General features: G+C 41.4%; 3 protein-coding genes across 4 annotated transcripts; 1 reads left to right on the top strand and 2 right to left on the bottom strand.

Moving 5' to 3' along the window:
- The first annotated feature begins 5,066 nt into the window (after positions 1–5,066).
- TLR2 (toll like receptor 2) lies at positions 5,067–16,219 on the top strand. Its single transcript, XM_043567108.1, has 2 exons — positions 5,067–5,640; positions 13,425–16,219. Exon 2 carries the CDS (start codon positions 13,446–13,448, stop codon positions 15,798–15,800), a length of 2,355 nt encoding a protein of 784 aa, XP_043423043.1. The 5' UTR covers positions 5,067–5,640; positions 13,425–13,445; the 3' UTR covers positions 15,801–16,219.
- Positions 16,220–20,337: 4,118 nt separating this feature from the next.
- RNF175 (ring finger protein 175) lies at positions 20,338–68,231 on the bottom strand. Of its 2 annotated transcripts, XM_043567120.1 has the most exons (9): positions 67,917–68,231; positions 58,536–58,573; positions 55,117–55,258; positions 40,029–40,183; positions 35,050–35,157; positions 32,049–32,169; positions 26,593–26,726; positions 23,267–23,368; positions 20,338–21,114 (listed from the first exon to the last, which is right to left on the bottom strand). In XM_043567120.1, the coding sequence occupies exons 1-9, from the start codon at positions 68,214–68,216 to the stop codon at positions 20,994–20,996; spliced, it is 1,221 nt and encodes a 406-aa protein (XP_043423055.1). In that variant the 5' UTR covers positions 68,217–68,231; the 3' UTR covers positions 20,338–20,993. The 2 variants fall into 2 exon arrangements, with proteins under 2 accessions (XP_043423055.1, XP_043423063.1); XM_043567128.1 differs by lacking the exon at positions 23,267–23,368.
- A 19,447-nt stretch (positions 68,232–87,678) lies between these two features.
- On the bottom strand, positions 87,679–96,447 carry SFRP2 (secreted frizzled related protein 2). The gene is made up of 3 exons (XM_043567094.1): positions 95,351–96,447; positions 92,871–92,951; positions 87,679–88,837 (listed from the first exon to the last, which is right to left on the bottom strand). Exons 1-3 carry the CDS (start codon positions 95,847–95,849, stop codon positions 88,533–88,535), a joined length of 885 nt encoding a protein of 294 aa, XP_043423029.1. The 5' UTR covers positions 95,850–96,447; the 3' UTR covers positions 87,679–88,532.
- Between the last annotated feature and the right edge of the window lie 25,449 nt (positions 96,448–121,896).

Below are 121,896 nucleotides of genomic sequence, written 5' to 3'. Positions count from 1 at the left end.
ATGAAAATCATTTGCCTTGTCTTGATAGTTTTGTGTGTTTGGACCTATACTATAACAACTTAACTCTTATATTATCCTGGTGGTTTGGCCCTTTGCTTCTGGGATGGTCCACCAAAGAACTTGAGGGAAATCTCTTTCTCTTTCTTTTTCCATTTCTCAAATATTTCCTGAAATATTTACAAATTCTCTGAATTAAAAAAAAAGGACATTTACGAATTAACTCAACATTGATGCTTCTAATCCCCAGATATATATATATACCAAGAATCTTGAAATCAATGTAGATCTTCAGTCATTTGGGCCAACATATGGTACATCAATTTTATTTGGAGAGGTTTTAGTTTTCCTTCCTTCCTTCCTTCCTTCCTTCCTTCCTTCCTTCCTTCCTTCCTTCCTTCTAGAATTAACACTGAAGTCATTCTGCCAAGGATATGTTAAATTTTCTAATCATTACCGTATGATAAATTCAGTCCTCGAATGGACTTTGTGAAAGTTGGGTGATGAATTGCCCTGAGTAGGCATGGAGTGATATTAGGAAGATGGCAAGCTGAAAATGAGCATTCCAGAGGGGATAAAACCATTTGAATACAACATTAGAAGATATTATGATATTATGTTTCTAAGTCATTTGAAATTTCTGAGTTAGTTAAGAATTTAGTTTTCTTTCCATCAATAAATACCTTAGAGTTAGTTTGGTTGTGAGAGAAATCAATGTCAACTTATTAAGGTAAATAGGAGATATTTTTGTTAGTGATTATATTTATTTTATGACTTGCTAGAGAAATAGGATGTTTTCTTCTTCCTTCTCTCAAAGGACTAGCAAAAGGCCAGTTCCTCCATTTTGGAGGCCTTTGCTCAAGGAGAAAAAAGGATTTTTAAAAGATAGTTATTGAGATAATTTATGTACATTAATCAGCCTAAAATGCAAATTTATGAGCTTTGGCAAAGATATACAGTGTGTAACCACCACCGCAATCATGATACAGAATGTTACCACCACTGCCAAAATTCTTGTATGCCCCTTTTCAGCCCAGTCATCTCCTACCACGCAGCTCCCTGGTATCTCCTGGTATGACCTTTTGTCATCGTTTTGCTTTGGGTAGAATTTCATATAAATGTGCTCTACAGTATCTATCTGTTTGTATCTGACTTCTTTCACTTTGCATAATGCTTTTGAGATCCATCCATGTTCTTGCGATGTATCATTTCTTCCTTTTTTTTTTTTGTTTTTTTTTTTAAATTTTTTTTTTTCAACGTTTATTTATTTTTGGGACAGAGACAGAGCATGAATGGGGGAGGGGCAGAGAGAGAGAGGGAGACACAGAATCCGAAACAGGCTCCAGGCTCTGAGCCATCAGCCCAGAGCCTGACGCGGGGCTCGAACTCACGGACCGCGAGATCATGACCTGAGCCAAAGTCGGCCGCTTAACCAACTGAGCCACCCAGGCACCCCGAGACATTGCTTTTTGTATGAGAGTTAACAGAAGAGAACCCTACAGTCAAGCGCATACCGAAAAAATGAAAATCAGTTTTGGAGATAGAACTAGAAGACTGTATTACTTCAGGAAAATTGTGAGAATTTTTTTTTGAGACAACAGAACTTTAAAGATATGCTTTTATATTAACTGAAGATATTCACAGTTGAAATTGTCAAAGTCTACTTAATACCGTATCTTCTTAACTTAAATCCCCAGGATACTTGGATCTCAGTGAAAATTTGATTGTTGAAGAATAATTGAAACATTCAACTTATATGGCACTCCTTGCGTATCTTGAATTTAAGACAAAATAATCTATAGACTCCAAAAAATATTATTTGCTCTAGGAAAACCTGACCTTAATCTTGGTGAGTGTATATACTTGGCTCTTTACCTAACACTTATCAGTGGCCAGAAAAGGTAGAAGACTCGAATTTTCCCAACACTAAATTATACAATTTAACCCACAATGCTTCTCAGACACTAAGCATAGTAGATGTTAGCAATAAAATCTTTTATTTTGCCACAACTTAAAGAACTTGACCTTTTCAGGTAGGTGTTGAAGACACTACCAGATACTTCCTTTTTCTTTGAAAGTAAGCAGGAAAATAACACTTTCTCTAAGGAGCAACTTGATTCTTTTCAAAGACTGACGACTTTGGAAGCTGGCGGCAACAATTTCATTTGCTCCTGTGAATTCCTGTCTTTCACGCGGGAGCAGCAAGCACTGGCCCAGACCCTGACCGACTGGCCACACAATTACCTGTGTGACTCTCCATTCTATGTGCGGGGCCAGCGGGTTCAGGACACCCATCTCCCAGCTTCTGAATGCCACAGGGCAGCTCTGGTGTCTGTCGTGTGCTGTGTCCTTTTCTTGTTGATCCTGCTCACGGGGGTTCTGTGCCACCGTTTCCACGGGCTGTGGTACCTGAAAATGATGTGGGCTTGGCTCCAGGCCAAAAGGAAGCCCAGGAAAGCTCCCCAGCGGGACCTCTGTTATGACGCCTTTGTGTCTTACAGCGAGCGGGATTCCCACTGGGTGGAGAACCTTATGGTCCAGGAGCTGGAGCACTTCGACCCTCCCTTCAAGTTGTGTCTTCACAAGCGGGACTTCATTCCCGGCAAATGGATTATCGACAACATCATCGACTCCATCGAGAAGAGCCACAAAACCATCTTTGTGCTTTCTGAAAACTTTGTGAAGAGTGAGTGGTGCAAGTACGAGCTGGACTTCTCCCACTTCCGTCTGTTTGATGAGAACAACGATGCTGTCATTCTCATTCTTCTGGAGCCCATTGAGAAAAAGGCCATTTCCAGCAGGAAGTGTTTGGGTCGAAGAATAATGGTAGTTTTAAAAATGGAAATATATACAGAATGAAATATTCTCAGTTTTCAAAACTTGGTTCGGTGTTGATTCAGAATTTTACTGTTGTTTTGCACAGGCAATATTAAACAGATTCTTCAAAAATTGCATATGTTAGTGAAATCTTTTCAGAATAGAAAATTTTTGAAAAATGGGTATTTGCATACAAAGGTCCACAAAATAGTGCAGGGATTATATTAGGCTTTCATTAAGTGATTTTTGACAGATATATTTCTTATTGTTTTATTTACCTATTACAAATACTTTATGTGAAAAAGATACACTGTGAATTTTGATAACTTCAAATAACTTAGAATTTCAGTCAGGTACTCAGAAATATAAATATCTACATGAGATATCCTTTCCCAAATACCTTTTCATATTCTGTGTTCATTTTCAAATCTTAAAAAATAAGTTTTGTAGTGAGTTGTAGGAGGCCTTATGCCAAACTGAAAAGCAGACTGACTAAGGAGCTTTGGAGTCCAATCTGGGTTTGTCACCTAGGTGTGAACCATGTGACTTGAGACAAGTTCTCCAATCACTTGAGCTGAAGGTGTAATAATATTAGAACTATTGGGGCGCCTGGGTGGTGCAGTCGGTTAAGCGTCTGACTTCAGCCAGGTCACGATCTCGCGGTCCGGGAGTTCGAGCCCCGCGTCAGGCTCTGGGCTGATGGCTCAGAGCCTGGAGCCTGTTTCCGATTCTGTGTCTCCCTCTCTCTCTGCCCCTCCCCCGTTCATGCTCTGTCTCTCTCTGTCCCAAAAATAAATAAACGTTGAAAAAAAAATATTAGAACTATTTATTTAATGTGTTCTTATGAAACTCAGATGAAAAGATGTATTTGAAAGTGCTTTGGGGGCACTTGGGTGGCTCAGTCAGTTGAGCGTCCGGCTTCGGTTCAGGTCATAATCTTGCGGTTTGTGAGTTCAAGCCCCGTGTCAGGCTCTGTGCTGACAGTTCAGAGCCTGGAGCCTGCTTTGGATTCTATGTCTTCCTCTCTCTCTGCCCCCCACCCTGCTCATGTTCTGTCTGTCTCTCTCTCTAAAATAAATAAACATTAAAAAAAAAAGAAAGAGCTTTGAAAATGTTTATGACTGAGCAAGAATAAGGTCTGTGCCTAAGCAGAACGTGCTAACAGCTTTGCTAACTGTAAAATAATCTTTATTACACTGGTAATAACTTGTGGGGAAATAAATGATTTCTATCTGACTTTGCCAAACATTCTAAGAAGTTTTGGGATTACAAAGCAATAACATTAGTTAATCTAGGCAGTTCAATTAAAGACATACGGAGAAAGAACAGAGGTTTTTAGATTCAGGGGGAAAATATTGGGAATAAGTTTTCTTACCTACACACTTGAGAACTCCTGAGGAAGAGAGGTGGAGATTTTGAAGTGGTAAGAACAAAGTCTTTTTCCAGGCTGCAGAGCCTGGATCATCAGGGAGAGAGAAATATCCACATAGTCCGTAACCTGAATGGAAAATCAGACTCCATCCTCTCAAGTTCACTCCTGCTTCCTGGTTAAGTTTGCCTGATATTGGAACGCTTAATGAGGATTAGGGATGTGGAATGCAGCTCGAGAAAGGTAAAATTCTCATTTCAAATCTCAGTTCTGCCACAATTTGCATGGCATTTCCTAGTGTGCGAAAGAGGAGCAAGAATGCTTCCTCTGCCTCAATTCGTGAAGATCAAATACAGTTATGAATATCAAATGTACTCTATGAATATTATTAAGGCAGCTTAATTTTTAAAAGGTAATTTGTTTCCGTTATGAACATTCTTCACTAGTTTCTGCGGCAAGGAAAAAAACCTAAGTCTTTGTTTTTCAATTACTTTGAGAGGTGGTGATGGAACTGAGCATGGTTAGAATTTGGATTCAAAATCCTTTGGAGCCCCACATCTTTCATGAGAAGAGTAGGGATGGGAAATAGGTGCTACAGTCAGTGCACCACCAGGGGCTGCCCGAAGATTTAAAACAAAAAATGTCCTTATCTGCTCCTCAGGCAAAATTTCCTATGTTGATCTAGATAGTGACTGGTGAGAGCTATTTTAATATAAGAGAGTATAAACTTGCTGGTGGAAGTGGACCCTGGAGATACAAATTGTTGAGGGGGGGGGCGGGATAGGCACGAATTGGGGCTCCCAAGGATGGACAGGAACAGAGAAGTGGAATTTAAAGACGGTGTGCTTCTGGGTAACGCGAGGCTCTGAATGCCAAAGCTTCTGGATGATACTTGTTGGGTAACTGGCTACTGGGATTGCGAAATCTTCCTCCGTGCTTCGGGAATTCCCACGCGCGGGCCGCTACCAATCTCGGTTCTGTTTTCCCTCCCAGCGCCCTCTGCGGACTCGGGCCGCCTCGGGTGGGCCGTAACCTCAGTCGAGGTCACCTGAAGCAGCCCGGGGACAAAGGCGGCCGCGACGGCGCGTGGCCCCACGGCCTCTCCTCCGCTGCGCGGCGGTGTGCTCAGCGACAGAAGGTTCCCGCACCCGGCGAGGACGCGCGCCCGCCGCGCGCACGTTTCCTTTCGCTCCCGGCCTCGGCCCAGGCGCGTCGCAGCCGGAGGCCGCCAGGAGACGCGGCCCAGGGCGGCACCGCCATCTCCCGGGTACGTCGGGCCTTTCTTGGCGCGCCCGAGAGCGCGCTCTGCTGGCGTCCTCGCTCCGCAGCCCTCCGCCGGGGTGCGCCGGGGATCCCTGCTTCCCTCTCGGTTGCACACGGGGCGCTAGGACGCCGACGCTCCCGCGGCCCCAGCCTGCGCGCCACCCTCCACTCCGAGCCCTGACGACGAGGGTCAGGTAAGGGCTTTCAGACTGCACGCGTGCTTCCCGCTGGTGGTTTGTCTGCGCTCCTGGGTTACTGCAGGGACCTAACTTCCAAAGTTAGATTTCCATCACTGTGGCTGAGAAGTGGGAAAAGTTCAGGACTCAGGATTTGCCTGGGACTCTCGCTCACTAACCCCAAGCCCGGCTTCACGCGCCCTCCGTGTTCTTCCATCCTTAAAAGATCTGAGTTATGTCTCTGATGAGAAAATAATTTAGAGCATTTAAGCTTAGACGAGTTCTTTAAAGAATGCCCTGAAGTTCTCCTTCTAAGCTCTCCAAATTCTGGAAATGAGAACTTGTGTTTAGAACTTAGCCGCAAGACAGGATAGTGTTTTTACTGTTTTTGTTTGTTTTTTAGGGAGGGAGAGAGAGAGAGAGAGGGAGAGAAATTGATTGATTGTTCAAGTATAAACAAACAGCTCAGCTGGCTGAGATGATACTAATCTTGCAGAAGAAGGTCCTGTTTGCAGTGTTACTAAGAACTTTACCAGAAAGCAAGTGATAGATAGGATGGCCTGACTTGAAAGTAAAGAGAAAAAAAAAAAAAAAAAAAAAAAAGGAAATGGCAATCATCCTATTTTGACTTGTTCACCAGTATTTTAAGTTTCTTCCTCTTCTAAGCGGAGAACATTTGCATCTTTAAACTTTTTATGATGCTCTTATTTTACGAAAACTGTCAAAAGTTTGCAGCATGTTTTATAAGTTTCTAAGCTATCAGTTAACTTTTTGTATTGTTTCCCTTAAGAATTTGGTTTGGTTGGTTAAATAGTAATTGAGCATGATTTTATGGTATAGGGCATTGTGGGTGTGACCTCCTTACAAAGATCTAGTAATAAATGTAAGTTGTATTTACTTCTTATAAATAAGAGGCTTGCTTGTTAAAATTGTTTTCCTCCACAATAGCATTTAAAATTTACATTCCTTTTTCCTCATACCAAAAGCCATGCTTGAGTTTTTGAATGCTATCTTCTTTCTTATCAATTATTAAATTAAAAAAAATGCAACCATAGTTTCTTGCTGCCTACTCTTAACGGGTTTATTTTCCATATTGCTGAAGAACATGTTTTTGGGTCCTTCTTTCAATGATGGAGTATAGATAAAGATTCTTTTTTGGTTTTTAGGTTTTGAATGTCTGAAAATGTGTATCTCACCTTTACTCTTAAATGATAATTTAAATGGGTACTGACAGGTAGATTGGCAGGTATGTCTTCTCTGCCCTTTGAGGATATTATTCCATTGTTTTCAGGCTGGGTGAGGAATTTATACTCTTTAAGAAAATGCTTAGGCTTTATTATTACTTAATATCATTGTTTATTAATTCAATACATAACTTACTGATTTATTATTTTATTGTTATTCTTTATTATTTTAAATTATTTATTTATTTATTTATTTATTTTTATTGGGGAATCAATATGCATTTATAATTTGGGAAATTTTTTTTTTATTCAATTCCCCCAAATTTTTATTGTCTTTTAATATTTTGATCCACACCAGTGTATGTGGCAGGCCTGGAGTTCTGATTTTTTAGAGGAGGTTTCTAGAAGGCTGGCTTCATCCAGGGCCAGAGGGCAGAGATTTCTGAGATCCTTATTCACATAAGGTATAGCCTTTTCCCTGCCAGGGGCTTAATGGAGAGTGTGCTTTCAATTCTCAACCGAGCCTGGGGCCCTGGGGCCCTTCTCCACTCCTGCTTTACTCAGCCATTATAGCCCTCACCCTGAAGTGGGTATCTGGTTGTGGTTTCTCTGGGGACAACAGGGCTTCAACTTCCTCTCAATTCTGCTTCTGCAGATGTGCACAGCAGAAGTTGCCTGTAATGCCAGGCTTACTTGTCCTTTCCCTGGGTCTTGGACCAGTGATTCCTCACCACTCTGTCAATTTTCTGAATTCTTTGTTTTTTTTTTTAAGTTTATTTATTTATTTACTTATTTATTTAGAGAGTGGGGGAGAGGCAGAAAGAGAGAGGGAGAAGAATCCCAAGCAGGGATTCGCACTGCCAGCACAGAGCCTGATGTGGGGCTTGAACTCACGAACCCTGAGATTGTGACCTGAGCTGAAACTAAGAGACAGATGCTTAACCGACTGAGCCACCCAGGCGCCCCAATTTTCTGAATTCTTTAAGCAGATGATTTTATGCTTTATCCAGACCCACAACTCTCATTAGATATGACTCCACTCGGTCTAACTTTAGCCATTGCTTTTCCCTTTCTCCATGTCTTACTCTGAGGAGCTCTCTGCCCCATGCTGTAATGTATAGAGGAAATGAGAGGAATAGAAGTGACTGTGATCTTCAGTGTCAAGTTGTTAATGGCAGTTTTAGCATCATCAGTAATTATTATTTGTTGAGAACCCACCATGCAATAGGTACCATATAATACTTGTATGAAATAGCCCAAGATCTCTGCTCGTATGAATTTTACATTTTAGAGACAAAAGGCTAGGACAGACAAATTTAGAATAGATGTATTTGACCTTTAAATCTTAGGGGAAAACATTCAGACATTCAAGTATAGATTTCTTAAGGTTTGTGCTATTTATTACAAAATGGAAAAAAATCAAGTAAATTTTCGTTGCCCAGTACAGTTATACTAAGATGATTTTTTTTCAATAACTAATTAAGCAGAAAGACAATGGAATAAATACAGTACCAAACAGTAATCTCATCTCATCTTAACCACCATGAGTTTTAGAGGTGGGTACGATACTAGATCTTTATAGGTTAGTTTAGTCTTTATAGGCTAGCTTCCATCGCAGCTGTTTCTGCTCCTCTCATACTCATTATCTTGCTTCCTTTAGTACCTGCTTGTTTTTTATTGTTTACTGGACATTCAACTTGAAACACTGTTTGTAGAAAGAAACTTGAGGCCTAGGATAACGTTACTGTCTTCTGGAGAAAATTCTCCTTTGCTTGTGCAGGTACCTGTGAGCACTAGATATTCCAGAAATCATCTTAATCCATTTTTAGAAACTAAGAATGTCTGAGCCATCCAGATAAATCAGAGCTGTGCTACAATCTACGTGAGGACTTGGTTTCCTCTACTTCAGCCTTACCTTTCCATCCATGATTGGCCTAGACCTTCACCTTTAACTCCCTGCCCTCCAAGCCTGTTAGAAGTGCTATGCAGCCTATCATATGCTTACTGTGCTCAAGGTGATGAAAGACAAGATTCAAAATTTTGGCAGAGAGCTGGAAACTACAAAAAATGACATAGCAGATGGGGAAAAGAATCTAACAGAAATTAAATAAATGAAAATAGCAATAACCAAACATTTAAAAGCAGTGGATGGATTTAACGGTAGATTAAACACAGCTGAAGAAAGAAGAATAAGCTAGAAAATAGATTAGAAGAAAATTTCGAGACTGAAACTTGAAGAGGCAAAATATGGAAAGAACAGCAGAGGAAAAGCCATGGAAAATATAGCTAACGTAGTGCTTAGATGAAAATTTATGGTCTTAAATGAATATATTAGAATGAAGAATGACTGAAAATTAATGAGTAAGCATCTACCTTAAGAAATTAGAGGGGCGCTGTAGCTCCGTCGGTTAAGCGTCCGACTTAGGCTCAGGTCATGAACTCACAGTTCGTGGGTTCCAGCCCCGCATCAGGCTCTGTGCTGACAGCTCAGAGCCTGGAGCCTGCTTCGGATTCTGGTGTCTCCCTCTCTCTCTCTGCCCCTCCCTGGCTCGCACTCTGTCTTTCTCTGTCTCTCAAAAATGAATAAACATTAAAAAAAAAATAAAAAAAAAAAGAAATTAGAATAAGAAGAATAAAATAAAATCTAGAGAAAGCAGAAGGAAGGAAATAGTATTAGAAGAATAGAAATTAGTGAAATAGAAAAGAAATAGAGGATCTATAAACTGAGAAGCTGGTTTTTGAAAACGTTTGTAAAGAATGATAAACCACAGACAGGACAATAAAAAAAGCTGGCACCAATTACTCATCTCAGGAATGAAATAGGGAACCTCACTATAGGTCTTACAAATATTAAAATAGTAAGAAGATGATATAAGTAGCTGTGTCCATATATTTGCATAATTAAACGAAAACAATAAATTCCTTGAAAAACACAACTTATCAAAGCTGAAAGATGAATAAAAAGAAAATCTGGATAGTTCTGTAGCTGTTAAGCATATTTAATATATTTCACAAAAACAAGAAAAATGTACAAATAATAACAAAAACTGCAGTCTTAGAAGGTGGCATTGGTGAAAGGAGAGGAAAGGAAATGTGTAGGGTGATTTTACTTCTGAATATACTTGCAGAAATTCTAAGGAAATATTAGTAAATAAACATATCCAGTAAAATATAAAAAGGGTAATATATCCAGACTAACTTGGATTTCTTCTAAAACTGCAACATTGTCTTAACACTAAATCAATTAATGTAATCACCAGTATTAACACAGTAAAGGAGGTAATTCATGTTATTATCTCAGTAGATACAGGAAGAGAAAAAAGAATTTGATAAGATTCAACATTCAGTAATGAAGAAAACAAGGTAAAGGTATAATGATTGGAAAGAAGAAAAAACAGTATTATATCTGAGTGATGTGATTGTGTACATAGAAGATAAAAATCTACAAACTGGAATTATTAAATCAATTTAGCAGGGTTAATTAGTGCATGGTAAATACATAAAATTTAATTGAAATAAATATATACCACACATAAGTATGTATTATTGTTTTTAAAGCTTAGAAGATCTCAAATGCCTGGGAATAAATATCACAAAATATGCTCAAGACCTCTGTGCAGAAAACCGTAAGATATTATTGTGATAAATTAAAGAAAAACCTAAATAAATGGAAAGATGTATCCTGCTCATGGATTGAAAGATTCATTATTGTAACAATGTCAGTAATTCCCAAATTGACCTACAGATTCATAGTATTGCCATTTAAAATAAACAAGTTTTGTTTTTGAAACGGATAAGATGATTCTGTAATTTATAAGAATATGCAAAATGCCAAGATTAACCAAGCCTCATTTGAAGAAAAACAATAAGCAGGAAGGGCTTGCGCCCTACCCCACCTCCCTCCAGGATATTAAGTTATGTTATACACTTAATGTAGTGATACCAGTACAAGGATAAGACAAACAGACATTGGATCAGAATAGAGAACACTGAAACACACTCACCCCTATGAGGACATGCGATTGTTGACAAAAGTAATATTGTTGACTGTCTCCCCAAAGTGATCTTTTTAAAAATGGTGCTGGGTCAATTGAATATCCATTTTGGAAATGAAATGGATCCTCTCTGCTACCTCAAATATTAATCCCATGTGGTTTATAGGCCTATGAAAGGCAAAGCAATAAAGATTTAGAAAATAATAAAGAGAATATCTTCATGATAATGTAAAAAATATTTTTTAAACAGGACACAAAAATTACTACAAAGAAACAGAACAGAAAATTTAAGAACATCTGTTTATCAGAAGATTCCACCAAGCAAGAAGGAAAGCGGCAGAGTGGAAGAAGATACAGGCATACTTTGTTTTATTGCACTTGGCTTTGTTGCACTTTGCAGATACTGTGTTTTTTACAAATATGTCTTGCAACCCTGCATTGAGCAAGTCTGTCGCTGCCATTTTTCCAACAGCATTTGCTCGCTTTGTGTCTCTGTGGCACATTTTGGTAATTCTGGCAATATTATATTCAATATTGTTATTATATTCATTATGTTGATCTGTGCTCAGTGATTATGACTCACTGAAATCTCAGATGATGGTTAGCATTCTTCAGCAATGAGCATTTAAAAATTTGTTACTATTTTTTTATGCTTATTTATTTTTGAGAGAGAGAGAAACACAAACACAGTGCAAGTGGGGGGGGGGGCAGAGAGAGAGAGAGGGAGACACAGAATCTGAAGCAGGCTCCAGGCTCTGAACTGTCAGCATAGAGCCCTACGCAGGGTTCGAACACACGAACTGTGAGATCGTGACCTGAGCCAAAGTCGGACACTTAATTGACTGAGCCACCCTGGTGCCCCTAGCAATAAGCATTTTTAAATGAGGTATGTACTTTTTTTTTTTTTTTTTTAAGACCTTGCATACTTAACAGGCTACTATGTAGTGTGAACATAGCTTTTATATGCACTGGGAAACTGGAGAATTCACTTCAATGGCTGCATTGTGATAGTCACTTTATTATGGCAGAACTTCACCTGCAGTATCTCTGAGGAATGCTTGTATTTGTAACATATGTATCTTCCTTCCATTTCCAGAGTATATATCTTTATTTATATATAATTTAATATTTATAATAATTATTATAATAGTGACAATCCAACAGAAAACAGTAGGCCAAAAACTGAAACAGGCACATTACAAATGAGGATTCCAAATGATCATATGCAAAGGTGTTCAGGTTCATTATTAGTCCAGGAAATGAAATTTAGACTCGGATGAGATTACACCGCTTACCAGAATAGCTGAAGTTAAAAAGACTGGCAGTGCAAAGTGGTGGCAAGAGAGAGGGCAGTTGGAACTGTCATATGGTGCTGATGGGCATGCAAATTATGGGTTATTCATATTATGAAATGCTGTGATCCACTGGGAAAAAATCAGAAACGTCTGTATATATGGATGGAAAAAGATGCCAAGCCATATCGTAAGGTGAGAAGTGAAATCCAGAATAAGTATGCACGGTATGGCCCCATTTATCTAAAAGAGACAGGAGGGGATGCCGAGCAGTTGCACTGGTGTGGCCGTAAAAATCTGGCAGCAACAGCTATTAAATTTCCCAGCCAAGTGTGTATTAACATTATTTATATTTTAATTTTCTGTACCTATAAATTATATAGGCCTAGGGCCTTCGTAATCTCTCAGATTCTGTGCATGTGGGAAATTAGTTTTACCCACAAAAAGTTTTCTTCTTGGGGTTAGATTTTTAAAATTGTTTTGTAGAGCTAATGTAGTGAGCAGAGGAGTACAGACAGCAGGAACGAGAGAGCCGAATAGAGCCAAAGAGGGATATAGGACCCAGGAGGTGGGCCGAAAGACAGTGCTGGATTCACGGTTGTAAACTAGCAGTGGGAGAGAGTGTGCAGACAGCTTTACTCCCCTCACATCCAGACTGGAGCACTACTTTCTGCACTTACTTTTCTGCAAGGAAGAGAAGGTTCCGATGGTCTGATTGTCCCTCAGCCCAGCAAACCGCCTCGCTCTGCCTGGGGTCCCCAGCATCCCTCCTGTCTGCTAGGAGTAGGTGAAGCATGGGAGCACAGGACCTTTTTCTTTTGGTGAAAGACCATGCTACCGCTGGAGCTGCAGTCAGTAAATGCTTGTCCAGTGAGAGCTGCAGGCGGGCTCTGTGAGATCTCTAACTCCCAGCGGGCATTGAGGCAGGGAAGAGGCATGCTTAATACAAGAAGGCTTGAAGTGGGTGAGTGGGTGATTGTAAATCCATAGGGTTAATTAAGCCTCGCTCGTGTTAAACCTGCTTGCGTGTTCATTCCTCCATTCATTCATTGACTCATTCTTTCAGCTCAGGCATAGTGAGTCTTGCTCTGTACTCCCAGATGGTATTGGATCTTGAGGTCATGGCACAGTGGCAGAATGTCTGTGTTGGTGTTGCTGGATGTAGCAGCAACATATCCCCATTCATACATTCCATTTGCCACTCTGTTATTTCCAGATAGCTCTGTGTGTGCGTGCGCATGTGCCTTATACCTTACAAAACATTTCTCAAGAACTGGAATCATGATATACTGTCAAACACAGTCACTCATTTGAACCTCTTTTATTTGTAGGTTGAATTACTGGACTGGACAATGTCACGTGTTTTGTGGACAGTATGGGTCTTGGGGGCTGTAACCAGCCTCTCCAAGGAAGTGGCCCCTCATCAGACTTCTCTGTCCTGTGACTCCACGGGCGTCTGCAAGGGCCACTCCAGATCTTTAAACTCTATCCCCTCAGGACTCACGGCGGCTGTGAGAAGCCTTGACCTCTCCAACAATGAGATCACCTACATTGGCAACAGTGACCTGCAGGACTGTGTGAACCTCAGGGCTCTGAGGCTGGAGTCTAATGAAATTAACACGATAGAGGAAGATTCTTTTTTTTCCCTGGGGAGTCTCGAACATTTGGACTTATCCTATAATCACATATCTAATTTATCATCCTCATGGTTCAGGCCCCTTTCTTCCTTGAAGTTCTTAAACTTGCTGGGAAATCCTTACAAATCACTTGGGCAAACACCTCTTTTTTCTCAGCTCACAACTTTGCGAATTCTGAAAGTGGGAAATATTTACAGTTTCACTGCGATTCAGGAAAAGGATTTTGCTGGGCTGACTTTTCTTGAGGAACTTGAGATTGATGCTTCAAATCTCCAGAAGTATGAGCCAGAGAGTTTGAAGTCCATTCAGAACATCAGCCATCTGGCCCTTCGTATGAAACAGCCTGATTTGCTGCTGGAGATTTTTGTAGATCTTTTAAGTTCTGTGGAACATTTGGAACTGAGAGATACTCATTTGAACACTTTACATTTTTCAAAAGCATCCATCAATGAAACAAATACGTCGATTAAAAAGTGGACGTTTAGAAACGTGAAAATCACTGATGGAAGTTTTAGCGAACTTGTAAAACTGTTGAATTACGTTTCTGGAGTGTTAGAAGTAGAGTTTGAGGACTGTACTCTCCATGGGCTTGGCGACTTTGACGTAGCTGACATGGGCAAAATTGGAAGTGTAGGTGGGATAGAGACATTAACAGTACGGAGGTTGGTCATTCCATACTTCTACTCGTTTCGTGATCTGAGTAGTGTGTATTCACTTACGGAAAGAGTCAAAAGAGTCACAGTAGAAAGCAGTAAGGTGTTTCTGGTTCCTTGTTTACTTTCACAACATTTAAAATCATTAGAATATTTGGATCTCAGTGACAATTTAATGGTTGAAGAATACTTGAGAAATGCAGCCTGTGAGCATGCCTGGCCCCTCCTACAAACCTTAATTTTAAGGCAAAATCGTTTGAAATCATTAGAAAAAACCGGAGAAACTTTGCTTACTCTGAAAAACTTGATTAACCTTGATATTAGTAAGAACAGTTATCTTTCTATGCCTGAAACTTGTCAGTGGCCAGAAAAGTTGAAATATTTGAACTTATCCAACACCAGAATATACAGCTTAACCCGATGCATCCCCTGGACACTGGAAATTTTAGATATTAGCAATAACAATCTCGATTCATTTTCTCTGACTTTGCCACAACTCAAAGAACTTTATATTTCCAGAAATAAGTTGAAGACTCTACCAGATGCCTCCTTCTTACCCACGTTACAGGTCATGAGAATCAGCAGAAATGCAATAAACACTTTCTCTAAGGAGCAACTTGATTCTTTTCAAAGACTGACGACTTTGGAAGCTGGCGGCAACAATTTCATTTGCTCCTGTGAATTCCTGTCTTTCACGCGGGAGCAGCAAGCACTGGCCCAGACCCTGACCGACTGGCCACACAATTACCTGTGTGACTCTCCATTCTATGTGCGGGGCCAGCGGGTTCAGGACACCCATCTCCCAGCTTCTGAATGCCACAGGGCAGCTCTGGTGTCTGTCGTGTGCTGTGTCCTTTTCTTGTTGATCCTGCTCACGGGGGTTCTGTGCCACCGTTTCCACGGGCTGTGGTACCTGAAAATGATGTGGGCTTGGCTCCAGGCCAAAAGGAAGCCCAGGAAAGCTCCCCAGCGGGACCTCTGTTATGACGCCTTTGTGTCTTACAGCGAGCGGGATTCCCACTGGGTGGAGAACCTTATGGTCCAGGAGCTGGAGCACTTCGACCCTCCCTTCAAGTTGTGTCTTCACAAGCGGGACTTCATTCCCGGCAAATGGATTATCGACAACATCATCGACTCCATCGAGAAGAGCCACAAAACCGTCTTTGTGCTTTCTGAAAACTTTGTGAAGAGTGAGTGGTGCAAGTACGAGCTGGACTTCTCCCACTTCCGTCTGTTTGATGAGAACAACGATGCTGTCATTCTCATTCTTCTGGAGCCCATTGAGAAAAAGGCCATCCCCCAGCGTTTCTGTAAGCTGCGGAAGATGATGAACACCAAGACCTACCTGGAGTGGCCCACAGACGAAGCTCAGCAGGAAGGGTTTTGGTTAAACTTGAGAACTGCAATAAAGTCCTAGGTTCCTTCATTAAAGGCCAGTCTTGGTCTGGTGGTGGTCCTTATATCACTAGTTGTAGCTCAGTCCATTCTGACAGTTGTAGGTGGACCACATAAATGCACTGTCATTTGAAGGCTTGCTTACTAAAACCACTAAAACTGTTCATATTTTGTCTAGAGTGCTGGTTGTTTTAAATGTTTTATTATTTTGGGGGGGGTGGGGAGGGCTGGGAGAGAGGGAGAGAGGATCCCAAGCAGGCTCTGTGCTGTCAGCACAGAGCCCAATGTGGGGTTCAAACTCACGAACTGTGAGATCATGACCTGAGCTGAAATCAAGACTCGGACGCTTAACTGACTGAGCTGCCCAGGTGCCTCTAGAGTGCTGTTTTATAAAAACTACCAGATTAAAAATTAAATGTTCTTGGCTTTTTATTAATCCTATGAGATAATCATGATCTGAATCCATTATTTATTTAAAAAAAAAATTTTTTTTTTCAACGTTTATTTATTTTTGCGACAGAGAGAGACAGAGCATGAACGGGGGAGGGGCAGAGAGAGAGGGAGACACAGAATCGGAAGCAGGCTCCAGGCTCTGAGCCATCAGCCCAGAGCCTGACGCGGGGCTCGAACTCACGGACCGCGAGATCGTGACCTGGCTGAAGTCGGACGCTTAACCGACTGCGCCACCCAGGCGCCCCTGAGTCCATTATTGACATCTGAATTATCTGTAGCAATTGGTTTAGTTCATTAGGAAATAGGACGAAGGAACAGATTTCCCATGAATGTGTTGGTCAGTTTTCTGCAAGGATACTCATGCATGTCTGCAGATGGCATTCTCTACCCCACTTAGCTGTTTCCTCACTGTGTGACTGCTCTCAAGAACAAGAAGGCAAAAGGTTGGTGCACTCAGCCAAACTTGTTGCTGTTCCTAGAAAGAAGTGCCTTGAGTCCACATTAAACTTTACAGTATGCAAATTACCTAGATGGTGTATTTTCACATGAACTGGGTCTGTCTTTCTGGGTGTTTGATAGGTTTTTTCCAGTCATAGTTACTTGAGGAAGTGTATATAACACAATATACAGTAAATTGTGGCTTCCCATGAAAATGAAACTAATGAAGTACAGTTGACCTAGAACAAGGCAGGGCTTAGGGGCAGTGATGTACCCCCTCCCTCTGCACACTCAAACATCTGTGTGTGTAACTTTTGACTTCCCAAACCTTAACTACTAGTCGTCTACTGTTGACTGGAAGCCTTACTGATAACATAAGCAGCCAATGAACACACAGATTGTATGTTATATATATTATTGTATGTGGTATTCTTACACTAAAGTCAGCCAGAGAAAAGAACATCTTATTAAGAAAACCATACATCTGAGCATAAGTAGACCCATGCAGTTTTAACCTGTGTTGTTCAAGGGTCAAGTGTGAATGAAATACTTAGTTTAGAAGACCACGAAGGAAGCCTCCCACATCCCTGACTCTAATCTTCCTTCAGTCTTTACCTCTGGGTGAAGTTCTGATTAGTGTCTAGTTACTCTGGCTCTCAGTCTCTGTCTTCTCATCCATTTCTCCTGCAGCATCTTGCTTTTTTCTTCTGAAAAAGTCTTGTTTCTGATTCTAAAAAAGGCTCTCTTTTCCTCTGAACATTTACAAAAGCACATGTGAAGTAAGTAGATCTTTAAACAAGTATATGCCTAGCAATTCCTCAGCGTGACTCAAAAAATATTTGATACACAATAATTTAAAAGATAGATACTACTTCCATATGTTAATTTTTATAAGCTAGAGTTAATACTACATTGCATTTAATGCAATGAAATAAATTAAGCTAAGAACTATTTGCTGATTCGACACACATTTCTTAAGTTGGAAACCACATATGAAAGGAAGCTAACCTCCTCTGACCTGCTCAGTTCTTTTTTTTTTTTTTTTAAATGTTTATTTATTTTGAGAGAAGGTGAGCACGGGAGGGGCAGAGAGAGAGGGCGAGAAAGAGAATCCCAAGCAGGCTCTGCACTGTCCGCACAGAGCCCCATGTGGGGCTCTGAGTCACAAACTGTGAGATCATGACCCGAATAGAAATGACCGAGTAGAAATGACCTGACCTGCTTAGTTCTCAGCCAGTCCTGGCTTCATTGAGCTCTGGCTCAAACTCCAGCCAGTTCGTGTGCTTCATTGAGCTCTGGAGTCAGAAAAACCTGGGTCAGTAGATGCATATCTTTGGGCAAGTCACTTAACCTGTCCCCAAATATTCTCCTGCCCTTAGAATAGGAACAGTAATATCTACATCAAAGGGTATGATGTAGGTCTGAATGTACAGCAGGGTAAGTAAACCAATGAGTGCATGCCCCTTGGTTCCCACTCCCTCTGGAGGGGTGAGGGGGGCAAGAGGACCAAACCTCTGAGAACGGGAACCATGGATGTTTGCGTGGGGTAATAGGGATGCTGGTAGTGGATGTTAGCTATTATTTTTTTCCCCAAGAAGTGACTCATCTTACAGATTATAGTTTATAAATGTATATTTTTCTCTTATGGGTACTAGCAGTGATACAAGGGACCCTGTTTGTTTTTGTTTTGTTTTGTTTTGTTTTTTGTAGAAAAATATCCCAGAGAAATAAATTCATGAAGTGCATAGCAGATTTTAGGCCTGGGGAAACTCACAGTGTTTCTTCTCTCTCATAACAACTCCTGGGAAGTATAAAGGAGGAAACAGTAGCTAGTCTAAGAAAAAAATGGACAAATTCAGGAGAAGGAAACTTGAGATGCTACAGAAACCAAAGGCAATTATGGACTATTTGCTTTACTTCTCTATGTCCTCCATTAAGTACAATGTTAATTATCATGAGAACCAGATAAATTTAACATGGACTTGGTCTGTAGATTTAATTTCAGTAATTTAAACAGCAATAGAAATAGCTCCATGGTTAATTGCTAGATTTGAAGTAATATAAAAATAATCTTTATTTTTCTCATCGCAAATGTTAAACATGTTCACTGTAGAAATTTTGGACACGAGGTAAGAGCATAGAAAGAACGAATCCACTCTTCCCCCTTCACCTTGGGATGACCACTGGTAACTGTGTAGTGTATAGCTCTCCATAATTTTTTCAACGTATATATACATATTCCAAAAATTGGGATGAGGTTTTCAATGCCTAAACTATGAAGGGAATGGCATCTTTATTGTTTTGTGTGAGCTTGTTTAGTGATTATCCAACATTTCTGAACTCTGAGGGTCATTTAGAATTCTATGCAGACACATACGGTTTACTCTCCCTGAGTTGCAAAGGGTTCTAAAGGCTATCCCCCTGCAGCTGTTCATAAAAGATAAGTGGGAAATGCATCAGAGGTCAATTTAAGGGCTCCTTTTATAGAAGAAGACACTTTAAGGTAGTGCTTTATCCAACAGTGACGTGTTTTTATTTGTCAATAGACTATAAGCTCAGGAATCTTGTTTTCTCTCCTTAATTGTTGCCCATGCCTGGTATGGAATAAGCATCGAATTAATGAAATATTTGCTGAATAGGGAAATAAATCAGAGTTCAATCTGATAATCTGGATGGTGAGTCAATCATAATACTGAAGCATTGGGAAGTTTCAAGAAGGAAAATTACCAACAGGTAGAAAAAATCTGAGTGTGAGTTTTTTTCATTATGGTTGTGACAGAACTTTGAATAGCATTAAGAACATGGCCTATGTTTTTGACAGTAGGTGTGTTTCCTTCTACTTCATACAAGTATAATGTCTTCAAGTGTGCAGAGTAGATGTCTGATATGTGTGTGGTGGTCGCTGTTCAACAACTCACCAGCAATTTAAAACAAATTAATTTGGGGAGTCTATCGTTCTTGAGTTAATTCTTTTGGACAGTTCTTTCCTATTCCATTAATTTTACCCCCTCCTGCTGGATTAATTCATTCTTTCAGCAAATAATTACTGAGTGCCCATTATATCCAGCCAGTGCTCCAAGTGCTGGAGATACAACAGGGAACTAAATAGATAAAATTCTCTGCCTTCCTGGAAGGGGAGACAAACAATAACAAACAAATGTATGGTATGATTTCAGGTGTTGATAAGTGCTATGAAGAAAATAAAAGCAGAGTACAGCAACAGTGATGGTGTGTGCGTGTGTGTGTGTGTGTGCATGCGTGCATGTGAACAGAGTGGCACAAAAGAAGAGAGTGGTTTTCCTCCACTTTAACGCAACCCTTGGATGGGTCAAGTGCACTTGGCAGGCCCGGGAAACGCAGTGCAGCTCAGGCCCTTTGAATGGGCTGGGCTGTGGCACCTAGTGCTAGACATTTTGGGAATAATGCCCTCTACACAGAGGCCTTTATGGTGCCAAAGCTGCAGTAATCTCCTTGAACTGTAGATTACTTAACAACTCTGCCTACGTCCTTGAAGATGTTGAACTGGTTAGAAGATACCAGTTGTAACTAAATGTTGTATGTAAGAAGTACATTATCAGCCAAATTAGAGGTAGGATGTCCATGGCGGGTGCTAACAAATGGGCTGCATGCATCAATTAGAAAATGATCACAAGGGGAAAGATGCAAAGTGTGCTCTATTTGTTTATTCTGTTGTTCATGTTAAAACCAAACACAAACAGAGGCCAGACTTGAAAACTCCTTCAGTGGACAAAACCAGGTTAGTCATACAAGCAAAGCTTAATTTAGCTTACTTTGCAGGACAAGCAAAGCTAACTTGACCGAGATCACTTCTTGCTTACACCTCTGAAAATCATAAGCAAAACTTAAATTGTTCTCCCCAAATTGAGATGAGGTGATCACTAACCAATTCCCTTTCATTTAAGAAAATTCCCGTATTGTAACCAATCACCATGAAGAATAAACAGTCACTGCCTCCACACTATATAAGCTGCTTTATAACATATAGCTCTGAGCCTCATTCTGTGTTTTGGTCTGAGTGCTCCTGGTTTGCAAACTATCTTTTAGATGTGTGCACAATAAATTTTTACTAATTGCTACCTCACAGATTCATTGGTTTCACTTTTGGTTTTTTTCTGAACTTTTGACATTCAGCTTCTCTCTAAATTCTTTCCACATAGACAGACTGCTTAGGTAAGGCTCAGTTCTCTAAACTCTTGGGATCACCTCTGAAATTAAAAAAAAGAATATCGATATTAAGTGTAGGATCAAGGATTTAAAAATATTTCAACATGCAACACATTGCTTCTGGAGTAAGTCTGCTGTACTATTCCAGCCCTAGTGAATAATTAATGCCTTGAACTATTCCAATCACCACGGGTTGCCAGGCCACCAAATAACGAAGCCAATCCAGGATTTGTCCATATAAAAAGTGTGTGCGCTCCCAGCTAAATCTCAGTTAAGGAGGTTGCTCTATATACAGTCAAGTAGCACAAATATTCATGAATATCATTTGCAAATGTAATCAACAATGCAATGAGTATTTCCTTTCCTCCTAATTCTGTATGCTCATTTAAAAGCCCCTTATGTGATTTTTATAGCATTTGATTATCATTGTTATTTACATTACACCAAATTTCCAACAATAAAACAGATTACAATAAAATCTCAAACTATAAAACAACAAAAGGCAAGGGTCATATACTAACAGAGAAAGGAAGAGGAAGATGACGACACTGGAAACCAAGGATCATGGAAACTTCCTTAAGTGAGCCAAAACAGCCTTCGGCACTGTATTGAAAAGAAAACCATCACAGATAAGATATGCTTTTTCCGGTTTCTTTGATAAATTGTGCTAAGGGGATGTAATTAACACATAATATCTCTAATAGCAATGTTACATACATAAAGGCAAATATTCCCCAAGAAGCTTTTCTTTTTACTGACTCTCAATAAAAGGAGTACATGTAATATTCAAAAGCTTATTCTCTCAAGACTGTATGGAGTAACCGATGGTCCTTTGTTATTTAAATGAGCATTTAAGGTGACATTTATGATCATATTATCACCAACATTATAACAAAGCTGCATATATTTTAGTTTTATAAGTTGTTAACCAAAAGCAGTTCGGGACTTGGTTTCCTCCTATCAGAAGGGAACTTCAGAGAGAGCGGATGCACTGGGAGGGGGGAGCATCACACACCAGAGGGAGCTGGTGGCCACAGAGATGCTCTCTTGCTGTGGCATGGCCCTGAGACAAAAAGATGCTCCCTCCTCTGCTGCCCTAATTGCAAATCTTTCCTTGATTTGCAGTCATCAGAGAGGTGTGGGCATTGCCCCTGGCAGCCATTGTTAAAACTGTACATTCAGGGTTGGAAAAGAATAGGGGGAGAGGGAACAAGGGAGGTGTCTCCTTCAGCACTGTAAAATTTAGGTGACTGGTACATAGATAGTCTGGAAAGACTGTCTCGTATGAGGAAAGACAGTACTTGGCAGGTTGATGCCAACCTCTCAATGTTTGCTGCTGAAGGTGGGGCTATGTTTCAATCCCACCTACCCCCTGGAAGAGATATACAGTAAAACCTTGGACTGTGAGTAACTTGTTCTGTGAGTGTTCTGCAAGATGAGCAAACATTTCTAATAAGTTTTAGCTTGATAAACGAGCATTGTCTTGCAATACAAGTAGTACGTGACACTGAACGTGACATGATCACAACTGAGCCAATGGTTCTTGAAATTCACTTCGATATACAAGTGGTTTGGATTACAAACATGTTTCCAGAATGAATTATGCTTGCAAACTAAGGTTTTACCGTATTATGGTCTTGAGCCAGTGGGGTTGAGGACTAAGTCTTTGTGGTCAGCTCTGGATGGGGCCACTGAGGCTTCCTGTGGCCTCAGTTGGAGAACCTTGGTGTCTATAAAAATCCTAGCTGCTGCCATAAGCTGTCTGTAGTTCCTCATTTTCTTTCAATATTATTATCACTAGGGTTTAGCCTAAGACAAGATGAGGCATGGCAAGGAATTTAAAAGACCAAATCCAGGGGGAAAATAACCTTACTCATTCTGGAAATAATAAAACTATAGTATATCTTAAAAATACTTTTCTATATACTAGTTCACATTTGGGGATTTTAAAATTTCATTTCCAGTCTATATATTTATATACCCACCCACTCATCCCATCCACCCATTACCTGTCATCCAACTATCTGCCTACCTATCCATCCATCCACCCACCCACCCACCCACCCATCCATCCATCATCTATTTATATAGCTATCATCTATCTATCTAATCCTTCCATATATTTACCCATCTCTTGCAATATCCCATCACATTCCCACTAAAGCCCTTATAGTAGAATACATGGACTATAAAGAGTATAATGTATCTTTTTTGGCATTTAAATTCCTAGCCAGAGTAGTAACATAGGCACAGGGGAGAAAAGAGACTAGTAAGTCATTTTGAAATAGATACGGGAAAACAAAGCTTTCAGCTAAAACTGTAATGAAGATAATGAATATTTAGATTTAAGAATACATTACCAGAACATTTACATAATATCTCACAACTTTTTTTTTTTTTTTTAAAGGATACGGGTTACTGATCATCCTCTTCAAATCAACCTTCTCTTTGCAGTAAGGGCAAGTCTGCTTTTTACCAACTATACACCAACCTCGGATGCAGAATTCATGAAAGCTTAAGCATCTCGTTAGGGAAGTTTCTAGATAGTAAGAGGCAAGGTCTGCTTCATGATGGCATAATGGAAATGATCCCATCTGCAGGATGAAGTAGAGGGTGAGAATGGAGGTGAGTCATGACTTGACTGTGCACATCACTCTCAGGAAGATTCTGTAGGCCAATGGAACCCCAGGACTGTGAGCTTGCAGTCAGAGCTGTAACAGCTTTAGGAACTTGCGAGGTTTACATAGCTTCTTGGCCTTACCTATTCTTCTTGCTGCACTAGATTCTCCCAAGAATTAAATTAGATAAAGAATATGAAAGTGCTTTTTTACAGCAATATTTAACATCACACTGTATTAATACATCTCCTTGCCTTGCTAATTGTGCGTTTCTCATAGATTTACCATAGTGTTTCCTTGTTCTATGTTTTGTGCCTTACTCATTACCTACCATGTAATCACACTTGTCTTAGGCACCTAGACAAGCTTAAGTTACTTGTAGTCATAAACCATAAGTTTATGGAGATTTCTATTGGCTTTATGAGTCTTAAGTTTTTTTTTTTTTTGTTACTGATAAGAAGGCATTTATTTTTAATAGAATATAAACCTAATAAAATTCTGAAACACTAGGCATTTACAAATTCATTTGTATATATTTCCCTGTCTGGAGAGTTTGGCCCTTTGCCCCCAAAGTTGAGAGCAAACCCTGTCTTTTCCCACAATTGCTCCCATTAGAGCTCCTATCACACTGTAGCACGACATTCCATGTATATCCATGTCTCTCCTGGACCACATGAAACCTGTGGGACCAGGTCTCATTCTTCCCTGTCCTTAGCACCTGATGCAGTGCCTAAGTGCCTATTTATTAAATAAATATTTGAGTGAATCACGCAAAACCAACTACTTTTGCAGATATATTTTCTCAGGTTCCACAACATTGTAGATTTGGGCAAAATGAGTAACAGTAATGAGATCCATCCTATTTATTTATTTATTTTTACAATTGTTGATCCCAGTGTAGCTTTCTGAATCAAAATCAAACGATTTTCTGACGATGTCCATGTGAACAGCAATGATGTAGCAGTCTCCTCCCTAATAAATGGGAGTGTAGAGCAGTCAACACCATGTGTATAATTCCTCAATATTAGGTGTGTATGTAACTAAGAGTTTCCACTATTGTACGTTTTTGGAATTGGGTCATTTTTGCAAAAGGCTTGGATTAACATAAAGTGGTGTATTATAGCAAAGATTTCAATAAAATTTTTTTAAATGTTTACTTTTGAGAGAGAGAGACAGCATGAGAAAGAGAGAGAGAGAGAGAGAGAGAGAGAGAGAGAGAGAATGAGTGGGAGAGGGGCAGAAAGAGGGAGACACAGAATCCATAGCAGGCTCCAGGCTTCGAGCTGTCAGCACAGAGCCTGATGCAGGGCTTGAACCTGATGAACCACAAGACCATGACCTGAGCCAAAGTCGGAAGCTTAACTGACTGAGCCACCCAGGTGCAACATTATAACAAAGATTTTAAACCCAACCCCTACAGCCCTTTATTCAAAAGGGCTGGAGTATGGCCTCATCTTCCAGATAGGTATAGAGTTCAGGAGTCATAGAGCCAGCATTGAAATGTCCACGTCCTCTTAATATCCTGTCTCATCTTTAAATCTTGATCCTGAAAAGTCTCCAAGCTGGCAGAGTTGCTGCAGAGCAATACTCAGTTTCCTTCCCCTGCCCCACCTTGTTAATATGACTCACGTTCACCCACTCCTTGCTAATATGATTCATGCTAAAATGGGCCATTAACAGTACTCCCTGCAAAGCAAATTTAAAAGTGACTAAATTTTAGATTACATATGCCCACATGCACAACAATCCCTAAGGGGTTTTAAAGGTGGAGAGAGAAAATATTTCCACTTGCAAATGGCATAAGGGGCTCTGTTCCAACACTTGAAAAGTAAACCGTATTTAAAACTAGGGCCAGACTTGGAAGGATAGTTTTTTGGGAAAGGTATCACACTGGAAAACCACCATAGAACTCCATATGGGATATTTTTGTGTTTCTTACCTTAAAATGGTAAGGCTTAAACGTCAAGAGTAAGGTCTCTTATTGCATTTCAGATGCATTTACTCCATTTTTTAACTCTCAGGATTGAATAAATGGAATCTGTCCAGATTAAACAGAACCGAGTCATAGGCACTGCACATCTAGAGTATTACTGAGTTAGGTGGGCTTCAGAGGCAAAAGACAGATGGTTTAACCACCTCATAATGCCAGAGGGTTGAACTGAGTGCAGAGCAATATTATAAAGTTGATATTGTACTATAAAATAAAGATAAATGATACCTTCTTTTCCCCTATATTTAGGAGAGAATTAAAATACTGATTGTTGGCCAACCCAAACACAACTTTGGTATCCAGAGTTACATATTCAGGACTCTTGATCCTAGATCTTTCCATATGTTGAGGTCTTCCTCAACGGTTATTGGAATTCCCAGAGAATGCTGGTTTCCAGGCCCAGGCTTGTCTGCATCCTAACACCTAAAGATCTATCAGCCATTCAGGGCAGACCTCGCAGACAGAGGAGCCACATGGTTCAAAAACTAGATGCTCAACTTTTGGTCCCTCCTTTTGTAGTCCGAGGTGTCCTGCTGCCTGTGGCGTTATCTTCTTTCCAAGACCAGAGCTGATAGCTGGTTGACCCCGCTATCACTGTTGACACAAGTAAGTTCCTAGGATTATTTCTAGGCAAAGCATACTTTGTTGTTTTCAGTCCTGTGAGATTCAGAGGCTCCACCTGGACAGTTCTGAGTTTCTCTCTGAACCTGAAACTCCACTTTTTCTCACCCCCACACCTTTCTCTCCCAGGTTCTTCTTGGCTATATGTTCATCTGCTTTGCCAACTTTCCCAGCCAGTGTCTTGTGCAGATGCTACATACAGCCTTTCTCTCTGGGTAGCATGAAGATTCATTTTTACAAAGGAAACCACTGGCCAAAGAGGTTCACCTCAGTTAGCGGTTCATTAGTTAGCAGAGACTATCAGAAAGTCTCAGCAAGAGAGAAGCTGGAGGACAAGGACCTGGGGTTTGGGGATGGGAGCTAAGCAAGGCAGAGAAGATGGGCTAGGAGGAGGGGAGGAAGGTATGAGACAGTGCTCCCTGACTTGCCATGACCAACACAGATTATTTGAAAATTGCCTCCCATCATCGGCTTGATGAAGCCCATATGGTTTCCCGTGAAAAGGATACACATGATTGCATGAGAGCTGGTAGGTGTTTTCAATGAGCCCTTCTTCATTGAGCTCCACAATGATCTTCTGCCCACAGACGGCGCAAACATTGTCTGACAAGCTCCTTGTGGGCATCCCACTGACGCTGTAGAACTGTTTGGGGGAAATGCACAGAGCACTGTTAGAAAGGAGAACGCATACCATTCATTCTCTGAACACAGGAACAGCACTTCCAGGCTTTGGGACATAGAGTTTTCACTGCTTCTTCATTGGTTTAGAACTTGAAACACTTTTCCTCCTAGGAATGCTTCAGTGTAGTTAGGGTCTCCAGGCAAAAACGCACTGAACTCCAAATGGACCCAGAGAACACTGCTAATTATAACCTCCAATTTAACCTCCCCATTGAGGAATCCTTCAAGAGGAAAGGTTTTTATCCAGGGCTGTAGTTCAGAGTCACCCAGGAAGCTTTTTAAGCTTACCTATAGCCTAACCCTTTCTCTTATTCTGGAGACTCTGATTCACAGATCCGGAGTAAGCTCAGGCATCTCTATCATTTTTACTTCCCATGTGATGAGAGGGAGCATATAGACTAATCCCATTGGAAAGCAATGTTTTTAGAATTCTAACCTGGGATACCTACATCTTTCCAATGCTGTGGATGAAGAGTGGTTCCAATATTGGCAGCACATTAGAATCCCTAAGAAGCTGTTTTTTTACAAAATAAATATTTATTTAAATATTGTTTTATACGTAAAGGAAAGATATGAAGATAGTACCAGTTCCCATATACCATATACCCTATTTCCCCTATTATTACCGTCTTACATTAGTAGGTATCTTTGTCACAATCAATGAACCAACACTGACACTTATTATGAAATAAAGTACATACTTTATCCAGATTAGATTTTTAAAATTTTCTTATGTTTTATTGTATATTTGAGAGAGAGAGAGAGAGTGAGAGAGTGCACAAGAGGGGGAGGGGCAGAGAGAGATGGAGACACAGAATCCGAAGCAGACTCCAGGCTCTGAGCTGTCAGCACAGAGCCTGACGTGGGGCTCGAACTCATGAGCAGTGAGATCATGACCTGAGCCAAAGTTGGACGCTTAACCCACTGAGCCACCCAGGTGCCCCTATTTGGATTAGATTTAAAAAAAAACGAATGTCCTCATTCTGTTCCAGAATCCGATTCAGGATACCACTTCGTTGTTATGTTTCCTTGAGCTCCTGTTGGCTGTGGTGGCTTCTCAGACTTCACTTTTTTTCTATGACTTTGACAATTTGGGGGAGTATTTTGCAGAATATCCCTCCATGGGAATTTAGCTGATGTTTTTCTCTTGATTACAGTGAGGTTATGAGTTTTAGGAACAAAGATAACATTCTTATCACACCATAGCAAGGGTACGTGCTATCAGTCTTATCAGTGTTGATTTTCACCTTGATCACCTGGTGTGATGCAGTGTCTGTCAGGTTTCTCTACTATAAAGCTACTCTTTTTTTTTTATTCCTTTCTATTTTGTACTCTTTGAAAGGAAATCACGAAGAACAGCCCATTCATAAGGAGGGGGGAGTTAAGCTCTACCTCAATATCAGTGAGTCTTCTCCAGAGAAAAGGAACTGATAGGGTGTGTATGTGTGTGTATCTAGATGGGTGTTTGATCAAACAATCGAGCACCACAGCCTACCCAAGCTGACCCCCAAAATTATGTGGACTTCTGCATGAGAGATTTGTCTATTATCCTCCATTCATTCGTTCATTTATATCAACATAGACTCATGATATTTATTTTAAACATTTATTCATTTTTGAGACAGAGATAGAGCATGAACAGGGGAGGGTCAGAGAGAGAGGGAAACACAGAATCGGAAGCAGGCTCCAGGCTCCAAGCTGCCAGCACACAGAGCCTGACGCGGGGCTTGAACTCACGGACCATGACCTGAGCTGAAGTTGGATGCTTAACCAACTGAGCCACCCAGGTGCCCCTAAAGCATCAACTTTAAATTTTTTTTCAATGTTTATTTATTTTTGAGACAGAGAGAGACAGAGCATGAGCAGGGGAGGGGCAGAGAGAGGGAGACACAGAATCTGAAACAGGCTCCAGACTCTGAGCTATCAGCACAGAGCCCGACGCGGGGCTCGAACTCACGGACGGCGAGATCATGACCTGAGCCGCAGTCGGACGCTCAACCGACTGAGCCACCCAGGCGCCCCTCATGATGTTTATTTTATACTTTGGGTTATAACCCAACTCTGCTGCTGCTACTATTGCTGCTACTACTACTACTACCATTACTACTACTACTACTATTATTACTACTACCACTACTACTATTACTACTACTGTTACTACTACTGTCACTACTACTACTATGACGACTACTACTATTGCTACTATTACTACTACTACCACCACCATTACTACTACTACTGTTACTACTACTACGACTACAACTACGACTACTACTATTATTACTACTATTTGGTTGCACAGATTATTCTAGCGTTTACCATTGGCAGCTTTTTCAGTTGGCTTCTGTGTCTCTGACTTATCCTCATAATTGTGGTGGGGCTTTTTGTTTGCTTGTTTTGAGCACTTCCTTAACTTCTGGCAGTACAAGGTACTCCGGGCTCATTTGTATATTCCCTGCCAAGACCTAGAATCAACCATTTCTCCAAGGAACCTTGGTTCCTTTTATTGTAGAATGGCATTAGAAAAGATATGGGCACTAGGTGTGCTCACTGCTACTGGGGTGTCATTGCTTCTGGGCTTCTTAGCTGATAGAGGAAGGAAATAGAGCTGTATATACTAACCCATGTGTATAACATAGCGATAGATGTTCCTATATGTATCCATCTATATTAAGACACATGTAATCTATATTATGCTAAACATGATCTCAGACTGATGTCTTTAACTCTTATCCTTTACTATATGGATCATTCTAGCCTTCTCTCCTTGAGTGTTAATAACCTTCTGAGGGTGAGAAACATAGCTCCTACTATGGATCATCCATTTACTGAGTTATTCAGTTGCGGAATACATGGATAGCAGTATCAGAATTGTGAACCCATAGCCCCGAGGGAAAACACTTTACAAACTAGAGTACAGTACTTATGTTCAGTTCCTTTGCTTTTAATCTTAGATCTCTACTCATTTCAAAGTTACTTAGGTCAGTGCTTTCTTCTCCTCCCTTCAGTGTGGTTATTTCATGCATTTGTAATACAGTTAGATTCTTCTGTCACAGTCTACATTCTGTCCTGGCATTCTCTCACATCCTAAATGATTTTTCGGATTTGTATACATTGTTTCACTCCTTCTGCTACAAAGTACTATTGATTTTGACAAATGCATAGTGTCATGTATTTACAATTACAGTGTCATACAGAATAATTTCACTGCCCTAAAAAATTCCCTGTACTTCATCTATTCATCCCTGCTCACTCCCTAAACCCCTGGCAACCACTGATCTGTTTACCATCTCCATAGTTGTGCCCTTTCCAAAATGTCATATAAATGGAATCATATAACATGTACCCTTTTCTGACTGCCTTCTTTCAGTTAGCAACATGTATTTACAGTTCATCCATGTTTTTGCATGGCTTAATAGCTCATTCCTTTTCCTGAGGAGCTTTTAAAACAAAGCAGATGCACTGGCTCCACTCCCAGAGATTCTGACTTAATTAGTCTGGTGTGGGGCTTAGGCAGTGGTGTGAGAATGGAAATTGCTCCTCCTTTGCTTCCTCCTTACCTCTGTCTCACACACACACACACACACACACACACACACTCCATCAGTTCAAGTCACTCATGGCTGTGCCAATGGCTTGAAGCAGTGGGTTTTATATATTTGGTAGATGAAGTTAAGTCGACAGAGGATGACAAGAAGTTGAAGCCTGGTGGGGTGGGATCAGGTGAGAAGTCTCCAGAAAGTTGGTGCTTAAAAACTTGTCTTGTGAGGTTGGATCTCTTCTTCCTGGTCCACTGGAGAACAGAGGACACACAACTCTTCTCTCCCTCTCCTGTCCATAAATAAGTACAAGAGGCTTTGGGAAATTTTTAAGAAGTATGACTTCTGGCTTTTGCTGGAGGAACTAGGAGTGGAAATGCTCTCTCCTTTGCTCACCTTAAACATTATAAAAAAGGCAGTTGTCCCATAGATGATACATGGCAGGGGACTTCCAAAAGGTATCTTGTTCTGGCATTTCACCACAGAAGTCGGATTCCAGGCTATAGGAAAAGAGTAAGATAGAGCCTACGGAGATGGAGAAGGGCAGACTGGACAGGGATGAAGTCAAGGTCATGTCTACTTAGTCCTGCCCCATAAATGGAGAGAGAGAAGAACAGTCTGGAATTGCACCCCTCCCTTGCCATCCACAGTAGCTTTTCCATTTCGTATCTGCTGTGTACCAAGAGGCCAGCAGAGGACAGAGACAGAGAATTCCTGAAACCACTAGGTCATCCCAAAGCCCCTGGTTTGTGAGTTTTTACGAGATGCGCATGTGTCAGACATAGATGAGTGCTCCTAATATCTGAATATGAAATCCATCTAACCAGCAAGTATGTCCACTTGGAGTTTCAATCTTAAGAGAGTTTAAGAAAAAGCTATTAGGGATACTTTCTAAGTCCCAGAGACCAATATACAGTCAGAATATATTTAGCACAGTTTTTGTATCTCCGACTTCTTCTAATGCTATCTAATGATAACTGATCATTATGAGGAGTAATGATTGATTCTCAAGTGCTTTATGTGCATGAAATATGACTTTCTGTGTTAGGCACAGAGTATAAAATTTAGTATAAAATATAAAATATAACATTTTTTGTCGTTATTTAATTTTTACTAATCATTTCAATGTGGGCAATTGGAGTATGCTAGAGATGGTTACTTCCAAACAATAATTATTTTTTTAATGTCTATTTATTTATTTATTTATTTAGAGAGAGCATGTGTGCATGAGCGGGAGAGGGGCAGAGAGAGAGGGAGAATTCCAAGCAGGTTCCACACTCAGTGCAGAGCTGGATGTGGGGCTTGATCTCATGATCTAGAGATCATGACTTGAGCCCATATCAAGAGTCAGTTGCTTAACCGACCGAGCCACACAGGTGCCCCCCAAATAATTATTTTATTTAAAAAGATGCCTTTGGGGGCACCTGGCTGGTTGTCAGTAGAGCATGCGACTCTTGATCTCAGGGTTGTGAGTCTGAGCCCCCACATTGGGCTAGAGATTACTTGAAAGTAAGTAAGTAAATAAATAAATAAAGCCTTATTTCCCAACAAATTTCTATAAATAGGAAGTATATTTTCTAACCAACTAGTAAAGATAATTTTTGATGCAAGGAGAATTAGGGAGCAGTTGGTCTGGGAGAACCAAAAGAAGACTTCTCTGTTTCCGAAAATGGATGCAAATGTGTAAGATGAGACCATTTCTCCATGTACCATAAGTAGTTTCAGAGAATGAAAGCAACACTTACCCCTATAGTAGAAGCCATGTAATCTGAACAGATCTCTGCAAAATCTCTCCCCATTACGCCATAGTAGAGGCCATAGAACAAGGATACAATGCCAAAATCCATGGAATCTCTAGCCTTGATTCTATTGAAAATGACAGGGTAAGGAAATAAGAACGTGGTATATGAGGGGCTCGAGAAGGGTTGCAGCTTAGAAGAAATTTCCTGCCACAGTCTCTAACAGAAAGTTGGGAGTACTTTTTTTAACTGATTTTTTTAGACTTGAATTGATTTTTTAAAGCCTCTTAAAGTCTCTAAATTCTCTTCAAATGTTACCACTCCATGGTAAGTGGGCGAAGTAATTCTTGAGAGGGTCTTTTAACTGGTGGTTTTGAAGCTGGGCTGTTCAAAGAAAGGCCTGCGCAGCTTGTAAAACTCCTCATCTCCCCCCTGCACCCCAGGCCAATTACATCAGACTCTCGGGGTGGGGCCTGTGCAGCAATATTTTTGGAAGCTCTCCAGACTCCAGGTGATTCCAGTGGGCAGCTAGCATTAAGAACTTCTTTAATGGAGTAGTGTTTCTCAGCCTTAAATATAGATTAGAATCACCTGGGGAGATTTAAGACTCTGCTGCTCTGGAGCTGTGATGTACGTGGCCTGGGGTGGGGTCTGCACAGCAGTGCTTTTTAGAAACTTCTCAGGTTGAGAATCCCTGCTATCAAGCTTAGATTTTACAGAATACTTTCAAATACTTCACTTGCCTAACAAATATTTGAGGTAGATATGATTACCTACCTCATTTGCATTTGAAAAAATGGAGATTTAGAAAAAATGATTTGCTTAACATGACGATTGGTACAAAACAAAACCAGGGATCACACTTCAATTTTGAGGCCCTTTGCTACTATGCCATAGTGACTACGTGTCAATCAGAAAAAAAATATTTTGCAAGTTGCATCATATTTCAAATATAATAGGATTCCCCCGCATCCCATTTTTAAGAGAAACACTTCTTTAAAAAGTAATTAGCCCCTAATTTAATTTCTGAGTCTTAATCATTGCACATATGGTTTGTTATATCTCTCAACAGCTTCAAATATTAGCCCTGGGCCTGGGTAGATCTGACTGAGTCAGAAAGGGAGGGAGGAGTGGAGGGGAGCTGGTCGGTCGGTCCTGGAAACTTGTTCTAGTTGTTTTGTGCTCTGTGAATTTGAGGAGGAAATGGTAAAGGCACAGAGTTTGTAGACTTAGAGGGTACACCTCTTTTTGTGATGGGAACTGGGAATTCCAACACAAATGGTGGCTTTATTCTTTCAAGATTTGCCTGTTTATATTTGAGAATTGGGATAGTGGGGAGGAATGAAGATGATCTTCTCCCCATGTTCAGGGGAGGACTAGTTCCTTCCCAGCCTGAAGGGTTAAGTTCTTGCTATGGCTCGTTGTAGGAGAGGTCATGGTTAAGGAACTTATATCTTATGGAAAGTAGTCTTGGGACAACTGTAGGCTCAGTGATTTCATAAAATTCCTTATGAATATTTTTACATTCACTGAAATAAAGTTATATGGACAATATGCTGAAAAACAAAAGAAATCAGTGTCTTTCTATACACAGAATAATATATTAATCATAGATCTGTACAGTTACTTTCTATCCCTTTCCTGCTAGAAAATGGTAAGAGCTCCTGCTGTGAAAGTTTCATGAAATGCTTATAAAATCAGATTGCTACATTGCCGTAGGAAGAGTCCTTCCTTTCAGAGCTGACACTCCATCCAATTGCCTGACCTATTTTATGAGTTGCCAATGTTTGCCTTTTGATTTCTGGTAAGGTCCCAGAGGAACTTCAATGTGAGAGATATTCTGGGGAATTTTTATTTGAGCTGCTTTCCACAGCCTTGTGGTATGTCTTAAATTTCCTTTCCAGGCCACAGGTTGATTACACAGCCTTGGCTCTGCCCATGAGAACCTCGTCCACAGCACATCTCAGCAACCATTTTTTCAAGGAGCTCAGTTCTGAGTTATAATTATCCTGATTTCCTTGATTTCTCACAAGACTTTCTTGTTCTGTTATTTCCTTACCTCTCATTCAAGTTCTAAGCACTTAGTTTTGTCCTTTTCTGACTGTCCCCAGCAAAAGGGACTTCATAGGTACCAGAAACAAAATTCTAGAGCAGTGCTGTCCCTGGCAATATAGAAATACAGATTGAAAATTTCCTAGTAGTCACATTAAAAAAAACCCATGAAATAATTTCACCAATACATCCCAAACACTGTATTTCAACATGTGGTCGATATAAAAATTATTTTCTCTTTTTATTTTTTTAACAGTATTTTTCAAACTTTGAAATCCAGTTTGTATCTTATAGTTCTAGAACACTTTATTTCATAGTTTAGATGCTCATAGTGACATGACCTATCGTATACTGCACTGGACAGCATAGTTCCAGAGGTTTTGAAGGAAGAAAATATATACAAGGAAATGACACTTCAGAATTTTATGGAGGGAAATTTGTAGTTCTGTAAGAATTACTCTACCGCAAATGTAGGCCTGCTTTTAATGGTGATGTTCAAAATTTGCCTATCAGGTACAGATTTTTTTTTAAAGTTTTTTGATGTTTTTATTTATTATTTTTGAGACACAGAGAAAGCATGAGCTGGGGAGGGGCAGACAGAGGGAGACAGGAACCGAAGCTGGCTTTGCACTGACAATAGAGACCCTGACGTGGGGCTCAAACCCATGAGCCTCGAGATCATGACCTGAATCAAAGTCAGACGCTTAGCCAACTGAGCCACCCAGGCGCCCCTCAAGTACAGATTTTCTTTAAAGCTTATAATTTTTTGAAAACTTTTTATTCTGTAGGGTTTCCTCTTATACTTTTCTAGTGGTTTCCACCAGTGACATCTACTATAAACAATGTGTGTATGGAACGTTGTAGGGCCAAATGATCCCTGATACAGAGAACTTGACCAGGTGAATATTGCAAGCAAGTGCTTGGAGATATTAATGTCTTAATTGGAGATACTTACTTGAAAAATAAATTGAATCCACACATTGTAAACATGATGGCCAAATAACCCACAACACCAAATGCATAGCTGAGTTTGTAGATTAGAAGAAACCATTTGTAGACCAATCTGTGGATGTAAAATGGGGAGAAATACAGAACATGATATTTTATCTTTTTCAAACATTGTTATAAGTTGGTTTTTAATTTCTAGAATTCTATTTATTACGTGATATAAAGAACATAAGTAGATTATATCAGCTAAACTCAATAATAATCTATAGTTTTAATATAATAACAAACTAAATAGTATGCACGTGCATATATATATTCATTGCAGTTTGTCTATGTTCCTCATGTTAGAGTGGCGTTCAGAGATGGTTCCTCCACCTGGAACCCTGCCTCCCCTAACCCTCCTCCCCTGCCCTAGGGTTAGCTTAGAGTGGTTTTGGCAGGAGTAGCTTGGAGTAAGCAAAAGATGAGCAGAGAAGTCAAGGCTGTGGGGCAGGGGGGAACCTCCTCCCCCAGGAGTGTTGCCTGCTACCGCTGCCCCTCCACCCCCCAGCCCAAGGACAGAGGTCCTCATTATCAGGCTCAGCCTCACCCCAACTCCTCTCCACTCACAGAGCCCCTCCCCTAGCCCTGGGATGGAATCACAAGTGTGCCACGGGCTGGTTTTCTCCTGCTATGTGGATGGGTTCTTTGCGTGTCCCAGCACATACAGTGACCACTCTTAGCACCTTTCCTTCTTCCCACAGGGTCAGAGTAGAGAAATGGGAGATGGGGATTGAGGGCACGGGTGTAGATGATTTAGAAGGGACCTCCTTACCCTGCTTGTTTCCCTTATCCCTGGCAGTAAAAGCCCTTTGAAAACCTACAGAAAGGGCCACTGCTTCATGTCTGGGAGGATGTGGGAAGATGCATTCGTGGTGCCACAGGACAAGGTTCTGGCCGGTGGAACGAGAAGTGATGGGAGGAGAAGGAGCAGCTGGGGGACTGTCCTTGTGCCCAGAGAAAAGGCGGCGGTGGCTGGACTGGTGCTTCCAAGGGAGCTGGAGGGCAAGAGGCAGGCCGGCCTCTCAGCTCTCCCTCCACACTTTTCGGGAGCCAGGTTCCCGCCTTTATTGCACCAAATGCTTATTTTCTGTTTTTACTGATTTAATGTTTCAACGTTATTTTAAAAGATGCCCTGCTTCATTGAATTCCAGTCAGAAGGGGCCTGCTGAGGGGTGCCTGGGTGGGGCTCAGTCGGTTAAACATCGACTGGACTCTTGATCTCAGCTCAGGTCTTAATCCCAGGGTCTTGAATTCAAGCTGGCTTGAGCTCCGTGCTGGGCATGAAGAAAAAGAAAAGAGAGAGGAGAAAAAAAAAAAAAAAAAAAAAAAAAAAAAAAAAAAAAAAAAAAAAAGGAGGGACCTTCTGAAACATGATGCTGTGAATGGGGTTTGTGGGCTGGCTTGAGAAATGAGTTGTCATTACATCATTTTATGGTGGAAAGCTTCCCCACTTCAGGGCACTTGGTACCAGGGTTTTGTGGGCCACGCCTCCTCCTGCAGGTGTAGTCCCGCCCCATGGGGGAGGGATCGGCAGTGGGGAGTTCGGAGGGTCCAGAAACTCCGCACGGACTGCACACTGCACGAGGTGGGTCAGGTCGCTCTGAGCCTAAGTCACCTCTAAAGGAGGGCAGGCGGGGCTTTGGGGATCTCTCTGCCACGGTGACTCGCGAGCCTGCCGGTTCTTCTAGGTTGCCAGTTCCCGGGAAGGCAGTTCGGATCACTGCTCAACGCAGCCAGATGGAGGCGGAAGTTTACGTTGCTCCAAGAGGTGAGCATGGGAGGGGGGCCAGGTTCGAGAGGGCCTCCCCTTCTCCCCCACAGCACCCGCCAGCACCAGAGTCGGGTTCGGGAACTCCACACATCCTGGACTTCCCGTACCTGCTCTGCCCCTACAGGGTCCCCTCGCAAGGTTGTGCCAGCATCACAGGTGTTTCGACTTTTTAACTGCAGGCCTTCTGTGTGTGTCATTAAGGCAAAACCTGCTGTTGGGAGCCAGGCGGGTGGGGGTGGGGGGGTGGTTCACACTCTGTGTGGTATTGGTATGATTCTGGGCTCCCCCTTCCCGTTACTGCCTGTGGGACTCTGGCCACCCTACCTAGGACTTCCTCCTATGATTGCCTCATTCATAGAGTGGGGGGATAGCACTAGCTCCTAAGGTAGTTCTGAAGATTATGTGAGATCATGTATTAATGTTCAAAAGATCTGACACATTTAATGCTCAATATGCATATAATTATTACAGGTATGTTAGATTTTCCAAATCCCCCACCCCCAAATCCTCCTGCTTACGGGGAGTATAAGTTTCTAGAGCACTGGAGTCCAGAACTCCCTCGTTACTTAGATTACACTGGAAGGCAGAGAAACCAGGTTAGGAATTGTGTTTGTGCTTCAGAGCAGCCTCCAAAAGGAAAGCTTGGCCTGGAATTGATGTGACCAAGCCCAGCTCTTTGTGGCGGTTTTTGAGCCTGAACCCTACTGCCATAGAGAGTTCTCTGTTACTCTGCCCCCTTCTGTTACTCCCCCCTTCTCTGTTACTCTGCCCCACAGCAAGGGCGTGGTATACTCTGCGGGAGGAACAGCTGGTTTTTAAACTGTATTGGTAGAGGTGCCTGGGTGGCTCAGTCCAAGGTTGAGTGTCCAAATTCAGCTCAGGTCATGATCTCCCGGTCTGTGAGTTCGAGCCCTGAGTCAGGCTCTGTGCTGACCGCTCAGAGCCTGGAGCCTGTTTCAGATTCTGTGTCTCCCTCTCTCTCTGACCCTCCCCCATTCATGCTCTGTCTCTCTCTGTCTCAAAAAATAAATAAACGTTAAAAAAATTAAAAAAAAAACTGCATTGGTGTGAGAGACCACTCCTCTTGGGTTTGCTTTTGCACCATGCCCGTTAGATCTGACCAGCTTTCCTAGCCAGTAATGAAATCCTGTTTCCTAATGGAAAATAGCTAAGAAGTGACTTACCTATGATATGATCAAAGATCCATAAGGATCGTTAGGGCCTACTACCACTCATCAACAGGAGCTTCTTTATCCAGACTGCTTTTCTAGAAGAAATGGGGTCCTAATTAGCCTCTCCTATTGTTGTCTCTTCAAATGGTGGCTGTAGGTCTTTTTTTAAATGTTAGTGGAACGTGTTGTCTGTCAGGCTATGCTGGGGTCAGGGCTGTGCAGGCAGGAGAAGCTGAACTGTATGCCCTGCAGGCATGAGGAAGAGAGGACAGGGGCCCCGCCATCTGAGACACATGAGCCATGGAGAGTAATGAGGGAGCATTTGGCTATTTCTTGTCATGAAGTTCCTCTGCATTGAATGCGCTCATGTGCACAGAAATACTGCGTTTAACTGGGGTAATTCATTCTACAGTGGAGAAGTGAACTGTTCTCTCTGAAAAAAATATAGATTATATCCAGGGAATGAAAGCAAGTGCATTTTGGCTCATCCAAAATTTGGATCACTTTCACAAGTTTTAAATAACTTCCAATATTTTTTAAGAAGGAGAAAAGGTACCATATATCCATGTACAGATGGGTAAACCAGGCCATACAAAGGCTGTCTAAAGCCCCAAATCGGCCAGTTCAGGAGGTCTCCTACCATCACCTCAGAGCTCTTCCCAAATGGGATTAAATTAAAATATTAACCAGAATTCATTTGGTTGTATTTGAATATAAATTTTTAAATTTTATTTATTTATTTATTTATTTATTTATTTATTTACTTACTTACTTACTTACTTACTTACTTATAGTAAACTCTATACCCAATATGGGGCTTGAACTCATGGCCCTGAGATCACTAACTGCATGCTCTTCCAACTGAGCCAGCCAGGCTCCCCTTGAATATCAGTCTTTATCATTACATTGATTTATCTGACTTTTCTCACTGAATATTTTTTCTTCTCCAGAGTAGGAAAAGTTGATATCCGTCTCTCCCACTTTTTTTGAGGATTAAAAACAAACATCTGAATAGCTAAATAATCCTAAAAACATTTCACAGGAGCTTATGATTTGTTCTCCATCCAAGATCAAAATGTGACATTGTCTTATTGCCATGTAATGCCTTACACATTTTCTCTCTATCCCATTTCAGTTTTATCTAGATTTAGATTCAGATCTTATCTGCAGAACAAGGAGAGCGAAAGCAAATTTGTGGGCACATTATGAGATTATAAGCACTTTGGAATGATTTGTGGACAATATAATGGAATTATAGAAATGCCAAGAGGTTGGCAATGGTAGTTAAGATAAGCATTGGAATATTAAAGCCTCATTTGTTATGAGAGGAGTAAGTTGGCCATTACTTATGATTTACCCGAAATAAAATACATATATAGTTGTTAGAAATACAAACATCTAACTCTTGCTCTATTATAAAATGTGTGTGACACAACTTATGATGGAATCATACAAAATGCTGAGCTAAAAATAAATATGCAAATAGTGTTCTAGAAAGTTAAAAAAATTTTTTTAATGTTTATTTAGTTTCGAGGAAGAGAAAGAGAGACAGAGTGTGACAGGGGAAGGGGCAGAGAGAGGGGGAGACACAGAATCCGAAGCAGGCTCCAGGCTCTGAACTATCAGCACAGAGCCCCACATGGGGTTTGAACTCACAGACTGACAGATCATGACCTGCGCCGAAGTTGGACGCTTAAGTTGGATGCTTAACGGACGGAGCCACCCAGGCGCCCCTTTGTTCTAGAAAGTTTAAACCATAGTTTGACTTCTCTTTCTTCTGGCTGTCATTAGTATCTGAAGTAATAGATTTTACAGGTATGTCCAAATCACCATTAAACAATGAGCATAAACAGTGGTATAGCTAATCTCCAAATAGTTTTGCTACTGAAGGGCAAAAAAAGTGTGATGCCCCCTCCCCCATCCAGGAAAATGGAATTAAAGTATACTTCTTAATGTTTATAATAAAGAGGGTGTCAGGGAAGGAACGAGTGGGATACATACCTTGGTGTTCTCCCTGAGAGGGGTTTTCGGGTAGCTCTGAAGAGGACGTAACTGGTAATAACTGAGAACATTCCCCACATAGACAGAAACCGCCACCAGTAAAGTTTTATCGTGAAATACAGAGGGACAACCCACATCTGCAACAGTGTCACCAGCTGTCAGAAAAAAAATGAACAGAAAGTCTCTTTCAATGATTGAGGGCCCAGAATGTCATGTCCACTATTAAATGATTCAGAAGCTACTCTGGGGGAAACCACTGTCACCATCTCGTCTATAACATGCAACTGGGTCACCTTCCAGCTGTAAGCTCTTCTATACATGCTAAGTTTTGGAAGGAATTAGTGTGGTGGTCTGAAAATTCAAATGGGAAATCATCCAAAACATTCATTTTTCTTTTACCTCTTTTCTCCGGGATAGTTCAGATGAAAGCAACTTTGGGCTTCAAAAGCTGTGTGGTTTTGGACAAGTGAGCCTCACTTTTGTTGTAAAATTAGGGATAACAATGCCTGCCCTTCTTGCCTGTGCTGAGGTGGGGATCAAACGAGACCACGGATGGGAAAGTGCTCTGGAAACAGTACTGTAATAAATGGAGCCAAGGGGCTGTTGTTCCTATCATGTACACGTGTGCAAATACATGGTGACATCAAAGGGAGGAAGTGGCATCACAGCAGCTTCTGGGACCCCTTCTGCCTGCTTCCCAGTGCACTCTGCAGGGTGAACCTTGGAGTCCCAACTGTGGGCCCCCCTCACCCTTGACTATTGGATTTGCAGCCCACCTTTTGCTTCTTGTCTTTCCTTTGCTTTTGTTTTGCCTTTTCCAGGCAAGCCAAGGTGGGGATCAAACTCTTCCCTATTCATCTGTGTGTAACTCCTTCATGGCCTGTACCACTGACCTGAGTCCAAGTCACCTTCAGAGGGTTCTTTAAGTTGGCTGGCCCTACTCTCATGTGGCAGGAAGCAGGGTAGACTGAGCTGATGGGTTGTGAGTCAACAACTTGATATGGTTACCATAGTGATGCTCCCATTCTTTAGACAAGGCTTAATGCCAGCTATTACCTCTCTTGTGAAAAAACAGCCAGGAATAACCTCTGGTCTTATGTTTTAGCACATGCAGACTAACCCCCTATTACTTGCTCAGCACCAAAGTAAGAGAGGGATGGCAAAGAGGTTTTGTCTCAGGTGTGGACTTGAATTGGCAGTGGCCCCTGGCAATGCTCTGTTGAGGAGGATTCTGAGCCTGGGTCCTGGGGTAGTGGAAAGGGCATCATGATTGCTTAGTTATGTCTGCCAGTGGTGTGGAAGCAGTTGTTAGGGCATGTATTTCATGTATTTTTCATCTGAGTGTAACAAAGACTGATGTTATTGATTTGTCTTTTTCTTTCTTTCTTATTCTTTCTTTCTTTCTTTCTTTCTTTCTTTCTTTCTTTCTTTCTTTTTTCTTTCTTTTTCTTTCTTTCTTTCTTTCTTTCTTTCTTTCTTTCTTTCTTTCTTTCTTTCTTTCTTTCTTTCTTTCTTTCTTTCTTTCTTTCTTTTCCTTCCTTCCTTCCTTCCTTCCTTCCTTATCTTTCTTTCTTCCTCTTCTTTCTTTCTTTCTTTCCTTCCTTTTCTCTTTCTTTCTTTTCTTTTCTTTCTTTCCTTCCTTCCTTCCTTCCTTCCTTCCTTCCTTCCTTCTTCTTCATCTTTGTGATAAAAGGAGGCAGCTAAGGAACAAAAGCCTATGGATATAATTTTGGGTCCTTTAATAAGGTCTTGGTCATAATAGTCTTAAGGTCATAACCAAAATTATTTGATAAGACTTCAAGATGTGCATGAAAAAGACAAGGCCATAGCCGTTCCTCTTTCCACATCAAATAAGAAGACATTTCCAAGGTTTTTCATTTTTTTTATTGCTTCATCCCCATAAATGAACTGATATGAAGTCTTCTGACAGTTGCTCTAAATCTTTGGGAGAACACTAGAGTTGTTATAAAACATGCATTTGAACAAAAATACACATGGAGCCAATCTAAGGTGATTATCTGGAGAGTGTGGGAGGAAAAATACCCTATAACCTCCCTTTTTTGTTTTCAAATTCCTGGCAGTACTTTCAGGGAATAGTATTTTTTTTTAAGTTTATTTAATTTTGAGAAAGAGAGTGTGTGGGTGCGCATTGGGGGAGGGGCAGAGAGATAGGGAGAGAGAATCCCAGGCAAGCTCCATGCTGTCAGCACAGAGTCAGGGAAGAGTATTCTTTACTCTTGCCTAAATTAGATACAAACGTGCCTTGATTCATTGAGCTTCGCAGATACCATGTTTTTACAAATTGAACGTCTGTGGCAATCCTGTGTCCAGCGCATCCATCATGCCATTTTTCCAACAGCATTTGCTCACTTTGTGTCTCTGTGTCATATTTTGGTAATCCTGGCAATATTTCAAGCCTTTTCATTATTATTGTATTTGCTACAGTGATCTGTGATCCGTGATTGCAGTTCACTGAAAGCTCAGGTGATGGTTAGTATTTTTTTTTAGCAATATTTTCTAATTAAGGTAAGTACATTGTTTTTTAGACATGAGGTGATTACACACTTAATAGACTACTGTATACTGTGAATGTAACTGTGATTTGCACTGGAACACCAAAAAGTTCATTCGACTCTCTTTATTGTGATACTTGCTTTATTGTGGTGGTCTGGAACTGAACCCACGCTATCTCAAGGGTATGCTTTTAATTGCTTTAATTTTCCATCCTACCTTGTGAGTGTGGTTATAGCTAATATGTGAGTTAGCACCTTTATTTATGAAATCAAGATAAATATATATCCAAACAGGGCAAACAGCTTTACCTAAGGAAGTAGAATACTGTTCCTGAGGACCAGAGACCACATAGTAGGTAGTTAAGACTCCATGTATGTCTACTTTAGCACTCAACATTAGCAACTCTGACCCTCTGCTATTGCTAATAAAGGTGTACAGCCCCTTAAAAGAAAATCACACCAGAATTTTGGTCATTTATTTCCCATAGCTGATTTTGGAGATAGCAATCTATGGTAAGTGATATGTTTTCTGACTTTTTTAGTTCATTATCTCTGATATTAAAAAAGGAAACAAAAAGGGCACCTGGGTGGCTCAGTCGGTTGAGCGCCTGACTCTTGAAATGGGCTCAGGTCATGATCTCACAGTTCGTGGGATCAAGCCCCACGTCAGGCTCTGTGTTGACATCATTGGGCCTGCTTCAGATCCTCTCTTTCCCTCTCTCTCTCTCTCTGCCCCTTCCCTGCTTGTGCACACACATGCTTTCTCTCAAAGTAAATAAATAAACATGAAAAAAAAAAAGGAAACAGACATGAACTTCATCTTGCAAAACCTGATCATTGATCTTTTGCATTTTTCATCTTTCTGTTTGAACAATTTGATTCATCTTTACATTTCCCCATAAAAATACTGAAATTTTTTGTAATAGTAAGAGTCAGTTCATTTTAATTCAGCAAAACTGCCATGCTCCTATTTTTATACTTTAGATCATAAGCTAAAATTGACAAGACTAATCCATTTCCTCAAGTCCATGGAGTTATTACAATGTATAATATTTTGGAGCAATGATTGGATTATATTTTTGTAATACTAGGTCTCATTGTGGATCTATAAAAGTACAACCCATTTCTAGATGATCCCAAATTTCTCTTACTTGATGCCTGGGTTTAATTAGCAGTGCATAGCAATGTCAAATGTACAGACATCCCACTTCTTAAAAATAGGCCTTAGAGGTCAGAAACAAAGGGAAAGCAAAAGAACATTATAACATATCAGGTATGAAAATATTTGATTTCTTAACTCAGTGTATACCCAATGCCATATTTTCTCAACATGTAAGGGGAAAGGTCAGAAATTTGCATTATGAATTCAATTAATTCTATGAGGAATCATTTTGAAATGAGGGCCACATTTCATATCAATTTAAAAGGTTATCAATTTCCAGAGCAGTTAAAACTTCTCATTTTTAATAGCAACTGCCACATATGAAATGTAGGAATTTGGTGCCTCATAAATAAACACACGAAATATGTGAAATCGAGGTGTATGCATGCGAGAGGAGGCCTGGCAGCTGGGACACATTAATAATGCCAGAGGGGTCACCATCTGGGCATGTGCATATAAAACACATCTGCATTGCTGGCGAAGGGCAGCCTGTGCATCTGTATCACATCACCAAACGTTCTCCCCACCCACACATCGTGGCAGAAGGAATTTCCTGACGAATCACATGCTGCCCAAAGGTACCATGTTTTTTTCTTGTATCTATGCACATAAGGAACCTGAAAAGAACAGCAAATCAAGTCACAACAAAGGTATCTTTTTATTTGCCTAATTATACAGAATGATGAATGGATCACACAACATGAGAGAGGGAGAGAGAGAGGGAGCGAGAGAGGGAGAAGGAGGTGGGAGGGAGGGAGGAAGTTATGTGATGCTCATTTCCTTTGCACTGCAAATCCCAAAGTGTTTGCAGCCATTTGTACATGTGTCTCTGTGTGTTTGTATAGGTGGAGGTGGAGCAGGAGCAGGGAGATGCCAGAGGTCAGCAGGAAATTCCCATGTAAATAAAGGACTCCAGGAAGTACTGTTGCTATGATTAGCACACAGGCAGTGAAGGGAAGTATGGATATAAACAAGTAAAGGTTGGGAACTTTGGCATGTGGAGGGCTATTAGAAATTCACTTGGTCCTTATTTCTAGTTCCAAATCAATTCAGACTGTTGATTTTGCTCTTTGAATTCTTAAAGGAGATTGTGCCATGCAGTGTTAGGTATGTATGTGACTATGCATGTATTTGTGTGTTGCCTCACTTAAAAAAGATTTGAGTGGGCCTAAGGCTTTAACTGGTACAGTAATATGTTCTAGTGTTTCATGGCTATTAATAGGCAGGAAGTTGATTTAAATAGAGCAATGTTTCAATCTGTAGCAAATTATTTGCCTGTGTGTTGAGGCAAGTTAACAGTGTGCCTGAAACCCAAATTCTTTGTATGTAGTCATCAGGCCTTCTCTTGATTTGAAGGGAGGTAAAAGGAATCTTTTTTGGCACCTTCCCCCTATTTCCTTCAGATATGAGAAATAGGAATATATCAAAGAAGGTGGAGAGGCCGGTGTTGAATGAAATTTTATTTTTTTAATTAAATTCTGTTTAAAAATGCTGTTAAAAGCGTTTGGAAATAATTTCGTTTTGAAGCTCTGCCATGTCTACAACATATCAACAGCATCAGTTGAAAAGAGAAAAATTCAAATATCCAGATGCTCTGTCTATATTTTACTAACCATATGACTATTTGGGAACACCCAGGTATTTAGTAGTAGTCCGAACAAAATAAGAATTTTCCACTTTCTGTCTATTTTCTCTCTTCACTTTTTGACATCACCTTGGAGCAGGTGATGTTATATTTTCAGACTTTGTTTTCTAAATAACATGGCTCCTTTGCTTTAGGTATTTATAATAAGCCGCTCTGATGTCCATAGCTCCTACAGACCATGGAACAGAATCTAAGATTAAATGATCACTTCAGAATATAGACATATTTGTTAAAAGCTGTACTCTGAAAATACCTTGAGCTTTTGGATTAATTCCCTCACCTTTCAAGCACATGATCCAAATTATGCATGCAATAATGTGAAAATAGGGGCGCCTGGGTGGCTCAGCTGGTTAAGCATCCGACTTCGGCTCAGGCCATGATCTCAAGGTTCATGGGGGGTTGAGCCCCACGTAGGGTTCTGCACTGACAGTATGGACCCTGCTTGTGATGCTCTCTGTCTCCCTTTCTCTCTGCCCCTCCCCTGTGCTCTCTCTCTTTCACCCTCTCAAAAATAAATAAAAACTTAAAAAAATGAAATAATGTGAAAATAATGCCATTTTACATATAATATATAATACCCTCAGGGTGTAAATATATAAGTAAACTGGCTCCCACCTTCTGCCATCTATGTACTTAATCGTTCCATCCCAGTGACATACAGAGCAATATCAGAATTGTTAACCTGCACTCCTATAGGACAGTTTTACCAACTAGGTACCAGTGCTCATTTACAGTGTCTATTGCCTTAATCTTACAGATTCCTCTGATTTCCAAAGGTACGTAGCATCTGATTCTTCAGATGCTGATTTCATCAGTGAAACCATCTGGGCTTGGAGCTTTCTTTGGTAGAAAGATATTAATTATTGGCTGAATTAAAAAATAGATATAGGCCAGAGGCAGGATATATGGGGTGACTTAAATGGGTAAAGCTAGTCAAAGGGTACAAACTTCCAAACTTCTAGTTATAAGATAAAGAAGTCTTGGGGATGTAATATACATTACGGTCACTACAGTTAACAATAATGTGTTGTATATTTGAAAGTTGCTAAGACAGAAAATCTTGAAAGTTCTCATCACACACGCAAAATTATAACCATGTGTGGTGATGATGGATGTTAACTAAAACTCACTGTGGTAATAAGTTCACATCATATGCATAAATCAAATCATTATATTGTACACCTAAAATTAATGCAGTGTTACATATCAATTATATCTGAATAAAAAATAGAAATATCTTTGTGTCTTTCAAAGAATGTCTATTTCATTACGGTTATCCAGATTTGTGGACATAATATTCCATTATTTTCTTTTTATGTCCATAGGATCAATAATGATGTCCCCTCTTTCTTTTCTGATATAGGAATTTGTGTCCTCTTATTTTTTTGGTTAGCTGGCTAGAGCTTTATAAACTTTACTGATCTTTTTCAAAAAAGTTTCTCAGTTTTTGGTTTCACTGAGTTTCTCTATTGATTTACTGTTTTTTAATTTAATTGCTTTCTGCCCTAATTTTTAAAATTACTTTTCCTCTGATAGCTGTAAGTTTAAATTACTCCTTTCCCTAGTTTCCTAAAGTAGGTGCTTAATTTACTGATTTTAGATCTTTCTTTTCTAATATATGCATTCAATGCTATAAAATTTCCCTCTAAGCATTGCCTTTCCTGCATCCCACAAATTTTGATATGTTGTATTTTCATTTTCACTTAGTTCAACTAATTTTTTAGTTTCTCTTAAGTACTTCTCTTTGACTCATGTGCTATTTAATCTCTAAATATTTTGGGATTTTGTTCAACTATCTTTCTGTTATGGATTTCTAATTTAATTTTTGTGGTCTGAGAGCATACTTTGTATAATTTCAATTTTTAAAAAAAATTTTTGGTGTGTTTTAGGCCCTGAATGTGGTCTATCTTGGTGAATGTTCTACGTGAGCCTAAGAAGAATGTGCACTCTTCTGTTGTTAGATGTATTCTATAAACATCAATTAGTGCAGGTTGATGAATGGTGCTGTTCAGGTCAACTCTATCCTTACTAATATTCTGCTTTCTTGATCTATCAACTACTGAAGGAGGGTATTGAAATCTCTAACTAAACAATGGATTTTCCCATTTCTCCTTGTAGTTCAATCAATTTTTGCCTTGTATATGTTGATGCTTCTTGTTAGGCGTATACACGTTAAGAATCGTTATGTCCTTTTAGGGGGGTCTCGGTGGCTCAGTCAGTTAGTATCAGAGTCCCAATTTTAGCTCAGGGCATGATCTCATGGTCATGAACTCATGCTTGTGAGATTGAGACCCACAATAAGCCCCAAGTCAGGCTCCACTATGGGTATGAAGCCTCCTTAAGATTCTCTTCTGCCCCTCCCCTACTTATACTCTCTCTCTCTTAAAAAAAAAAAAAAGAGTTGTTATGTCCTTTTAAATAACTGAATCTTGGGGCACATGGGTGGCTCAGTTGGTTGAGCCTCCGACTTTGGCTCAGGTCATGATGTCATTGTTTGTGAGTTCGAGCTCCGTGTTGGGCTCTGTGCTCACAGCTCAGAGCCTAGAGCCTGCTTAAGATTCTGTCTGCCTCTCTCTGCCCCTCCTCCACTTGCGCTCTCTTCCTCTCTCTCAAAAATAAACATCAAAAAAAATTTTAAATAACTGAATCTTTGATCATTATGTAATGCCTCTTTTTCTCCCTGATAATTACATCTTTATTCTTATAAGTGAGTTTTTTGTCAACAACATATAATTGCGTCTTGTTTTTTGTTTTGTTTTGTTTTTTATTCATGGTGACAATCTCTGTCTTTTAATTGGTGTATTTAGACCATTCACATTTGATTACTGATATAGTTGGATTAATATCTACCATATTTGTAACTTCTCTGTTGCATAGTGTTTGTTTCTTTCTTTTCCTCTCTGCCTTCTTCCTTTTTTAGACTCTTTGGCTTTAAGTGAGAATTTTATGATTCTATTTTCTCTACTCTATTAGTATATTAATTATATATTTTTTCATTTTTTTATGTTTTTGGTAAGGCTTCTGGTCAATAGTAGGCTATTAGTAGTTATGGTCTTGGAAAGTCAAAAGTTATATGCAGATTTTCAACTGTGTGTGGGGGGGGTGGGGGGGGGGGTGGGGGTGGGCAGCATCCCTAACCCTCCTGTTGTTCAAGGGTCAACTGTAGATTGTTACTATTACTGCTTTGAATGAAGAGTTATCTATTAGGTTAAGAATAAGAAAGAAAAGAATTTATTTTATCTTCATTTACTCCTTCTCTGACACTCTTCCATTCTCTATGTAGACTTGAGTTTCTGACCTATACAATTTTCCTTCTTTCTGAAGAACTTCTTTTAACATTTCTTGTAGGTCAAGTCTCCTGGTGATGAATTCCCTAATCTTTTTGTTTGTCTGAGAGAGAAAGTATTTCACTTTCACTTTTGAAGGATAATTTGTCTGGATTTAGAATTCTAGATTGGTGGATTTTTCTTTGAATGCTTTAAATATTTCACTCTATTCTTTTCTTGCATATATGGTTTAAGAAGAAGAATCTGATGAAATTCTTGTTCCTCAGTAGGTAGGGTGTTTTTCTCCCTCTGGCTGTTTTTGAATTTTCCCTTTGTCTTTCTGCAGTATGAATTTGATATGTCCAGGTATAGATTTCTTGGTATTTGTTCTGCTTCTTCTCTGAGTGTCTTAGGTCTGTGGTTTGGTGTCTGTCATTAATTAAACAAAAATTCTTGACCGTTAGCCCTTCAAATATTTCTTCAGCAGCTTTATTTCTTTCTTCATTTTGGTATTCCAATATGTGTACATTATGTTTTTTGAAATTGTTCTACAGTTCTTGAATATTCTTGTTTTTTAAAATTCTTTTTTTCTCTTTGCATTTCAATAGTATTATTGAATTTTATTGAATATTGAATTATTGAATATTATTATTATATTCAATAATATTATCTTCAAGCTCACTCATTCTTTTCTCAACCACATGTACTTTATTGATAAGCCTACTGAAGGCATTTTTCATTTGTTTCAGTTTTCTTTTTGCTTTAAGAATTTATTTTTTTCATGGACTTTCCACCTCTTTGCTTGCATCACTTATCTGTTCTTGCATGTTATCTACTTTTTCCATTAGAGCTCTTAGCATCTTAACCATAGTTACTTTAAATTCCTAGTGTGATGATTCCCAAATCACTGCAATGTCTGGGTCCGGTTCTGATGCTTGCTTTGTCTCTTCAGACTGTTTTATTCTCCTTTTAGCATGACTTTTAAATTTTGGTTGAAAGGCAAACATAATGTGTGGGGTAAAAGAACTGAGATAAATAAATCTTTTGTGTTAATTTGCCTGGGGGTTGGGCTGTGATTAATGTTTGCTGTAGGTATCAGAGGCTTCGATTTCCACTAGTATACTTGTTTCTATCTCTCTCTCTGTCTTTGAGCTTCCATCAAAACTCCTTGTATAGCCTCTGAGGCTTGCAGCTCTTTCAGCTATAATCCACTGTTATACTGGACACCTGCGATGTGGTGGTAGTGCAGGCGGACAGTGCAGGTATTCTATTCTGTGATTAAGTCTCAGTCCTTTTGTGGGCCTCTGTCTCTGTGCCATGATCTTTACAAGTGTCTTTAAACTTTTAGCTTTCCCTTTGGATGAGACAGGAAGGCTAGAGGGGGCTGGAGTGGGTAATTTCTCTTCCCCCACGTTGGAGAAGGCTCTGATTTCCATTGCTGTGTCTCTGTGATGGAGAACACTGTGGGTCTAGTTCAGAATGATTACTTTGCCCCTCCCTCTGCCAGAAGCACAAAGATTTGTTTTGTTTTTTTTTTCCCCTTGGCTCTACACCATGGGAATCTGGTGATGTTCCTGGAGCTGGAAACCTAAAATAATATGAGGAAGCCCCTAAGACTGTGGCCGCCAACAGTTTTCCTCTCACACTAGTCTAAACTCCACCTCCAGCAATTCTTTGAAGTTACTCCTTACGTGTTTCTAACCATTGTGCGGCTCTTGCAGCTTCTGCTCCCAGTCAGGAGATCTCCGCTGTGATTCCCTGCTTTCCCCTGTCTTTCCAGATTTTGGCTGGTGGTTTTCCCACTAACCTTAATTCTCTGATAGATCCGAGAAAACTTATTGACGTTCAGTCTGTCTAGGTTTTTCTTGTGGTAAGATGGGGGTGATGACTTTCAAGCTTTTTACCTGTCAGAGCTACAACCAAAACTCATTCCTATTTTTAAAAATTCCATCACTTGAAATATCAGGAAATGGAGGCTCACTGTGGTTAAATGCGTGGCTGAATTCTTGTAACTCCTAAGCAGGTACTCTTCCCTTTACCATCCTGCCTCTGGTTGCTATTAACACATCTCACAAAATCAGCCTGGGGAACAGTGTGTGGGCAAAGCATACGGCAGAGCAGAGGGTGTGGCAGGAGAAGCAGGTGCACTGCTTTGAAAAAAAACAATACATTGAGATCTTGTAACAGAGAGTGCACATTAACAGCTGAGTATTGGCTTTAGGTTTACAAAAGGGTTCAGAAAAGGATTCTTTTTTTTTTTTAATTTTTTTTTCAACGTTTATTTATTTTTGGGACAGAGAGAGACAGAGCGTGAATAGGGGAGGGGCAGAGAGAGAGGGAGACACAGAATCGGAAACAGGCTCCAGGCTCTGAGCCATCAGCCCAGAGCCTGACGCGGGGCTCTAACTCCCGGACGGCGAGATCGTGACCTGGCTGAAGTCGGACGCTTAACCGACTGTGCCACCCAGGCGCCCCAGAAAAGGATTCTTTTATTAATAAACTGCTTTCACTGTGTGTGATTGAAAATTTTAAACTATTATATATTATATCAATATCTTTTGAATGCATTCAGAGTTCAACTCATGGTACTGAACACTCACTACGGATCAGTCACTGTGCTAGAAGTTCTCACAGGGAAATGTTTTTGAATTCTAGTAACTTTGGAGATAGGTTCCCATCTTCAGTGTTTCCATTTTGCAGATTAGGAAAGCATGGTGCAGCGATATTTAAGGAGCTTATCCTTGACATGAAAAAAAAACCCCAAAAACTAGTGAGGTTGGATTCTAGTCTCCACTCTGCAACTAGTTAGTTATATAACCCTGACTGAATTTTTTAATCCCTCTGAACTGTATTTCACAAAGGGGATAAAAAATAATTATCTTCTGGAGTAATTTAGATAATGTATAAAAAAACACTTATCACAACTTAATAATAACTAATTTATATGTAAATATTTATATATAGTAATTTATATACAAATCTGTTACTATAGGAATTATAATTAAAATGTTATAAATAATAGTTACTAATAAATTGATAGAGATTATAAAATTGAATAATAGAAATAAACTGTATTATATGGCCCCTTGTAGAAAAGAGCCAAGAACTTCATGAATCTTATAAATATGTTCAAAACTCTCTGTAGTTCTGCTAGAGGTCACATGATCTTAGACGCCAAGAGAAACAATGTAAAAGTTAGGTTTTCCCTGGATGATAAGGCTGTTCAATTCAACATTTGTGGAAACATGTCCTTATCAAGTTCCATCCCAAAGATGTTAAATTGAGGGGTGCCTGGATGACTCAGTCGGTTGAGTGTCCAACTCTTCTTGATTTCAGCTCACGTCATGATCTCATAGTTTCGTGAGTTGGAGCCCCACATCGGGCTCTGCACTGGCAGCTCAGAGGCCTGCTTGGGACTCTCCCTCTCTCTCTCTGCCCCTCCCCCATTCTCTCTGTCTCTGTCAAAATAAATAAAAATAAACTTTCAAAACAAAAGATGTTAAGTTGAAGAGTATGTCAGGTGCAGGGTTTTTTTGATACAGTTCATGCAGAGTACAATAAGAAAGCTGGAAACTAGTGGTGGAATCAGCTATTATTGCTCTGGAAACCATTTCCAAATTCAATGGTTACAGATTTCACCACGAGTTCCTGAAATGGCTGTGTTCTGATGACTGGCTCTGGCAGTGAACTCTTTAGAAGAAATGCAAAGTATGGGACAAATTTGAGGCAGCAGTATGGGAAAGATCAGCCTCACATGCTGGCTCTCAACTTGAGCCAAAGATTGTCAACAGAGACATGCAGGGAAAAGGGGCTACTCCACCCATACCTTTGGGACAATGCATAATATAGATTGACCAGTGGGCAAAGAAGTAGGAAATATTCTAGAGGGTAACCGTGATTATGAGCGAATCTAGCAGAGTCCCAATAGAGCTACCATGAGACCAAAATCTGTCCTTGACCACTGTGGGCTATCTTCATTTGGGTTCCCGGCTTTGTTAAAGTGCCAGGCAGGATCACTCTAACAGAAGCCACTGGGGTGCCTGAGTGGCTTAGTCGGTTAGGCATCTGACTTGGGCTCATGTCATGATCTCACAGTTCATGAGTTTGATCCCTGTGTTGGGCTCTGTGCTGACAGCTCAGAGCCTGGAGCCTGCTTCGGATTCTGTGTCTCCCTCTCTCTCTCTGCCCCTCCCCCACTCACACTCTGTCTCTCTCTGTCTCTCAAAAAATGAATGTTAAAAAAAAAATTAAAAAAAGAGAGGCCACTATCACAGTCATCTGGTCACCTCCAAGGGGATCCTTAGGACCACAGAACCCCTCTTGGTAGCCATAAAATAAAGGACCTGTGTGATAGAAGAACATAGAAACAGCAACTTTGGGGAGAAGTGGGGTGACTAAGGGAGTCCAGTTGTTGGTGAAGGATGGGGTGCTAGTGAAAGTAACAAGCCTGGAAGTTATTCCAGGCAGCACAGCTTATGTAGTGAGCAATAAGAAACAATTTGGGAAGAACCCTCCAGCTAACCAACAGTTGTTGAGCTCAAGGATGTCTGCCTGGGACCAGTGTAGCCTGATTCATTAAGGGTTAGAACCTCCAATGGCAACAAGTCCTTCAAGTGGCCTCTGATCCATGGGCAGGTATATCTGTGGCTAGGTAGAGCCATTGTGTGAGCTCCACATTGACTGATGTGGTGATACACATCTTCAGAGAGTTGACAAAGGGGCAATTTCTTCAAATACAAGACAAGGACATAGTCTTTTTTGGGATAAGCCGCCTCGAAAGTCATCAAATAAAAATGGTGTTGGAGTAGTGGGGTATAATGCAGGTCAGGTGGCTCATAAGGCATTTCCTTTCAAGGGCAGGGGGTTTTCTATGCAAAATCTGTACTTATGTTGCTATGGAAACTGGACATGTTTTAAAATATCTAATCCAGAGATAATTATCAGTTATAAAGGAATTACGGAACAGGGCTATGAATGGTTTCCTTAAGAATTCAGGTTTCTTCTTACTTAAGGACTCCAGAGATTCTGTATATTAGGTTATTTCCATTTTGCAGATAAGAAAACCATGGTTAACATATATTATGGAGGTTTTCTTTTGTATAAGTGAATAACTAATGAAATTTTATTCTAGTCTTTTTCTTTTAAAAACAATTTGTTCAAGTGTAATATAGAGGATGTTTATTAAAAATTTTTTTAAATGTTTATTTTTGAGAGAGAGGGGGGAGAGAAAGAGAGAGAGAGAATGAATGAGTGGGGGAGGGACAGAGAGAGTGGGGACAGAGGATCTGAAGCGGGCTCTGTGCTGACAGCAGAGAGCCTGAGGAGGGGCTTGAACTCCTGAACCTCTAGATCATGACCTGAGCCAAAGTCGGACATTTAACTGACTGAAACACCCAGGCGCCCCAGGGGATGTTTATTTTAATTGACAAGACAGCACTGGCATGGCAGCAAATGTGTTTGCTTAAAAAAAAAAAAAAAAAAAAAGGATGTCCCTTTCTAAATAAAATGTTCAAATTGTCTAAACTTAAACAGTATGCAGAATTCAAAAGGGAATAATTTTTGTGATGGTTAAAAATGAAATACAATAAAATACTGGTCTAAGCCAGCATTTCATACATCACAGATAAGTCTTCTTATACAATGACAAGTCCAAGACCCAGAACCATGTAGTGTTAATTGAGGACTTTCTTCCTGTGCAACATACGCAAATCTAAATGACTGGTTCTCAAATGTGGTCTCAGACCAGTACCATCAGCACCACCTGAGAACTTGTTAGACATGCAAATTCTTGGGCCCCTATTCAATCCAGGACTTTGGGGGTGGGACCAGGAAATCTGATTAACAAACTGATTCACCTCTCCAGGTGATTCTGATGCACCTTAAAATTTGAGAACCACTGCTCTTAAACATTGCAGTAGGAAGGTCTCAGGTCCTTCGTGGCCTGAGCTACGATTCTGAGCCCATGAGATGGCAAAGTTCCAGGGGACTTTGCTCGAGTGGGATTGGTGTATGAAAATGGGATCAAACTCTACTGATGAGGTCAGTGCAATGTTGGCATCAACACATTTCCATAGATATGCAAATTATCAATGCCAAGAGAGTTTATTGCTCAAAGTTAGCCTCAATCTTCTGTTTCTGCTATTCCTAATCCTCCTTTTTCCTAGGACATTGGCAGAAGTTGCTATTGCTAAAGGAAAATTGGTTTACTTAAACCAGGGATTCTTGGTCTTGTTACTATTGACATTTTATCGCGAAGAGCTGTCCTGTGCACGTTTAGTGGCCTCCGTGGCCTCTACCCACTACAAGCCAGAAGTAATTCCCATCCTCCTCTCCCTTCCCACTAAGGCGTGACAATCAAAAATGTTTCCAGATGTTGCCAAGTATCTCCTGGGGGCAAAACTACACCTCGTTGAGAACCATTGACTGAAACCAAAGCATTTCCTTCAAGGGAGGGATGTGGCAGGAAGAACAGGATTCCAGAAGTCCCCTTGGGGCAACTCACATTGTAGGACCGGCCATGCCTCTGTCTCCACTGTACCAGCACTATCTGGGCGATGACCAGTGCGCAGAGGAAGATCAAGATCATCTCCACGTGCATGGACTCATGGCCCCGGTGCATCTTGTACATCCTTTCCTGCTGCAGGCTGGAACCAGCAAATGAGGTCATCTGAAAAAGGCCTCAACCCTTGCACAGTATATTTAGGAAAAAAAAAAGTTTGGGCTCATAGAAAGCAATTGGAGGTTTCAAATGTAGGGGGTTTTAAGCTTTGATTATAGTTTTCCTGGTTGTTTTTTTTAATTAAAAACAATTTTTTTTTTAATTTTTCCTTTTCTCCCAGGCTTGAGGAGGGGGCAATGGAGAGGAGGAACCTGAGTTCATCAGGGATACCAATTCCTCTCAGCCCTTAGCTTGCCTGTGTGGTTTTGGCCTCAGCCTTGTCCTTTCAAGTTAAGGGATGGGGCTGAAAAAAATCACTGATGGGCTCTGGACAGACCTGCATACCAGTCCCATCGCCACACAGACTTGTGAAAGTGACTCATCCTCTCTGCAGCTCAGTTGCCTCCTTGCAAACTTAAAATAATGGCCCCTTGGTACTTCACAAGATTGTTCTCGAACTGCAAACCCCATGTTATTTTATTTGTTCTTAAATAAGGAATAACAATTATTATTAGATTATAATAAACTATGTAATATATTATATAACATATAATATATAGATTATTATATTAGATTAAATAATATGAAATTTCCATTTTCGAAAGTCAAAATAGTAAAATATGGTAATTTCAAGTAATTTTTAATATTTTGAAGTAAAAGGATATCCTGCAGATGGTGCTAATGGAGCGAATGTTATCCAAAGGCCTCCAGAAAACTCCTGAGTGAGCCGTATAATTTTTTTTTTTTTTTTCATTATAAGGAGAAAGAGGAAGCCTAAGTATTATCTTAGGCGGGCATATTTAGATGATGGCTGAATGTTTCAGTTTTTAGTTGGACTCTTGGTTTTGCATAACGGTAGAGAAAACACTATAACAGTATGTCATCTGGTTTAACTTCCTATAGCAGAAGTGGCTTCAAAGAAAGCTTAGAGCAGTGGATCTTGATGTTGCTGTAAATTGGAAATCACTGGGGAGTTTTAAAAGTCTCAATGTCCAAGCTGTGGCCAGATCAATTAAATGACCATTTCTGTGTGCTATGGGCTGAACTGTGGGCTTCCCCACATTCATATGTTAAAGTCCTACCCCCCCTTCCCCACCAGTTACCTTAGAAGGTGACTGTATTTGGTGATAGGAACTTTAAGGAATAAGGTTAAATGCTGTCACTGGGTGGCCCCTAATCCAATCTGACTGGTGTCCTTAGAAGGAGATCCGGTTATAAACTCACACAGAGGGAAAACCATATGAAGATGCAGTGAGAAGGCGGTCATCTGCAAGCCAAGGAGAAGTGTCAGGAGAACCCAAATGTGCTGATACCTTGATCTGGGACTTCTTGCCCCCAGAACTGTGAGGAAGTAAATTTCTGTTTAAACCACCTGGTCTGTGGTACTTGTTATGGTAGTTCAAGTTCCCAATGCGATTTTAAGATGCAGCCAAGATTGAGAACCACTGGGCTAGAGGAAGAGAGAGCAGTCCAGGGTCAAGATTAGGGCAACAGGGAAAATTATGAATGTTGCCAATCAAGTACTTTATAGATAGTGGGTAGCATTATCTTTCATCCCCAGTGGGGCACCATGAGTCACAAAATCTCTTGAAGTTTCTTTCCACTTATGACTAGATATGGTGTAAATTTAGTGTGCACATCAGAAAACACTGCAGAGCTGTGTCTGGGTGGCTCCGTTAAGCGTCTCTTGATTTCGGCTCAGGTCGTGATCTCACAGTTTTGTGAGTTTGAACCCCGAGTCAGGCTCTGTGCTGACAGTGTGGAGCCTGCTTGGGATTCTCTCTCTTTCTCTCTCTCCCCCCCCCCCCATGCTCTCTCAAAATAAATAAATAAACTTAAAGAAAACCCCACAAACACTGCAGGGTAATACTCTGTGCCATAAGATTGTAGCCTTTTAAAGGCACCCCTTGGGTATGTGGATTGGGTTCTTCCCCCTTTACTAATAATTTATTTTTTTTAATTTTTTAATATTTATTTATATTGAGAGAGAGAGAGAGCAGGGGAGGGGCAGAGAGAGAAAGAATCCCAAGCAGGCTATACTGCCAGCAGAGAGCCTGATGCAGGGCTTGAACTCACACGAAACATGAGATCATGACCTGAGCCCAAATCAAGAGTTGGATGCTTAACCTTATGGGAATGAGCCATCCAGGAGCCCCTTTACCATAACTTCTACAGCTACTCTAACGAGTAGAGAAGTACTAGGTGCCTCAGAAAAGGGCACTGAGGGTGCCCCCTGCTGGAGAACGTGTAGAAATGATCCTGTAGAGCCTAGTAAATCTTGCCTGAGGTCAGCTTCTTTGAGATGGAATCTTAGAACGTTAATGCTGGAAGGCACATTAGACGTACTGAAACCCCTACACTCATCAAATGAAGAAGATAAAGTCCCTATCAGGTAAACAACCTGAATAAAATTACATTGTTAATAGTCTTTGTGTTGGAAGCGAACTTAAGAAACACAAATGATTTCCAGAAGCTCATTAAAAAATACACTTGCTCCTCTGAAGAAATGGGAAGTGAAGAAAAATAAAGGGGTATGAGAACTTATAGTTTTTACAGGCACAACAGCAAAATAACTATTTAATATTCTATTTAATGAAAAGACTTTCAACTTAGGCCATGTAGATAGCAGAGTGAATTTATCATCAGCCTAAAATAAGACTTGCATGGATATAAAACAAAATATGCTTTGTGACATTCATCTATTATATATATAATTATATATAATGAAAACACTCATTATATCATTATAGATAATGAAAACATCTCAAAATAACCTATGTGGATGTACTTTGAAGGTATCAAGTAGTATGCAAATGTAATAAGTGTTTCCTATTTTGATTAGGAATACATTCATAATTGATTACCATAATGCAAAAAAGGAGGAACTTTTCATTTTTCATTTTTTTTGGTGCCCACAGGGCCCTACTGGCCCCAAGTACCAGAACACAGGGGAAATAGCATATAAAGAAAACCAGATGTATCTTGTGCCTAAAATAAATACTAACTTGACACTGTCCTATTTTGAAGGACATATAAACCCAGCTTTGTGGGACTGCATGAATCACACTGTAGGAAACAGATGAAATCCTTGCGGTTTGGTTTATCCTATCTTTGTGCATGCATGCTAAACTAACCCACCTTCTGTGCCCCGAGAAATTTACAAATAAATGATGGCTTTGTTTGATTTCTCAAACTGTTAAGGTGGAAATGTAATTTTAGTTAAAATGTAAGTTTAAACCATTAAAAAAATTCTAATCACTTACTTCCATTCATCATCCGCAGAAAGCTTTGTGTGAGAGATCTGAAAAAAAACAAAAAGAGCCCTTCTCAAAACTTCTTCATTTGTTCAGCTTGTATTTTACAGCATTACATGGGAAACTCAAGCCATGAAAAACAGTGATGTTTCCTAGTACTACAATAACTTAGGATGAAATCCCTAATAGAATATTTGCTTATGGAACTAAGACACACACACACACACACACACACACACACCCACACCCAAAAGAGTAATTAAGTTACTGTTAATAAATATTTGATTCTGCTGCTGTCAGAGAATCAGATGAGGCTCCATTCCTGTAGTTTATTTGGCAATTCAGTCGAGGTTGTAGAGAGTAGCCTCCCAATAAGCAGTGTCCCCTTGGCTTTTGGGATATGATATGTAAATCCTAAAAAGAAAACATCTGTTGCTGGTGTCTTAAATGATGCCAAGAGTAAGTATCACCAAGTTCAAGGTTTTAGAGACCGAGCTGACCAGAGGCTCGACTTGTTTGGGGCATCTTTTGTGTCCTCCTGTTAATTTAATTTAAAGCCTGGCCCCAGGGAAGAGGGTAATCTGGCCTTGCCCTTGCAGACTGAGTTTGAGAACACAGAGACTAGGAAGTGTTTTCGAATGACCTACAGGTTGTAGGCCCATGCTGCCTTCCCTTGATCACTACTAATCTATTACATTTGGTCATTTGAAACCTTTAAGGCAATCCTTGGAAAGACATAATCTTATAACTTTCATGGAGAACACAGACAGCTTAATCCCTAGTCCTATATGTTAAAAGCTAAAATCCCCAATGACAGCAAAGAAGGGAATGCAAAGAAGACATTTGTTACACAAATCTGATATTAAGTATGTGTTTTTTCTATATGTTTTATTCAAATGGCACCAGCAAATCTGACACATGGAATAAAAAAAATAATGCCATCCATTCAATCTAGGATTTCTCTGACTTGGGGTAAACAGGTTTCATTATAAAATCTGTGCTTCTGCCACAAGATTGAGGGGTTCCCTTAGAAGAGAGAATAACACAGCTAAGTAGAGGCTTAGGCAGTATTTGCACAATGCCAGGACTTGCCAGATAATGCCAGGAAGGAGGATAATGCCAGGAAAGAGGAAATGGGTGAAGCAGCAGGTGATGCTGGCAGCTTCTCTATGGTTCCCTGATCCCATCAGGTGGTCCCTGATATTCAAATGGTGGTCAAAACAACTGGAGAGCCTCAGGAGGTCCACTGAGAGGGCTAGTTGAATCTTTAGACCCCAGGGTTTCCCCAGTCCCATCTTCTCTTAGGGACAGTGAGGTATCTGGCTTGGGGCTGGGCTGGGGCAGGCAGAGACAGTAGGGGGAAAAGGCACAGTGCTTGTGCATTCACTCCAGCCCTGGATGTGTCCATTTACTGTGCCTCTCCCACAACCCTTCACCCCACATCTGGGGCCGACAGGGAGTCAATGGGGCACAATCACTTTATTACTGTGGGCAGAGGACCCTGGGTGCCTATGGGCTGGGGGTTGGGGGTTGGGACACATGGGGTGGGTTGGGAGGTGGCCCTTGCACTCTCCTGCTTCTGGCTATCCCCCCATTGCAGGGCTGAGGGCAAGAAGCAGCATCCCTGGGGTTGGGGAGAATAAGGCCCTCTGAGCACTGGGATCTTCCAGGAGCATGAGAACATTACTGCTCATTGCTGAGCTCCTGCCTACCACCTGCCAGGAGAGTCCACCATTGGTTTCTGAGAACAGCTGAAAGTTGTTGCCTCTGGGGAGTGAAAATCAAGAATGGGGAAGGTGGAGTGGTGATGGGGTCCCACTTAAGTCTTGTAGAACTCTTTGACTCTTTAAATTGTGGATATACAGAATTTTAATAAAAATTAACATTAAAAATAAAACATTTCCATAAGATAGTTTTCACTTAAAAGTATGACAAGGAACTCCGATGATACAAATGTTATTCCTCTTAATTAAGTTGCTGAGTTCCCTACATCTTGTATCCTGATCTTTTGCCTTTGTTTCTCTCTTCTTTTCAGCTTCATTATTTTCCATAATTTTATCTTTTATATCACTGATTTGCTGCTCTGCTTCATTCATCCTCACCATCATGGCATCCATTTGAGATTGCATCTTGGTTATAGCATTTTTAATTTCAGCCTGACTAGGTTTTAGTTCTTTTATCTCTGCAGAAAAGGATTCTCTGGTGTCTTCTATGCTTTTTTCAACCCCAGTTAGAATTCTTATAATCGTGGTTTTAAATTCTAGTTGAGACATCTTAATTATATCTGTGTTGATTAAATCCCTTGCCATCATTTCTTCCTGTTCTTTCTTTTGGGGTGAATTCCTCTGTCTTGTAATTTTGGAGGAAGAAAAAAGTAATGAAATAAAATAAAAATAAAAAAGAAAACAAACATTAAGTAAAGGAAGCTAGATCCTCACTATGTTTTGGTTTGATAGTTAAGAGAAGCTTGATAGAAAAGAGAAAAAAGAGAAAAGAAAAAAAATTAAAAGAAGAAATTAAAAATTAAAAAAATAAATAATTAAATAGAATAAAATAAAAGAATAAAATTAAAAATTTGCTTTCTGTACTTAAGAAAAAAAAGAAAATAAAGAAAAAAAACCAACATAAACAAAAACAGCAGCAAAGAAAATGAATAAACAAATGAACAAACAAAAAGAAACCCAAATGAAGCTCAATCCAGTTTCCCACAGAACTGAAACTCTGCAGCACAAAATGATCCATATACTAAGTGGGTGGAAGAGATCTGTGCTTGTCTTCTGGGGGAGAGACCTGCTGCTCTGCTTCTCAGGCTGAGTTTTCCTAGTGGAGATGATATGATACTCTATGTGGAAAACCCAAAAGACCACCAAAAAATTGCTAGAATTGATCCATGAATTCAGCAAAGTCACAGTATATAAAATCAATGTCTAGAAATCTGTTGCATTTCTATATACCAATAATGAAGCAGCAGAAAGAGAAATCAAGGAATTGATCCATTTATAACTGTACCAAAAACCATATGATACCTAGAAATAAACCTAACCAAAGAGGTAAACGATCTGTATGCTAAAAACTATAGAAAGCTTATGAAAGAAATTGAAGAAGACAAAAAAAAGGAAAAACATTTCATGCTCATGGATGGAAGAAACTTTTTTTTTTTAATATTTACTTATTTATGGGGGGGAGGGGCACAGAGAGAGAGAGGGAGTGAATCTTAAGCAGGCTCCATGCTCAGCGCAGAGCCAGACACAGGGCTCAATCCCACGACTGTGAGATCACGACCTGAGCCGAAATCAAGAGTCGGACGCCTGACTGAGCCATACAGGTAGGTGTCCCAAGAACAAACACTGTTAAAATGTCTGTACCACCCAAAGCAATCTACACATTCAACGCAATCCCTATCAAAATAACACCATCATTCTTTATAGAGGTAGAAAAAACTACTCTAAAATTTGTATGGAACCAGAAAAGACTTTGAATAGCCAAAGTAATGTTGAAAAAGAAAACCAAAGCTGGAAGCAATCACAATCCCGGACTTCAAGCTGTATTACAAAGCTGTAATCATCAAGATGGTATGGTACTGGCACAAGAACAAACACAGAGATCAATGGAACAGAATAGAGAACTCAGAAATGGACCCACAACTATATGGCCAACTAATCTTTGACAAAGCAGGAAAGAACATCCAATGGAAAAAAGATAGTCTCTTCAGCAAATGGTTCTGGGAAAACTGGACAGCAACATGCAAAAGATTCATTTTTTCTTACACTATACAATAAATTCAAAATGGATGAAAGACCTTAATGTAAGACAGGAAACCATCAAAATCCTAGAGGAGAACACAGGCAGCAACTTCTTTGACCTTGGCTGCGGTGACTTCTTACTAGACATGTCTTTGGAGGCAAGGGAGACAAAAGTAAAAATGAACTACTGGGACCTTATCAAGATAAAAAGCTTCTGCACAGTGAAGGAAACAATCAACAAAACTAAAAGGCAACCAACAGAATGGGAGAAGGTATTTGCAAATGACATATCTCATAAAAGGTTAGTATCCAAAATCTATAGAGAACTTACCAAACTCAACACCCAAAAAACAAATAATCCAGTGAAAAAATGGGAAGACATGAATAGACACTTTTTCAAAGAAAACATCTAGCTGGCTAATAGACACATGAAAAGATGCTCAACATCACTCATCATCACGGAAATACAAAAAAAAACCCACAATGAAATACCACCTCACACATGTCAGAATGGCTAAAATTAACAACTCAGGCAACAACAGATGTTGGCGAAGATGCAGAGAAAGGGAAACCCTTTGGCACTGTTGGTGGAAATGCAAACTGGTGCAACCACTCTGGAAAACAGTATGGAGGTTCCTCTAAAAGTTAAAAATAGAGCTACCCTATGACCCAACAATTGTACTACTATTTATCCAAAGGATACAAAAATGCTGATTTGAAGGGGCATATGCACCCCAATGTTTATAGCAGCGCTATTAACAATTGCCAAATTATGGAAAGAGCCCTAATGTCCATTGACTGATGAATGGAAAAAGATGTGGTATATGTATACAATGGAATATCCCTTGGTGATGAAAAAGAATGAAATCTTGCCATTTGCAACCACGTGGATGAACTAGAGTGTATGATGCTAAGTGACATAAGTTAGTCAGAGAAAGACAAATATCATATGATTTCACTCAAATGTGGGACTTAAGAAACAAAACAGATGAACATAGGGGAAGGGAAGGAAAAATAAAATAAGATAAAAACAGATAGAGAGGCAAATTAATATAGAGAACCAACAGGGTTGCTGGAGGGGAGGTGAGTGGGAGGATGGGCTTAAATGGGTGATGGGCATTAAGGAGGGCACTTGTTGGGATGACCATTGGGTGTTATATGTAAGTGATGAATAACTAAAATCTACCGCTACCGCACTATATGTTAACTAGTGCTGATGAGGAAAACTGGCCTTCTCATGCCCTTCAGGTGTGTTGTGTACATTAAAACAGTTTCTCCAGAAAGAAATTTGGCAAGACATGTCAAAATCTAAAGTGTTTGTTTATTCTATGTAGAATAGCCTAAGAATAATCTCTCACAAAATGAAGAGACAAATACACAAGGAAAGATGACACAGGTGTTTATATAGTTTTATTTATAATATTGAGAAATTGGCAACAATTTATGTGTCAACCCATGGGGGATTGGTTAATGAGTTATGATATATCTATGACAAAGGAAATCAATTGGCTCTTTAAAATGATCATGCAGATCCATATTTATTGACATAGAAATATTTCCATGACATATTTTAAGAGAAAAAGCATGCTTTGAAAACAGTTGTATAAAATATAAGCCTATTAATGCAAATATACAGTTACGTAGAATAAAGAAACATCCAGAAGAAAGAGATATCCAGAGCAGTCACCAAAATGCTAACAGGAATGATCCATGGGTGCTGGTGTGTATTGGAATATTTACTCCTTTTTTATATTTGTCCATATTGAATATATTCTGCATGAACATATGTCATTTACATTTTTTTTTGATGTTTATTTTTGAGAGAGAGAGCACAAGCAGGGGAGTGGCAAAGAGAGGGAGGGAGACACAGAACCCAAAGCAGGCTCCAGGCTCCAAGCTGTCAGCATAGAGCCCAACACAGGTCTTGAACCCACGACTCCAGAGATAATGACCTGAGCCGAAGTCGGATGCTTAACCGACTGAGCCACCCATGTGTCCCTGAATATATGTCACTTAAAAAAGAATTGAAGATGTCATTTTGATTCTGCTTCTCCTTTCCCCTCCCTCCTTGTCTATCAATTGCCAAGTCTTTTTTCCCTGCAGGACATTCCTGTTTACCTCTCTTCCCCTTTAACTCCCTTCTGAGCTTCAGATTCTTGTATCCAAATGCCTTCTATGTATCTCTACTTGGATGTCCCTCAGACACACAAGCTCAAGCTGCCCCAAACTGAGCATAGTAATTTCCCTCCAACCTGGTTCCATCCCAGTGCCCCCCTCTCACTCAGTAGCCCTACATCCCACCTATCCAGTTGTTCAAAACAGAAATATGGGATGCCATTCTTGACCTTAATCCTCCACTTCCAACCCAGTACCCTCCTGCAGACCTTACCCAAATACTTGGCGAACCACTTCTTTCCACCTCAATGGCCTCTACGCCTACCATTATTCCTTCATTCAACAAACATCTATTGATTACATCCTGGATACCAGGCACTGGGGTAAGAGCTGCCATACCATAAAGGTGAATAAGACATACAAGTTTCCTGTCCTCATGAATTGGGCCTTGTGCTCTAGAGAAAGTGTGGACAATAAACAAGTAAAGAAAACAATGACCTAATGTGGTAAATTCTATGAAGAAGCTAAACAGAATGTGTGATAAAGAATAACCAGCATGGGGAGAGGCTGTTACTCGTTAGACTGGTTGGCAAGGCCTCCCTGGGCCTGAGGACGGATCCAACCTGGTGCGCAGAGGGTTCTCTTCTTCCAGGGGGGCTCCTACCTCCACTCCTTTTCTCCCTTCAAACAGTGAGGGTGATCCAATGAAAAGCAAACTGATCACATTTATTCCCCCGCTCAAAACACAAGTGGCTGCCCTTGTCACTAATACAGCTCCTGTGGCCCTTTCCAGCTTCTTTTCTTTCCACTGCCCCTGAATAGCCTCTGCTCCAGCCAAGCAGAACTTCTCTGTCCCCTGAATGCTTTTCCGCCACCTTTTTTTTTTTTTTTTTGCTTTTCAAACCCCCTTTGGGGATGCCCTGGACTCTGCTTCCTCCAAGAGCCTTTTGGGTTAGGCCTCTCCAGTGGGTCCATTGTCCACTGAACATTGTTACCCCATGGCATGGTCATCGGTGATTTATTACTTGTCTTACTCCACCACTGAATACTCCCTGTCTGGTAACATCGCACACTCAATCAATACACAGTTGACTTTTGAACAATGCAGGGGTTAGGAGCACCAATCCCCCCACAGTCAAAAATCTGTGTAAAACTTTTGACTCCCTGGGACTTTACTACTAATAGCCTGTTGTTGACTAGAAGCCTTAGCAATAACATAAATAGCCGATCAACACATATTCTGGATGTTATATGTATTGTATACTGTATTCTCACAAGAAAGTAAGGTAGAGAAAAACATGTTATTAAGAAAATCGTAAGGAAAAATGCATTTGTAGTACTGCCCTGTAAATAATCTGTGTGTAAGTGGATCTGTGCAGTTCAATCCTGTGCTGTTAAAGGGCTAACTGTATTTGAAAACTGCCTCCCTCTCAGTGCCAGCCCTCATCATTTCTTCCCTCAGCTGCTGCCTCCAAATTAGTTTCCCCACTTTCAACTCTTCACAAAAATCCATCTGTTAGAGAAATATCACTAAAATGAGTGGCAAAACCAGAACAGTAAACTCAAACTACTGCTATCCCTGGGACGTATGTGAGCAGGAGCTAAGGATGTTAGGCTTGGAGAGCTGTGTTCAGTGATATGGAATCCATATCACTGGGCAAGGACAAAGCTTCCACGGATGGAGCGGTAGGGAGGAGCTGTGTCTGGCCTACTCCAAGGTAGAGAACAGTATTGAGGCAGAGATGGGTCCTCTGGGGAAATCAAAGCCTGCAAAGCAGGCCTCAGACAAGCAGAAAAGAGAAATGCTGAGTCCATGCTGTCTACTCTCTTGCACCCTAACTTTGAGGAGTCTCAGGAGCACATAGGGTGTAGCTGGCTTCCTAGGCCACAGGGAGAAGGAGGATGGGGAATAGGGAGGGGGTGTTTGGCACAAAGAGGTACACAGGGAGCTGGGCAGACTAGAGTCCCAGATCATGAGGTTATATGTTTATTATTTATTCACTTATTTGTCCAATAAACATTTCCCGAGGCCCTGCCATTTGCCAGACTCTGTGCTTCGTTCTGGAAATAGAGTAGCCAGCAAAGCAGAACAAGGGGGGGATTAAGGGACAAGCTCTGAGTTGCTCCCAGGACAGAGTTAACAGGGGACCACACCTCCTGAGGGCAGTGGGCAAGGCAGCTATGGCACCCTTAAGGGAGAGCAAACATCAGCTGCAGAAGTGACTCTGCCAGTCTTCTGCCCTTCCCAGCACGCAGACTTCTTCATTCATAACGCTCTGTGAACGATCTGATCTGGGTTTGAAACCAGCAAGTAAGTCATGGAGTTCCCTTATAGCTTCCCCATGTTAGAGAATAAATCTCCAATGCATAGCATGATACAAAACTTGCCATAACCCAGCTTTCTCTTCCTACAAGCCTTCATGAACCCTGGATTTCTGCCAGGGTCATAGTGAATATCCACTCCCACCCCCATCTTTCTCCATGGTCATCTCCCACCCCCCACCCCCCAATTTTTTTCACCTCCAAGTAATTTGGTATTCCCATTTCCTGCATGGAGAATTTTCATTTCCTCTCATGGCCACATGGAATCTCACCCATCCCCCTGAGGCCCAGCTCAAAAGCCCAGCCACCCCCATTCGCCCAGTCAGCCTTGCCCACCCTCCCTACCAGAAGCAATTCCTCGCTTCCTAGAAATCCTACAAAACTTCACTTGAACAGTAATTTCTTTGGGGACAGTAATTTCTTCCTACCCTCTATGAGTTATTTTGTCCTTGTTATACTGGGATGTGAGTTCCCAGAGGAAAGGTCTACCTCTAACTGTATCCCCCGTATCCCAGGAGGAGCACAGTTCCTGCTATGTGATCATGGCCTAAGAATCATCTATAAATGAAAAATAGTAGTGACGGGGTTTGAAATCACCATGGGAAAACTAGAGGGGATAGCTAGCCTACAGATTCTCAAAGCTTGAGCATCAGCACCTCCTGGGAAATAGTCTGACTTGCAAAATGATGAGGCATTATCCCAGAGGTCCAGAATTAAAAACCCTGGGGGCAGAGTCCAACCATCTGCTTTTTACCTAGCTTTCAGAGTGATTCTGATGCTCGCTGCAGTTTGAGAACCATACAGTCAAGCCTGATGTACACCCAGCACCCTTCAGCTGTCCTCTTCCTTCACCTGGGCCCTGGGGCTTCTGTCGGGGAGCTGGAAGGAGAGAGGGGCAACCAGTACTGAAAGCAGGGAATGGACAGGGATGAGTCGGATAAAGCTCATTCTGGAGGAGACGGAGTGGGGGAGGCGGGGTAAGGGAGGGGAAAACGAGGAGTAGGGGATGAGAAGGGAGAGGAGCGGGAGAGGGAGGGAGAAATGGAGAGGAGTTAGGCTCCCGTGGGAGGCGACGCCACGAGCACCTTCCAGAAAGGTCATCCGTGCCGCGGCGGGGGACTCGCAGACCAGTCCGTGCGGCCACCCAGCCCCCGCGTGAGCCTAGGCACCCCGGCCCCGTGTGCCCCCGCCTGCGCCCGGCGCCCGGTACCTGCTCGTGCTGGGGAGGCGCCTCCAGCCCCGGCGCCGCCTCGCGCACCGCGGCCCCCGCGGCCCCCGCGGCCATGCCTCCGCCGCGGCGGCTCCAGCGCCCCGCGGGCCGGGGAGGATCTCCTGGAGGCCGCTGGGGGACGCCCTTTCCGGCGCGAGCGCCGGGTGCCATCTGAGCCTGCGGCGGCCCCGCCCCGGGCCGTGCGCCTCCCCTCCGCCCTGCGCCCGAGTCCCACCCTCCTCCTCGCTGAGGAGACCCTTTGGGGATCTTCCCGTCTATAGATAAGCAGTGGTCGGCCATCGCGGCTCGTACAACATCCTGCGCCCGGCCCTGTGGGCTGGATAGGGGCCGGCGGTTTTATCACCAGGACGCAGGGCTGGAGGCCGGCTCGGAAGTAGGTAGGAAGAGATGTGGGGCGTACGGAGAGTGAGAAATGGAGGTGAGAGAGGGAGCGAGGGGTCGTTTTTTCCTCCGCCCTTTTCCTCAGAAGCCTTCACCCGAAGGCGGGAGTTCAGGTGGCTGTCCAAATCCTGGGAGACCAGGAGCCAGCTACACCCTATGTGTTCCCGAGACTCCTCAACCTCTGTTGCATCTCCAGTGGCGTTCCTGTCCCAGGGCCCATAGCCCCTTCTTTCCTCTTATCTGCAGTTTTAATAATTTGGACAGGTCCCTGGTGAAGTCACACCTAGCACCTCCAAAGATGATCGCGGGGGGGCGGGAAGAGAGAAGATGGAGCCTCTAGGCCGGGGTGCATTTCCCCCTGGGAAATCGTTCCCAGCTTGCCTTTGTCCCCCCCCACCTTCAGGGGTGTTCTCCTTGACCTTAGCAGTAGGCCTGAGCCCGCACTTCCGGCCCAGAAAAGGCTGGAACATTTGGGGAAGCTTTTAGGAATGCACTGGTGTTAATGGAGGGCAGTAGACAAAAAGGGAACAGGTAAGTAGGCAGTCTCACTTACAAAATATGGCTTACTCCATTCCAGTTTGTGATGGCTCATAGTTTCCAACACCTACACGGAGGTACCCGTGGAAGCTGCTGGACACGTCTCTGCCATGGTGGCCCTGCCACCTAGCAGAGTGTAGACACAAACATGCAGGACAATTAGTTGTGTTTCCTGTTCCAAGTACTGTGCTCTGTGGTAACGCATTCAGTTTTCACAACAAGGTCACAAGGTGGGTGGTGTTATTATCTCCATTTTACATGAGAACATTGAAGCACGAGAGGTGCAGAAGTTGGCCCCAGTTCCAAAACTAGTAGGTTAGGTACAGTGGGAATTTGCCTTTTTGATTCAAGGGTGGACAGGAGGGCTCAACTATGATTCAGGACCCGGGGACCAGTCAGAAAACTATTGCTATAGTTCCAGTGAAAGACAGCAATGGCCTTGGTGGTGTGTGTGAGTGTGTGTCGGGGTGGGATGGAAAGGAGATGGAGAGATCTGGATGGAGCCAGGAGATTTAGTTAACAGAATCTATAAGACTTACTGATCCTCTAGGATCCTGCCTGGCATTTGGGCAGAGGGTGCTGAGAATGGGAATACTCAAAGAGCAGGAGATTTCTGGGTAGAAAGATAATGAGTTCATTTAGACATGTTGCCTTCCTGCCTAGCTCTTGGCCTGTCTTCACGTGGCAAAGGCCATTTTCCTCTCCAGTCCAGGATGTCCTCGAATTCATCTGGATTCCTCTAAGTCAGCCATCTGCCCTCCCCAAGCCCCTGTAAAAGGCCCAAATGGAAATAGAATTTCCCTATCCTATAAACTCTGGCCCATTATCATTACCTAAGTTTTGGCTCCCTGATATGAGATTCTCTTCCTTGGTTGATTGATACCAGAAATGTCTACATATTTCGCTGGAGACACAGGTAAGCACAAAGGGAATTCTCTTCCTTCTGATTTCAGCTCAACAGCCATCAGAGACTAAAAGTCAAAAAGTTCATTTCTTCTCCACTGGTGGTGATGGACTTACTCCACTCCACTCTATCATGCCTGGTTCCTTTAGTGACCCATTTCCAGATATAGGACCAATATCTTGTTTCCCAGAAAGGTAACCACTGCTTTCTGGAGTGGTGCACCTAACCAAAGTTAATTACTTTGCAACTCTGTTTTCCAAAGCAAATGCTTGGCAACTGACTCTCATAAATCCTGGAATAGACGAACAGCATTCCTGTCACTTAGTGCTAATCTCTTCAGCATATGAGCCATAGTTCGCGCATCCTTCTGTCATCTCTTGACCTAGAGCCCTGAGGTGATTGTAATGATGTACTGAAGAAAATAAGCTGATGTCATAAAGGTGTTTCAAAAACCAGGTGGATTCAAGAAGAGGTGGATTCAAGGAGAGTTAGAAAATACTAAAATTAGCGTTAGTATGGTGTCTGGTGCAGGAATAGAGAAATAGACCCATGGAACAGAATAGAGAGCCCCCAAATAGACACATGCGTTTACAGGAAGCTACTTTTATGACAGGAGTTGACAAATCAGCAGGGAAAGGATGGACAATTAGTAATTAGCTTGCTATGCCGAGACAGAACAGGTGGTTTAAAAAGCAAAAGTTAAGAAGACAATTAAAAAAAATATCTTTGTCACCCCAAGGTGGGAAAAATATATTAAACAAAACTCAGAAACAACAAATCATAAAGGAAAAGGTGAGTCAATTCGTCTATGTTAAAATTTTTTAATTTCTGTACAATAAAAAGTTGACATCGGGGCGCCTGGGTGGCTCAGTCGGTTAAGTGTCTGACTTCAGCTCAGGTCATGATCTCACAGTCTGTGAGCTCGAGTCCTGCGTCGGGCTCTGTGCTGACAGCTCGGAGCCTGGAGCCTGCTTCAGATTCTGTGTCTCCCTCTCTCTGACCCTCCCCCATTCGTGCTCTGTCTCTGTCTCAAAAATAAAAATAAACATTAAAAAAAAAAAAAGTTGACATTAAAAAGCAGCAAGCCATGGACCGAGGGAATGTATTTGCATATATCTAGCTGTCAAAGAATTAGTGCTCAGGAAAAGATAGAACTGTTAGAAATTAATTTTTAAAAAGTGTAAATCAATAGACTGTGGGCAAGGAGTACAAGCCAATTTTAAGAAATAAAATTATGAGATGTTTTTGTAACTTTAAGGGAATTAATTTTTACATTTATGTATATGCGAGTTAATCTAAAATGCATACTTCACAGGAACGTCTTGTATATTTTAAATTACTTATTGCAAAGTGCCTGCCTTCAGCCTTCCTACCCACTTTCTGACCAGCACTCATTGATTTTTCCCCTTTCTGCTGTCCTTCCCAGGACAACTGAACTGCCCTAGGCTGATGGTGCCACCTAATGGTTAGATCTTACAGAAGTCTGCTCTATTGTCTTACAAAGGGGTCTTTTTCAAGGAACTTTCTTTTTCGATTTTCTCCTTTCCTTTTTTCTCATGTCTTTTTTCATATTTACAGATAAAAATATATAGTTGATCCTTAGCCTCCCAGCTAGAATGAGTGATTTCAAATGTCTGTAACCAGGTGTGGTACTGGTCACATGGGGTAGGGTGGTAGCGGGAGACAGTCCAAACAACTGTGGGGCCTCCCTGCCATGAAGGAGGTGGCAGTCTTACAGTCAGTCTAACCGGGGGTAGGATGTCAAATTCAAACCATCCAGGCAATGGGAGTATCTGAGAGAGTTTGATCTCAGAAATCAGTGTGAAAGAGGCACCAAAAGCTCTCCGCTTCTGTGATCCCTGGGGTCGGGGCAGTCTGGGTCATAAATGGGGGTAATGGTTTCTAAAAGGAGAGGGACACTGAAGCTAGGTCCTACCTTGGTTGCTGAAATGGCTGCATAGAGACACTCCGGCTGACTCTTTTTCAGTCACCCCCACCAGCTAACCCCTCTTGGGTGCTAGGTTGGCCTTCAGGTGCAGACACTAGCCTCTTAGAATTGGTAGAAATCTTGCAAGCTAGTCTGATTCCCAGTTGCTAGGGTTCCTGACTACAGCCCCAGTTGCCCTGGCCTCTCGGCCTTCCTGGATAGACCTTTTCATCCTTTAATTAAATCTTCCATTGCTTAAACACTACCCCTCAAGATAAATGAAAGAGCCTCAACATTATTGCTTATCTCATTCTTTAATTATTAGTATTCTAATATTATCGACCACTATTCTTTTTTTTGGCTGAAATGTACAGAGTCTAGCTATATTATGATTATGTGGAGTTTTGTGAGCTGGCTTGGGCCCGCATCACCATTTATAACATCGCTTCTTTGGGAAAGTGCATTCTGCCTTTCAAACTACGGCCTTCCAAATGCACATTTGGAACACAATCCGTGTGTGAGCTGGGAGCCCTGTTCCCAATGTCTGTTGGCCCAGGGCAGCCCCACAACCAAATGACATGTGGTTTAAGGTTCCTGTCACAGCCGGTTCATTTAAGTAATGTTAGCTGGAGCTTAATTCAGATTCTCAGGTTTCTGGTTCATTCGGAATAGGGGGGGCAGCAGAGTCACAGTGTTCAGACAACAGCTTGTGTGGGGCTCCCCGCTCTCGATAGAGGCATGGCACATTCCTGCTTTTCCGTGGTTTACCCTGTAGGTTTTAGGACTGCTCCTCTTCTGAAGGCAAGCTTTTTAGTTCTGTTGAACAACTGATCTTAAAAAGAAGAACTCCTTTTAAAAACCAACTAGGCTTTCAAGCTCAGAAGTTCAGCTAGGGTCATTCTCATTTATTGAGTTCAGGGGCCCTCTCAGTAGGAGGGAAAACCACATTTAAATCCTTGATGGGGCTCCTTGCCTTCCCCTCTCCTTGTTTTCCTTTCCCGGTGCCTGCTTGCAGAAGTCTCATCTTTAGTAAGTTAGAAGCCAGACAGTCGGGCCAGGCAAACCAGTCTCCACTGTCCTACCTGTAAAAGGAGTTAACATTTATCAAACACCCACAGTGTGCCAGACACGGGGCTGAGCATGTTATGTATCTGATATCATTTAATCCTCAGAATGAGCCCCAGTGACAGGTGTTGCTGCCCACATTTTACAGGTGAAGACATTTAAGTTAAAGAAATGAATTGCTTTATCTAAGAACGTATAGCAGCAACCACTGCTCCGTTGGCTCCCTGACCCCTGGGTTGTGTGGGAGGCCACTGCTTGGGGGGTAGGGGAGCGGGGCAGAAAACTTGGTCCCGGAGTGGAAGCTGTGTTTGTCATCTCCAGATGCGACCAGGGCCTTGCCCTCCCAATTCCTACACCTCAGGTTAATTGCCAAGATCACATTGCACCTCTGTTCTGCAAAAGTCACATTCTCACAGCAGAAAAATACTAATGTGCCTCTTTTCTCTTGACTTTAGATATTTGTCCTACTTGGAGGCTTGAAACAGATCAGTTATAGAAGCAATAACAAGTAGACACAGATTTGTTTTGCTGGAGTATAAAGCCTTCCAGTGAGTATAAACCCTCCTGGCCTTACACTCCCATTTCCAGTGATTGTGCTTGTGCCCCAGGCCTCTTCCTGGCTTATGGAGGGAGAGTGAGGACAGGAGTTAGCCCATTACCTGCAGACATCCATTGGTCCAGGAAGAAGGGGCTGCTGTCACTGTGGCCACAGACTTTTGCCATCTACCCATAACAGGACCATTGAGATCTCTGTACATTGATTTGGATACAAACTTAAAATGCACAAAGAGGCTTAAATTGTGCCCTTAACATAATTCCATGCAGTGCATATACTACTATATTTTATTTTGTTTTGTTTTGTTTTGTTTATTTATTTATTTATTTATTTATTTATTTATTTAGAGAGCAGAGGAGGGGCAGAGAGAGAGACAGAGAATCCCAGGCAGGCTCTGCAGCTGTCAGCACAGAGCCCAACACAGGGCTTGAACCCATGGACTATGGGATGATGACCTGAGCTGAAATCAAGAGTTGGACACTTAACTGACTGATCCACCCAGGCACCCCAACTTCTATTTATTTTATAATGTGTCATTGTTAATCAGAAGGGGGACACACTTTTACCAACTCTTAGAGATGCTGAGATGTGGTTAGGAGAAGGAAAGCAGTGTATTGGGTAAGGCCCGAGTCTGTTCCATTCTACCTGTTCTTCTTATAATGAATGAGCATAAATTTTGGTGTTTAGCCACGTAACTCTAAAAATATGTGGCATCCATGAGTGTTGGAGATGAGTTGCTTTACTAATGTATTCTATAAATGCAGTAATCCTGGCACACTATATAAATAGTTGAAATAGTGCACGCATGGAAATAAAACACGTATCTGTTTATTTTTTTACTTTATTTTAGAATATCAGAAAAATGGAATATCAGTGTTTTTGATGTTTGTTGTTGATGTCAATTTTTCTTTGGGAAGGATTTCAATTATTCTAAGTTACCAAATGGTTATAAACAGAAATTTCGTGCTGGGCATGTTGTCTAATGCCTTTTGAAAATTTAATATTTTGGCATGAGATTGTATATGTTTAATTTTTACACTAGACACATTTTGCTCTGGTCTCAAAAGAAGGAAAGTTTTAGAAGCCATCCTGGATACAATAGTTAGAGGGTAATTTAGGGAAGTTAGACTTTACTAGTTTAAGATTTTCTGAATCTTACAAATATCCATAAAGGTGGTCATAGTTTGGGGGACAACTTTAGGTGAACAACTCAAAGGAAGTTTTACCCTATTAGAAACGTGGAGAAGGACATTGTGTGGTCTCAATGCACTGTAATACTTGAATTGGGTCCTGCCTATACTACTGGCTCTCTAGAGTTTTTTGGAGAGAGGGTCTTTTTCACCTTAGTTACTATTGTAAAAAAATTAAAAAAAATTTTTTTTAATGTTTTTATTTATTTTTGAGACAGAGAAAGACAGAGCATGAGCAGGGTAGGGGCAGAGAGGAAGACACAAATCTGAAGCAGGCGCCAGGCTCTGAGCTGTCAGCACAGAGCCCAATGCGGGGCTTGAGCTCACAGACTGTGAGATCATGACCTGAGCTGAAGTCAGATGCTTAACTGACTGAGCCACCCAGGCTCCCCTAAAAAATTTTTTCTTTAATGTTTATTTATTTTTGAGAGAGAGACAGAGAGAGACAGAGACAGAGCATGAGCAGGGAAGAGGCAGAGAGAGAGGGAGACACAGAATCTAAAGCAGGCTCCAGGCTCTGAGCTGTTAGCACAGAGCCTGACACGGGGCTCAAACCCAGAGCTGTGAGATCATGACCTGAGCTGAAGTTGGACGCTTAACCGACTGAGCCAACCAGGCGCCCCTCCCCTTAGTTGCTATTATGTTCATATTCAAAGTATACATTTACGGCCTTATTAATAGTGAAATGAGAGTGAAAAATCTTTTGCTAATATGTCATCTGAGTGAAGAATCATCAAAGAGAATGGTTGGAGCTGGTAACAGAAGCATGAAAATCCTGATCATTTACTGGGCTTGGGGTAGGTTGATCATCTTTGCTTTTTAAATGGCCTGAGGACTGGAGGGGACACCAGCCCATGAAAAATACTGCCAGTAAGAGATATTCATGAATGGGGGAAAAGTTTGTGGAAGGTGAAGTTAAATTTGGTTTAACATGGTTGCTTTTGAAGCATCTCTAGGCCATGCAGGCAGAGTTGTCCACAGAGACAAACTCACTCGAGAAGAAAATTAGGGATAGAGAGAGAGATTTGGTGCTTGACAGTGGTGAACTCTATAGGAGTGAGTAAGGGTGTCCAGAAAGCCTGTATCATGAGAAAGGAAGGAGGTCCAGGAGTATAGTTGACATGACAACAGGATTTATAATCAAACAAATTTGGTTTCAAGACTCAACTATAACACATTCGTGTATGACCTTTAACAGTTACTCATTTTTGAGAGACAGAGACAGAGTACAAGCAGGGGAGGGGCAGAGAGAGAGGGGGAGACACAGGACTCAAAGCACGCTCTAGGCTCTGAGCTGTCAGCACAGAGCCCGACTCAGGACTCAAGCCCATGAACTGTGAGATCACGACCTGAGCCAAAGTCAGACGCTTGACCAACTAAGCCACCCAGGTGCCCTGGGACATCTGACATTTTTTGCTAACAGGCTTGGGATATAACTCACATACCATACAATTTGCCATGAATCAAAGTGTATGAATCAGTCGTTTTTAGTATATTCACAAAACAAGCAATTGCCACTGCTATCTAATTCCAGAACATTTCATCACCCCAAAAGAAACTCATTCATTAGCAGACACTCTCCATTTCCCGCTTCCTCCATCCCCTAGCAACCACTGATCTGTCTGTGTAGATTTTACTGTTGTGGATGCTTCATATAAATGAAATCATAGAATATGTGGCCTTTGTGTGTCTGGCTTCTTTCAGTTAGCATGACATTTTTGCGGTTGATCTATGTTGTAGTAGGTATCAGTACTTCATTCCTTATTATGACTGAATAATACTCCTTTAGATGGTTATACTACGTTTTGTCTATATATTGTCTATATATTGTCTGTATGTTATTAATATAATATATATTATTAATATTATATATATATATATAAATTATATATAAATTTATGTATATAAATATATAAATTATATATATTTGTATATAATATATATCATATATATATAATATAAAAGTAGTTTTGTGGATATATGTTCTCAGTTCTCTTTGAGTATATGTTTAGGAGTGCTGTTGCTGGGTCATATAGTAACCCTATGTTTAAGATTTTGAGGAACTGTCAAGCTGTTTTCCAAGTCAGCTGTACTATTTACAACCCACCAGCAATGTATGAGGGTTCTGAGTTTTCCACATCTTCACCAACAGTTGTCATTATCTGACTAATAGATTGTAGCCATTCTAGTTGGTATGGAGTGTATCTCACTGTGACTTTGATTTATAGTCCCTAATGACTGATAACGTTGAACATCTTTTTCATGTGATTATTGGCCATTTGTATATCTTCTTTGAAGAAATGTCTAGATCCTTTGCCCATTTTAAGATTGAGTCACAAGTCTTCTTATTGTTGAGTTTTAAGAGTTATTTGTATATTCTGGATACCAGTTAACTTACCAGCTGTATGATTTGCAAAGATTTCCTCCCATTCTGTCTACTTTCTTTTTATTAATTTTTTCAATTAATTATGAAACATGCTTGGAAGCACAAAAGTTCTAAAAGTATCTATTTTTTCTTTTATATGTCTGCTTTTGGTATCATGTATGAAACAAATCATCACCTAATCTTAAGCAGTAGAGATTTATTCCCATGTTTTTTTTTTTTTTTTTCTAAGAGTTTTATAGTTTTTGTTCTTACTGGGAAATCTTTGATCTATTTTGAGTTAATTTTTGTATGCGGTATGAGATAGAGGTCCAACTTCATTCTTTTGCATGCTGATACCCAGTTGTCCTTTCTTCATTTGCTGAAAAGACTACTCTTTCCCCTTTGAATTATTACCTTGGTCCCACTTGTCATAAATCATTTGCATAAATATAATGGTTTATTTCTAGACTCTCAATTCTGTTCCTTTGATCTATGTGTCTGTCTGTCCTTGTACTAGTACTACACTGTCTTGATTACTGTAGCTTTGTATTGAGTTTTGAAAGTCTTCCAATTTTATTTTTGTTGTCTAAGGCTGTCTTAGCTATTTTTGATGCCTTACATTTTCATAAGAGTTTTAGAGTCAGCTTGTCAACTTTTGCAAAAAAAAAAAAAGCATCTGGAATATTGATAAGGATTGTATTGAATCTATAAACCAATTTGGGGGTAATATTGCTGTATTAGCAATATTAAGTCTTCCAATTCATGAACATGGGATCTTTTTATTTAGTTCTTTAATTTATTTCAACGATGTTTTGTAATTTTCAGTGTACAAATCTTGCATTTTGTTACATTTATTCCAAAGTGCTTTATTGTTTTTAATTCTATGGTAAAATGGAATTGTTTTCTTTCTTTTTTTATAATTTTTTTAATGTTTATTATATTTGAGAGAGAGAGAGAGTGAAACAGAGTGCGAGTGGAAGAGGGGTAGAGAGAGAGGGAGACACAGAATCCGAAGCAGGCTTCAGGCTCTGAGCTGTCAGCACAGAGCCCAATGTGGGGCTTGAACTCACGAGCTGTAAGATCGTGACCTGAGCCAATGTCGGAGACTCAACGCTCCAGGCACCCCTGGAATCGTTTTCTTAATTTTATTTTTGAATTGTTTAATACTAGAGTATAGACATATAGTTTATTTTGTATGTTGAACTTGGGTCCTGTAGTCTTGCTGAACTCATTTATTAGTTCTAATAGTTTTTTAGTGGATTCCTTAGGACTTTCTACATACAAGATCATGTCATCTATGAATAGAGGTAGTTGCTTTACTTCTTCCTTTCCAATCTGGATTCTTATGTTCTCTCTCCCTTTCTTTCTCTCCCCTCCACACCTGCCTCCTCCCCTCTTTCTTCTTCTCTCCTTTCCTGATCTCTTCCCTCCCTTTTCCTCTCCTCCCTGTTCTCTCTTCTCTCCTTCCTTTCCCTCCTTTCTTCACTCTCCATGCCCCTCCCCCCACCATTTCTTTCCTTAGGCATTCTCAAGTGCTTACCTGTTATCTTTTGATACGATCATGATCATGTGGTTTTTGTGCTTTGTTCTATTAATATAGTGTATTACATAGATTGATTTTCTCATGTTAAACCAAGTCAGCATTCCTGGGATGAATCCCACTTGGTCATGGTATAATTCTTTCAATATGCTGCTGGATTGTTGAGGTTTTTTGCATCTATATTCATAAAATGTATTGGCCAGTAGTCTTCTTTGCTCGTAATTTCTTGTGATTGTCTGGTTATAGTAATCACGGTACTGCTGGCCTCACAGAATGAACTGGGAAGTGTTTCCTTCTCTTCTATGTTTTGGATGAGTTTGTGAATGACTGATGTTAATTTTTAAAATATTTGTTAGTGGGGTGCCTGGGTGGCTCAGGAGGTTGAGCATCCAAATTCATCTCAGGTCATGATCTCGCGGTTCGTGAGTTTGAGCCCTGCATCAGTCTCTGTGCTGACAGATCAGAGCCTGGAGCCTGCTTCCAGTTCTGGGTCTCCCTCTCTCTCTGCCCCTCCCCTGTTTGTGCTCTGTCTCTCTCACTTTCTTTCAAAAATAAACATTAAAAAAAGTAAAATATTTTTTAGAATTCATAAGTGAAACCCTCTGGGCTGGAGCTTTTCTTTGTGGGATTTTTTTTTTTTAACTAATAATTCAGTGTCTTTACTTGTTACAGGTCTGTTTAGATTTTCTATTTGCTCTTGAGTCCGCTTTCGTATTTTGTATATTTCTAGGAATTTGTCAGTTTTGCTTAGGTTGTCTAATTTGTTGGCCTTCATAGGCCATACTCTTCATAGTATTCCCTTACAATTCTTAACCTTCTGTGAGTTGGTAGTAATATTCCTTTTTCTCTCCTGGTTTTAGTGATTTAGATCTTTTCCCTTTTTATTTAGGTCAGTCTAGCTAAATTTTTGTCAGTTTTGGTGATTTCCTTAGACAATCAGCTTTTATTTTCCCTATTGTTTTTCTGTGCTCAATTTTATCTGCTCTAATCTGTATAATTTCCCATCTGCTTTTTTTGGGCCTTGTTTGCTCTTATTTTTTTAAAGATAGAAGGTTAAATTATTGAATTGAGCTCTTTCTCCTTTAAACATTTTTTTTTCATATTTATTTATTTTGAGAGAGAGAGAGAGAGAGAGAACAAACGGGAGGGGCAGACAGGGAGCAAGAGAATTGCAAGCAGGTTCTATGCTGTCAGCGCTGAGTGCAATGCGGGGCTCTAACCTATGAACCATGAGATCATGACCTGAGCCAAAATCAAGAGTCAGATGCTTAACTGACTGAGCCACCCAGTCGCCCCAGATCTTTCTCATTTTTTAATGTAGCCTTTACAGCTGTTTCCCTCTGAGCATTGCTTTAGCTGCATCCATTTGTTTTTAGTACATCGAGATTTAGTTTTCATTCACCTAAATTTCAAACACATTTAGGAATGTGTTGTTTAATTTTCACATATTTGTGAATTTCCCAAGTTTCCTTCTGTGATTTATTTCTAGTTTTGTTTCATCATTGTTAGAGAACATACTTAGCATGATTTGGGTCCTTTTGAATGTATTGAGGCTTGCTATATGGCTTAACACATGGTCTGTCCTGGAGAATGTTTTCTGTGCACTTGGGTGGTGAGCTCAAGGATTTCAGGGCTGATCAAGGAAAGACGGGAACATGAGATGGCAGTATTGCACAATAATATTGGGCCCTATTTTGCTGGGGTTATAAGAGAGGGGAAGTCTCTCCCAGCAGGCGGCTAAAAGGGGAAGAGGGAAAGGGAACTCTCAGGGAAGAGGGGAATGGAGGGGGGCTTATGTGTTTAGAGGATGTCATTCAGCAGGAAGTGGGGAGTATCTGAGTCAGAGAGCACCAAAGGGCATCAGTGGTTTGAGGTATTTTACGGCCACAAGTTTTGTGGCTAGCAGATATTTGGTGTAGTTTTGCAGGGTATGCAAAACAAGCGGGTTATAAATGGCTAAAAATATGATTATTTTGGTTATATTGAAAGCAATTGGATATGTAAGAATTTGAGTTTGGCTTTGAGCTGATGGTGCCAACTTGCTGTGAAAAAGAATAAACAACATAAGGGCCAACATACAGGGGCCATCTTGGCTCACGTATATAACAACTGGAGAAAAATGTGTATTCTACTGTTGCTTGGTGGATTGTTATAGGTGTCTGTTAGGTATAGTTGGCTTTAGTGTTGTCCAAATCTTCTGTTTCCTTCTTGAACTTCTGAGTATTTGTCCAATCTACTAATTGAAAGTGAGGCTTTCGAGTCACTAGTATTGTTGGATTGTCAATTTCTCCTCTTTGTCCCCTCTCTGCACATCTCTCTCACTTTCTCCTTTGCTGAGGTAACTCTCTCATACCATCATAAGTTGCTCAGGATTTATGGAGGTGGTCTGGCTCTGCTGGGCAGGAGGTAACTTTATTGGTTTGGGGCGGTTTTCAGTTTATTTTTCCTTTTCTGGGCTTGCATCACAGGCCAGTGTTCTTACTGTAGTCCTCTATTGGACATGAGTTTAATGGAGTTAGGCCAGGAAATGCTACACTCAGAACCTCTCCCCTTTCATTTTCAGTAGCTAGTGAGTGTTAAGACTGTTAAAAGTATGAAAAACTAAAAAGGGTATTATGACCTCTTCATACCACCTCCTAATTTTCCTTCTTATTTTTTTTAAGTTTACTTATTTATTTTGAGAGAGACTGAGACAGTGTGAGTCAGGGGGAGGGGAGCACAGAGAGGGAGAGAGAGAGAATCCCAAGCAGGCTCTGTGTTCCCAGCCTGACATGGGGCTTGAACCCACAAAACAGCGAGATCATGACCTGAGTCAAAACCAAGAGTCAGATACTTAACCGACTGAGCCACCCAGGTGCCTCTCCTTCTTATTTTAAAAAGTGTCAGTAAGTATACTTACTATGTTAACTGTTTTGATGCTTAAAAAATTTAAATATCAAAAATCAAATGCTTTTCTCATTTTGTCTTGTTTTGGAACCCCTGCTTTATTGGCACTCTAAACACAATATTTTGCCCATCAAAGAATTAAATACTACAAGAAGTCTCCCTTGCTGCCTAGGACTTGGGACCAATATCCGGGGCATGACTACTACCCCCCTCCTCCCATGCCCATGCAGACATCATCAAAGCCATATTTATATCCTCTTCCACCAAATGTCTGTTCATGTCTTTTCACTCATTTTCTAAGTGCATTGTGATTTTTTACTGTTGAGTTTTGATAGTTCTTTATATATTCTGGATACAAGTCCTTGGTTAAATATGTGGTTTGCGAGTATTTTCTCTAATCTTTAATTTATCATTTCATTCTATTGACAGGTTCTTTCCCCCCCTTAGTTTTATTGAAGCAGAATTGACAAATTGTAAGATGTGGAAAGTGTACAATGTCATGACTTGAGGTACTTTTAACAGTAGTTTTTGGACAGTAAAAGTTTTAAATTTTAAAGAGATTTAATTTATCAATTTTTCCTTTTATGGATTATGCTTTTGGTACCAAAAGCTCTTTGCCAAGTACTAGGTCTTCAAAAAATAAATTTGTCTTCTGTTTTTTCCTAAAACTTTTATAGTTTTATGTTCTACATTTAAGTCCATGATCCATTTTGAGTTAATTTGTGTATACAATGTGAGGTTAGATTATTATTTTTTTTGCCAATGGCATATGCAATTGTTCCAGCACCATTTGTTGAAAAAATTATTCCTACTCCATTGTATTACATTTACAACTTTATCAAAAATTAATTGAGCAGATTTGTATGGGTTCATTTCTGGGTTCTTTATTCTGTTTCATTGATCATATGTCTGTTTCTCCACCAGGACCACACAGTCTTGATTAGTGTAGCTATAACAGTAAGCCGTAACATTGGGAAGAATGATTTCTCCTACTTAAGTCTTGTTCAAAATTTTTCTGGCTGTTCTAGAGCCTTTACCATTCAATATAAATTTTAGAATAATGCTGTCAGTGTTTACAAAGAAGCTTGCTGAGATTTTGAAATAAGAATTATATTAAACCTATAGATCAATTTCAGGAGATTTGACATCTTTACGATATTGAGTTTTCCAATGTGGGAACATCATGTATCTTTCCAACCTTGTATACCTTGAGGAAATCTAACATGGTTGTAGTGTATCATTCTTTTAATACATTGTTGGATTTGATTTGCTAATATTTTGTTGAGAATTTTTTTATCTAAGTTCATGAGAAATATTGGTCTCTAGTTTTTTTTTTTTCCTGCTGTTTTTTGTCTAGTTTTGGCACAGGGCAATACTAGCTTCGTAAAATGAATTGGGACACATCCCCTCTTCTCCTTTCTGGAAAAAGTTGTATAAAACCTGTGTCAATTCGTCTTTAAATGTTTGGTAGAATTCTCCAGTGAAAGTTTCTAGGTTTGGACATTTTTATTTTACTATTATTGTTTTTTAAAGTTTAATTATTTATCTTGAGAGAGACAGAGAGCACAAGCGGGGAGGGGCAGAGAGAGAGGGAGAGAGAGAGTATCCCAAGCAGACTCTGCACTGCCAGTGTGGAGCCCAACAAGGGGCTCAAACCCACAAACTGTGAGGTCATGACCTGAGTCGAAATCAAGAGTCAGATAGCTTAACTGACTGAGCCACCCACGCGCCCCTTGATTTTACTATTATTTTAATGTGAACTTATTTGTGCCCTGAAGAACAAATGGGACTCAGAAAGACTGTGTCCAGGAAGGTCTGGAGAAATTTGGGTCTCAGTTAGTATTGTCTGTCACATGTATGTGTCACATTAGACTGTGAGCTTCTTCGGAGTGCCCATTGTGTGTTGGTCATCATTGGAACCTCAGCACCTAAGAGAGCACCTGGCACAGAGTAGGTTGCTCAGTGTGAGATTGTTGAATAATTGAATGAATTCTCCGCTCTAGGGTTGCTGCAGACTCGAAGCTTGGTGTTGTTGGAGAAGCCTAGTGAGGAGAGGGTTTGAGTCTTTCTTTGGAGGTGGAAAAATCTCTTTGGAAGAAAGGAGGGGCTGATGGTATTTATGGCTCCATTTCTTCCTCCCATCTGCCTGAGCTGCTACCACTCAGGCTCTGACCGCCCACACCAACTAGAGCAACCCATTGTGCCCAAGAACCTGAAAAGCATGGTGAGCTGGTGGAACAGAGGGGCATGTAGGGGTTAGGACTAGGACTGGCTGCAGACTGGTGCTCCTTCCTGCTGTGGATATGTCCTTATACAGAAACAAGGTCTGAGAATTATACCTCAAAACTGAGGATGGACAGATGAAAATGTATTGAGCTTAGGCATAGTTTATAGAGTAGTCGTTCTTTATTATTTTAGAGTTGAATGGTTTCAGGTTTGCAGAAAATAATTATATTGCCTAGGTCTCTCTGAATTTCAAAAGCTACCCCAAGGTGTTTTCCACTTGTACTGTAGTTTCTAGTTGGCCAAGTGGTTTGTTTTGATATGCATTAAATTATACAGTTTTAGAAGATTTTCTGACAGAGCTACATTTGTGTGTAGGTGCACATGAGAGCACATGCAGGCAGGAGTGAATGAATAGGTTTTTAGGTGTACTTCTACTGGGGGCCAAGTTATTAAGTTCTAGTACTTTGCTCATTTCATAGCATAGCAGAATGCCTGGATTGTTAAATAAGTGATTGTTATTACTCTGTACTGGGACATCTTGTGGCATTTAAGTCCTTTGATTTGTTCTTCTAGCACTGTGTGTATGGGCTGCTACCTTTAGTAATTGAAATTTTTTTTTGTAGCACTCACCTATCTGCCTCACATTCTGGACAATCATGGACTGCTTCAAAAATTTTTTATTATGTTGAATTGCTATTCGTTTCTGGGCTAAATGTTGATCCGTTGTTTTGTAATTTGAGAATTTTGGAATTTTATGGCTTATAAAAGCAATGGACCTTATGCTAGGTTACTGGTAGTGTCGAGAACAGTACCTTCAGCATGATAATTGCACAATAGTGTAGCTGATTGGCCAGTGTGTAAAACTGATTATAAATACTGAATTTTAAGGCTCTCTCCTAATAGAAGATATTCTGGTGCAACTCACTGAAAGTTCTTTCCTTGAAAGCATCTTTACCCTGATCCTAAGCTCAACCTGAACCAAACATTCTGTTTTGTATCTGAGTTAACCACTCTGTCCTCTGTGCCATCCCTGGGCATGTACACATCTCCCTCTTAACACAGAGTATTGGAGTTATTTGTTTACATGCTTCTTCCCCTTATTGGATTGTTAGCTCCCTTTGGGTAGGACCCATCTCTATCTCTGGTGCCTAATCCAATTCCTAATTCAAAATATAAGCTGAAGGAGGGCTGAATCACTGTATTCACCACATGGAACACTGCCTAGATGCAGGAAAGCATTCACTGTATTGCTGAATGAATAAATTAATGGTGACAGTTCGTGTTCAGTGAATCTTTGATGAGTTAATGAATTAGTTTGTTGTTATGCACTGTGTTTCATGGGCAAAAATCACAATCATAATCCAGTTGTAGTAACTGCATGAGGGACACATATGCCTGGATTTGGTTTTCAAGGTGACCCTCTTCCCTCATCAAGAACATTGAAAACCTGATGGTAAATAAGAGTTGGAAGGTAAAAAATCCAGTCAAATTATCATTTGATGACAGAATTTGCAATGAGGAATGGAGGGTGCTCTTAGCATGGATTCTTTCTAACCCTATGAATTTCAGTACACCAATTTGTGCATGTGGATAGAAACTTTGTCCTTCATGCACTTAGGAAATGCTCCTCAAAATACTTTTATAGATTTGCTCAACTCATTTCTCAAGTTATTTAGAAAAGGGAAGAGGAATTGCATGCATAGTAGATACATAGTTTTCCTATTTTTTAACTTTTTGTTTCAGCTGATCTCCTACTTGTGACATTTTAGCAGTTTACTGATAGATTATGGATCATTTTAGGAGGCACAGAAATTCAGTGTCTTCTGATTATTTGCTTTCTTTTTCCAATAGTGGATGGACATTCATGTTTTCATATGCCAACGAAAGAAATCTGATACTTGGAAAATTAAGAATACAATCATGATTATTTCAAGAATAATAATGATAAACATGTATTTCATATGTATTTGAACCATCATGCAAAACAAAATGAAAAATCAAACCAAAACCTACGTGCTCTGCCTAAGCGTGTCTCATTGGCTCATAGCTTCATGGAAGATGGGAACAGGCGTTGGAAAGTCCATTGAGAGGCACGTATGGCAGAATGCAGACATTGGAGTGATGCCTGAGCTGCTGATGCCTCAAAATATGACTGAAATAAGCCATGTCTGGCATTCACTTGCTCTTCAGAGCTGAGGCTTTTGATTCCTGTTATATAGGAAGGGGCTTTTGACTTAACTGGAGAGGGAGCATTCAGGTAGATCAGTTTTTTTCCAAATTATTTCTTTCCATTAGTTTTTGATGCATTGTACATATTTCCCCCTTCTAATCCCTAATTCCTTGGCTTACTGTTTCCATTCTTTTGTCTTTTATCTTCTCTTTCTCTCTTTTTGCTTTTTACAGGGTCCGTAGTCTTCTGTTCCAAATGCTTAAAATGAGTGTTAGCCTTGATCCGTGAGCATCTCCCTTCAGGTCCAGTCCAGAGGTGCCTTGTAGGAAGAGAGGGTTGTATCTCGAGTTTGTGGAATCAGATGAGAAGCAGTCACGTGGCAACTTGGAGGAAATGGAAAGAATTGTAGGAATCCTGTAGCCGAGGTAGTGGGCTGTATTGACTTTTGGTGCCAAAAGAGCTTTAAGTACTGTAGAGAGGTCATGGATGTATGTTCAGGACACTTTTAAAGTAAATCAGTAAAATGTTATCAGTGAAAGCTTCACATGAATACCGGTAAAAAATTCAGATTTGACGGGGACACTCTGTTACTCTCACATATTAACTGTAATTATACTGCATATAACTGGTGAGTTATAAATATATAATCATAACTGTGGTTATTTCTTTTGTTTCCGTCCCTTATACAAGCTCCCTAAGAACCAAGATTAATGTGGGGCGCCTGGGTGGCGCAGTCAGTTAAGCGTCCGACTTCAGCCAGGTCACCATCTCGCGGTCCGGGAGTTCGAGCCCCGCATCAGGCTCTGGGCTGATGGCTCAGAGCCTGGAGCCTGTTTCCAATTCTGTGTCTCCCTCTCTCTCTGCCCCTCCCCCGTTCATGCTCTGTCTCTTTCTGTCCCAGAAATAAATAAATGTTGAAAAAAAAAATTAAAAAAAAAAAAAAAGAACCAAGATTAATGCATGTACCCCAGCACTTAGAATAGGGCAAGTCACGTGGCAGATTCCCAATAATTATTTGCTAAATAGATGAGTGCCACCATGTTTCTATATTTCAGTCCTAGCTGGAGTAGACAGAATTTGTCATCCTGAAGGCCCTGAGTTTCAGCCCCAGCTCTGTCTCTTATGAGCTGTGCCATCTAACTCCTCTGAGCCATAGTGTCTTCATTTAATAGAATTTCTGTGGAGGTTTCCAAATAAAATAATGAAGAATTCGCATGGACATTTTATGGATGGATGTCTATCTGTCCTCTCACTAGCCCCTGCCTTTCAATGATATTCCTCAAATCATGGCTCTTTATCTAAAGGGTTAAAGTTTAAGTGGAGAAGAAGCTAACATTTTTTGAAATGTTTTCTTTTTTTTATTGTTTATTTCTTGAGAAAGAGAACGAAAGGGGGGGAGGGAGGGGGAGAGAGAGAGAGAGAGAGAGAGAGAGAGAGAGAAAGAGAGAAAGGAGGGAGACCCAGCAGGGGAGGAGCAGAGAGAGAGACACAGAATCTGAAGCAGGCTTCAGGCTCTGAGCTGTCGGCACAGAGCCCGACGTGGGGCTCGAACTTGTGAACTGCAAGGTCATGACCTGAGCGGAAGTCGGATGCTCAACAGACTGAGCCACCCAGGCATCCCGCAATGGTTATTTTCATTATGAAAATCTCGGGAAAGGGAAAGCACAACTTCAAGCTCATGAACCTTAGTTTTAAAGTAGGATTACCGTATAGCTACAGCTGAACTGCTGAGAAGGGACAAAAAGAGGAAAGTCCTTTGTAAAGCCTTCAAATCTCTGCCTCCCCACTGGGCCTGCAGTGGTAAAAATCTGTGTGAGATGTGGGGCACAAGGCAGCAGCCAGGTGGTGTAGGGGAGAGACACTTTCCTGAGTCACCTGAGAAATAAGACATTTTAAACTGTGGGAGGGCTGGGCCTCAGGAGAGGGGAAGTGACCACTCTGTACGTCACCCTTCCCATTTCCTTCCATTAAGAAGAAAAGACAGAAGACAAGCAGTAGGTAAAACAGGATGTAAAGTTTATATACAAGAATATAATGTTTATCTGAAATATTTACAGTGTTGGTTAAAGCAATATTTTTACAACTTTTTAAGGTCAACTACTATGTATATTACAGGTAAGCTACAATGGTTGAATTTGCAAAATTAAGTAAAAAATGTTTTAAACAAAGCTTAAAAGTACTCAGGTCAGTTATGAAATCTGTCTGTTTGCCCTTTATTTGAAGAACTCGTGCTGTGATGGTTAATGTGCTCTTTATAAATGGAAGTACTCTACCTGGAAATGTAATAACATGCTACTGCTGTAAGTTCCCAGTGAGGGTGTGAAATGACAAGTGAATTTTAAGACTTAAGCTCTGAGTCTCAGGCTGGAGCCGAGACATGTTGAGATAACAGCCAGCTTTATCTCAACGAGGTTTGTGACCCACAACAGTTTGGGCCACATTGAAAAATGAAGCTATTTGCACGTTATGGCAACCTTAGCAGAAAGTGAAAAACAGCTGACTCAAACCAAACAGAAGAACAAAAATATCAGACCCAAGTCACGGTTGTAGCTATTCAACACTAAAGCGAGCTATTTAAAAACTTCATAAAAATATTCATGATTTTATTAGTTTAAACATTTCTACATGATCTGGGTGGGGTTTTCCTTTATGTGAAAACAGCTACCCCGTCCCGAGGCCTCCTAAGGCCTTATAACTCAGGAGATGCTGGGGGGTGCAAACGTGCAAAAGGCGAGGGAAGCCGCTCCAGGCGGGGGCTGGAGCTGCAAGAGCCTGTGCTTGGGGAATGAGAGCTGAGGACCCAGAGCGGAGATGGTCAGCCTAGCCCCGGCGCTGGCCTGGGGGCAAACTAGCACTGCAGCTTGCGGATGCTGCGGGAGATGCGCTTGAACTCTCTCTGCCCCTTCTGCCACCGCTTCACTGAGGTGATCACCAGCTCCCCGCCCAGCTTCTGTCCCATGACCAGATAGGGCGCGTTGATGTCATTCATCTCCTCGCAGGTGCACTGCAAGCTGTCTTTGAGCCACAGCACCGACTTCTTCAGGTCCCTTTCAGACACACCATTCAGCTTGTAAATGGTCTTGCTCTTGGTCTCCAGGATGATTTTGGTATCTCTGTTGATGTAGGTTATCTCCTTCACTTTTATTTTCAGTGCTATGAAGACGGGAGGAGACAGAATCACACTGGTTGTAATAAGGGAATAAAGTATAGAGTGGGGGCTTTCCTCACCCCGTTCCACTGCATATTTGTTGACGTGGCCTGGGGGAGGGAAGAAGAGCTTCCTGCAACTAATGAGACTGTCAGGGGCTGAGGTGTGGGGGGTTGGGAGCTGGGGGCAGCAGGTGGCTTCATTTCTAAAGCCTCAAAGGGTTTGCCAGGCACTCTATTTCAAATCAGCCATCCTTTCAAAATTCTCTTAGCGGGACTCAATTAATTAACTTCTCTTCCTCACCCTTGTGTTCTTGTGTTTGTATGTAGGTTGCATGTGGTTCGTGCTTTCCTCAACAAATGACTTCCCCTATTGGAGACTTCAGCATGAAAAGAAATGCCTGACTCTTAGGTGAAACGTGATCCTTCTGTGGCCATAAACTTTAAACTCAATTTATTACGTTGGAGAGGTTTTTGGACAAACCTGTAAGGAAATTATATCACACAATCATTGTTTTCTAAAGAACAGACTACAGGGAAGGAGAATTGATCTTACAGCTGCATTTGATTTGGTAAAGCAACGAAGAGAAAAAATATCCAAGACTCTAAGACCACAACGTGTTTAGCTGTAAAAGTGCTTTTCTGAAGATCTCACTCTCATCTGCTATCTTTTGCTTGTCCAAGGCCAAGGCATTTGCAGATCATATATGTACCGTTTCCAAAGTGGATATGTGGACTCACTAGAATGCTAAGAGCAAAAGTAAATGGTTTACCATAAAAGACACGTTTTACAGTCATGAACAATCTGGTTTGGGAAAGAAAACCCTACAAACATACATGCTGGAATTAAATTTCAAGACTCCAGGAAGGCAGGGAAAGGGTAAAATTTTAAGGTTGGAAAGGATCATCCAGTTAAAATCTCTTATTGATACACAAAGAACCTGAAATCCAGAGAAGTTAGTGATTGACACAAGGTCACCCACTTAGGTTGTGTCCTGGCTGAGTCTAGTTCTCAGAACCATGATCCCCAAACCCCCTTCTTTAATACCACTGTGATTTCTTAAGGCAGCATCAAATTTCTGGTCCAGGTTACAGCATTAACATCCCCAACTGTAATGTGTCCTAAGACTGTTAATGACACTGATTAAGTGTTCCATATAGATGATGTGCCAGTGACACTTCCTGATTTTGATTGAGTTCAGTATATTATTAGTAACAGAGGAACAGGTGTGTGTGTGTGTGTGTGTGTGTGTGTGTCTATAACTACTTTGGGGATCTCTCTCTCCCTCCCTCTCTCTCTGTTTCAGAAAGGGAATTTGAGTAACCATGGCTTTTCCAGCCCACCAGGAAATGACTGAAACTTAACCAGATAAATCAAAGATGCTGTGATTTGGCCAATCATTATTTTGTCTGATGTACATCTGAACCATAGTACTGAGTTCTCAGGATTTATAAGACTTACGTCATGGAACAAGTCACATGAAAAGATCACACGTTCCTATGGCCTCTGCATAAGGGGTTGGGGGTGGGAAAGATGCATGGTGGGAGAAGTGATTATATGTTGCCTGGAAGTTTGTCTATAGCACAGATAGAGCATGTGTGATAGAGCACCTGGTCAAAGTAAACATTCTTGATCTCTAAATATCAGAAAACCATTACTTTTAACCAGGAGGAAGATTTATTACTCATCTTTTTCTAGCTATAAAATAATCAACTTCGCAGAAGCTTACCATGGGACCAGGCATTTCCTCCCTGAATTTTCAGCTGGGACCAAATATAGGGAATCAAAGCCCCAAAATAACTTTTTCTGCGCTGGAAGATGCGAATGGGGATGCAGGAAGTGGTAGGAGGCAGAGGTAATGATACTGTCTGATCCAACAATAGGTTGTATGCATGGGCAGGCAGTTCTGGGCTAGGAGGCATTCTGTATTTTCCCTGTACTTCAGGAGTGCAGTGGGGAAAGAGTGTGATGCTTTTGTGGATGATTTAAGTTAAATAAATCAGATCTCTACCCTTGTTCCTTCTACCCTTCCATCACTTTCCAAAGTGCAGAGGCAATATGGAATATTGCTCATAACACTTCCTATAATTCACGGTTCATTATCTCTTTAGAGACAAAATTAATGAGGGAAAATAGAAAACAAAGCTGTGAGGTAATATGTGTGATACCTTACATGCAGGGATATCCATGTTGTTTTGAAAGGTTTTCTCCTCTAAGGAGAGAGAAAACTAGGACATACCTTCCCCCCCCCCCCCCCCCCCCCCACACACTCTCACACACACTTTTTCTGGGGAAGGGGCTAGGTCTTGATACAGCATCCTTAGGAAGGGGGTCTTCTGTGAGGGAAGCCATAAAGCAAGCATTAATGTGTGTGTGTGTGTGTGTATGTGCACATGCCTACATTTCAATCATTTTAGAGCCCCATGATATAACTAGCTTTTTCATGGAAAGTCAGGAGAGAGATCTGTATTAAATCTAATGCAAAGGACATAAGTTGCCAGAAGAAAATGACATTTTATAAACATTTTAATGTAAATTTTGTTACAATTATGTTTCTTTTTTGCCTTTAATCAAATCTTTTTATCATGGAAGCTCAGAAATGTGTTTGGTAAGGCTCTAGAGATCGGAGACCGCTGCTACCCGCACGCCTGCCTGCCCTCTACTACTTAGAGTTGTATATATTTAAATATAGACATACGAAACCCTATCATCGCTTTTGTGGTTCTTGCTGAGGGGACAGACTGGTTGGGACTCAGGGTCACCTCCTTTCTTTTTTTCTTCCTTGGCAGTGTGAAGTTTTTCCTAAAGCTGTGGCTGATCTGGGATCAGCTAAGGTTAAACCCAGGACACTTCTGGAAGAGACTGGAATGGTAAGGAACAGGGACTGGACTGTTCCCAGAGTTTCAGGGACCTGGACAGGTCTGAGATTGCTGGGATGGCAAGTTGTAAGGAGAGAGTGGGAAGGTAGCTCCCTAAAGTGGGTGGTGAAGTAATTTCTCTTAGTTTCAAGGACTTTGTTGAGTATATAGAAATGTTAATACAGATCAGTTAGAATCCATTACTGTTTGATAGAGCAGGGATTATATCTGCTCGCCAGTGAGTTTGGCGCCTTCTGCCTGAACAAATACTTTTCAGGGATACGAGCCTCTCAAACACATCAAAAGGTGTCTCCTCTTGGAATGGGATGAAAACACGAAAGTCCCAGGGAATATCTGGGTGACGTTCATGGCCACTTCTGACTCCAAAGTTAGCACTGATTTCTGGGTCTAGCTGGGCTTGGCCCTTACCTCAGAGCCCTGAGGACAGTGGATAGGTGGTGATGAAGCTCTGTGTGGACAGTGTTCATCCCTCTTTTCTCGTACAAGACTCTCCTAAGGGTGGTGACCCACCCTCTGTGAATCTGGGTAACATATCACACACATTATTATCTCCAAGCACTATGTCATCATGGCGCCTTTCATATATTTTGCCAAAGTAAATTCCTAATCTTTATTTTTTCTTCTTTTTAAATTTAAGGAACTCCTCTCCCCAAATTATTAGCCTATACCTTGGACATAGTCACTAGTGATAGAATGCAGAGGAGCAAAGCATTATGGGCTATGAATAAGGTAAAAATATTTCTATTTGATGCTGGAACAAACTTTTATTTCTAGTTAACTTAATGCCTTCAGTCTGTTTTTGCTGGGGCTAATATTTACATGCTTTAATTCCTGGCACACATATCTAGTGAGTGAAAGAACATGGCCCAAGATCATGCTTATTGGCAAGAAAAAGCCAAAGTGAAATGAAAAATGTGCCATTCAAAAGTCCTAATTTGAATAATTCTCAGTATTTGACTGAGACAGAACAATGAGTCTCACCTAAAAAGATACAACTCAGGCAAGATAGTTACCTAGGGAGAAAACCGGGATAGAGCAAGTTAGATATAGTATTTTACCCAAGTCTTATCCAATAACATCTTAATGATTTGTACCTGTAAGTTGTACTGGCAAATAAAGCTTTCGTATGTGAAATCTTTGTTGTTGGTGTATTACTTACCAAAATCATTTTTACAAAGAGTTTCCATTATGTCGTTGTCATCCTCATTTTTATTTTTGCAGGCTTCACATACCTTTGGAGCTAGAAATGTGAAAAGTTAGTAAGTTTGCTTAAAAGGGAACAGCAGGTGGCGTTTGTAAACAACTCAAAGGGGCTTATCCAGGCCAGAGTAGCAATTGTTCTGTAAGACCCCAGCTTCTGCCTCTTTGAAAAAGGATCACTCATTCCCAGGAAAGTCTTCTGTGACTCCTGCTTTCTCATGGGCAAAACAAGAACGCCTATAGTTGTGTTTGAGAAATGACAGGTCAACCCCCCTCCCTGCAAAAAGGGTGTTGTGGGCACAGTGGACAGTTAACTGGGATGGGTTTTGGCTTTTTAGCTCTTCCTCCTCACTCCTGAGACAGATTCTGTCTCTGAAATTCAAAGTTGTTCCCAAAGCTTCTCTGAGGACAAAGCACCAGAAGAAACCTGGAGGGGCTTTGGAAAATTGGTTACCACAAAACATAGCCAAAAGATTGTCTTTTTCGGCTGCAGGACACCAGTGTGGCTCAGCCTCTGCTGGGCTCTTCAGCAGAGTTGCGTCTCAGGAAGGTCACTTCAGGATACTTTCAAGTCTGGACAGGGAGAGGTGGCTAGTGTTGCAGGGGTTACATACCGGTTCTTCCCACCTTGAAACACGCCTCGGTAATTACAATAACCTGCTCTAACCGCTTCTGTATCACCCTGTGCTTTTTGTCAAGTCTGTGGTTGAATTAAGCTGCTTTTATTTCATGGTTATCTTCCTTCCTGTGCGGGTTCTTCTTGCCCCTCTTTCTCCATTTCAAACTGTCAGAAACAAACAACCCCCCACCCCCTTAAAAACCCCAAACCAAAACACAACCAACCAAGCAAAAAACCTAAAGCTTTTCCTGAAGTGAATCATAATTGAAGCTAACTGTCTCTGGGGGTCTGACCAAATGTAGGAATATGCACTAGCACAATGATCAGAGAGCCTGCTGGGGGGGGGGGGCGGGGAAGAAAACATACTGTTCCCTTTCTTGCATTTGTAATTGTGCTAGTGCTGTGTTCAAAATTTAGGAGAAGTTTGATTTTCATTCATATGAAATTGAATTTTCACAGAAAAAAACTTTATGTGACTCAAGATATCAGAGATATGTATCAAATTAGAAAAATTTCAGAGCATGTTTTGAAGACCGTAAACTTTTATTCTGAAGGGGGAGAAGGCGATTTGGAGAAATGTACTTTATAATGTTGGTGCTGGTGGTGGAAAGAAATAAAAACAAAAGTCACACACATAAAACTGTCCTTAATTCCCCTCACTCAAACAAAATGAAACATTTCCAATTAGGAGCTCTAGGAATGTATATAAAATGTTACTAACCTGTATTGGTTGGTCTGTGGTATATGTTGGACAAATGTTTGAAATATGCCAAACATTTGCAATAAATTAGAAATCTAACCAATAACATGATTGCAAACTGGAGGTGCCTGCCAGAAAAGATTGCTGAACAACTGTGCATTTTCTTTAAACAGTGATGGCGATAGGAAAACAATTAGAGATTGAAAAGGAGAGACTGCTGGAGCCCTGCAAGGGATGAAGGAGCTCCCTTTCCATCCCCAGGGGACCTGAATCAGCTCAGACACATTGTGTATGTTTTTCTCTCAGGAAGAGTATCAAGAACCCATGAGGTTTTCATTGCTTTGATGGTTTTTGCACAGGAACTTCCCCCTCTTGTTTTCTAGAAACCTGGGAAACTCTCTTTTGCATGATTTTCTCCAGTTAATTAAAACCACTCCTAAGATATAAGATGATTAGCGATAGAAAAATGCCTGGAGATGCCCTTTATGCCCTCTTCCTTAGATCACTGAGCAGTAAGTACAACCAGCGCTCAATTTCAACATGCTCCGCGAGCCAGTCCGGCTTTTATTCCCAAAACCTAAGTCGACAGAGAACAAAAAATACCTTAAATGACTATGCGTTTTGGCTATCGTGCCTGCACGAGAATGTTTCCCTGCCTAGAATCCTGCCCGGTGGTGAGAACGTGTTGCAGGAGGCTGAGCAAGGAGCCTCTGGCCAGGGTGCTCACTACTAACTCCTCAGCACAGCACCACTTCTAATGATCTCAAAAGTGCGACCTCCTTTAAAATTAACTGTGCATCTCTAAGGGGGAAAAATGCCGTCAGTCCTTCGCTTTTTCTTTTTTCTTTCTTTCTTTTCTTTTGCTTTTTTTTTTTTTTAAACTGTCTCTAAGAGCAACTGGTGTAACTCAGAAGGGAATGAGAGACTTGGGTGTGTGTGTGTGGTGTCTCAAATTTGTCACGAGGACAAACTACAGCAAGAAGAACGTTTGCCTCACCTGGGACTGGTACCCCTCGCGGGGACACATCGGGATGTGGGTTGTGGGCCTCGAGATCCCCACGGAAAGCCTTAGTGGAGCTGGGTGGGGGCAAGAAGCGGGGAATATGGGGGAAAGGCTTACCTTCCTCGGTGGCCGGCAGGAGGTGGTCGCTGCTCGCGAGGGGGATGCAGAGGTCGTTGTCCTGGGGGAAACGGTCGCACTCGAGCATGTCTGGCCAGGGGAAGCCGAAGGCGGACATGACTGGAGCGCAGCGGTCCTTCACCTGCACGCAGAGAGAGTGGCACGGTTGGATGGTTTCGTCCAGGTCATCGAGGCAGACCGGGGCGAAGAGCGAGCACAGGAACTTCTTGGTGTCTGGGTGGCACTGCTTCATGACCAGCGGGATCCAGGCGCCCGCCTGCTCCAGCACCTCCTTCATGGTCTCGTGGCCCAGCAGGTTGGGCAGCCGCATGTTCTGGTACTCTATGCCGTGGCACAGCTGCAGGTTGGCCGGGATGGGCTTGCAGTTGCTGCGCTTGTAGGAGAAGTCGGGCTGGCCGAAGAAGAGCCCGCGCGCGGAGCCCAAGCAGCAGTGCGAGGCGAGGACGAGCAGCAGCAGCGAGCCAGGGCCCTGCGGCATCGTGGGCGCGCGACCCCCGGGGGGCGGAGAGCGGAGCCGGGGAAGCGGGAGGCAGCCGGGGCGGAGTTCGTCCCGGCTCGCTCGCTCTGCTCTGGGCGGTTCGGGGGGCCTGGAAAGCGGGCGGCCGAGACGCCGGGCGCCGGGAGGACTGTGCGGGCGAGAAGCTCTCCACTCGGCTTCGCGCCGCAAGCCCGAGCTCAGCTCCGGGGGGCTCCGACCCGGGGGAGCAGAGTGAGCCACTGCTGGGGCCCAGCCAGAGTTTTCTTGGCCTTTTTTATGCAAATCTGGAGGTGGGGAGGGGGGAAGAAAGGGAGGAGCCAGTGCAGAGTAATCCGAGGAGGGTTGGTCACTACTCTCTAGGTCTTGTTTTCCGTTGAGAATGCCCCTCACGCGCTCCCTGGAAGGAAATTCTGCCCCCCTCCCCGGCTCCCCGCCCACTTTAGATGCTGCTGATCGCGTGCTCAAGGGTTGCTTTAAACAACAAACAAATAGACAAGCCTGGCAGCTGCGCTCCCCACCCCCCCGCCCCGAGAGTGCGGAGCACGGTTTGCGGGAGGTGGGGGAACGCTGGGGACGCGATGGGCGGCCTCGCCACCGGGTCCCGGGGGAAACGCGCTCCGCCCCCTGCGAGGCCCCGGTCGGGGGTTGTTTGACCCCAGCCTGAAGTTTCTGCTGGGACCCCGGAGCTGTGCGGCAGAACTGCATCCCTCTGAGCCGAGAGCTCAGGCTCTTTGTGCTTTCTTCGGCTCGCGCCCGGGACCTGTCGGCCCCAGGCCGCCTAGGCGAGCTTGGTTTCCTCTCCAGTCTGCAGCCACAGTTCGCAGCGTGGCCCATAACTATACCGTGTGCTCCCGCCTGCCCTTTTAAAAATCAGAATTACGAATAAAGTCGAGTGAGCAAAACTTTTACATGGAAAAGGGACTAAAACGTTGGGGTGGTTGTGTTGTTGGAATACGTCTAGATTTTGCCGTTGGGGAAATGCCTTTGCAGAATCTCGTCAGGCCCACACAAGACTGCCCACCATTTCCCGGTTTTGGATAAAAGACCTGCCCTCCCCCCGCTCCTTAAATGAAAGGGATGACTCAACGCTCGAAGGTAGCGCGGGCCCTAACACACAAGGGCTCTCGCGGCGCGGCGCTCAGGATCGCGGAACGGAGTATAGGCCCCGTTCCTAAAGGCTAGTGCCAGGCCCATAGGACTGGCAGAGAATGCGCCAGGTGGACAGTCTGGGAAGGACTGGGGAACAGAGGAAGGAGCCCTGCCTGGAGATCCACGAGCGCTAGTCGTGGCCTTGGCAGCGTTGGTTCATTCATCCTGCACACGCCAGCGGGCACTGAGTGTGCAGAGGTGAAACAGGTTGGCCTTTGCTCTCGTGGAGCTAGGGCTCTACTACCCTCGAGGACTGCAAACAGTAAGTTTACAGCTGGAAACCGGAACTTGGGTGCCAGGAGGGGGAAAGTGAGTGTGTGTGTGTGTTGGGGGGGGGGGTGGGCTCCTTTCCCGGAATCACCCAAGTCTCCCCTAGGGGTAGGTCGTCTCCGCCCCCTCAGCCTCCCTAGCTGGTTGGAGGTGCTGATCCAAACAGATAATCCGCTGAGAGCGACCCCGCCAAGGTTCTTTCATATGTAAGGTAGCTCATTGTTATTACTTCCCGGCCTCTAGGAGCTATCCACAGGCTCCGTCCGAAGCTTTCCTATTTCCCTCCTTCCGGAAAGATGCAATAGATCCGGCAGCCTCCCAGGTCCAAGTCGTCTGGCCTGCTTTGGGGTCCCAGTGCTTAGGGGAGGGGTGGCGAAAGCCCACTCAGCGTCATCGTCTATCCCTTCCTGGCCGTAAACACACCAGGAAAATCTCCGCCTGGACGGAGAGCATTATCTGGACTCCAAGAATCTATGTCCCCCAAAGTCCAGCTTCCATCTTTGATCCGGGTGCTCAGTTGGGCAAGGGCCGGGGGTGGGGGAGTGGGTGGGTGGGGGGGGGGGCAGCAGCAGAAGGCCGCTCTTTAGCGTAACCAGCCCTGGGCCTTTTTCGTTTCTCACTAAAGCACCAAGAAGCCTAAAACTCGCATTCCCCAACACAAACAATTTTGAAAATAAACCCCACATGAAATGCACACACATCCAATCGAGCAATTAATCAGAGCCTGAGCACTTGAGAGATGCTAGGACTTCGGTCCGGGGGCGGGAAGGGGCTCTCCGGCCTCCGCCGCCCCCCAGCCCCAAAGCCCTCCCCTGGAGTCGTCTCGGCCACTCAGACCCCTGGCGCGGGACAAAGGAGCCCCAGGCCGGTCTGGCTCGTGTAAAACGGGACACGGCCGCACACTCGGGAGCTGCCGGGAGCCGAGGAACCCCGCCGACCCGCGCGGCCTGAGGCATTGTTTCCGCAGCCCGCGCGGCCCCGCTCGCCGCCAGGGGGCGCCGGGAGCCGCACTGGAGTCTCCAAGGCCGCCACGCGCGGCGCCAAGCTTTGGCCTTTCAGGTTCGGAGGCCCGCGGATCCCCTATCGCACCCGCGCCACCCTGCTTCGATCTCATCCAGCTCAGGCTGCGTCTTTCTTCCCCACCTCACGTCGCGCCCCACTCCCTCTCCCTTCAATTTTTTCACGCCTGGTCAAGCGCGTGCCCGCGTGACAGGCGCACCCACGAGACCAGAGGATTGAGGAGGAAAAGGAAAATAACCTCCCACAGAGGTCAGGACGCGAGCAAGGCCCTCCGTCTGTGTGAAAACCGCACGGACGCCGATGCCTAGTGACAGTCCCGGCGAGCCTCCCCAGCCGGGGTCGCTGTGTCACCGCGGAGAGATGCGCGCACGTGGTGCTGCCGCGCGGCGTCGCCTTCGCTCCCTGGACTCTTCTGCGCTCGGGCCTCCTCAGAGCCTTGCCGTCTATCAAAAGCCAACAAAGGCTTTTGCTTTTACAAACCGAGAGCCAGCACTTACCGCCCATCCCCCGGAAGCCCCCACCCCCACCCCCACCGCCGACCCTCTGCCCCGTCCATTTAGTAGTAGCCCCTTTTAGGAACGGAAACTGTAGTCACCCAAACCCAGGGTAAGCGGTGGTGGGCGCTCCCTCCTCTGAAAGGGGGATGCCCATGGGTCTCTGGTGATGGCGTTGGCCATCTTCCCCCTACCCCGCGCCTGCCCCCACAATGAACGACATCCCATCCAAACGCTGCAGGCCTGGAGAAGACCATCCGTTTTCTGGATTTGGCCCTGCTTCCCTGCCTGAGTGTTGCCCGTCGTCCAAGGCACTCAAGGATCTCCAGGCACAACCTTCCTGCCGGTCTTGCCCGAACAACTGGGCTGTGCTAGCTACAAGTTTCTGGGCAGGCAGGCCCCTCACAGTCGTGCCCAGAGGTTCTGTCCTGTGGCTGGGGTCTCCAAGTCTGGGGCCGGTGGCCCCTGCATCGGCGGGCTATCGGTGGAGAGCCGGAGAAACGGCGCCTCCCACCCCCACTCGCGAGCACGGACTCAGACTGAGTGGGAGGGTGAGCGAGAGCGGGAAGAAGCACGTGTGCAATATGCCGGTTTCTTAATTCTCAAAACGCAGCACGGGCTACAGAAGGGCAGTCATGAATTGGCAACAAGCTTCTGAGCCGCGAGATGACGGTGCCACTGACCGGCCTTCCTTTCGATTGGAAGCCTGCGTTTCGACGCCCTTACTAAAACGCTCGGCCTCCGGGGAGGCTTTAAGCCTCGAGGGCAACGCCTGAGCCGGGATGACGCAGCTGCGAGGGGCAGGCCGGGAACCGGCTCGGGAAGCGCCGGGAAGGACGACCTGCGGCTCGCTGGGAGGCTGCACTAACGCACCGAGGCCCCCACCCTCCCTCCGTCTCCTGAAATCCTCACTGCCTCCCGGCAGGTGGGTGTGGGTGTTATCACTCTGCAAGTGAGCAGTCACGAGGACACTGAGGCACGGAGGGGTTAAGCCACTGGAACCGGGTCACACAGTGAAGTACAGCTGCTGGTGTTACGCGTGCCGTAGCTGGGTGCAGTTCCGGCCTCGGCGGCCTTTGGGGACGCGTCCAGACCAGTTGGGTGTTTCCAGCAGCGTCGTCTCTTGGCTGTCATCGCGCGCAGGCCTGCCGGGAGGGGTGGGGGGGTGACGTCACCGCTCGTCCCGGGGCTAGGGACCCGGGCCTTCCTGGCTCCTAGTGAGACCCAAAAGCGCGCTAGCCTGGGCTTCTTTCCGTGGGATTCGCGGCAGCCATCAGGGGGCGCCATTTCCCAAAACGGAGGGTCCCTCAAGGGTTGCCTTTCGGTTTCTGCACGCTGTTGAGGCTCTGAGGTGTTTTGCGTTTTTAAAAGTTGGCCCTGAGGCTGGCTTTTTTTTTTTTTTTTTTTTTTTTCGGAGGGGGGTGGTGTCAGGGGAGAAGTTAGCTTTCTTTTCGCCTTTGGCCTTCCCTCGGCTCACGCTCAGCAGTGAGGGCGCCGCCAGAGGCCGGACGGGAAGACTGTCGCCGCACGCGCAGGCGGGGCAGGTGCCAACCGCCTTCCCGTCGCGCACCCCAAGGGTTCAGACACGGATTTCCGATACCGAGGTCCAGGCCTGCGACGGGAGGGCCCCTACGTCTCATTTGAAGAAAACAAGAGTCCAGTCGGAAGACCAATAGTTTCCCGCTTGCTAACCCAAATTCTTGCGCCTCTCTCCTTTCAGGCTCAAGGGGCCGGCGGGTCCCAGATTGGAGCTGAAAAAACAAACGAAGGGTCTAGGGGGGTTCTGACTCGGCGCCCCCTTTTCGCCAGGAGGGGCAAACTGGCCGAGGGAGGGCGCAGGAGGGGCGGCGGGGACCGCGGCTTAGGTGGGCGCTGTGCAGAAGCCCGGGCGGAAGGCTCAGAGCGAAGGTTCCCCGGGGTGAGGCTGGGGCGGGCCCTGGTCCCTCTCCGCGGGCCACCTGGCGGAGAGAGAGCGAGCTATAATCGCGCGTGTCACTGTCAGCTCTCTGGTTGGTTGGTGCAAAGCCAGCGTGAACCCCCTCAAGATCCAGGGGCCTCTTTGAACCGAGTGCCGCAGACTTGCTCTTTGAGAAAGGCCTTTGTAAAGCCAGTGGGGTGGGATACTTGTGGAGTTCGATAGAATGATTAAAAACAGTCGCTCCGAAATGAGAAAAACAAAACCAAACCCAACCAACTAACCAAAAACCGATTTCACTTCCAATGATCATCTACTGCAACAGGTCGTTTTCTTGTTCTTCTCCAGCCACATGAGTGTTTTTTGGTCATACACTGGTTTGGGACGGACTGAGAAAGATACAGTATATTTTTCTCAGGCACATCATAGAGGCTGCCGGTGGTTGGTGCCTTGGGAAAGACCAAGTTCTGTTTCTTTTATTGTTAACCTCGATGAGAAAATGGCTGTAGATATTTGGGGAGAAAGGATGGGGCTAGGGCCTGGCTTGTCCTGCTTGCATCCCTGGACTGCTTCTGCTTCAGGAACAAAACAAAAACACAAAACCCAACCAAAGAAGACACCTGATGCTGTTCAATGACACAGATCTCTGGGAAGGAAATTCCATTTGTTTAGCGTACACGTCCTCCCCAGCCGCCTTTCGTTTACAGCATAAGGTCTCAAATTTGCTGGACCAATAGTAATTCCTTGGTCTGGGGCTCAAAACTTTAAAATTCGTGTCAACTGTGTACACTTAGTTCCTTTGGCACTCTTACATATTTATGGAGCACCCCGTATATGTAAAGAGCTCTGTGGATACTTTGCCTTTCTTCTTCCCTGTCCCTTATTTTCCAATTTTCCTGTCTCTTTCTGGGGTCCCAGCAGTTTATTGCTCACTGATGTGTTGCAACTGCTGATGAGACTCTTGAAATGAAGCATCTCCTAATTGCTCACGTTAGGAAATCCTGAATGGAAACAGCAAAATCCCAAGGCCATTCATAGAGGGCGGTCCAGAAGCCACAGTGTTTCTCTGGGAAGAAAGACCTGCTCCATTGTCTGATTTGAACAGCAGGGGTCACTGGCTAAGCTGGTGTTTCACTCTGGTGGGAATTTATTGCCATCAGATAAGAGCACAGAGTCAATACAATAAAGCCTGTTGGCTCTAAAGCAACAGATGGAATCTGAGTTCCTGCACACATGTACGATCTTTCCAGAGACAAATCCCAGAATAAAAAGCCTTTTGTCATTCTTACTGAACTGACTTTGGGGACACCTTTCCATACTCTGTATTTGTTTGGGTCTTCCTAATGGTAGATTTTTATGCTGCCCAAACTAAGAAATTTGTCAGATTTGTGAAAATGATTCATCCTTGTTTTTTGACATGCCCAGTTTTGAGTAAACCACAGGCGTTCGCACCAACAAAGAAATCTGTAACTTAGATTTTTGGTTGATTTGGTATAACCTGTAATTTCAAACTATAGTATCCCGCATACACAGACTCCGTCCTCTGAGTTCATTGGCACTAAATGTTAACAAAGTTTCATTAGTAAGCCTAACATTTCTTAATAGTTTGTAAATCTCCATTGGTACAATGGGGAGTGAAATATTCTAGAGAAATACTTCCAAATGTTAAATTGGCTTTCTGGTAGATGGCCAGTCTGCAAAGTGTCTAGTGACCATCTTGGCCATGCTGTCCAGAGCTTTGCTGTCTTCCCTTAGTTTCCTTGAAATCTTAATTAATTAAAGAAATTCACAACAAGTTCTGCCCTGGAAGGAAATAAGGAAGAAAAGAGTGCTTTTATGAGTACATTTAACTTATTACTATTTGTACTAGTTCAGAAACCTTTTTCCATGTCCAAGTTTGTCTGGATTAGAGCTTCAAAACGAACAAGATTTCTAAGGTTTTCTGTGATCCGTTCTTCCCTGGAATAAATACTGAAAGCATGTCTTTAACTCCCTCTTGTTTGGTATTATTAAGTTGGAAACTTTGACTTGTTATGCTAGTTATGGTTCCATTCAGAGGAGCTGTGTGTAGTGAGGGTGGAGGGGAGGATTAGGGAGAGGGGAAGTCAATGTTGCTTGTGCCCAGCCCCAAAATGAGATTTCTCTCATTTGGAAATCAATTTTTTCCCCCTGAAAAGGCATATTATTCCCTAGGATATTCTCATGGTATCTGAAAGACGTGGACAGGTAGTCACTGGAATGATTTCTGGGGAATGTTATCATGTCACCACAGGAAGGACAATTATTCTGCCCTGCTCTTCTCTTCCCTGTAGATGATATAATTAGCAGCCTAATGCCTTAAGGGAGGAATTTCTCAAGTTCTTTGGGGTTTAATTCCATCCACCCAATCAAAAGATTATTGGGTCTCTACCATACACTGCGGGGTTATCAAAAAGTCCTTGGATGTAAGGGGTTTATGGTTTAGTATTTGTAGATAGAAATAAGATTTCCACTTCTCTGCATTTAGCTTAAAGATGATGATGGCACATATTTCTGTGGGTAAAGACTTTTCCCTACATTAGGATAAAGGGCTATGAAGATTACAAAGATTCTCATAGAGCTAAATATGTGTTACTGGGAAAAGGAATAACAAGGCCTAGGCATTTGCAGGTCATGTCTGAGAAACTTAGTTGCTTTTTGAATTGTGATAGAATATAGTCTTTTGTAGTCCTAAGCCTTATTAGAAAGCAATCAAAAAATCCTTCTATAAAAATCTTGAGAGATCAGTCCCTTGCCTCATATAAGACCAGCTTAAACTAACAAAGGGATTAAATTCTGTCTAGTTTATAAATTTACTTTCAGAGAACAATATTCAATGTCTTTAAAAGTCCTAAACTGTAATAGATAGATACATGGGAAATTCTCATTAACAACCAGATTAATGATGTTTTTTTCCAGAGTTGGATTTTACAAATCAACAACGGACAACTGAATAGGAGACTGAAGGGAATGGGTTGAAAATTAGATCAAGTTAAAGTGAAACTTTCATTTTTCACTCATGAATTGATTTCCTCCCCCAAATGTTTCTTTGTTGTTTATAAAAGTAACACATGTAAAATGCTCAGGCAATACAAAATTATAAGGGGGCAAGTGGAAATCTCTCTAATTTCACTGCCTGTATCAGGGCACCTGGGTGGCTCAGTCGGTTAAGTGTCTGACTTTGGCTCAGGTCATGATCTCATAGTTTGTGAGTTCGAGCCCCCCATCAGGCTCTGTGCTGAAGGCTCAGAGCCCGGAGCCTGTTTCAGATTCTGTGTCTCCCTCTCTCTCTGACCCTCCCCTGTTCAAGCTCTGTCTCTCTCTGTCTCAAAAATAAATAAACGTTAAAAAAAAATAAAAAAAAATTCACTGCCTGTATCTACAGAAAAAAGTGGAAAATAGTTATATTCTTTTAACTTAAGAGAAAATGAATGTACAAAGCTTTATAAAAATGCAATCAAATGACACATACTATTTGTAACAAATTTCCATATGTCAAGAAATGAAGATCTATGTCTTAAAAATTACCTTTGCATATAGTATTTGAACCATATTTAATTTTTTGAGTGGATTCCCTTGTACTGATGTTTCCTCTCCAGTTTCTTACCAGCTCATAAGTGACACTGCTTTCGTAGTGGTGAATTATCCATATCATGATTAAGATGGGTTTGGGTAAGAACCTCATTGTCCAGATTTCTCCCAACATAGACGTTTGATAATATCTCTGGGCATTTGGAAGGGTTGGCTACAATTCAGAGACTATTTCTTGTATTTCTCAATGTGATATTTCCCATATCAACTTGGTTGAAAAGAGGAATTTTAGATTTGCAGTGAAAAAAAAATTCAATTGAGCTTTTCTCCTTTCCTCTTAACCTCAAAAATGGCGTGGTTAGAATTTGAGACGGGTTAGCTCTTATTTTTCTGAGCCATTTTTTCCCATTCATGTATTTCAAGTATCCCCTTGTGCAGAGAAGAATGTACTTTGGGAAGCAGAATTTTCTGGTTCTTGGAGAACATACTTGGAAGGCTAATTTCTGCCTACAGTGGGGGTGATTGACAGGGAAGGTGGGGAAAGGTTGAGTCATAGTTGAGGGTTATGGCTCCATGATTTTATGTTGTCAGGGGGAAGAATATATTCACTCTCAGATGTGTGTAGTTTGGGGAGGGGAGTGTCAAAATAGACCTGATACACTCACATAATATCAGTCCTTTTGTTCACATACTATATGCCCACCAGATCTCATATTGGCATGAAATAGCTGGAAACTCTTTTGTATATTGTATCTATCTATATTCTACTTCCATGATTAACATAGCTAAAATAGGTTTTTGATTTACAACATATAATGGGCTTTTTTTTGTGTGTGTGTGTGTGCAAGGATGTTCTGATTATTGATCATTAAGATGTATGCCATCCCTTGCTTTTATATAAGTAGAGAGGATGTACACTGATTTTTGCAAATTATTTTTCCCAGTTCTCCTTGTAACCACACGTTAATAATCATTTTTAAGATGGTGAAGTTAAAATGATATTTGGCCATTGACAGAGCAAGTTGACTAGTTTACTCAGAATTACACATAAATGGCCCTGGGCTTCAATATGATGCAAATTATGGATAACATATAATATTGTTCAGTCAGGATGGGCTAGGTTATATTGCTGTAACAGTCATCACCAAACAACAGAAGTTTATCTCATATTAATGCAAAATTTGCTGTGGGTTGGGGGGCCTTCCAGGGCAGCTGTTTTCCCAGCTTAGCATTCCCAGCTGCTTTATTTTATGGCACTTTCATATCAAGATATGCTCCCATAATCACTTCACAGACGGAGAGCGGGCTGGTGAATCCATTACCAGAAGTTAAGTACTTCCATTGGGAAGTGATATATGTCACTTTCACTCACGTTCTATTGGCCAACAACAGTAAGAAGGCCACCCCTAACTTCAGAGGAGTCGAATGTACAGTTGTGCCCTGTGGCTGGAAAAGAAGAAGAATTAGATATTAGGGAATAGTAGTAATGCCTACCACACATATATACATGTGCCATGTCTAATTTCATGCTTTGTATAGTGCTTAAGCTATTGCTCATCAATAACTGTCAAGTAATGGGAAATACTGGTAAGGTTTATAGATTGATATGCTATAAGTTGGGCTTAGTGAAAAAATTGATAACTGGGAAATATGACATGAGCCTTTTGTATGGTTATATTTTGATCTGTATCAGGGCAGAATCTATATGACATAAAACTAGGTTATGATCTGATTCTATTGCATTTGTAACTGACTTTGTCAACTAACATTAAGAAATAAAAATAGTCCACTGTTTGGAAAGCTAGAGAAATAGAAAGCTGCTCCCTGGAACTGAGAGGCCTCAGCTGATGGGCCCTATACAAGTTCTTCTACATTTCTAATTGGCAATTTTAATGAAGTCCTGTAGGTATTTCCCTTAGGAACCCCTATAGGAAATAAGTGCAATACCTGAAGGCCATACTGAAGGAAAAAATGCTTAAGAATGTGTTTACCTTATATAGCTCAGAAAGCAAGCACTTACAAGGATGTAACCTGGGAAAGTAGAACTTTTTTTTTTTTTTTTAAGAAAGTGACTTTCTGAATTGATTTCTTTAAATAAAATGAAGTCTTTGAGCAAACTGAAATGTGTTGGGGCTATAGCCAGAAATCCACTTTGATGGTGTATTTCGTATAACACTCATTACTGTTCTTCGTGGGTTAGATTTAAAAAAAAAATTTTTTTGAGGTGATCCAGCTATGAAAATATGTTCAATGAAATGTAAATTGCCAGGAAATTAGCTAAAGAGGGTAGATTGAGAGAAGAAAGATAAAGGAACCCTTTAAGCTATCTTGATGCTCTTGTTTGCCATGGAACAAGGAATGCCAAAAAGAGGAAGAACAGGCTTCAAGACTCCCCAGGGGAGGAGAGCCAGAGTCTTTTTTTGTCACATAGGGGCAAATGAAGATTGCAGATGTTTTCTTAGTTTTTCTTCTTCAACACAGTTGCAACCCAAGAAAGCAAATCCTGAGATTTAATTTGAAATAGATATTTGCTACTAGGTGATACCAGCTTCTTCCAGGCTATTGGTAAAAGTCACACCACACAGGGTTTGAATCTGACCTGGTGGCTTTCTAGCTGTGATCCTGGACACGTGACCTAAACTCTCTGTGCCTCAGTTTCTTCACCAGTCAGATGTGATTACTAATGCGCCAAGTAAGGGTTAAGGGAGTAAAGTACTTCAAAATACAGAGTAAGTACTTTATGTAAGGGCTATCTCTTATTTTTATTCTACCAGGTAGTCATTAGTTCATCGTGTCAGCCAGTTCCACCCACAGAGGCTTCCTCTGGGAACTTATCATGTAGATGTAATGAAGTGTTAAGAGACTTGCCCAGGTCACAAATAAAAGCCCAAATCACCAAGAGAGTTGGAATGCCACTCAGCTGTGAAGGACTGGGCTAGAAATGAACTCCCCACCATCATTCCAGAAAGGGGAAAACAAATCTGACTTACACTTTACGCACATTAAAAAGAAAATTGGTCTCACTAAATTGGAAAGAGATCCAATTATTTAACAAATTTGTTACTGTCATTGGAATTTGAATTTTAAGTCAAAATTGTATTATAACATAGATGACAAGTAGTTGAAATATTAACTGAGGGAAACAGTTTTGGCACTCCAAGAAAAACCCTTGTAATTAATCTTCACTGGTAATCTCCTCAGGGTAACCATTACTAATTAGAAACATATTTTGTCAACCCATGCAGATTCTAAGCCTGATGATGGCAGGAGTATAGTTTTTTTGTACCGCCACAGCCCCCAGACTAAGTGGTGTGATTTGCATACAGCAAGCATATAATCAATGTAGTTTGTTACCACTCTGAGTGAAAGTTAAATATCAAATCATACATTTAAAGCAAACACAGAGCAGAAGGATTTCCTGGAAGGGAGCCATTCTCTTTTCCAATCACATGCAGTTGTTGAGAGACAATCCAAGTGAAAGAGTAAATGTGGTTCTGACAGGGTGAGGTACAACATCTGGAGTCTGGCCCTCTACCCGGAGCCTTGACCTTCTCTTTCAAAAATAGTAGACAGATAGGGCTCATAGAAAGATGATTCATATAGCATAAGAGTGTAACCTTGTAAAAACCAACCAGGACAATGTGAGCAGTGTTTTGCCGATAAATTCACAGTGAGAGTTATTCTCAGCATAAAGGCATTTAAATCTCTTTGGGTACAGATGATGCAATTATCAGTTTTTCCATTCCTATGTCCACTGCATGGTGCTGATCAACATGGTTCTATTAATCGGTTAACTCATCTTTTACAAGGCTAACATACTCAGAGGTGTTATTTTATTATGTGATTAAAACTTGGCGTTACTTTTTGAAAATTGTGGTAAAATAGAGCATAAAATTTCCCATTTTAGCCAGTTTTAAGTGTACAGTTCAGTGGCATTAAGTACATTTGTTAAATTTTTAATGAAAGTACTATTCACATTTTAGGGAGTGTACTGCCTACTACTACATTAACACTTTTACCAAAGAGGGGCACAGAAAAGCAGAGATACCATGATCAGTTAATGGGTTCTCTTAGCAGCAGCTTTGTAAAATGAGCTGGTGGCATAGGAAATAAAATGAAAACGTTGACCAAAATGAAAACGTTGTATTAACAATAGCCATTATTCTTGCTATTCTTTTCTCTGAACAGAATTGGTTAGGCTAGCTAATAACTGCATGCAGATCACAGTTCCCTAAGCTGAGTTGACTCTTCACAACCAGCAAGAGTAGACACAGATCTGCTGACTCTTGAGCCTGTCAAGAGATTCTAGAATACTGCTTTCTTATGGTTATTGCACCTGTTCAAAGATCATCTCACATCTCTGTGACTCTGACATAAAGACAGGGGAGCATCACCCTCCTTCTCATCTGGAAAGACAACTCCCAGTCCATTTCCTCCCATTTGGTAAGATCCTATCAGTCCTACAAGTTCCATTTCAAATACTCTTCTTCAAAAAGTAGGGAAAAGATGATGGCAGTGGTAAAAGACCATCAAAGAGAAATGAAGGAGCCAAATAAAGGAGGGACCAGAAGGAGTCAAGTGAAAGAATTTAAAAGTGCTTTTGTTTTAGTTTTAATTTCTAGATAAGAGACCCCAAAGTATACTTGATCATGGGAGTGATAGTTCTCTTTCATGGAGAAACTGAAGTGTGTAGACAAAAATGATAAAACTGAAGTGTTGGAAAATACATTTGAGATCAGCTAGTCCCTTCTCCCACCCAGTGTGATGTCCCTATCAGGGCTTCATCCAGTTTCCCCCTGAACACACAGAGTGATGAAACTCCCTCGTGAGCTCTTTTTCAAGATCATCAAACTCTGTTTACTGTCTCTTGCCTTCATCAAGAAACCATGCTATAGGGGAGGATGCTGTGTTGACTTGTTAGGGCTGCCAAAGCAAAATACTACAGGCTGGGTGATTCAAACAATAGGAATCTATCTTCTCACAATTCTGGAGGCTGGAAGTCCAAGATCAAGGTGGCAGCAAAGGTGGTTTCTCAAGGCTTCTCTCTTTGGTTTTTAGATGGCTGCCCTTTCGCTGCCTCTTCACATGGCTGTCCCTGTGCATGCACACCCATGATTTCTTTTCCTCATCTTTTAACAATAGTCATATTGGATTAGAGCCCCACCCTAACAGCCTCCTTTTATTTAATTACCTCTTTAAAGACCATATTTGACAAGGAGCTCTTGAAGGACAGAAATCCTGCCTTCTCCATCTTGGGCTGCTAGAGTCTAGCACAGTACCTTGCATTCAGTACTCAAATGAATCACAACCAAATGAATTGAAATGCATCTCTTTATTCATTGGGCTGGGCTGCTGGTTGCCAAGCAGGATTGGATCAAAAAGTCTGGAGAAATGTGACAGAACATCTTCACGATGGCACTTAGGCACACCAGTACTTTTGCTGCTTTGAAACCAAGGTGATTTTCCATGTGGTCGAGCACCTGATCCCATCAGGTAGGTTTTAAATGTATAACTGTCTTTTGAGAGTTTATACCTATCACTAGTGTGATGAGTTTTCATTGCAGTTGAAGGGCATTCATATTGGAAACAGGTGCCAACTGGACTGTGATGGTTTCTCATTTCCAAACAGCTAGGGGCAGATAATTGCAGATATTTGATAAAGCCAACAGGTTCACTCTAAATGGTTCAATGAACTACTCTTTCTATTCTGCGTAGACAAATGTTACCACTGTTTATTTATGGTCTTTGGGCAGGTTGTTATATTCTAGATTACTTAGATTCAATGAGGCATATTCTTTCATTGTTGTTATTATTTCTTTGCCCTTCTCATTTAATGATATTTACAAGTTCTTAGGTATAATAGGTTCTTATTTAGCTGCAGAATATTTGTCCTGCTTTGACTAATGACACATCACTCAGTTTCACCCATCATTGACTGCTTAGTTGGTGGAGTCTGCATCTGGCTTCCCTGTTTCTCATTATGTACACTTCTTTCTAATGTCACAGATGCCCTTATGTGGGGACACTTTCATTTTCTCTATTTGCTTCTGCTTCTGTTCTGATGTTCCTTGCTACATTTTTGTTGCTATTAATTTTGAAAGGTCAATTGTTAAGAATATGTCTACCTCCATAAAATAAATATTTCAAAGCATATATTATTTTCATGTCCATTACCAGTAATTTTTTTTTCATTTTGACTTAATTAGGTGAATATGGAGGATAAATGTTGTCCTTCTTGAGCAAAATATAATGGTGATTATTCTCCTTGGCCTTTGAATATCACACATCTAGGGATAAGGAAGTTTTCTACGATTGAGTACAAGGCCTGGATACATTCACATACTGCATTATTTCTTTCAGCCATAGGAAATTATGTTAGTGATCAAGAGAATGGCTGGCAGTCATGGGAACACTTCACTTGTTATTTATGTAGTAGTTATATGATCATTTTAATATTATATCCTATGTGGCTTGTGGTTCGGGGATCAGACTGCCTAATCCCTGAGCCACAAGGGACATCTGTGAATCCACTGTCCAGTTCCTAAACCAAAGGCACACAGGCAAACAGACTATTTATTATGGGCAGATCCTTCCACAAATTGGCAGATGAAACTCATTCTGATGTAGGGAAAGATTGATGTTGCGGGTATCCAAAAATGACATCCATTTCCATAAATAACTTATAAGATTAAAAAATGAGACAAACCTCACATTAGATGTGAAAATAAAGAATTAGGAAAAATGAAAATAGTGACAAGCTAGTAAACCTACAACAGTAAGGTCCTTTTGCCAAAGAAATAGGAAATCCTCAACACAAATGTTAGAAAACCATGTAAGTAATCTTACTTGAGGGAATAAACAAGTAATGATGACCAATGTTTTATTCAACAGAACTACATAGAATTAAAATAATAATTTAAAGTAGTTTCTCCATATGGAACTCGCTTGACTGTCAGACTTCCAGAAAATACTCAGAATAATACTTTGCTAATGTTCTTGTACAGATTTGTACATTTCCAACTTTTTATACCTGTACCTACTCCAAGTGTACAGAATGTGTATATTTTTCTTAGTGAGAACTGATAACATGGTAGTTTTTATGAACTTTTATATTATCAAAATTTCATATTATCTAAGTTTTGCAAGATTGGGGTCCTGCTGCACTGAACTGTTAGGAGAATGCTGGTCAGGGTATGTGGTGGGTGGTGGGGAGGGTGTCATCAAGAGAAAGAATAGGTACTTTCTTCCTATAATCTCCTTGTTAAATCTTGTTTTTGTGGTATAGCTGAATACTGACATTCAACCCTTGTATTCTTGAGACCCTGGCTGTTGATTACCAGGCTCTTGTGAGGAGTTTTCTGGGTGTTCTTTGCTGTGATAGTTAAGTGACAGCAGCAACAATGGGGACTCCTGCAACAACACTGCAGCCACGTGAAGCTTGTAAAAAACCTTGTGGCACCTCCCAGTGGACTGATGAATAGGTTCTCCCCCTCTGTCCCATAAGGGGATGATATGGGGACATTTTCAAAGGGTATAGGCCACCAAGATCAGGCCTCCCAGTGAGTTACTTTACTCTTGAGAAATTACAGCAAGTTATGAAGCAATTTTATTTATTCTTTTACAAGGAAAATTCCAATTTTCTATTCCTGGCTTGTTTTACACATCTTACTTGGGGACATCATTTTTCAGGCTCATGAGTGCTGTCACTGCACTTATGACAGGCTGAACTGAGCAACAGCATGGAATGATAATGTACAAATTGATCTAACCAAATTTGGCTTCAAGGTCTATGAAACATCACTGACATTAGTTTTCCAAGGGAAGCAAGTATTCCTGTTAATTTAATATCTGAAAAAGACTTGTGTATCATCTTCTAATGTCCTTTTGATTGGCATTGGAGATTAGGAAGGTGACCCAGGTGGCCATACTGTTAGAACATTTATGTTCTTCTTTGGCGACCATCTTCCCTCTGGGCTCCTGGGAGCTGTTTCCAGTGGAATGGAGAGCAGAGAGAATCATAATTATGTCTCAACCTGGGTTCATCACCCAGTAGGGACCTGTATTTCTACATGTGCCCTTATAAATCTTTTAGCTAAATCAGGGCTCAAATGTAAAACCCAGGTCCCTAAGGAACTTTTTAATATAAACCAAAGTCTGGTGTAAGCTGATTTTTTTTTTAACTTTGTGAAATGTATTTACTCATGACAGTTGCAGATTTAGTACAAAGTCTTATTTATTTTGCATTACACTAAAAACAAAAACAAAACAAAAGCCAAACAAACAAAAAGCAGAAACATCCCTTGTTAAATTTCATATAAATTTGTATCTATGAAAATATAATTTAGAAGCTGGCAGAATATTTAGAGGTAGAATATTTAGAGGAATATTTCTGCATGTTGCTACCATCATTATTTTGTTTTTGCTTTTTAACAGAATAGTATATACTCATGAGGGGATAAAGTAATGAAAATATGACAAACTTGTCCTTTCTGGTTGTTGTTCTGTCCCGTGACAACCATATAACCTGATCCTGATTCAGTTGGGTTTAGTGAGGTTACATCCCAAGTAAGTAGTGTTCTGGAGTTAATGTCCTAAGGAGTTCGACCCTAAAAGGAGGAGATTCTGTCTGGCTGGCACTCCGGGAGCCAAGCACTCCTTTCAAATCTGGATTGGCTGATGCTACATGTTCAAATCCAGACAGTGATAAATTGCTCATAAATGAAAAGACAAGAAAATATTGCAGTGATGGTCACTGGCTCTGATCTTGGTAATTCCAGTTCTATTGCTGTTTTTTGCTACAGATCTTTTTTATATTGAGTATTTGGTTCCCAATTTGAATGTCTGAATTTGAATGGCAGACTGTTACTGGAAACTGTTACCAAAAACTATGCTGTCTGGAAATGATTCCTGGGATCTCTAGAATTCTACAAAGAAATAATAGAAAACCCAGGGACCACTAAATGCCGTGTGAACTGCTGGGAAAAAATAGCTTGCATTTTCTGGAGGAAAGGTGACTCTGTATTTATGTAATCATTTCAGTTATGATTCTGCTTATTAGCTGTAAAACCCAGAAGTCATAAGGTTAATAGGAACCTTTCCAAAGATACATACGTTAAATTTAAGGAATAAGGTCATACATTCACAGAATTCAAAGTTTATTGGGAGGGGGATCTGTCTCAAGTTAGGGTCCTTGTAGGGAACACTGGCTCCTGGCACATACTTTCTTGGTGTATGTGTTCTTTCTGTCTCTGTCAAAAACTGCTTGTTCCTCAAACCAGCAGAAGCTATTTAAACTTTAAGCAACGGATACCCCCTATACTCAGCATCATGTAAGAAATAAAGGTATGCATTCCATTCACCTAATTAAGAAAGAGCCTCAGTGTGCAAGTTTGCAGTATTAGTGATATGCTTTGTATTGTAGTACACTTATGTTGCACTTATTTTTTTTGTCTGAGTTTTTTTGGTCTTGATTCACATTGAATTTCTAGCTTTTAATTTATTATAGTTCAAAATTGATTTTCTGTTTTCAACATGTGCTAGGAACTGTGTTCAAAAGGCTGTGAAGTTTGCTATAAATGAATAAGACAGAAGTAATACAAGCAAAGTATTAGGATATGATAAAATTTCAACCTCAGGAGTAACAATAAATGCACATTAAAATGAGATTTTTCCCCCCCTGTGAAATTATCCAGATTTAAAAAAGGGGGTATTGGTAAGGCTATGATGCGAAGGCTCTTTCTTGTATTGCTGTGTGGGTGTCATAATAGAGATGCAAACCAAAAGCCAACCAAAAGGGAAGGATCAAGATTAGAAACTGCAGAGAAAGTTCCTGGGAAGGCTAGCACTTGAGTGAGGACATGGAGGAAGGATGGAATTTAAATAGAGGGTGGAAATGGAAGGCAGGCCACACTTCATGATTAAAGGTGGTACCTTTTTTGGTGGTGGTACCATGTTTCGATTGGGATTAAGGGTGGTACCCTGTTTTGGAGATTTATCCATCTTGGCACATCAGCTCTAGCTCAGTAATTGTAATTTTTTTTTACAGTATTCCATCAGATAAATGGAATTCATTCTCCTTCTGATAGACAATGAGACTGTCTTCTCTCCAAATTTTTGTTGTCACAGAGAAAGCTACCGTGAACATCTTTGCTTACTTTTCGCTGTGCACACTTGAGAGACTTTTTCCATGATGTGTACTGGGGAACAGGATTGCTGAATCATGGGATATGCACTTGATAGTCCAAATTGCTCTCAAAGTGTCTGTGCCAATTGAGGCTCCCACAGACAATATTATAGGAGGGCTCTTATTTTCCCACATCCTTACACTTAGTATTCACATACATGTATTTTATCACTTTGATGGTGTGAATGTGTATCATATTAATTTTTTCTGTTCCCTAATCGTAAGTGAAGTTCAAAATTTTTTTTTGTGTGTATTAATAGGCCATTCAGATTTCTTCTTGAGCAAATTGCCTGTTTGCCCCCATTTCCTATTTTTTAAATCTTTATTGACTTATAGATCTTTATGTATTCTAGATATCATGTTTCTAAAAAAAAATCAATGAAATGAATTGCAAATATTTCACTTCCTCTGGGTCTCGTTTTTAAAACTGTTATTATGGTCTTATTTCATTCCAAAGTAATTTTAATGCAGACAAAATTATCAGTCTTTTTGTTTACGGTTTATGCTTTCTATGACTTGTTTAACCCTTTCTTGACATATTTCATAAAAAGAGGATCCTAATATTCTTTCTAGAGATTTTGCTTTTCATATATATGTCCTTAATTAGCCTGGGACTGACTTTTGTGTACGGTATGAGATAGGGGTGTAATACTTTTTTCCATAAGGATGTCCAACTTTCCAAGCCCATAAATAATTCTTTTTCTATTTTATGTATTTATCATATGCCAGGCAAGTTTATAAAGAATTCAGTGAGCAAAAGGTTTGGAAATCCTTTCAGTGGTGAAGTGTGTGCATGTACCTCTGTAGTCAGAGGTATTCCAGAAGCAGCAAAAGAATGGTGAATACAGATCTGATTGAGTTTGAATTCCAACTCTGGCACTTATAAACAAAGTAGGGAAAAAAGAATGCTAACAAAACTAATCAATTTCAAAAATTTGGTAATGAAATGAATATAATTGGACAGAAATTTGGGATAGAAATATGAGCTGTCCACATCAATTTCAAATGGTTGGAAAGGCTAGAATACAAGGCTCTCCACTGGACTCTGGAAATATTAGAATGAAATGAATGGGACTCTTGATAATACCAACCCAAAGAGCTTTGACTAAATAAATTGAAGAAAACAGTATCAGTGAGGAGCAAGGTATGTGTAAACTTCATTCTTGGTGAAAGAACTGTCTACAGAGAGAGCGCCAGGACTTGGCTCACTCAACCTCATTCCCAGCAGCCTTGTCCCTTGCCTTTTCCTTTGAAATAGGTTGAAAATACTAAATAACTTTTCTTAGACACTTTCTACCTGGGATGGCCAGTGATACAGGTGTACAGCATTCCTTCCCATGCAAAAAGACCAAGCTGGGGCCCCTGGATGGCTCAGTTGGTTGAGCGACTGACTCTTGATTTTGGGTTAGGTCATGATCCTAGGTTTGTGGGATTGAGCCCCACGTGGAGCTCCATGCTGAGTGTGGAGCCTGCTTGGGATTCTCTCTCCTCTCTCTCTCTCTGCCCTTATGCCCTGCTTCTCAAAAAAAAAAAAAAAAAAAAAGACAAAACTGTTGGGGATAAGTTTTTTAGTCTTCTCACCTTGTTGCTTCCTGGAAATTAGATGTAGGATCTGGAAGTATAGCAGCCATCTTGTGATCTCAAGGGCAGACATGTGGCATTCTGAGCTGCTCTTGTCAGCCTGCTGTTTCTACCCTTAGAGTTCTTGTTGCCAGAGACAAAATAAAATCATGTCTGTGTAAATTATTGCAGTGAAGGCTTTTATTTTTAAAATTCATTTGTAGCCAAACACATGCCTACCTGATAGAACTTTGATCATTCATTCATTCATTTAATATCAGTTATCACTGAAAACATTTACAGTAATAGGTGCATGTTAGTGAAATGAGGGAAGATTGAAAAGAGGAAGGGAAGGGAGAAGATGGCACATGTTCCTTGTATATTTGGAGTTTAATTTCTAATAGGAGAAATCAGGCGTTACCACAGATAAGAATCAGTTTATGATAAGTGCCCTATGTACCAACATCTGGCCCCAAGTATTCAGATGATCTTCTACAAGACCTAGGATTCATTGTGGCAGTTTAGGCACCACATGGGCATATTTATGCATCAAACACTTGATCCTAACATGTCATGTGTTCCCTAAAGTCACATTAAGACTATTTTGTAGTATGAGATATTCAGTGGTATTTTGTACTACAAAACAATACATAGAAAATTACTTTGGGAGCTATAAGACATTTCGTTAAAGAAACACAAGCATTCCAATCTACCTGTTATAGCCACAAGATGGTCTCTATTCTTTTGGTGTGGTGTGGAAAGAAATAAGCAACCTGCTGCCATTTTGTATCAGCATTCTGTATATACAGCGCACAAGAGACAAGACGGCAGAGAAAACACACTTGCAGCCAAGAGTGGGAGTTAGGATGTAAACTCCTGGGATCTTTTTAGTTTCATTCTGGTATTCCTCACCATGACTAATTTCTTGTTTGCACATTTCCAGGACAATGTGTTAGTTTTATTTCCTGATCATAATTTCATGTAGAGATATAATCTCACTTCTTACATTACTGATCAGTTCTAGATTTAAATTTCGAAGTGAATACTCTATGCAGTTTCTGGTTCCCTGATCCAGATGAATCCTTCCACAGCACAGATAGGTCCTGCCACCTATCTTCTTTCCATAGAATGTCCTTGCGTTCTGGTCAAGGGCTGAAGACATGGTGACAGTGGGAATGGGGGAATAAGACTAAGGCATGGCTAGGGAAGGGCCCAGCTCTAGCTCATCCTTGGTCTAAAGAACCTCTAGGAAGATGAATTGGGGGGCATTTAGGATCACCAGTTTTCTTTGAATTCATTAGTGTTCTTGTAAGGCTCTTACCAAGGGTTTCACAGTAATCCTGGTCATAGACTTGAATGTATGGTGTGTGAGTCAGGCTGCCCCATGGCCTATCCCTGGCCCTTTCAATCTGATTAGACCTCAGCTGGGGCTGTAGAAGAAGCAATTGGAAGTAAAAGTGTCAGGGTGCAAGGTTGAGGTTAGAGGAAATTTGCCAGCCCATTGCTATGGTACTGAAATGTCTTCTCTTGGAAAACCTTCTAACTAAGACTTCCATGCTATACTCTGCTAAATTTCTTAGACCAGGATAGTTGAGCTATGGGAGTAGGATGTGTTGGGTCCTTAGGCTTTGATCTTTAGTTTATGGAAACATACTATGGGATGATATGGTTTTAGCCTATTTGTCTTTTCCTTCCTTTTTTGAACATTCTCCTTCTTGATTAAAAAATGCCTTGCTTATAAGATTAAAAGTTTGTGATAAAGATTTTATTCCATATAAAGTCATTTAAACTGTTTTTGTTTGTTTCAGAGATTGCTTAGTCCATCTGTGATTATCTCAGTGCAATTTTCCTTGATATAAACAGAAAGGTTTTAAAAAATTCAATGAATCCCAGTGTTGGTTAACATTAGATTGGCTCATGTTGAAGTTCATATTGACCTCAGAGCACAAGTTTATCTTTTGAGGTTGTTTTGACTTTGGGAGGATAGATATTGGAACTTTCCATAGAGAATACTGCTTGGCTGACTTGTTTTTCTTCTTCATGATGTTAGAAAGAAAATCTCCCTCACCAGAAGCCTCACTCCTCAGCCAAAGTAGTGGTCCATCTGCAGTATCACTGTCTATACTAAGAAACAATCCCAATATCAGTTGATCGAGCACCCAGCAGGAGGCTAGAAAGATGGTGCTTCTGTTTTATAGATGATGTTTCCATGGTCCCAGGAGGGTCAAGAAACTTGGTGAAATCACTAAGAAATGATGCTATTGTGGTGTGCAGATGTGATAGATGTAGGGTAGGGGAATGTGAGTGGGTCCTAGGATTCCTGATTCCCAGTTCAAGTTCACACAAATCTATATTGCACAGCTGGCCTGTGTAAGCTTGTTGAGTGCTCCCGATGCTGATGTTTAGGAACCTGAGACTGAAGACCAGGTCGGATGGTAAGGGAGTCAAAACTGGTCTTGCTACTCTCTCCTCTGTTTGGTAGTTGGTCACTACCCCTTGTCTTTCAAAATCTCCTTAAAACTTAATTAAAATATCAAAGGAAGATGTCCCTGTTTTTTTTCTCCAAGAGTTGAGTCAGTTTTCTGCCATGGCTTCCTAGTTGACTTTGTTCTTTAGTCATCTCTGCTCTTTGCTGTATTTCTCATCCCTGCTGAGTCTTTCCTGTAGTTTACAAACATATTCAAGTCCCTTCTGTATTAAGAAAAAAAAATCTCTATTCTGCTTCCCTTACTCTCCTTTTATTCTTTCACAACCCAGCTTCTTGAAGGAGCTGTCTACACTATTTCTTTTGCATTTATAAAAATTGAAATATATTTGACATATAACATTGTGTAAGTTTAAGGTGTTTATTTGATACATTTGTATATTTCAAAGGATTGCAATGGTAGCATTAGCTTCTATACTCAACTTATCCACTTTCTTACCACTAATTTATGTTGAGCCCACTTTCGTTGATCATTTCACCATTCTGTCAAAGGTCACTGTGATGCCCTAATTGTCAAGTTGAGTAGATTCAGTATTGTTCCTTCCCATTTGACTTCTCTGTGGCATTTATCAGTTTATCACTCAATTTTTTGGAAGATAAATTATCTATTATAATTACCTTTATATTGAATTTTACCTAAAATATTAAAATTTACCATTAAGGTAAAATTTAGCTTCTTTTTCTACATTAACCATTCATTAGCACATACATTACTCAAATATTTAATATTAAGAACAGTTGATAGACTTTAGTTTTTAGAGCAGGATTGGGCTTACAGAAAAATTAAGTGGAAGGTACAGACAGTTCCCGTATACCTCCTCTTTCCCCTATCACAGTTTTTACATCTTGAATTAGTGTGGTATATTTGTTACAAATGATGAGCCAGTACTGGTACGTCAGTGTTGACTGAAGTCCTAGTTTACGTTAGGGTTCACTCTTTGGGTTGTACAGTTATATGGATTTTGATAAGTGTGTAATGTCATGTATCCACTGTTACAGTATAATACAGAATAGCTTCATTGCCCTAAAAATCTCCTGTGCTCTATCTGTTGGTCTCTCTTTCTTTTTTCTGGAGCTCCTAGCAACCACTCGTCTTTTTATTATCTCCATAGTTTTGCATATACTTGGTATCTTACAGTATGTAACCTTTTCAAATTGGCTTCTTTCACTCAGTAATTTGCATTTAAGTTTCCTTCAAGTTGGTTTGTGGCTTGCTAGCTCATTTCTTTTTGTCACTGAGTAATATGCCATTGTATGGATGTACCATAGTTATCCATTCACGGTTTGAAGGACCTTACGGTTGCTTCCAAGTTTGGGCAATTGTGAATAAGACTGTAAACATCTGTGTTCAGGTTTTGTATAGACATACATTTTCAACTCATTTGAATAATTATCCCTTAATTTTGAAATCCTATTCTTCTGTGACTTTCATGGTGTCCTTCTCCTTTGGTTTCCCTTCTAGTCTTTGATTATCCATTCATGTTTCCCTTTGCTGATGCTTCTTTTGTCAGCCTCTTAAATGGAGTCCACCCCCCCCCCCCCCAGTGTTCTCTGTGAAGCTTTTTAATATTTTCAGTATTTCACATATTCTTCTTGAATGGCCTCATCCACTCACAGGACTTAAGTGATCATCTCAATGGTGTGCCCTAAACCTGTATTTCCAGTGCAGACCTTTTCCTCAAACCCCAGCCCCCTGTGTGTGCTTCATTTCTTGGATGTCTCTTAAATGGAGATGTGAGCAACACCTCAGAGAGGAAGGACATCCAATTCTGGGGACTGTTTTTCACATGAAAGTAGAAGTGTTCCTGTTTCGCTGACATACATATGTGAGTGATGAAGTTTTTCTGCTGTATTTCCTCTAACGCAGGGCTTCTCAACCTCAACATTATTGACATTTTGGCCAGAAAACTTTCTGTTGTAGGGGGCTGTCTGTACTTTGTAGGATGTTTAGCAGTATCTCTGGTCTCTACCTACTAGATGCCAGCAGTACCTCCCCCTGCCTCCCAGGTTGTCAAAACCAAAAAAAACGTCTCCTGATACTGCCAAATATCCCCCGGTGGTGGAGGAGAAGGGGAATCACCCCCTTGAGAACTACTGCTCTCATGTAATACACTTTCCACTACTCTGTCTTTGCTCACACTGCTTCTTTTGAAGTGCCTTTTCTCAGGGTGAACCCAAGAAGCTTCTACTTATTCCTTAAGACTTGGTTCACCTCCCTTACAAAATCTTTTCTCATATCCATTCCCTTTTCTTTTTCTATAGAATTACCTCTTTCTTTGTGCCTCACTGTCCTCCTGTGATGTTGCTGTGCTTGCTTATTTACACATATGCCTTTCTGTATGGTGAACTGATTGAGGGTTGGCATCATGTGTTAGTCTTTGAATCCCCAGCACCTCACAGTATGTGGTAATTAATGTGCCCAATTAATACTGTTAAATAAGTGAACCATAATGACCCCTGCTGGTCAAATCCTCTATGATAAATTCTCACAACACTATGTACAGCTCCTTCAAAGCACTTATTTCAGTTATAATTTTCCATTTTTTTAGTGTGATTATTAAATTAATGTCTTTCCCCCTCACTAGGCAGACCATAATAAGCTCCATGAAGGCAGTAGCTATAGTTGTTTTTGGTCATCATTGAACCATGTAGTGCTTGGCACTTAATAGGTGCTCAGAACATATTTGTAGAATGAATAAATGATCTTGGGAAAGAGTGGACTTTGGAGGTTCAACCTGGGCTTATTAATAACAATCACAACAACTGATGTTAGTGTAAAAAGTGTTTTTGGAGGTAATTATTCTCACTTAAGACTAATAAGAAACCCTGGTAAAAAGGTATTGTTTCTGTCTTACAGATTAGAGGGCACGTGAGAAGACATGTGGTGTAGAATTCTAGTAAGAAGAGTCTTGATGGGATTGAGAGAGACAACTCCTTAATGATGTTTGACCCACCTTTGAGACAAATGGAAATACTGGAGATAAATGTGAGTGAAGAGAAATAATAATAATAATAATAATAATAATAATAATAATACTACTACGAATGCATGGAGTATCACTCATTGATTTACTGGTCATTGATTTCTTGGTGAGATCTTTATGGAAGGATGGCCTTGTTGCTGAAGATGAAAGTATTGGAAAAATATATAGCTACTGATGAGACCATGTGAAGATTTGCTTTGTGTGAATGTGTGTGTATGTTGCATGGAGATATTGTCATGCTATTTAGCAAGGCAACTGTTTCTTGTTCTCAAGTCAAGACTATAATGGAAACCCAAGAGAATTTCTCTTTGGCCAGAGAGCCTTTTATGTTGTCCTTCATGGCCTTTGTTTTCATACTTTTGATCACTCACAGATGAACCCAGGAGAACCAGAGACAACTTCATAGACTGGAAAACCAGAATGAATTTGTGTACATTT

Source organism: Prionailurus bengalensis, chromosome B1 (assembly GCF_016509475.1).
Source record: "Prionailurus bengalensis isolate Pbe53 chromosome B1, Fcat_Pben_1.1_paternal_pri, whole genome shotgun sequence".
Lineage (NCBI taxonomy): Eukaryota > Metazoa > Chordata > Mammalia > Carnivora > Felidae > Prionailurus > Prionailurus bengalensis.
This window is presented reverse-complemented; position numbering and strand designations above follow the sequence as displayed.

Bases quoted from the DNA above. Each gene is read 5' to 3' on its own strand.
- RNF175 (XM_043567120.1), bottom strand. From the start codon at position 68,216: ATGGCCGACCACTGCTTATCTATAGACGGGAAGATCCCCAAAGGGTCT. The intron at 35,158-40,028 runs GTATGTATCCCA...TTACATCCACAG, and splicing joins CTCTCAGGGAGAACACCAAG to ATTGGTCTACAAATGGTTTC. The intron at 26,727-32,048 runs GTAAGTGTTGCT...TCCCCCAAACAG, and splicing joins ACATGGCTTCTACTATAGGG to TTCTACAGCGTCAGTGGGAT.
- TLR2 (XM_043567108.1), top strand. From the start codon at position 13,446: ATGTCACGTGTTTTGTGGACAGTATGGGTCTTGGGGGCTGTAACCAGC.
- SFRP2 (XM_043567094.1), bottom strand. From the start codon at position 95,849: ATGCCGCAGGGCCCTGGCTCGCTGCTGCTGCTCGTCCTCGCCTCGCAC. The intron at 92,952-95,350 runs GTAAGCCTTTCC...TCACATTTCTAG, and splicing joins CCTGCCGGCCACCGAGGAAG to CTCCAAAGGTATGTGAAGCC. The intron at 88,838-92,870 runs GTAAGTAATACA...CCGTCTTCATAG, and splicing joins TCTTTGTAAAAATGATTTTG to CACTGAAAATAAAAGTGAAG.